The sequence below is a fragment of the Haliaeetus leucocephalus genome, unplaced genomic scaffold (assembly GCF_000737465.1).
Source record: "Haliaeetus leucocephalus isolate CR32 unplaced genomic scaffold, Haliaeetus_leucocephalus-4.0 Scaffold229, whole genome shotgun sequence".
NCBI lineage: Eukaryota > Metazoa > Chordata > Aves > Accipitriformes > Accipitridae > Haliaeetus > Haliaeetus leucocephalus.
Window position 1 is genome coordinate 5,595,516 of NW_010972665.1, and position 144,179 is coordinate 5,739,694.

Sequence of the window (144,179 nt, forward strand, 5' to 3'; positions counted from 1 at the left end):
GTGGCTTTTGGCCAAAGTTGGCTGAAATAGTTTCTCAGTTGTAACTCCTTGCAAGCAGTGTAGGACAAGTGTGTGCACTTTGAGCTGCACTGTTGCAGAGGAGGGCATGCCTGCTTGCACAGAGTGGTTAATTTCTGATCTCAGCAAACTTTGGGGGAAAATGTTTTTCTTGTTTGGATTTTTTACATGAAAAATGTGAGCATGCAGATGCTTTATACATAAATCTCTGAAGCATAACGATTTCTCCCTTGTCCTACCTCCACACATTCTTCTAGGGAGGATGTAACTGGTACTTCTCATGCCTGAAATCCCATGGAAATTATTAGTAATGTAGTCCTGCATAAAATATATTACAGGAGTTTAGTTAAAAGAAATGCCCTTTAAAAAATTGGCGGGCTGATTTCTCTGTGGGCAGATATCAGACTTAAAGAGGAATTTTTTCAGTGTAACCCAGGTCTTTTTCAGTAGTTCAGAGCTGGCTAATGCCTTATCGACATTTCTGGATTTGCTGCCATTTTAGCTATGATGATTCTTTGGGCTGTGGTCAACTGGCAAAAGTTGGAGCAGAAGTCTTTGGCCCACATTGCCCCCTTGGGATTACTTGCATCTGTACAAAGGCAGTTTTTAGTTCTGGACACCTGCAGAGAAGGCAAAGTAACGTGCCTTCTGATTCACTGATGCCCGATGTAGCTTAGTGGTGTTCCTGTAGGTTGTGAATACTTAAGACTGTTTGGGCACACCAGCAATTTTGGGCAGGGCGAACAGAGAATTCAGTTCTGAGGTCTGACAGGCGTTGCTGCATCTGTAAGCCATGGATTGAATGCCTCAAATGATTTCGTAATTTATCTGTCCCAGGAATTTGCAGTGCATATTGGTGCCAAGCATCCCACAACAGCATAAAATGAAGGATTGTGGTTCATGGACAAAAAAAAAAAGCCCCCTCCATCCACAAGATTATTTTTTTCTCCAGCTATTTTATGAAAGCAGTGATATTTGACTGCTCAAGTTGTTTGTTTCCTAGATTATAGGCCAACTGCAGAAGAATCGGAGCAAAAGATTCTGATTTTTATCCCTTCTGCAGTTTGAAATGAGGAATATACGAAGTAAAGGATGCTGGAAACAGTATTTCCTGAGAAGATTTTAATGCCAGTTGTAACTAGTTGACTCAGTGTGTTTTTAACTCTTCTTGTGGTCCTAAACCTATCTGTTCACCTGTCATCTGTTCCTCGTCTCCTTGGAGACCTAGAACTGGAAGCTGTATTTAGGTAGACAACTACAATGTAAGCCCAAACTTTTCTTGCAAATACATGCATGTGGCTGACTTGCTACTTGTTTTTTAGACACCATTTCTGGTTTAAATGTAGGTGCCTGCCCTTGTTCTACTCATTGATACCTATTTCCTTAATTCGGGATAACTGGACACATACACGGTGGGGGGTGGGTGGGTGGGTATGTATATAACTTCTCATACCATCTACATATCTGACTTTCTTAAAATGATGCTGTCAGAGGCTTTTTGGTATGGTACGATTTTAAATTTTTTCCTCTCTTTCTCTAACCTGTCAGTTTCTCTCTACACTTTATCCCCTGCAGAGGGTCACCATTTAAGGCTTTGCTTCTGTGAATTTGATTAAAGGTTTGTAAGTACACGTTATGTATTTTAGCGTGAGTAGAATTGCCTAAATAGAGCTCATTCCACATTAGCCCTTTAGAAGAGCTGCTCTAAACTTGCACGTGTGAGTTTCCAGGAATTAAAGTTGCAGGGGGTTTTTTTGGTGTTGAAAGTCAAGCTTGTCTTTTATGGGTTAAACAGTGGTGTTTGTGTATGGGTAGACAATATTCATTTTAGTAAAAAGGCTCTGCATTTGGCACATAGTCTCATAGGCAGATGAAATCTTGAGGAATAGCTGGTAATGTCAAGTAAAATAGATGATAAAATTATTAAATTATGTAGCATTGTCTAATCTGCTCACACAGCTTTGCCTGTTACAAGTGACAAACTAATATGCCATCAAACTTGACAGCCCTCTTAGTTTATTGTAGAAACTCGACACAAACTGTCGTTCATGTGCTCTAGAAGTGATATGTTTCGGATAACAGGAAATACATTCCTCCAGCACCTTATAAAACTGTACAGCTGGCTGAGTGTTACGTGAAAGAAAACATGGAGTCCAGTTCATAATAACAAATTCAGCTTAGACTGAATATACATGCTTGTCCTCTTGCTTTCCTTTTGTAGGAGTTTGTGGAACTGTTCTTTTAAAATGAATGATTTGGTTAGAAGATATGCAGGAAGTCATTGTATGCAGTCTGTTGCAGAGGTGTAGACCCCAGACCATATGAAGTTATGCCTCAGCATGGCATGGTGATTTCAGTGGAGATAAAATCTGTCAGTCAAATCTCTGACCTGTACAATACTTGAAGTAGATGTTTCTTGGGGTTCAAGGCATGCCAGTACAGAGCAGCAAACAGGAGTCTAGGTTTCAACCCTCAGTTGTAATGGTTATATCCAGGTTTCAGTTTCTCAGTGTGTGATACAAAGGATGGGATGAACATCATCCCTTTGAAGTAGATCTAATGAGGAGTGATGCAGAGCATGTATCTCTACTGCCTTGGCCTGTGTTCCTTCATCTGGTTATTTCTATCCATATTAATATATGTCTGGCTTCCTTCCTGGAAATATTGCACGTGGTGCCAAGCCATGTGGTGGTTTTGTAATACGACTGATGAACATGTGGCTGTTCAGCTGGCTTCCACCAGTCACATCTTGGAAAGAAACTTCTCTTCAGAGGCAAAGTGGTTTGCCACTGCACTGACCCACTGCTACGCTGAGATAATACCAATCAGTTGAGAACATCCTTACATCTTAAAATGTATCCAAGTCAAATTGCTCAGACTAGAGTGAATTTGAAGCTGCTTTTCATGTAGTGGCTGATGGCAGCAGATGAGAGTATATAATGTGAATACAAAATTTTGGATCTCATTGGGTTGAGTGCATTCTCTACAGTGAGACAGCCGCAACAAATAGACCCATCATGTCAGGAAAACCAAATCTGCTCTGATAGAGTGTTTATTTCACGCTCTTTTAATTTACCTGTGCTATTCTGTAAACTGCAATTGATTAGAAACCAGGTATAAGAGTAAAGAGGATCTCTGTTCTGTGTTACTTTGTGCAGTTCTCAAGCGCAGCATCTAAGAAAAGCTGTTACAGTGAGCAGTTTTGTATTGATACGTATTTTTCTCCCTTTCTAAGGTTAAAAGCCAATTTATACACAGAATTCTGAAAGGACTGGAGGTTATCTTCCCAAATTCTCTTTTGGGAAGAAGGCTTCCATCCCTTAAATAAACTCAGCTGCTTTATTTCCATCTGTTTGCTCTCTGGTGCATTGTCACAAGATGATCTGATATTTGAAATTTCTTGCCTTCATAATAAAATTTTGCCAAAAGTGCTGATCCAGATTAGCAAGAACATGACACATCCGTGAAGTATCAGACATGATAAAAATTAGTTTTAACACATAGGATCAGGGCCATTAAGATTCCAAACTAATTAGAGACTGAATTAGCCTTGAATTACAACCGATTTTCATATCTTTTTGAGATGGAAAGACAAAGTAACAAGCAAAGAGATGGAGCTTTTAAAACTTCAGATTTCTCCAAGAAGGAGAATGGCTGGAATAAGATGAAGTTGCCTTTGTCTTATTTCTCTTTTGAAAATATATCATTTAATCATTGTTCTTGGAACTTATCTTTAGTTTTCTCTAGGTGTTTCAGGAATGAGAAACACTGCTAAATGATCATTCTTGATAAGCAGAAGATAACACTGAGGTCTCTAAATTGTTTCAGTGAGCTTACTGGCACTGCACAACAATGCTGTTGCCCTCCAGCCACTATGCACTCCCATACACTATATTTTAAGAAGAATGTGTATGTGTGTATGTCTATACTGTATTTCCAGAAGTCTTTGAGGAGCGCATTAAGGATGTTTCAGTTACAGGCATCTGAAGATACATTGGGGAAGAGTTTAGAATTTATTTCTTTAATAAGGTCTACTATGATATTAAACCAGTGAAGTGTACCTAACTTCTCTTAAAACTGCTTAGAATAATTTAGGTGGTTGATTGCGTTTGTTTCCTGTGGAAGAAACTTCTCGCAGATTGCAGCCTTGTGTTGGGTGGGAGGAATGAAGTGAGCATTGTTGCCTTGAGCCGTTTGCTTGGAGATAAATCCTCAATATCGGATCGTCTGGGGGGTGTATGCTTCTCTTCAGAAACATTTTTACATTAATGTCAGTAGGGGAAATAGGTGAATGTTGATGGTTATCTATTAAAAAGACAGGACAGAGTCTTTTGGTTACTCTAAAAACTAAGTATGTAGAAAGAGCTGGAGTGTATTCAAGTCTGTTTTGTGTGACTATTAATTCAGCCAGTTTTGAGTGAAATTTTAAGTCTGAGCTCAAGTTCAGTCAAGCACATGTTAATTTTGTCCTTATTCAGAAAAATGCTTACATTGACCATATGCTTAAATATCATCAGCTGCTGAATTAAACTCTGAAATCCCTCAGGTGTTCTGCTGGCTTGCTTTTATTGCAGCCTCTGTACCTCCTAACAGGAGGTTGGTATAGGAATATCTTTGGTGGCATAAGAATTTTAGGAGCAGAGCAGAAATTTTTAAGAATATCACACTATCTTGTTTTGGGCTGAAGGGAAGCCAGGGAACTTGGTCTGCAGCTCTACATTCTTCATGTAGTGACTTAATTACTGGTGAAAATATCGGATCACTGTACAATTCAATATTGAAGTTTTGAACAGCCCTATAAAAATCTATTCTTTCTTTCTAAAGGTACCACTTGCTATAGTTTTTTCTCAAATATTTGTGCAGCTGTTCTTTGGAAGATCCAAAGGTTTAAACTGTAATTGAAAGCCCTTTCCAAACTTGTTGCATTTTTTAAAAACCTCCAGTGTGTTTTACACTGCAAATGCTTTGTTTTCCTCTGATCTGTGCAAGTTCTACATGTTAGTAATAAATTATTATTTACTTTTTTTTAACCTGACACAGTTTTGCCTTCGGGCTTAAGTGTGAGAAGAGGAAGGAAGCTAGAATATTAATTCCGTTAGCTTAGCCAAATAGAAGATTAAGGTGCAGAAAGCTAAGTGCAAACAGCTGCTGACTATGACAAGGGGTACTTGGTGAATGCTGTTTTAATGATGTTAAAGTTAGAAAATATGTTGATGAGTATCTTGAGCAAGATTAATTTATATAACTTGTTATAACTTGCAAGAGGGCTTGAGATTTATATCTAATAAATATTGATGGTTTGTAACTGAGTTTGTTGTGCAGATAAATGCCATCTGACTGTTATTATCAAGCTTGTTCTAACCTTCAGAGATAACTTTTTAGGAGAGAAACATACTGCAAAAGCTATCTGGCAGAAAGTCAAGAATTGGAGTCTGGTGGTCTACTTACAAATGCTACTTGTTTTGTTTGGGGTTTTGTTTTTTAAATTAATATATATAGTTCTTTAGTGGTTGTTCCACCCAGCAAAGCATTTCCGTGAATGCTTAATTCTGCAGGGAATGCTTAATTTCAGGGAATACCGTCATGGCAGAACACTTCTCTGGATTGTTCATCCAGAGTCATCTGAAATCATATGTAGTACTTCTGTTTAAGTAAGCTAGCTTTTCTTTGGGACCCACAACCTGTTTACTGGTGCTAAAGTGCTGTAACATAACATTCATAGGTGTTTCTGGGAAGGCTTAAAAAGTCTTTCGAAAAGTATATTCTTTAATTAATACATTACAATGCTGTCTTGAACATAGGCTAGGGACAAATGCCCATAGTAAACAGAGTGTGGGGAACACGCAGGTAGTACAAAAGGATTTTTACCCTGGAGCATCCTTCTTGCTTCTACAAGATGTGCTGCTACTGTTTCCTGCCCTTCTCCCTAGCCCTGATTCAGTTATGGTTATCTGAGCATCTGCTTTCAGGAAAATCTGAAAAGCAGTGGAGGTTACCTGAGTCATGGGTTATGTGCCTCAAAATGCAGTATTTACATCCAAGACATTATTACATTCTGTCTGGGAGAGTATAAAATGTAGCACAGGATTCTGACAGAGCCATTAATATGTATTCTGCCATTAACATTGCACAGATGAATGCAATATGAAGGGAAGCAATGTAGGCAGGACAATAAAGTATGTGCTTGGTTCTGCTACTGACTTCTGGGGTGGCTATTGCAAGTCGTGGTGATTAGGTCTCTGCTTTCTTCCTGTGCCTCTCTTTCAATTGAAATCTCTTCAAGAAAGATGCAGTCGCTTGATAGGTTGTGGAATACTGTGAATTAAGGCCTTTATAAAATTGTGATGTGACCTGCTTTCATCAATGGTAGTTCACATGTACATGATGAGACTTTACAGAAAGTATTTTCTGATTTGACTATTTGACAACTAGATTAACATTTTCACTGTGTTAAAATTAACAGTTTCTGTTTTCTCTTAAAGTCAGGAACGTCAGGGCATCTTACTTGTGCCTTAAAAGAATGGTATAAGAAAAAAAACATAGAGGCTCTGCAAACTATTGATCTGATGCAGCCAACACTTGCAATCTGGGTTCTAGTGAAATCAATGCCAAAAAAGTGATTGACTCCAGTACAGCGGGGATTTTGCTTGTGATCTGATATGTTAATTTAAGTGCCTGTGTATTCAACAATGTCAACAGAGTTTCCTTGCAAGGAAAATAAAGCTTGTTTGCATCATCAGGTGTTAAACTGTATTTTTAATTAAAGTTTTTCTCCGGAATGTAAAGTCTTCGTCATTTGAAAGCAAAATGCTTTAGATCAACGGTGAGGAGATACTAGAATTGGGAAAGCATGATAAAGGTTCCAAGTATTTATTACTAGGCTCACATTTTCAAAATTTTAAGTTCTGAAATTAGTTTTTAGGGTTGCCAGTCCAGTTACCTTCTGGCTGGTGAGCGAAGTAAGCTTTGCTCACCTTGCTGGATGTGTGGCTATGAATTTTAGCTTGCATATAGAAGCTGTGCTTTGGCTTTAGCATTCTTCCAGTGAGATGCTGATAAGAGTTGTGAGCTTGGTTTTTCTTTGGCATGTGTGAGGCTCTTAGGTTGGAAACATCTTGGAATAAACAGCTGATCTACTGATTTTATTTTTTTTTTTTAATTTATTTTTAAAAGTGTAACTGCAAAATTGACTTTTATATTTTAAGCATGAAATGGAAAGGAAGGACCTAGGATTTGTAAGAAGGAATACAATTCCTTATATCTTCTCTATTTGAACCAACCTAATGTTTGCAGAACCTGGTTAAGAATTCTTGATTACTATAATTACATACAATAACAAAACTGAAGTCCTTTGGAGAAACCCAAGGCAATTTCCAGTGGTGTTTGTGGATGGACTAATTATTTTAATACATTTGGAGTAATGCCTCTTCGCTTTCTTTTTTTTTTCTTCAGCATCGCTGTAAACAAAAACTTTCCTTGCAAGAGACTTAATTGGATGTAATTTGTTGGATAGATAGAAGCCGTTGGGAAAAGGACAACGGAGCTCTATTGGATACAGGTTCTGTCTGGTTTTGATTTACTTAAGCATTTTGGGCTTTCTCCCAGGGCGTTGCTGAAGTTTTAACTTCTGAAAATTTGATCAAGGAAATAGTCCATCTTGTATCTGACTTTAAAATAATATTAGTAATAAAAAGGGCTGGAGCAAGACCACTGCTCCTAGGGGACTGGAAACAGTTTCAGAGGCGTGGATCCTTCAGAGAGATATCAATGCTTACTCTCTGTGCAGCTAATGTTGCAAGGAGTAGAGGTAGCTTATCAGGCCTCAAGACTGATGGATTAATGGACAGCTGTTAGCATTTGGGATGCTGGGAGCTGACATAAAGGAAAAATGTTGTTGACTTTCTGTTACTAGGTTATTACCTCTAGTAATTTCCATTGCAAGTTCCCCTTTCTCTTGTTTCTGTGTACATGAACAAAACTTAAATTGATAACTCCTCTACTCGATACAATGATTTTACAGACTGACATTGGGGGGTTAGAATGAGTGAAAAGACTTATTTTGATTTTAATTGCAACTGATGGAGCCAACCTACTGGGATGTGCATACACTCAGAATCACTGTATTCATAATGCAGTGACACCTGTTACATCGTATTAAATCAATACACTTCTGTGCTTTTCGTCACTGTTTGGGATCTTTGGCCTAGAGTCTTTGAACCTTGGATTTTGTGCTAGGGTTCCTTAAGAAATGGCCAAATACAAAGCTAAAACACAAAAAACCAGCAGCAATCTGATAATATAAGTCCACTGATGGTAATAGGAGTGAAGATGCCAGCTAGAAGTACTATGTCTTGTTAGCAATTTTAATACTCTTCTAAATAAGGTCATTTGAGGTAGAAGTAAAAATGTGCTGCTAGAAACTAGAGGCTGAGGACCTGTGGGAGATTTAAAAAAAAAAAAAAGTCAAAGCTACGTATCAGCAGAATTTGTCTTGGCTCTTTTAGTTCATGTAGAAACAAAATTTTTGATGTCTACGTTAACTGTAGAATTAGTACATCACTATACAGCACATTGATAATGTCATGTCAATTTTTGGAAGAAAAAATAGTCTGAATTTAGTAGTCTACAGTGTAACTTCCTTTTCGTTATCTGCAAGTGTACTTGGTTGAAGCCCCCAAGCAAAACTTTGTCCACCTTTGCCAGAGGGTTCTTGTACCATTCAGGCAAGTCCCTACAAGTGCTTTTTTGGCAGAGTTTCAGTTGAAGTTCAGGTATTTGCACAGTAAGCTCAAAAGGAAACATCAGTGTGTGAAACCATATATACATAAAAAAAAAAGAGAGGGGGAAAAAAGAAAAAAGTTGTAAACCACGATTTGACACAGCTCCAGTCATTACCTACTGCTCATCAGCTCTAATCTGTGCATAGCAGCTTGTTTCCTCTCTTCTCTTGAGGTTAAACTTGTATCAGCGGGGGAATGTGTTAACATTTGAGATCAGAAGGCTTCCAGAGACTGGCTCGGCAGAGCTGCTGGTGTGTAAAGGCTCGCAGTCTGGGTCTAGAGGGCAGCCACTTTAAATGTGGGTACAGGGATTGAAACCGCTTTGTTTGCGTTCTTTTTCCATCTTTGCTGATCTAGAAATTATTTTATTTGGTGATCGGGAAGATAAAAGCTGGTAGGAGAATGGGCTCTGTCAAATCGAGGCTTCTCCCTCCCTTGTCTTTGTGGAGACCTGGGTCAGGAAAACGCTGAGGAAGCGAATGGATGGCTTTGGTGAAACATCCACCGTGCAGATAGGCTGCTGTTGTGAGACAGCAGCAGTTGCACATGTGGAAGCAAGCACAGCCTTCCCAGCACTCATGAGCGGTGAATGTAGCTAAAAAGCTGGAGAGTGGGTCTGCCTTCCGAGAAATGATTGGCAGGGCTGGAACATAACTCATTACAGAAGCAGCAGAAGATTGGGAAACGTTCGTTTATGCCAATTCAAATTGCTCTGGTCCCTAGAGACTTGGCAGTGTGATTCACCACTATGAAATATTCAGGTTTTAATCATCATTGCCTAGTGCAAAAACTGTAACTTGGTCGTTTCTAAAATGTTGAGCTTTTATTCTGCATAAGCAAGCATGAATGTATATGGAAAGTGCATGTAAATAGGTATAAAGCATAGCTGTATATTAAACCTTTTAAAAAACATGGATATCTCTAAAATGGATACACATTTATATTCACTTGTCTGCAGACTTAAAAGGGCTATGGAAGAAATGACCTGTCTGCTGGGAATGATTTCTGTATGTTTTGGCACATGAAGAGTAGGGCACAGAACTGAGCATCGAGTGTGCTAGCAGATTAGCAGTGGCTCAGTATAAAGGATTTAATGTCTGGTCATATATTTTTCACAGTAACTGAAATATATGTCTGAATTGTTCTTAAGCTTTATTTAAAATACAAAAATCCTGGTTTTGTCAGTGTGTCAGACTCTGGGGTCTGAAGGTGAGTTTCTGTGAAAGCTGATATTTTTGTTTCAGATTTGCCCAACTATTCCTCATTGCCAGACTTAACTGCTGCAGAACAGTCCACAGCTACAGATCACCCTTTTCCTTCAGCTATTTTCTAGGAATCCCAAACCCTAGTACTCTTCCTTCTGAATCTGGCTACTCATACAGCCTGAAGTCATTATGCTTCCTGTTATCTAAATGAGCTGTCCCCTGATAAACACAGACAAGCCTTTCTGTTCTACCGGATCATTGCATCGTCCCATTTCTGCCCTATCATCAAAGTGTGTGGCACTCCTGGAAACACTGTGTTCCCAGCTCTCCCTCTCCACCTAGTCAACATGGCTTGCTTGCCAATTTATTCTCTTTGAATGTGGGTTTGGTCATTCCTGTACAGCTATGCCAAGAATTACTTAGTAATTGCAACGGGATTTGGAATGACCCTATAACAGAGGGGAAAACAGATTTGTGTACTTTCTGCTTCTTAAAGACCAGATGAGTAAGGGCTCACAGGATTGTTAAAACACAACTCGAATGCTGGGTCTTAACAGATGCCAAAGGCCCTCTGGTCTGCTTGATGATCTGAAGATTTCTGTTTTAATGTGATACCAAAGGAGATATAAGACATGGGCTTTAATTGAATAAAAGGGACATTTAAAAACCTAACCTAAGTATCTTTTGTGTGTTTTGTTGGTGGGTTTTTTTCCCCTAAGCGCCCCAAAGGTGGTGGGCTTTTTCCTAAGTTCTTATTAAAGTTTTGACACTCTGCTTTCCCCATGTATACTGTCATAGCTATGTAATTCATACGTCTTAAGAATCCCTGAACTCACCCTGAAAGATAAGAATAGTAGGAAAAAGTGAAATTCCTGATGTTATTAATGCAAAAGTTGTGTGTGTGAGATGACCTGTGTTTTGCTCTAAAATACATAGCTTGTATTTTAATTCCTGTCCCCCGAGCTCGTGTTAAGGTCTTTTCTGCACAGCTGAAGTGTGAAGTAACATATAGATGATATTAGACCCAAGTTGTTTGTATGTATGTATTTTTCTTCTCAGAATTTCATTGAAAAGGTGAGCTTTGTGTTTTGGCATTTGGAAAGAAGCATAGGGTATATTTCAAATCCCAGGTAAAACTGATTTTCCAGAATTGCAGCATCTGAGGTGTCTTTGTTGGACCATAAGGCCTCAGAGCCCTGCTTGTTGCAGCAGGAAGGATTCAAATGCTGTCTGATTTTTCTTACAAGGCTTTAGCTTGTTGATTAGTATTGATTGCTGAAGGAATTGGCCACTTGAGTAGATGCTGAATCAAATAATCCCCTCAGTTCTTGCTTTGCAAATCCATTGTCGTGGAACAAGCTGCTGAGAAGCTTTGCATATGTGCCACAGTGTGATGGGAAATTCTCTCACAGTCCGACTGGTAAAAATTGCACCTTTTTTCTTCTTCTTAAAGTACTGTTGACAAGGGATATTTGTGCATAAATTTTAGGGTAATAGTTTGCAGTTACATCTAACAGAATAACAACAAAAGCCCAGGAGTAGCTTTTTGATATATCTAAATGATTTAGACACAGTGAGATTTAGCCTTCTAAATCACATAAGTAGTGATGAAAAATTTCCCCACATCTTTCTATCTAAAAGCTCTCTACCACTGATTCAGCTCCTGACACATAGGCAGCATAAATGGAGCACCTGTAGCTAATGCAGCTTTTAAATTTTGTATTCTAAACTGGTCTCTGAGATGTTGATGACAAAACCATCAACTGTCCCTGCCCCACTGGCTCAAGACCTTTGCAGTAGTGTGGGGTGTGTGACAGGTATGTCAGGATGCTGTCTGGGGGAGCAGGGAGCAAGCGATACCATAGAAAACAGCCAGGGATTTTGTATGCAAGTTTCAGAGAAATGCAATGGTTCTGGTCTGTGTTAATTGGAATTCTTAAGAGTATGAACTGCAGCTGATACTTGTAAGAGATTACTGCTGACATGTGAAAGTAAAGATGAACCAAATGGGAGATGCAGGATCATCCACGTAAGCCTTGTTTCTGCTAACGGACTTGTACAGAGCCCAGGGAAGTCAAGTGATTCCTACCGTGGTGCTATTTACAGTCTTGGAGCCTCAGTTGGTTGGTTGGTTGGGCCTGACTGCTCTGTTGGTTACCTGTTTCTGTCGTTGATCCTGAATTTCCTCTCTCGACTACTGCGGTTTTGGTTATTGTTCACAGAAAAAGCTCAGCTGAAGTCTTCTTACTGGAATCCTAGTTCTGTGTTTCACATTAGCTATAGCCGTAATTATTGTGAAAATACTTGCTTTAGTTGATAACTTGGGCTAACCAGTTACTACATACTTCTCACTCAACTTAATCCTATTCTATTTTAAAGTATTTAAAATTCTTTGATTAGAGGAGGAAATAATTGACGTGGGAAATAGGAGCTGTGGTAAAGCCTCTGAACTTGGAGGGGGAGGGTGAGTATATACTGTAAGTCATGAATTGTATCATATTGTATCAGGCATCCACATAGTGCAGCTACACTTTTGTATTAGGAATAGCAGAATTGTCAGTAATAAGAGTTTCATTCAGGAGATGATCCTTGTAAAGGGTCCTTTGGAGACAGTCAGTTTGCCCTCTGCTTTGGTTTCTGATTAAATTCCTGAGGCTGAATTTCTTGTAACGAGAAATTAGGTCTTGGATGAATTTCCAGAAGAAGAGTATTGATTAACAGCTCTTTGTGACCATCTAAGCTTCAGGACAAGCAGATGTGCTACAGGTGGGAAATACAGCCAAATATATATATACACACACTCAAATTATTATTCACTGATTTTAATTCCTCCTCTGGGAGACTAATATTCAGAGGGTCAACCATTGAGTACTAATAGCAGAAGCCTATCACAAAGGAAAGAAACATCAGAACTGCTGAACAGAACAAGAGAATTCATTTTTTTAAGATGCAAAGAAAATATAAGAAGTAGTTAAAATGTAGGTTATTATTAAAAAATAATATGAAGCATTAATATAATAAATACCTGAAAACATGTGTGTAATGTAGAAAATAATAATGATGTTCCTAGCACCATCTTTGAACATGGCACATAAACAAGTTTCAACTAATAGATGAATGTCTTCCATTTTTGAGGTCTCTGAACTTACTAGACCCTTGGGATCATTAGCAAGTCTTCTGAAAAATGATTGAAATTACCTTCCTAGCAAAAGAAGCAAGTTAATACCAACCACTAATGCTCTAGTCTCTTCCTCACACCCACCATGCACTGGTTTGGGGGAAGCAGATGACCGAGCACCTGAAGCAGAACTGGTTGTCTTTTGCTGATTTTGCAAACCTAGAGCTAATCCATTGGTTTTAAACAGCTCTTCTGTACTACACATGCAATGCATTGAAATCATAATGCTACTGCACAAGTCTTTATTAGTAGTGATATTGTTGCCAAATGATCTCTGTATATTGATAATTAATTTTCTCTGTTATGCATGTAACTTTCCCTGGGGTGGTGCGAAACTATATCACCGAAATGATTTATGAAATGGAAACCTGTTTGAAAGCTCGTATTAGTGGTGGTTTGACAGTTGTTTGGCTTTGTCATTTTAAGTGACTTTTATCACGGAATCAGTTTATAAAAATAAAGGGGTGCAGGTGGTCTGTATGCCCAGATACTGCTGTGTAAGACCCAAACATCTAGTACAAAAAAGTCCTGTCTCTGAAACTAACAGAAGTCAAATAGTTAAGCCTCAAGTGTGGATCTGTGATAGTTCAGTTAAACGTGCAATGCTATACTAGAAGATGCATCTCTCTTCTGTGGTAACATATCCCTTATGAACACTGACGAGAATTTGAAAGGCTTTAACTATTAGTTCAGAGTTGCTTTTCATTAGACTTAGCTGCGATTGTCTTGAGACACATCTGGGGACCTGAGAAAGTTTGTTTTGCAGCCTTTGCTTATGTCTTCTTATACAAGCCTTGCTTTTGGTTAGGAAGAGGAAATGCTAGGGACTTGTGCACTCCCACCACGTCTTTTGGCTAGAAATCCAGATTGTGGTGTCAAAATAAAAATTCCAGATAATTTATTGGAAGGCTAATGTGCTTTACAGGCTAGGCAAAATTTAATAGCAATTGTAGCTTCTTGAAACGTGCATTCTTGGGTGGGGGGGTGGGGAAGAGATATGAACTTGATTGGTTTTAGAAAAAAAAATGGATTAAGTACTTAAAAAGGTTTGGCAAGAAGGATGTATTAAAAGTAATTAATACTTTTGGGCAAAAAAAAAAAAAAATCCAACACATTCTACAGGGAGGTGCTTAAAACCAGTGTCAGAACTCCATGGACTTTCCATAAATGTATCTTGAGGAATGAAGAGCGCAAACCAAAGCAGACCTCTTTCCTTGTCTCACCTCAGAGGCTGATGGTGGTGGGGAGGGGATGTCAGCCCTGACGTAGTTGGCTCCTCAGCCTGTGGTTCATTCAGCTGCGGCAGCAGCTTCGTGCAGGCAGCCATGGACCTGGTCCAAGCACCTCACGTCAATGCCGTGATTTCCATTTCCCTTATCTTTGCAGTTAGTGCAGGGGTACACTGCTTATGGCCTGAAGGACAGGCAAGCATCTTCTCCCCGGGGTTGATGCTGGTTCCTGGACCAGTGTGAAAGCTGGTAGTGGTTGTGTGTTACATTAATAATATGGGCTGTTACTCTTATAGTTCTGTATATAGATAAGGATTAATATTACGCTGAAATTGATTGTGAATTACTTAGTTTGTTGATATATCATGAAATCGATTCAGTGATGTAATAGCTTTTGTGTTATTACTTTAAATACTGTATTACCTTCCTTGGGACTCTGTATAATGAGACATAAGGATGTCTTAAATGATTTTTTTTTTTTTACATGATATAGATTTGCAATAATGATGGTTGGAAAGAAATATCTTTGTATTTTATAACATAATTTTCTGTAAACAATCAGGCTAGAAAATGTTTTCCAGTGACAGCAGCTTTTCCTGGCTACTTTCATATCAACATTTGGCATTATCTGGTTGCTCAGCTCAGAGCATTCTTGAATCAGTTTCAGGAAAAAAAAACCTCCATAGGACTTAGATTTTAGGAGCAGACAAAGATTCTTTCTGTACTTTGTTTCTAAATCTTTAACATTCATTTTTTTTCTGCATGAACAGAAATGTTCTTTGAAGGAATTTATGCCATCATGGGGAGTGGAACACTTTGGTTATGAGGAGTTTTTCCTGCTAGTACTTTCTAAGTGGACTCTGGGTGCGGGCATGTGTCTTTCGAGCAGTTCTCAGCATTGTGTTTAGCTTTGGATGTGTCTGTGCTGTGCTCCAGAGCTATTATTACAGCTCATTTAAACAGACACAAGGTAGTTTAAAACAAATTAATTTGGGTTCCAGTAGCAGGGCTGCTGCAGGGCTAAGGTTTCACTGGCTGAACATCTAGCCAGAGCTGGTGTTTCGGTGTGTTTAATGTTGATGTTTTTATGGCTATGTCTCACCTACAATAGCTGCTTTAGAGGTAGATCAGGTAGGTCCTTGCATGCTGCAATCATACCTACCTTGTCGCTGAAGATTGTGTTCCCTCTTTGCTGCATTTTAAACTAATGAATTTCAATAAAATTGCAGGGCATGAAAGTTGAGAGCAGCTTTGTAAGACAGGTCTTCAGGCTGTGCATAAAATGGACAAAAAATGGGATTTTACTTCCCCTCACTGTAGCCGGCATATCACAGCCAGGCAAGGTGCCACCAATTGGCATCTATCTCCAGATTCCCCATATTGACATGAGTCATTCAGAGCTGATAAAAACATTAGGTCTAGTCATAACTTGCCCCAGTAAAGGTTCACAATAGCTTCAAGAGACTATCTCAGTCTCCGTCATTTTTCTGAGCTGAGGCTGTCAGTTTGACAGTTGGGGTTTTCTGCGCATTATCTGTTTTACTGGCTCGCTAGCTGGTGAGCAGCTTGGGGTGAAATCTTTGTCTTGCTCAAGTTGCTGGATGCTTTACTAGTGACCTCAATGCTTCTTTCCCCTCCCTGCCCCCATATGCTGTTGAATTAACATATATTTCAAATAGAGATCAAATTTGTAAACACTGTCAGGGTGGCCATAACTGCTTTAGGCTGTCGGGTGTTGGAGATGATTGACGATGTTGTTACTGGCCCTTACAGGAGATGAGCAGAAGTGGATGGGCCTCGGTCCCTAAAATTGCCGCTCCCTCATATTGCTACCTGTTTACTGCAAAAGACAGAAGCCTCCTTTCAACCATTCTGCTTCATGTTTTAGCCTCTCTCCTGCTGCCAAGAATATTTTAACTCTGCGTCAAGAGAAAATGAATTCATGCCTTCAGGATTTGTACTCTTTGCTCTGTGCTATATGATAGCAACCCAGTGAGATGCGCAAGTGGAAACTGCATTAATGATTGATAAAAGCTGAGAGCTGTTTAAATTTTTTTCCTGTTTAATGACTATCAATAATTTAATGCATTTACTGTATGTTTTTAAGAAGTAACACCCATATTGCAGGCTTGGGTTTAATAGGCTAAATGATTCAAGCTTCAAAAAATACAGATTTCCGACATGAAGTGTATCCTCTTTTTAATTAAGAACAAGACAGAAAAGTATGAAATCAGGCATGTAAGATGGAGATAGTTCTTGTGAAACATGTTTCTGCATGCCCCCTCTCCACTCCCCTTACCCTTTGGGCTGTTGTCACGTCAGCACATGGCCCACTGATGGTGGCATGCAGGAGCCCATGCTACCACCCTAGCAGGGAGCCCTGGGAAGGTGCTGCTCTCCAGGATGTGGCCATGCACTTAACTTTCCTGTCCCTTATGTCCTAGGTCCCAAGTCCCACAACAGCACTGTTATTTTAGGTGGTTTGTCAGCATCCCGTCATCTAAGTCGCTTGGGGAAGGTTGAGGAGCATGGCTTTTAGAGAAGGAATTGCTTCCTTCAAGAGCTAGCTTAAAAGGGAGAAATAAATGTTTTGAAAAGTTATTCTCCCTCTGTTTCTTGGTGAGGGACCAAATTTTTAAAATGATGAGCATCTTCCATTGTGCTTGGGTGCATTGGGTTTGGTCCTCAAGGCTTTGCATATAAAATATAGGATATGAAAATCTTACTTCTGGTAGGTATGCACCTTTTTTGGTGGTTAAGAGAAAATTAAATATTTTTTTTTCATTATTGGTGGTTGTTGCAGTTAGACTGGTAAGTGAATGTCATGCATAGGTTGGTTTGTTTTAATAAGCATGTTATCTAAATTCATGCGTATGAATAGTGCTTCTGTAACCTTAGGTTTTCACACAGACAAATGTCATTTTGGGAAGAGCTGTTTTCAGGATCCAAAGAAAGATGGGGAGATACAGATAAGTGTAACATTTAAGTTGCAGAAAAGAATTGTGTAAACACCTCTCAATAAAGATACAGAAATATAATACATTTGGCATTTGAATTAAAGGTAGTTCAAATTAATAAAAATTATGCTTCTTGTTTAGGAGCTGTATTTCATGTAAATAAAGCACAGAGTCTTATATTTAAACATCTATTGATGGGTAGATCCCATGAGTTCACTAAGACCTGGGCAAATCAAAGGAAAATTTATTTAGGAGATCTGTGTTTTGATTCACTCTTAAAATGTTTTCATCCTTTGTCTGTGCTTCTGCAACAATATTTTGATAACTTTTTCTTGGCTATTTGTAATAGATACTTGAGAAGAGCTTCCTGTCTTTGTGCAGATACAGTTCTGGGAAAATAGTATTTATGTTTGAAGAAGCTTGTTTCTTCACAAATACCTCCAGTACAGGTGTTTATGGTATAAGTGCTTACCCTGTTCTGTGTGTACAGACACATACACGTGCACACACACATATATGCATGGATAATAAGGATATGCTTTTAATTCATATTAAATTAAATGAGAATTTACTAAATTCTAGCTTGTTCTGTTTATGTTGCTGTAGGAAAGCACTATGTTGTATGCAAGTTTCATTTCATACTGACTCTGTCCCAACTGTAGATATTAGAAAATAGATTGGAAAAGTAACCTCTGCTGCAGGGGGAGGTGAGGTTCCTGCCTTCAAAACACAGGGTTTAGGGTCCTGCCCTGAGAGTTAAGAGCGAGTGCCCAAAATACCTGGGAGGTGCCACTGTCATTAGTGGCAGAGACTACAGGCTAATATATTTTAGTAAGGTATGTGAGAGATACTTCTGGTGCTGTTCTAAGAAACATTTTAACTACAGGTTGTACAAGAATATATATGGAAAAAGGTCTCTTTTGTTTTTTTCCAGTTTCATCACGATGGTTAGGAGTAGGTATTTTAATCTTTTTTTTCTTAACTTGCTTGTTTGTTTTTTTACAATGCAAAATTGAGATTACTACTTCTCTCAATAGATACTAATGGAATAGTTATTTTATTACCTCTCCTAGATCAAAAGGTTGAAAAATAAACAGAAAAAAAAGAAAATATTTTTTACTGTGATAGACACTTGGCCTGTTTCGATTAGTGCACACTGAGTGTGCATATAATTCACCTGAAGAAAAGTAGCCATTTGTTAAACATAGATTGAAGAACCTTGGGAACACTTTTTTTTTTTTTTTTTTTTTTTGCCCCTGTAAACTGTGTGATGTCATGATGATGTATTTCCTCCCCTTTTAAACCCTGCTTTGCCTTATGTTATGAACATGGTTTGAGGAGGGGGCTGTTACAGCAGCACTCTGATCTAATTCCTTTCTCTAGTTCCTGGTATAATGGAAGTAATAAACATTATAGATCTAGAAGAATCCAATAAACTAGAAAATTTCCCAGGTTGGTTGTGTATAATGGAGGCTCCCTTTAACAGAGGAGTTCCCCAAAGGGCTGATGGGAGCTCCTGGTAGCAGTCAGACAGGATAAGGTGAGCAAGCTCTTTGCCAGTTTTGCAGTGCAGACTGGAAGTCAGGGGAGTTACTTTCCCAAAACTCTTTATTTGCTGAATTTAAAAAGTCTCTGGGTCAACTGAATTAAGAACTAGATCCTGGCAAACGTCATGCAGGATCTTTGTGTTTAACTGTGGGAAGTGGGTTAGGTTTGGGTAACACCTGGAAAAAAACCACTGTATTTTCATTGTGCAGCAGGAGGAATAAATCTGGCACTGATTGTTCAGAAAGAAACGTTAATTTTTAGTCAAGATCACATTTCAGAATCCCTTGTCCAGGTTTCAGTCTTCAGCTCAGGTACTGTCCAGAAACAGCATGCATAGTGTGGGATTTAATGAAACCCCAGCTCTGGCTGGTAGAATTGAGGATTATTTTTATTAAGCTTGATATAGGAAAGCAACTCAGCTAAATCCACTGCAGAAGTTGACTCACACACCATCTGAGGGTGTTTGTCTTAACATATGCCTCTTCATTTATCTAATGTTGATGTCAACGATTTGTTGGGTTTCGATACAGTGTTTCCCAGTTTTCTGTTTGTTTCCTTCCTGTAATGGCTGTATACCCAAAACATTTTGACATTTTTCTTATACAAATTATCTCTGGCCCTGCCAGAAATTTAGTCAAGTCTTTTGGTATTGTAAGTCATTTCACTAGGTTTCTCTGCTTAGAGTTTGACTTTTGGGTAATGCATTATTTCACTTAGGTTTTTTTAATTTTTTTTTTCCCCTTGCCTGAGGATTTGCAAACAGAGCAATCTCACCTTCTCTGGGGCAAGTAATGCTGAGTCAAAGCTAAATCACTAAGTGGCACTTAGGACAGATTTCTGTCCTGAGAATGTTGTTAAAAAACTTTCATTTTTTGCACTTTGCCACCTCTTGATTTTATGTTTGGTTAAAAATATGCTTCCTCCAAATCTTGTACATCTGCTTTAAATTATTTCTTCTACCAGTAAGAGGATGAAAGTGTAAAATTTTTGAACACTTGAAATGTAACCAGTGTATCAATTCTTAGCAGACTTTACCTGGCATACATGGGGGGGGGTGTCTCTTAGCAGGGACAAAAATGCTGTCTAAAGCATCCTTTTGATTTAATGAAAAATGAAAATGAAAAATGAAAATGAAAAAGAAAAGCAAATTATACCATTTGATTTAGGGATACAAAACCAGTGTGTGGTTGGGGGGCATACAATTCCCCCCCCCCCCCCCTTGTATTTTGCAACCTGGTCTGTGCTGGGCTGCTCAGTAAGTATTGATTAGCACTTAGCCTCAGGATGTACACATGTCAGGAGCAATTCACTGAGGGTCATTTCTTTTCCTGACCCCACAATGAGGGCTGTAGCACTCTTTAAATTAAAAAGTATAACAATTTGAGTACTCCAGGTGTTGGCTTAAGTTGCTTGGCATCAATTAGTATAAGAGGGCTGAAATCTGACAAAGCAGAAATGCGACTGAGGAGTGTAAGATATCGAGGCAGTGGAATTAAACAGTGTGGGAAGGTTTCCCTTTAGGGAGGAGGTTGAGGAGGCAGGTTTTTGAGCAGGTATGGTTTTGTGTCAGGATCCATTCTTTCGCATTGTCAGGTGGTTACGGTCACCCATAAATAGGCCTAGCATAAGGCAGAAAAGGCTTTGAATCACTCGTTAGTGTACTCAGTGCACATTTTCTGTGTGTCGTCTTCTGTGATCTTTATTTAGTTTTTCATTGTTTATTTACACTGCCACTGTTACTTCATGAATTCTTTAAATCATTGCCTATCTAGAGGGGAATCTGGATAGAATTATTCTTGCAGCTTTAAGTCTTGCTGACAGGAAGAGAGGAGCAGAGAGCTTTTGTTCCCTAGAGAAATGCAGGAACTGTGGCCATTTAGAATTGGACAGACATGGTCGGCTTTGAGGGAGGTGCTGTGATGGGAGTGCTGCCTTTTATTTTGTTTCCTATCTGTTGGGGCTCCTTGTATAAAATCTGTTTCAAGAGACTAGGATCCATATGCGGTTGCATGCTGTTAGCAGATGGGATAATTATCTTTTTGAGGGATGAGAGAGGTGTGTGGGGAAATGTAAGGTAGCATAGACCTTTTTCCCTATTTTAAGAACTTGCATTCAGATTTTCCATGGGACAAAAAAGGGTAGAGTTTTCTGTATGTATATAAGCCAACAGAATGTGACAGAGAACAGACTGGTTGTGTTTCCCTTTGCTCGTTCCCCATGGAAAACCTTGATTGCCGTTTCCTCAAATACGTTAATGTCTTGCATGCACCCTTTAAAATAATTTTCCACTTGATTTTCCTGCCTTTCATCAAAGGCAGGTACTGGAGGTAGGGAGGGGCCCATTAAATCTGGGTGTCTGTAAGCCTTTAAATTCACGTTAGGAGTCGGGCGCAGAGAGAGATGGTCTGAGGTGAGGGATTATGGTTTTATGGGAGTGAAGCTGAATTTCTAAGTGGTATCTTGTTATGGGTTTGTGTGGCGCAGTTTTGTTTTGTTTTGTTTTGTTACCGGCTGGGCTTAAACCACAACATACCTTTAGTCACGAAAAGGCTTTTTGGTTCCCTTTCCCTTCATTCTGATACTTAATATTTTTTTTCTCTTATTGTAACTGAAAGATTCAATATAGCCGGAATAGGTCGTTTTAAGAAAATAGATTGTCTTAAGAAAAAGAGTAGTTGTCTTAAAAAGAAATAGACGTTATGATTAGTTGCATATACCTCATAATTCTAGGTATGATCCTTGCAGGAAAGAGTACATAAGCACTTAAATGTCAGTATATACCTGTATGTTCAGTATGCATGTTGGAATTTGCCTTATGCCAACTCTTTTGATAGTAAATGTGGTTCATTTGAATTTTTACAGAAGTGGGTGTGAGCTTGGCTGAAGCATATTTAGTTAATAGAATGAGTGCTCAAGTATATTTTTGAATGGGACTTTATCCCGTTCTGACATGAATCCATCTTTGTTTTTCTTAGTAGTAGGTGACTTAACCTTCATATTTCATATTTTGATGAGGTGGTGATAGATGGAGAAAATACAGGACACCAAGTTGGTATTTTGGAACTGGAGGAGAGGCACAGTAGCCCTTCCAAGGGGTGGTTGTTATCTGTAGCCTCTTCAAAAAGCATGAAAGCTAATACTTGTTTCTTTCTTTTTTTCTTCTTTTTTTCCGCTCCGTAGGAAATACCGTTGTGCTGAGGAAGGAAACGGCTCCCTGCTCTTTCTTTTTTTTTTCCTTTCCCTCTCCTTTCTTCTTGCCTGAATTAGAAGCTCCAGGAATGTGCTAATTGGCAGCGGCCTCTTCAGAAAGGTAAGAGGTAATTGTTATCTGCTTTTTGAGGTGTCTTGCCTGCTCAGCTCCTTCTGGAAAGGACAGTGATGTTAGAAGAAGCTTGTCTACATAGAGTTTAGACAAGTCTTCTGGTTAATGTGGATTGCCCTTCTAACAGTGTGATGCAAACAGAAGCTTTGTGTACTTCTCCCTTTACTTCTATGTGCAGGATACAGTCCCTTGGGAAAAACTAGAAGATGAGATATATTTTAAATGCTTGCAGAGAAAAAAATTATGTAACTGTTGTATTGCAGACTAATTAACTAAATCTTTGTCTGAGTATCAGTTTAGATGAAAAGACAATAGTTAGGTTTGGAGAAGCCAAACTGAAGAATCGTGTCTCAAAAAGTGCTGCTTTTATTATTGTCATACATGTACATCTAATCAGATAAATACAGATTTTTGGTTGTTTTGTTGCTGGTTTTTGTTTGGTTTTTTTTTTAAACATGATTGTCTTCTCTGGGGTTCTTCATGGTTTCATGGCTGCTTGTACCACTGACAGATAAGACAGGAATCAGCTGGAACCCCAGCTGTAGCTCTGGGTAGTGTGTTTTGTGAAGAGTTGGTAACAGGTGGCAATTCTTCACCTCCAGACTTCTTTTAGTTTTGGGCAGAAGTGCAAAATATGGTAGGTGAGAGTTCAAATGCAGCAGTGCGTTTTTTGTAATACTTCTAAGCAATTAAATTTTGTAGTTATCTGGTGATGTGATCCACATGTAATCCGTGTCCGTCTTTCCACTTCGAGACATTCAATTTATGTGTCAGAATGTATAAAGTACAAAAAATTAGTGCTGTGATTCATAGAGCATCCTGAGCTGCATGAGTAGACTCAAGTCAGTAGCTAGACAAATTGGATATATATTTTAGTACCAAAACTGAATGTTTAGATTTGTATTTGCTTAGGAACTGGCTGCAGTGCTTTGAGATGTCATTTCCCATTCCATCTTTGTGATAGATGTTAACGCTCCTTGTAGTGGAGGCAATATCTTCTGTCTAGACCTCAGCCATTCCAGTTCACAGTTGATGTCTTAACTTAAACCAGCTCTGAGAAGGGGTTTATGCTGACTTGCTAGGCTCTGACTTGGGGAGGCCAATGGTGATATAAATTTTTTCTGCCAGATTTGCTCTGTGGTGCTAACCTTTGTGAAGGGTTTGGGAAGACAGTGCGATGCAATAATGTCTTAAATTGCCCCAGTGAGATTTGTCAGAGTTCATTTGTCAGACCCCTCAGACTGACTAAGTACACTAACTTATCAAGGATAAGCTGCAGACAGGTAATGTGCCTTGGGATGTTCTCTTTCTCATTCTCTATCTCATTCTTGGCGGTGCAGAGGCAAGCTAGGTCTTTATTGAACGGCCGCTACTAGCTGCCTGGCTACCTTCTGCAATAAAGCTAATGACCTAATGGGCAAATGTTTCTTGGAAACCTTCAGCTGAGGCAGAGACAGGGAGAAACATACAGACCAGCTAAAGGGTTCTCGAGGAGTTTGCAGTTTCCCCAGGGCTCCTTGTATGTAATTACCTGTCTATCTCTTTGTCTCCTATCTTTTAATGCAGGAGGAGTGTCAGACTCCAGGCCGCTAATCTTTGTTACTATGGAAAGGCTGGTTACACTCCTCTTCTTGCACTTCAAAAATGGCAATCGCTGGTCCCCAGCTGGTTTCCTGAATCTAACTTAAAAATGGATGATAGCTTTTCTCCTTGGTGCCAGACTAAATAATGCAGCTGCCTGTGCTGTTGCAGGCAGGCATTGCCTCTGCCACTGACACTCCGGCGTGCTGAGAGGAGCCTGCAGAAGCTGCCTTGTGGCATCTGAACCTGTTTTCTCCCAGACAAGTGAAGGCTCTGTAGAATTCCTTTGAAACGCAGAATTTTGGGGCACACTGGGATGTGGGAGGCTTGGCTGAGCTGCAGGTGTGGAGGAAAGTTGCTATTAAGATTCGTACCTCCAGCCGAGTTTTTGTACAGTTTCTGAATGCCTTCAATCTCCCTGGGTTGGGGGCTGAGGGAAGCACAAGCTTTGCAAGCTGTTTTGCAGGATCGTGGGCATCAGTTGTTATTGTCTCCCTCCCAGCACACATCTTACGCAGTGATGTGCAGTGGAGCCCAGTGCCTCTGCTCGATTCATAGGGTCAACCGAGAGGCCGTGCCCAGCCCACTGCCATTTCCCTCTGGCTGGATGCATCCATTTGTCCCTCTCACAGAGCACTGGAAATTTGGAGGGGACTCCTTCCTTGCCTGCTGCTCCCCTCCTCCTTCCCCTGCATGTGCTTCCTGAGTTGCAACATGTGAGATGGATTGTCCCTCCAAAGCCGTGGTTTGGGAACGGCTCCAGCACAAACACCTTGTCTCTGTGCGCTCCTTTCTGTCCTCGCGAGGAGAGGGAAACTGTCCCCGTGTTGGACAGGGTCACTTTCCAGCTGCTGCAGCAACTTGCGTGCCCAGGAAATGTATGTTGCTAAACTTCTTTATGGTACCTTTGTAAAACATGCTTTAACTGTCTGCAAACGTATGGTATTTAAGCAGCAGAGTCTGTATCATCAAATGCAACCATGCAGACTGTATTCCTTGGGGTGAAAAGCTTCAGAGGTGAGGCTGGATGTGATAGTGAAATTTGAGAACCAATGAACAGGGAAATTCTTGCCCATGTGCTGGACTAGGGCAGGTTCAGGAAAGGTGGAGGATGGGAAGCATATACCCCTTCCCAGATTGGAAATGTTGAAGGGGACAGAGGGGAGAGGCAGGGCAGGGACAAGGCCCACAGTTTGCTGGGTTTTGTTTGCTGCCTTTAATGCTGTGCTTTCCTCCCCCATTTCCTCTAACTAAATTTGGGCAAAGATAATTTTCTATTTTATTTTTTTTCCTGGAAAAAGCAACCATACCTCTGTTCAGATTGTTTCAGAAGTTGTATTTCTTATCAGTGCATCTAGAATGATGATTTTGCACTGATTTTTTTGAAAGCACTTTTATTTCCCTCATTATTTCCCCCTGTTCTCTCCCCTCTCTTATTTGTATCAACCTGAACCATCTCCAAAGAAAAGGTGATACTGCTGCTAGCTAACATTTCAGGTGGGTGACACTGATATGTTAAGCAGCATGTCTGTAATAACTTGCCTGTCAGTGGGAAGCTTACCCTGTTTGTATTTCTCTTTTCATGTATAAATGAAGTCCATAGCTCTTGAGCATTTGTAGAGCATTTCAACAAGGTGTTTGTTTCAAGTCTTGGATTTTTTTTCCCCTCGAGTCCTTTGAGATAAGTTTGGGGTTAGGATTTCTCATTCAGTGACTGTATTCAGTAAAATGAAGTGTCTGTCAAAGCTATATTGCACCATATGAGAGGATGACAGGTTCTTCCAGAGTCTTCAGTTTGCAAAGCCTTAACAGTCTCCCAGTTTAAATCAGGACTTTACCACTGCTTAAGGCCTTTAAGTACTTAATTAACTTTATAATGAGCCTGTGCTCTCTTGTTTTTTAATGAAACCTTTGATATTTTTCTGATTTTCATTTCATGAAGGTTACGGGTTTTAGTTTTTTATTTTGATATGGACAAGATTTAAATCTCAAAAACTATTGGAGAAGAAAACCAATTTCCATTCCAGCAGTCATTGTTCAGGTCATTTGTACATTTAGAATCTGTTTACTATGTAACATGTTTAAAAAAATAAATAAATCAGAAAGCTGGATGCTTATATTGTACCTCCAAAAAGATGGTCTTAAACACCTTTGACAGTTTTAAATGCACAGAAAGTGGAGAGTTCGGAGCTGAAATTAACTTGGTCTTAATTTTTCTTAGACCTTGTATATGAAAGAAGCAGAGTAAAAATCTGGCATGTCTAGGCACAAGAAGCTGGGTTAGAAAGGTAGTAAGAGCCGTGATTTAGAATGTACTTATCCTTTCAGTTGTCTGGGTCAGCTCTTTTCTGAGGGCAGACCCACAGGCCCCACAAAGTGAATAAGCAAAGAGGGTTGCAGGGGAGAGGTGGTGAAAAGGCTGCAAGGGCTTGCCTCAAGGCATCTGCATCTGTGTGGAGGGTGAGAAGGTACTGTCTTCCCCCTCCCCTCTGCAGTGGAGTGTAGCTATGGCAATGACCATTTGTTGTCACTGGTTAAAACCCTTCAGTTCTTTGGTGTTAGCAGAGCTAGCTCTGGGTCGCTTGGCTTTCCTCCAGTTTCAGCAGTTACGATCTGCCTGCCTCAGTTGTCCTTAATGCAGTGGAGTCTTTGGTACTCCTCACGGTCATCATGTTTGAGGTAGGTGTGCAGACCTACCTCTGAATATAAAACTGAGTTTACTTATTTAGAAGTAACTGCTACATGGAGTGGTGTGTTCCCTTGTGCTGGGGCCTCCTTTCCTCCCCTGCCACCCACTGACGAACTGCAGTTGGGTCATTGGTCGACTGCTCTTTGCATTCACTCCCAGGGGTTGAAGGGATGCTTCTGGAGGCCAGATCTCTGCCCGCCATCACCCCTGGTGTGTAAGTAATTGGCCTGAGCATGGAGGTGGCTTCTTATGCGCTCTGGAGCTTCGCGAGCCTGCTAGAAGGAGCTCTGGCTTGAGTGACTTTCAGTGGCTGCTGCAGAGCACTGGGAGTACAAATGGACAGTCTGCAGGGAGGAGTTTTTGGAAAGAGCCTGTGGTGCTAATCCATGATTAGTAGCTGAGAGGAACAAAGTGTAACGCATGGGTGTTAGTGTAGGTGGCAGGTTTTGGTATTTTGTTTTTGCTTATATTACTTGTTAGTCCCTCAAAAAGAAAGCTGGAAGGCCCAAATAAGATTTGAATGCTGTTGTTGAAGTTAGCAATGGAAAAAGACGTGGTTTGTTGCCTGATTTCCCTACAAGCAATGACTGTCCTCTTCTGGTAGGGAAAAACCCATCTGGGTGCATACTGCTCCATCCTTCAGCTATGCAAAGATGCCTGTGACTTTTCAACAATTTGCTCATTCAAAAATAATTAATAACAAAAACCAAACCAGCAGAATTTTTCTTCCCTAAAACAAGTATTTTGAAGAATGAACCCAAAAATCATGAGCTGATGTTTCAAAACCACGTTTCCCAGTTTTGTTTGTCCCTTCTCTACTGTGCCTGGTGTACACATGGTTTAAGGTCTAGAAAATGTGGTACCGCCTGGGGCTTTGGGAGGACTGGGTGCTACTTACTTACAGCTCAGGTGGTGGTGGCGGGGATTGTTCATGGTGTCTCATCCCTTTTGGGCTTACCCCATGGGAAGACTCCTGTTCAATTAGCCCAGGCATTATGGTAGAGAGCTGCACTAACGTCTTGTTAGCTGCAGGACAGAAGATATTTGATCCTGCCGGAAGCCTTGTGTTAGGAACAAATTTTGTCTAGAAAATTCTGTGACGATTTGAACTGGCTAGGTCAATTTATACTGGGAAGTGCTTTGTAACGTGTAGTCTGAAACATTTTTGATCTGGTGCTGATGGTCTTAAAAGCCAGATGAAGTGCATCGGTGACTCATGGTCACTTACTGCCCTGCTGTGTGATGTAAACCAGATCTTCCTTTGGTGCCTTCCCACATACAGCCTTGTCTGGCTGGACCTTGAATTTCAGGCTTGTTCTTATAGTCTAGGGTTCATAACCTAAACACACTCTTCTCTTGAAAGAGACCTCTTAAATTGCTTGTAACATAAATACAAAGTTTCTAGTCACTTTGGTAATATTCTACCTATGGCTTACCTTGATTGAACAGAAATTTAGACCTAAATGTTAGGATGACCCAGGAACTTTTATTTCCCCTTCCTGTCACCGTCTTCTCCTCCACTCCTCCCTCAGACTATGAATTTGTTACAGTTAGGCCTAATGATCTTTCTGTCCTCTCTCTGGGTATTGTTGCAAAAGAATGGATGCTTAACTTTTCAAGGAGAATAAAGGAAGAAAAAGGGAAGGTGGGTGGGTTGGTGGGGTTTTGTTTTTTTTTTTTAACTTCCCAAACACCTTTGGGTATTTGTGGCATTCAAAAAATCAATTGAATAGAGGTGAAAATTGGGTATGTGAAGCAAAGCACTGTTTGCCAGCAAAATGAGCAGCTATGATATATTTCAGTCTTTGGATGCTTGGCTAAAGAATGGTAACATACGTTTTTTGCTGTTAGAAATTGAGATTTTGGCGGTAATATCCAACTGTGAAATCTGTAGGCATATACTGTAGCAGAAGCTGTCTTTATTCATATACAGCACATGGTATTTGGCTTGGAAGAAAGTTCTTCGCTCTCTAAGAAAGTCAGGTTTTTAGATGGAACTGACTGCTGTTTGTGCTTCATATTTAAAATTATTTTATTGTGGAAAGACAAATCAGTTTTATGTATTAATGGTATTGTTGTTTTCCCCCTGTTCCCTGCAACGCAGTGTATTTCCCTGGCTCGCTCTTCTTTCCATGCTGTTTCTTTCCAAGCTTGTGATCATAATTACAGTGAGAAGTAGATGATACCCATCTGTATATTCCAGCAGGGAAATTGAGCCTTGGATGAGTTTTGGACTGTGGGACCTTTCCTTCCTCACCTCTCTCTATAAAAGCGTTTGTGGTATGCTCAAAAGGTACTGGGGGTGTCAGTCCAAATGGCCTAATAAGACACTGTTGGTACAGGGAGAATGGAGAATAAAAGGGAAAGGATGGAAGTATGCAAGTGGTAGTTCACCGGTGTCACATTAATAGAATCCTCAAATCAAGTGCTCATTCATTTTAACCAGAGGTTAATTAATCAGAGTGAGTAGGTAAAATGATAAGCTGCTTTTAATGAAGTGAAGCAGCTTTATTAGCAGTAAGCAAAATGCAAAATAGTTGGTCTCTGGCACATGTGGTTTTCCTGGGGACTGGTTTGCCACCAGGTTTGGAGCGCACTAGCCTTTTTCTTGCTATACTATGCAGCCACTGTGCGCTCTGTGTTTCAGCGTGTGGCCAATTCAGAATGCAGGAGATGGAATCAAATCGGAAGCAGGTGTAACATTTTAAACAGAAGAAATGTTCCTTACAGATCTTTCTCTACGCCAGAGACTAGCATTTGCCAACTTTCATACTTGGGATGCTGTTATTTTCCTTTGGAGATAGCAGGCTTTATGCTTACACAGCAAGCAAGCAAGCAAGAACCCTGTGTGGATTTACAGGAGAGTGAAGCTGTTTGAAAGGCAGCAATACAATACTGCCTGGTAACTGGTAACATAGCCTGAAAACAATGAGTAGTTGTCTACCAATTTGCAACTTAGGAACAGAAATGCACCAGGGATGTGCTACTTGGTATATGTTTAGGTGGAAGGCCAAAGCCAGCGTGTCACTGGCCATTAAACTGGAGCAGACTTGCTTACTCTTGTTCGAATGATCTTCTGCCCTCAGCAGTGCATCTATGCCGTTGCGGTGTTCCCCAGTGCCTCTCTTGAAAAGCTGTAGAAGCCATCCGATGTGCTACAATGTGCACGGCAATGCAGGGCTATAGTAGGAAATAACTAAAATGTCATAGGCGAAGTGAATGACAAAAAGAACACACGTGTATGAAGAGGGAAGCTTTGTGGAATGATGAAATCACTTACTCTGGGCTAAATTAAATTTATGTAAACGTCTACATTTTGGCTTGAAATTAACTTCACTTATGCCTATGTATAAAGATCCTTTCTGAAGTAAACTCAAATTAGCAATTTGTTCATAAAAGTCACCTCACAGCAGACTACTTAAAAAACAGTGATGTGAGAAGGTTGCTGTAGTTCTGTGAACTGGAGAAGCTGAGCTGGTAGATAAACGTGATTTGAGGATAGGATGCTGGCAAGTAAATTGTCTTCCCCCCACCAGCCTTTCCTTAAAAGACTGTGCTTCCCGCGGCCATTCAAGTGTAAATCCCTTTGCAACAAAAGGGAGGCTGGCAGCTCCACCGGTTCAAGAGTATAAGTGATCTCGCTTGCTTCAGTTGAAAGGTTCAATCCCTGAAATGGAGAACGCTGCTATAGAGGGAAACTCTCAAAAGGCTGGTGAGAATGGCGGGGAGGGGGGAAAGCTGTTGAGATCCTTGGAAGCACACGGGCAATTTTTGTCTTTACCATAGAATGCCCTAGAGACGAGCTTGCAAAGGGAAAGCTGCTGTTCAGGTGAGGTTGCAATCACCAGCTCTAGGAGCTGAATTTTACTCGCTGTCCCCTTGAGGAGCACAGCATGCTGCTCTACTTGCCAGCGCTGTATGTGGTGCCAATATTTTGTCTACAGTATGCATTGAGTCCCTCTTAGTTTTCCTGTTTGGTTTTTTCTTTCTAACAACTTTGTGTTGCCAGTCTCAAAGCTTCAGAATTGTAACTTCTGGGTGTGAAAACCAGTACGAAATCTTGGACCTTGTCTTTATACTGAAAGGATGAGGTTAATCTAGCACCTTCTAAAAACCTTGTAAATATTTGACTGGCTACTCCGCAACACAGCTGAACTGGTTGAGTTAATGCTTAATGTGAGAGCGGTCCTGAAGTGCATGGCTTAGGGATGGGCTGGGGGCCAGGGGGTGAGCAGTAGTTCCCCGTGAAGGCATCTGTGCTCCCTGCTCCCCCCGTCCTCCAGGGCGGCCACCCCCCAGGTCTGCAGGCAGGAGGAGGTGTGAGATAGCTGTGTCCGCTGCAGGCAGAGTCAGCGGAGTGTGTTCAGGTGGCAGTGAAATTGGTTTGGGCTGTCCCGCCTGACTTTCTCTGCCCTGATGCTTTTGCTGGTCTAGCAACAGCACGGTAATCTCTGATTTTCAAGTGAGCGTGAGCATCGAAGGCTCTAATCCGAGGCTCTCTACAACTACATCTGGATTTGGAAGAAGGCTTTTATGCATATATCAGAATGGCACCACTAGGTGGTTGTTAGTAACTGGTCCCTGGGGAGGAGCAGCCTAGAGATCAGTGACAAATCTGGACCTAAGCATCTCAGAAGTGTAAGAAATTGTAGGTTCTGATACCTGTCGTACCTTGATGATTTAAAAATACCCCCTTCTTCTATCGCTGCAGTGTTCTGAATGAAATGCTTTCTAGTGTTGGAAAGTTAGCAGAAAGATTACATGGGAAAATGTTTGCAGCTTTATGAGAAAGTTGAATTAAAATCTCCTTGTTTAACGTGAACTAATCATGCAAGACGGCTTTTGCTTTTCTGATGTAAAGAGTGCTCATTTATAACACTGCACCACCTCAGTCTTTCCAAGTGGCAAGAGCCTTAAATGTCAGTGCAAATGGGAGAAGATCCTTTCAGAGAAACTCAGTATCATAATAGAGCTGAAGCATCACTTAAAAATAAGTACAGTTTTTTTAACTAGCTACTGACTGTTTAGGTGTAATGACTGTACCATATAGTACTTAAGCCCAATGCTGCTGTTGGTTGAGGATCCTAGCAATCTGCTGGTCTGATTTAGAGACAAGCATAGCATAATCCAGTAATTGCATAAAGAAGTAGCACTGCCGTATCTACTGCTCCAATAGATGGAAATGAGCAAAACTTTGATTATTGAAAAAATAACTTGTTACATGGCATTATAATACTATAGCCCTTTCTATAGCTGTGGGGTTTTTTAACTATTACTTAAAAAAAAAAAAAATCCATTTGTTAATTTCTGGCAATAGTTTAGTAAGGACTATACTTAGAGTACTTACTCAATCTAGACAGCTAAGGAGGCTCTAAAAATACCAACAGCTGTTTTCCAGAGGAACTGCTTGCCAGTATTGGCATTGGTAAATTCAGAAAGGAAGAAAAAAAAACCTTTTAGATGGAAGAACAAAGTGCATGTAGCTGTCTCCAGAGCAAATAGAATGGGTGATGGATGTATCTGAATGGTGTAATTGAGAGTGATGGTATCTCATCATGTGACATTGTGCTGTTTTTTGGTGACTGCTTGAATTTTTTTGGCTCTTGGGGTTCCCTCAGTGTCTCAGTCAAGGCCTGGCATAGAAGACTGTAAACATCTGTGGTTAGGACTCAAATTTAAGTTGTTTGATACAGTCTTACAGAAGTCCCCAAATTCTTGGTTGAAAAGAAATGAAAATAGTTGCATATGGTGCTTGCGGAATCCAGTTTTGATTATTCCCCCCTCCCACTTAGTATAAGGAATCTGAAAAAGGGCATTTTCTTTCAGACATCAGTGGTCCCCATACACTTAGTGGACCTTAATTAACTGTAGCTGCTTTATACCTTATATCAATAACTTGTTAGCAAGTATCTTTTAATTATTTGTGAAATTACTTTAATTTGAGTTAGCGTGACACCTGCCTAATAACAGATTTCCAAGAAGTAAGTCTTTGCATATGGTTAGTATTTCAGATATAAATTCAAAACTGAAGATTGCTACTGAAACAGTAGTGATGATGTGCAGCTGAATTTGGTGGTTCATCTTGGTTTGGGTTTGGGTTTTTTTACGCGCCGAGAAGTTACTTTATATACCCATTTATAGAGAGTTTGGTAGTCTCCATTTTCTTGTTGATAGAAAAGAAAGTATCTGTGGCAATTTTGGAAATAAAATATTATTGTATTTTGGCTTATTTGACCAAAATGTCTTGGGAGAAAATAAGTGTTCAAGGAAGCACTTGTGTTGAAAATGTCTGCTTGACCTTGCATCCTAGTAAGGAGGTTTGCCTTCAAACTGGGGGCTCCCTTGGGGAAGGCTCAGTACATTTGACTCCCATGCTCCTAATCCAAACAAGCCATAATGGAAGACACTAGAGGTTATAAGGTTTGAGAAAATGGTGTTTTGTCCTGATGCTATGTGACCTGTGATCAGAGCACTTCAAACATAATTCCTACACCTTCTTGTAAGATCTGCTAGTGGGCATACACCTTTGTGGGCACTGAGCATAGTACCAACTGGCAGGTGTTAGTTTAGGTCCTTTTATAGCAGGACATGGTCCTGGAAAAGAATATCAATCTTTACAACCTATTATCAGATGGGGAATTGAGATCTAGGCAGTGGTTCTTCTGAAGGACCGCAGCTTATCATGAGCTCAACCTGGACACAAGCAAAGTCTAGCATTTGCTTCCTGAAAGTGTTCAGCAGATGCCACTGTAAAATGAAAGAGTCTGTTGGGCCACTATGAATGTCAACCCTATATTTCTAGCTGAACACATGGATGCACAGAAAAGCAAAGTTATTTCCCTGCAGTCCCCCGGCAAGTAAATGACATAGCTGGGAATAGAGCGGAGATTTCCTGATGTCCATTCCTCTCTTGTAATTACCAAAGAGCGCTTTCTTCTTCTTCATTGTAAACATGAATCAAGCCAAATGGCATGCACAATTACCCTTTTTTCCAGCAAAGCTGAGGGGGAAAGAGGGAAAGAGGAGGGGACCTGAGCAATGAAGGGGGAGGGGAAAGTCATTCAGGGACAACTGTACCTGCTGGGGGCACAATTTAATAACCACACGGAGTGGAAGGAGCAGCCTGTGCTGCAGATGCATTGTTATCTGCAGAGTCCCCGATCTGGGAGAGTGCTGCAAAAGGTTTAATGCAAATCTGAGACCTCTGCCATTGTGTGAGACAGATTAGGGCTCATTTGCATTCTTTCTCCTATAATAATTACCTAGCAAGGAGTGCCTGTTACCATTAGCTTCATTCTGTTTGCCTGTGATAACGCCATCAGCAATCTCTTCTCCACGGATTACGGACACTGTGAGGAAGGGCAGTGGGCCAAAAAAAAATAAAAGAAATCTGTTGGAGAGAGTAGTAGAAAAATGTGAATGCTGAAAAATTAAAATGCAGATAATTAGTAATAACCATTAAATACAGCTGGAGAAATACTGCGAGCTGAAGAGTAAAAGTCAATATTAATCCATAATATTGATGAGGTGTATGTTTTCAAATATCAGTTTGGAAAAGCCAGCACAGGATTTTAACTGAGATTTATCTATGGTGCTTCAGTAGTTTTGTTCTGTTTTCAGAATTGGCTCAGATTGTTCTAAAATTAGCACAGCTAGAGATGAGGGTTATCGAGATGTAAATGTTAACAGTCTAAAAATTATGTGATGCATCAGAATTTCAGGTAAAATTCAGCAAACTTAGTGCAACTTTGGGTCCTGGAACTCAAGGAAAGCAGTTTCCCTGGCTTACAAATAAAGACAGATACATGGGGTTTTTTCTGTGGCTTTTTGTTTGTTTTATTAAGATGGGAGGAGTTAAACAGGAGAAAAGGAACGCAACTAAAATGTGGAAGAGCGTGGGTGCTAAAAATCAGCTATTCCCTCTGCACACTAATTGCATATAGAAAGAATATGAAATCCTTGTGACCAACAGTTGCTGTTCTTGCCATTTGCTCTCCTTCCTTTGGTTTTTGCCCTTTCCGTCCTGCCAAAGAAGCTGCTGGGGTCATTCCAGGAGAGGCAGAGAGCCCTGAGGTCCCCTGTCCAGCTATGGTTCCTTGTGGCAGCCCAGCTCGTTGCAGCCAGGCTCCTGCCTCGAAGTCGCAGCCTGGAGCCTGCACTGCAGCAACAGATTGCAGCTGCTGGGGATAGAGCTGGTGACCCATTCTGGGGCCTCGTTGCGTGTGATGCCATGGAAGGTCCTCTTCGGATCCTGCTAGCGCGGGATCGAGGGGGGACTCGGTTTGGAAGAAGAAAACGTGCCCGATACTCCATACGCACGTCAACATCAGGGAGGGAGCAGCGTGTGCCTGGGCAGCCTCCGTTTTGGTGCAAATCCCCCCGCCAGTATTTTTACAGTGAGGTAATTCCATCTTTCACGGTGGTGGGGTGGGGAAGCAGGAAGCCAGATCAAAGCAATCCTGGCTTTAATCTGCGAGCAGCCATCTTAAATGTATTTAAATATATGTAAACTTATTCCTGATCTGGAGCAGGCTACCAAACTGATGAGTCACATAGTTGTGTGGTTTTGGGTGTTTTTGTTTTTGAAAGTGATTTTTGCGGTCATGCTACCATAGTCACCTTGTCATCAATGTGGAAGGAGCAGAATGCCAGGGATGCTGCTTGAAAAGTTGGTCGTGGCTCTGGGGGGGAGAGTGGTGTGGGGTTGTGAGGGGTTGCATTGGTGAGCTGTTGGGCACCTAATGAACTACCCGGAGGAAGCTTTGGTTACTGTGGCTGGCACCATTTCTGCCCGTTACGGATTTGGGAGAGTACTGTGTTGCCTGTAAAACTTGACACAACTCTGAAGAGTTTAGAGTTCCTCATGTGTGAGCATACTTAGTATACCAAGTTTTCTGGTGTTTTCCCCTTGGTGTTGGATTTACATTTTACAAACTAAGGTCTGTTCTCTGCCCCCTGCTGCCCTCCTGCTTCTGCATCACAATAGGAATACCTTGTTTCTCAATGAGAAAACAAGCGATAGTTATTTCTCTGTGAAATCTAAACAGTTGAAATATAAAGCTAGGAAGGTTCCTTACATTATACACAGTTATTCTGCCCATCTTTTCTGGCAATGGGCTCCATATAATAAATACATGTTGAATAATAGGAAAATATTCAAGGATGAGCAAGGTTGATGTTTTGTATGTACTTGGACCTTTCCCAGCTAGGGGTGGATTGCAAATGGAGGTGCAGGTCTGCAAACAAGTAGCCAGCCTGGCCTTTTGTGAAATCAGTTTTGCATGCTTTTTGTTTGTTTGTTTATTTGAGGATTTTCTTTAGCTGTGGTAGCAAGAAGAGACATTTGGCAACACTTAAAAATGTCAAGATATATGGATAGGGCTAAGCGCTCCCTTCAATGATATCACTAGATATTTAGTGTTAACCAGAAGTTATATTGCTCTAAATGATTAGAGGGAATGACAGGGAACTGGAAGTGTTGACATATTTCTTGAGTCTGATTTTTTTTTCCCCCCTTTTTGTTTTGCCCACTATAATAATGATAGAGATCACAAACATGACAGGTACATAAACATAAAGGGAAATGAAATAATAAAAAAAATATGTTTGAAAGCACACATTTCGTAAAGAAAACAGGTACTTGTAATTCTAAGTACAAACTGAAGGATACCAGTATGTTTTATTTAAAAGCAGCAGCTTAAATCTTTTGTTCATCTTCAGACCTTTTTCTAGGAAGAGGAAATACAATTTGGTGCATGGCTAGTTCTATATAAATCATTTACAAGTTGAGCCATCATTACATAGGAATAAAACTGCAGTTGATATAATTGGAAAGGTCTAATGTGTATAGTGTGTGGAGAAGGACAGGGAAGTTTTGAAGTGCTATCGTGGAAAATAATGATTATGTACCTCTAAGTGTAAGCTAAAACAGATCAACATATTTTACTGTGTGAATAATTGGTGATAATAATTAAAAAATCTGACTATGTAAGAGGTGCTGCAGTATGATATGTGAAGCTGTATGTTTATATATAAAATTTGAAACTGAAAAAATGATGTAAAGATAACATAGCTTCTTATGAGGCTTGTATTATTCTTGCAAATTATTTTTCTCCATATGGCCCTCCTCTAATAATTAATTTTCTATAGTCACCATATGTATTTTCAATCTTTTATTTTGATTCCGTAGTGATGCATTCCAACTCATTTGTATGCTAAACAGTATTTAGCTTTTTTTCTGTCTTTCTTTAACCCACCATATGCATTGATATGTTACTGATACCGAGGCCTCCATAATCTGGGAGAAGTGCATCAGAAATTAGTTCTCAAATCCCCTTCCTTCTTTACAGCTGAACTTGGGCTTTGGAGCCCTTTGTTCAAGATGCCCATAAAGGCACGTGAACAGATGTGGTTTTGCTGGAGGAAGCGTCACCATATTCAGCTTGCTATCCTCTCAAGTGAAGAGGTGCCGAAAGCTTTTGCTCCGTGTGAGCTCAGCGGCGCCCAGACTGCCGTTGCTCATCCTTCCTAATTGGAGGCAGTGGCCAGTCACACCCAGCAGCAAGGAGGCGTTCATTTGCTCAGGCTACGTATGCTGAGCTATACAAGCTGCTCTGAGTTGTTTTTCAGTATGGCTGCATTTAGATGTAAATTTAAGCTTACCTTATCATTTTGGTGAAATGCATGTCATGTGCTCTACCCCTTAACAGAAGTTCAGATACCTGTTTGGAGGAAGGTGAACGTTGCTGGGCAGATAAGCCGCTCTAGGAAATGGACTTCCCCACTTGGTAACATACTGTATCTGAGACTGGCACATTTCCAAAAACAAAAACCAAAAACAAAAAAAAAAAAGTAGAGGGGCTTATTTGTGCCATACACTGCTTTAGCAAACAAAAGACCCACAGATTTTCAGTATGTTAAGCTGTCCATCACATGTAAATGAATCAAAGGAACAGTTGTTTATTCTTTGGTATCATTAGGCTGTCTGTGACCGATTGTCAGGTAATCCTTCCTGTTGTAACAGAGTCCAGACGTGAACCACTTTATAGAAAATGCAAGAGAAGTTACTTTTCTAAATCACCACTAGCAAGGCCACACAGATCTCAGATGTACTTTCATACCTCACCATGTCTCCTTCCTCTCTCTTCAGCCAGTTTAATAGCATTAGGGTACTAGCTGAAAAACTGGCTTTGTTCACTTTTACCTAACAAAAAGGTTTCACAAGGTTTACACAATATGGCATAGGGATATTTTTCCTAAATACTGAAACAAAATGTGCACACGGAGAGCATAGATATCCACAAAAGCATACTTAAACATATGCTTATAAAGTAATGTGGATACCTAAACTTATATAAGCATAACCATACACCCACACAACTTACAAGACTAGACTTATTTTCAGCTGCCTTATTATCAAAATTACAATTTATGTAACGCAAATTATATGAGTTAAAGGAATTTATGAAGCAGAATTTCAGAATTGTTTTAACTCTCCTGTTTCTGCAGAAAGTTTCCGTCTTGGTAACTGCAGTGATAACTCTTTTGGGGTGGGGTGGGGGTGTGTGTAAAAATATTTTATGAAAAGGGCTGAAACTTGGAAGCATTGCAGAAAGCTATGTTTTAACATTTATTGGAAAGCTAATTGCAAAGTATTTCTTTTAGAGCCAGTCTATTATAATGCTGGTAGCAGTAATCCACAAAGCAAATTATGAAGAGAAACAAAGGATTTGCATGCTGTTGTCCAGTGATACCCAAACTAGCATTGAGTGACAGAATCTGGGTACCCAAAGCAAAGCAGCACAGTGTTCTAGGTGCAGGGCTCAGTCAGAGGTAATTGGCTTTCCTGAGTTAAAAAAAAAAAAAAGGTCCGTTTCTGGGTGGAGCACCATGCAGATATACCTAAAGACTGCAAACATTAATCTCTTTATGTGGTTTTGTGAACTTGGGTTTGTTTCTTAATTTGTGTACAGCTCTGTTAGGCAAAACCATGGTGTTGCTGCAGAGAGCGCGCACGTGGGCGTACATGTTCTTGGCTCAGCCTCCTTGAGGAGGACTGACACGCAGGAGCTGGGATTTGTGGGATGTTTGTATGTGTTTGAGTGATACAGACAAGTCCTCATCTTCTTTGGACTAACTGCGATAGTAGATTTTTTAAAAATGTTTTATTTCTCCCCCTGCTCAGACCTAACGAAGGGTTTTGCATTCAATCCTTGTGACTGGAGTGTGGCTTTGGTCAAAGATCACGATCTTAAACTGTGAAATTTGGGTGGGTTACAACTCCCGCTGAATAAAGTATGCCAACTTCCCGTGTTCCAGCAGTGCGAAGTTAGCTGAGTATTCGAGTAGAAAGGAGCGCACCATTATAAAAGCAAGCAATCTGGGGAGAATGAGGAAGCTGAGCACAAGCCTTCGAGCACAGCTTGTGTACATATTTGTTGAAAGCTAATTGGCAACGCAGTTGCCTTTCAAAGTTGTTCTTTCACCTATCAGTAGAGCACAACTCTGGTACTTAATGTACTGTAGATTACGTAAACGCTACCCTGAAATATTTGTACAGGCAATTAACTCTTGTTTTTACACTACTTTGAGCTACAAATGGAATCCTGCTGTAGAGCTTGGAATATTTATGTTATGAGATATATTCCATAATTAGATTAAATAATACTTTCATCAAACTGGCTAGCATTAAGATCAGAAAAACGGGATTGTCAGCTCCTCACAGGATAACCAATCTTTTAAAATTCAGTATCCAAGAAATACAGATGCTGTTTTTGTACCACATTGTGGAGGAAAAACGGTATTTACAAGAATTATATCTGGAACAAATGTATCTGCTCGTGGTTATTATATTTGAAGACTATAAACGCTTGTATCGGTAACGCTAGTCTGCATTTTGTGTGCCAGAATGTGGTTACTAATGAAGTTACTTAAGGCATGCGTACAGTGTGGCATTACTGTTACCAGAATGACATCCTTATCTAATGTGGTGTTGATGACTCTAAGGATACTTACATAGATGCGTATTTATTTTTCTCCTTCCTGCTCTTTTCAAACTTATCTTACAAACATTTTGTCCCTGATGAAACTCAGTCACAGCTCTATAATTTGAGCTGAATAGTAAATCTATTAAAATGTAACCAATTGGTAACAACAGTCTTAAAGCCAGTCCTCCATCCTCTAGAGTTTATCCACAAGCACTTGACCTAATACAACCATGAATTCGAATAAAATGTTAATAGATTTTATTGCAATTTGTAGCGTGACTTGCTGCCATGATAATAAAACAACATTTATAACATCAATGGCTGCAGCACTCTGGTGCTCATCAAACTGCTTTGTGCCTGTGTTTAACAGAAGTGTAGCTAATATGTTCCCTAGTGGAGTGGCGGGGGACTGGTTAAATGAGTTCGGCAGTATTTTACATATAATCAAACAGGCTAAAAGAGGTAGAAAATAAAACTAATTCAATCAAAATCCTTCATACCTTTCATAAATCAAGACATCACAGCTAGATTAGTTTGTAGTTGATTAAAAAATAGTTTCTTCTGAAAGAGGAAAGTGTAATATATTGTACAGTAGTGCAAAGGTGTTAATGCTGGTATCAAAAGACACACTGGATTTATATTGACGCCATTTTTTTGCAGATGAGAAAAGCTAGACTTGACTGGCATTTCCATTATGAAGGCAGCAGCCCACTTGCAGGTTTTGGATTTGTTCTCTAAATGGTCCAAATCAATTGCTTCTGTAGTCAGATATCCGTCTGTTTTCTCTTGCATTTCTTTTCCCTTCCCCTAATAAGGTCTCCTAGATAGAGAATTCTTTAATTATAAATGCAGGAAATTTCAAGCAATTTACCTGAGACTTGTCTTTTCTCAGTCTTTTGTAGATTGTTGTAATAGATTTTACTTCCCCCGTTCCCTAGCAAAATGTCCTTGACACAGGGAATCGCTTTTTGGCCTGTTTCTATATCCTTTCATTTACTTAAGAGTTCTTCCAGCTTTATCCAACTCTTGCAGGCATGGAGACCAGTTATTTGGAGGGAAAGGGTAGGTATGTGAACTGGTTTTTGAAATGCCTGATGTCATATACAACCACTCTTCCTATGTGACAGAAGATGCTAATGGTAAATATGGATGAAACCAGAAGACTGTTGCAATTATTGGTGATTTTCAGTAGTGTCTACAAGTTTCTCTTGGATTCCTTCAAAGTACCCTGTGGCTATAGGAAATTAAGGATGTTTGAAGCATTACCTTCTTGCCAGATGAAAAGAGACAGGAGCAGTTATAATGCCTCCATCCAGTCACTGTCTTCTTTCGGGGGCTATATTTGTTCATTAAAGTAATGCTAGAAAAAATTAGAAATAAATCACCTTAAGAAACAATTTTGGTTTGATGTTTCTCTGCTTTGGAAATTTAAAACTAGTACTTAGTGTAAAAATGAATAGACAGAGGGATTTCTGTTCAATTGGCAGGACAAGATTTTGGAGGTAGAGGGGTTTTAATTAGGTCAGTTGGTGTAGTTGGAAAAATAAACTTTTGTGGATGTGAACATTTCTTCAGATTTACATTTCATGTTTTGATGGAGCAACTAAGTGTCATTCATTTCAGGTTGACAGTCTAACCTGCGTCAGATTTCTTAATACAAGGTCAGGAGTCATTGGTTCTTAATGAGCGTTGCACTGTGTAAAAAGGCCAGAGAGTCTGTCACCTGATCTTCCGTGACTACCTAGGAGGGAGGTATAACTTTGAAAGAAGTTGAAGCCTATTGTAAAAGCCTATTTTTGAATAAATGAATGTGATTGCATCATAGTGGGAAATATGACATTTTTTTACATGCTTTTTAATCTGATGTATTATTTAATCATGGCTGCTTCTGAAAATGTTGGCTGTTGCTGTAGCGCCTTTCTACAGTATGCCTGTCCTTCTTACCTGGAGAGTTGGCACTGCGTACCCTAACTTCAGGCTTTTCTCCTAGTTTCTTTACTAGTTTGTGTTAGGGGATTGGTAAACTACCATTATTTGAACTTGTAAGACAAATTATATAAATTGATGTGAATCGACTGGAACTTTGATTGTTTATAGTGGCTCTGAATCTGATCTGTAGTTTATACATTTGAGCTTTCCTTCAGCAGATTATACTGATTTTCAGGCTAGAGTGTCTTTTCGTTGTTTTCATAATGACTGTGGGTAGGAACTAGTGCAATTTGGTGCAGTATTAGTTCATACACCAAGGCAAGTCAAAGTAGCAAATTTTTGTCTGGCAAACTGTCTTCTCACTGCCTGGCTTCCTTTGTCACTGGTGTCACTAATTCTCATTCTCTCATTTACTTGTCACAAACTGTTTGAGCAAGCAGTGAAGCTTATATGGAGTACCAGCTGGATAAAAAAATAAAGAAAGTAATTCTAGGTGGTGGTGTTTGACCCACTCTCCTCTTAACAAAGTGGTTGCAATAGTCCTAAAGAGTATCTGTGGCAGGACCTGCATGTTTTATGCCCATTTACTGTGCTATCACTGTGCTAAGGGACTTAGGTGTAACAATTAGCAGACTTTAGGTCAAAGACTATCTGTTAATTATTCTTCTAGCTCTTCACAGAGTATAACTTCCATTAAGCCATAGGAGTTGGCTGAATGAATACTTTTGGAGCTGTGGATGCATGGCTGTTGGGGTGTTTTTCTTACTAATAATTTCGTAATACATACCTACAAGTGAATGGTTAAAAGTTTTACTTTTTTACATTTTTTTCCTTTATTTTTCCTATAGATACAAAATATCTAAAGCACATTAATCTGTGCATCTAACTTCAGGTATGGTGGATTTTAAAACCAGGTAAACTGTAGGGCTCTGTCCCCCCTCCCCTTCTTTCCACCCCCACATTCAGAGAAAGAAGTAACCTAGTATCTGAAGAATGCAAGTTATGCAGATGTTCAAAAGGCCAAATAAAACAAATAGATGGGCTGCAGCTGCTAGAGCAGCATAAAGTAAAGAACATTCGCTGCTGTGATAAGAATGGTGTATTTCAGCATGCCACTAGCTTTTGCTTGTTTGAAGAAAATAGCATGGTGAATTAGTTCAACCAGTTTTTATCTTATTTTGATTGTAAATTGTGATTGCTTTCATAATTGTTGAGATTTCAAAAAACCCCCAGCTTTTTGCTTAATGAGGAAACAGGAGAATAAGAAGCGGTAGTGTCCTTTCGTATTAAGGGGAGTTATACAGAAGTACAAATGGTGTGTTTTGTTCCTAATCTTTCAGTGAGAGGTGACTGACGTTCAAGGAAGTACTGGGCAGGGGGGAAATCCCACAACTGGAAGAAGTTAGTATGTTGAAGATGCCTTCAAATATCCTGAAATTAAAATGGGAGACCAGACACTCTGCAGTACATTAAAGATCAACTTTCCATCAGAAGTTTTGGGGTTGGGGGAACCAAAGAAGGTTCACTGCCCAATATACTCTCCCAAACTGGGTAGCATCTGGAGATAAAAAGGTTAAAAAATGATACCAGACTCGATGGGACCAAAACACTTCTCAGATTGAGTAAATCATTGACATGCAGGTTAGTGAAATTGTTCAGCAGTTGATCTGCTATTTTAGGGCATTTCTAAGCAACACAATGGAGTGCCATAGAGAGATGCCCAAGCAAATACTACCCTCCTCTGGTACATTCACATAGCACAAGCTTTTTGCAGAAATATTAGTATTGTCCTGGGAGTAATGTGGGCATGTCACAGCAGTGTAGCCATATACCTGAGGTCTATAGGAGAACTTGCTTGGCTTCTGACAGCATTTGGTATTGCTACTTAAGCTTTCATAGCATGGGTAAACACACTTCCCTGACAGGGTCCCATGTATATCTCATGAACCTGGACAGCTTACTTGTTGTTCATATGTTTTAAGGATAGCATATAGGACAACAAGCAAGATGTGGCACCTTTGTCCTGAGCCTTTGGAATTTGGTCATACTGAAATGTTGGATTCTACTGTGGAATTGCATAGAGTTTGCCACCTACCCCTCTCCTGGTCAGAGATCCTGCTCAGGGTTTTCCATTTCCTTAATGCTACAAAATCCAGTCTGACAGTAGTTAATAACGAAGAAAAATGACAAGGTCATGATTGCAAGCATTAATTTGAGTTAGTGTTTTGCACTTGTTACATACATGTGCAGCAAGTGCATCATCCAAGAAAATTATCAGCTTCTGTGTATTTGGGAATTTGGTTCTAGGACCAAGCTAGATCCCAATATATTTTTTTGTAGGGAACCAACAGGACCCTGAATTACCCAGAGCTTTGAGTTGGATGTGCTTAGACCTTTTCCTGCAGTGAACTCCTCCAAAAAGATCCAGAAGCTTTTAATCACTGAAAGCAAGATTTTATTTGAATAAGTGCTGGAATAATTAACTTTTTAAATCAAAAAAATGCAAAGCAGCTAGATAAGAAAAATGGAAATAAAAAGTTTATGAGCAGCTTGCTGTTTTCTGCTGTGTTTCTGCAGGTGGGTCTTAACCCAAGAGCATATTTTATCCAACTTGGTGAATTTCTGAGTTTCTGTGCAGTCCTGTCTGTCCCTAAAAAAAACCCACCTCCTTCCATTTCCTCTGAGGCTCAGCTGTGTTTGCACTGTGTTCCTCATTATAATCTGTTCTTGAGCTGTAGGCACCAAGCTGCTTGCTATGACTCTTACCTGCTGCAAACACAGTATTTAAACTTTCTTTTTCTTAAGTATGCTTAAAAGCTCTCCATGAAAATGAACAGTCTTCTTGCATAGGGGTCCACTAATCCAGCCACTTCTGAAAGAAACATAATGTGTAACAGAGAAATTAAATACTATCTTGCATGTCTGTAACTTCTTTAGTTCCTGAATTTCTTGACCAAAGAGGGTGTATGATGTTTTGTGTATTCATGAATACGTGTATATGTATGCACTTGTACAAATGAATGTGGTGTTCATAGAACAGGAATTCCTCTGTTTTTATGAAGACATGTACCACAGCATGATTATTTCAACAGGCCACTGATACCTGCTTGCAGATACAGAAACCCTGTCTCTAGAGTATAATTAATGTTTAAAAAGAAATTAGCAATGGGATGTAACAGAACACTTTTGCCCACTTAAAATGGTGTTGAGTCATACCATTAAGGCTTTTAACTTGCTTATTTGCATTGCAAACTTGTTATGAAGTCTATCATTTTCTCTTGTGGAAGTATCTCTTGGGGAAATTGAACTCTCTTCTTCGCTTGATGACATTTGCACAATATGTTCCTCATGTTTGAGGAGTAGTGGGCGCGATCTTTGAGCTCTACTAGTATGGTAATAGGAGGAAAAAAATGATAGTAAAGACATTTGCATCATGTGATAATACCCACTCTTCTGGCTTTATTTTGTGCTCTTTCTCTAAGAATGACTACAAATTGACCCAGAACGGAGGGCAGCTAAACAGATTGGGAGCAAAGCAAACCATTATGGTGGGCTTGGTCACCTTGTTACTGAATGGTGCTCTGAATCTCCTTACTTAATGGTAGTGGAGGCAAAGCTTCTGTGATAAGATCATTTAACCTCATGAAACAGGGGGTGTGGGTCATTTGTTTGTTTGTTTTTAAACTTTTATTGTATAACTCATAACTGTCATTATTTAACTGCAATGCAATATCTTATTATGTAGTAAAGTTTCTACTGCTTCAGGTTAGGATTTGGGGAGATTTAGTAATATAGTTAGTGGAAGAGGATAAAATGGATGTCTGATTCTTGTGGGATGTTTTGAGGATTTTTGTACCTATAATGGCACGTGTGTCTGTACTTGTACTTGTTTGTTCCTGTGAGTCAAATAGTTGCCATTCAGATACATGCTGTATCTGTTAATCACGTACAACACTTCAATGTATGTACTGTCCTGCTTCCAAATGCTGGAACGTATCTGCGCTCTTAGGTGGTGTCTGCTGTTTGACGCCCTTATAAATACCGATACTAAAAGCCATGGAGTTCTGGTACCTATGTGTTGTTTGCCTCAAAGAGCTGGGACCCGAGTACTTTGTTGTATGAAGGATAGATCACAGCTCCAGTGCTTAATCTTCACCTGAGGGTGGACCCCCACTATGGTAATCACTCTGCTCATTCAAAGCACCAGGCAGTCCGGGCCACAAGACTTCATAGTTTGAGTCGACAGTTGCGGAAGGAGAAACAGGTGCTCACAGGAGACATGATTTGTCCCAAGTCATGCTGAAAAGAGAAACGTCAAGGACAGAAAACAGCTCTTGACTCCTGCTCAGTGCTCTGTCTATTATCTGAACCCACCAAGGCACCTACTCCAGGGTGGATTTCTTTTGGGATGAGCTACTTAACAAATAGTTGTGAGTTAAAATGACAGCGAGCTTTTCTGTGACTCATTATGGTTCTCTCTTTTCCATATTCATGTTAGACTCTTTCCATATTTAGTGTTTGGGATTTTATGGAAATATTGCTAGTCAAGTGCTACACTTGTGAGAAGGTGAAATGAGGACAAAACACAGGGGACAGATCAGAATCTTTAATCTTTGCTGCTGCATGTAATTTATAAAATGTATTAATCTGGTTTCATTCATTTACTGAACCATTTCGCACTCCATGTCTCTACTGCTTTGCCTTCATTTTAACTGGTCCAAAGCCAATTTTGTTTAATGAAAAAGACTCAGTTAGTTAGCATAGCAAGGAGGTTTAGCCCTTGTATCTTTTTGTCTGAGATCTTGAGGGTCTGCCCCCTGAAGTTGTGGGGGAGTGTAAGTAGTGGTGTTAGACTTACACAAATCAATTTCATTGCAGAGCTTTCCCTGTCATAATGATCAGTTTGCAGCACAAATCTCATTGATTTTTCACAGCCCTGTGGAAAAAAAAAAACAACCCACAGTTGATGAATAGCACTGGGAGAGACTCAGGAGACACTAATTTTGTGGCTGGTGATAGTAGCCATGGCTGTTCCCCACCTTTCTTGCTGGCTTCTCTAAGCCTTTTCCATTAAGCCTGGCCTTTAGTTAGAAGAAGCCTGGAAATTTGGTGGTACCCATGAGAGAGTGTGAGCTCTTGAGAAGAGAGAGAAAGAGCAGCACTTAATCGTGACAGAGAGAATAATCTTGCTGGCGTGAGCGGTGCCCCATCAGCCAGGGCATGATCATTACCAGAGCTGCCAGAGAGCCCTGCTCTGGGTGGCAGGGCTGGCGAGAAAGCAGGGCTGTCTGCGCTCCTGCTCACAGCCTGACCCTGATGCTTACCTTTTGTAAACTCAGAGTCAGAATAATTGGTGCATCACAGACTGCCTTCTTTTCTTCTTCTTTTTTTTTTCTCTTCTTTTTTCTTCCTCCCCTGCTACAGATGTTTATAGCTCTTTCCAGGGGCATAGGGGGGGATGTGAACTATAGGTTTCTAGAAAAGACAAAAAACCACATGGTATTGGAAAAGCAAGGATTCTCTCCATAAATGGTGTGTTAATTGTACTTCACGTTCAAGCTCTCTGCTTTATTTTTACATTCTGATTCTGGCAGAGTATTGTCCCTGTAGTGACCCCTTTTCATCTACTCTTATGCAAGGTGTATTTAAATAGCTGGATTGTAAATCTGGTTCTGGAAAACTTCCCACCTCGCCTGCCATTCCCCTTGATACTACTATTCTTGTTTAGCCAATGTGGAGAGTTGCTGCAGTGGTAGTGGGGCTGCCGTGTGCCTTCTGGCAACAGCTTGTGCTGCTTTTGGCTATTGCTTTCTGTCTACTATCGATTATCCACATATGTCAAACTTTTATATGCTCTGAGTTTTTTATGCACTACACTTTCTGAGCCTGACTACATTTTTGAAGCCTGATGTATCCATACTGGAAGCTCTAGGTACAGGCAATCTGTCACTGGCAATAAGACATGCAATATTGTATGTTGTACAAAGAAAAGCTATAATCCTGGAAGCACAGGAAGATCAACTGGACTGTTGAAATTGGTAGTTGTTCTCAACTAAATATTTGTTGGAATTTTAAAAATCATTGGACTGCCTGTTAGAATGCCATCTTTTATTATTTCAAGTATTTGCTTTTGAAAGATTTGCTTTTCTGCTGAGAGTAAATGTAAAGGATTGTATTCTTGCCAGATGGAAAATGTTTTTCTGATTTTGTTCAACATCATAAAGTTCAAATGCAAGAACATAAAAACGTAGGGAAGTTTACAGAAAATAAGAATTTTGATCTGATTTTTGTGATAACTTTTTTTTTCTCCTGCCCTCATCTTCTACATGGTGTTTCTGAGAGTAGGAGCTTCAGCATACCCAGAGAAATCAGAATCCCTTAAGAATTAATGTGAGGATCTGGTAGGAGACTTTTGTTCAATCCCCCTTTGCAGTCTGAATACCCAGAAAAGAAAACCCTGTGGTGATCTCTAACACGTGTAAAGACCAAGTTTCTGACTGGTTTGGTTAGACTGTGATTTGAAAAAAAGAAAAAAAAAATGTGTAGAAGAAAACAGCTGAGATGTCAGCTATTTCAGCAAAGGAAATGGGCAGAATTTGACAGAGTTTAAGAACTGCAGGTTAGGAAATTTCAGGTACAAAAAGGCTTTAGCTATTCTAAGTGTATTGGTCTACAGGAGAAGAGTTAAGACGTTAAAATAACTGCAGAAGAACGTATTAATGGTGGGAAGAATATTGTCTGCTTTATTGTCAGTCATTTCACGTGACTAAAAATAAGGCACTATTGTGCAAGGTGACATATAAACACCTTTGTTGATGTTCTAATACAGATCCGCACTTTGAGGAGAGGTGTAGGATGGACCAGGTATAGGCAGCAAACCTATGTCATTTCAGTTCTTATTTATATTTTAGGTAGTGGAAGTACTTCAGCTCAGGGCGAAGGAAAGAGTTGTGGGACGGTGATCTCTTAGCACTTATGAGTGAAGTTTTGTAAGGTAGCTGAAGCAATATAAATACCACCAACTAAGGGGAAGATTGAAGTCTTGCCCCTGCATTTCCACTGCATCCCTTGAGTTAGGTTCAGCTCTCTTAGTTGGGTAGGTATTTAGCTACCCATGCTTAACTCTTACTGGGTAGGTAATTAGCTGAATCAGCTCACTAAACTGTCAAAAAAACCCACCCTACTGAGTTGGTTCTTTGCTGAGTTAAAGTGAATAGGTTTCTATAGTCTGTCAAGTGCCAGAGCCAACACAAGGTTGGCAGCAGAAGAGCATGGCCAGGAGTAGGACCAGCTTTTAGGACAGCAGTGAGCTATTTGATTGTCTCATTTGCAAAAACCTCACTCTTTCAGCTTGATTTTGCATGCAGTGTTAAGAACAGGAGCTTCACAGTATGCATTCTCCATATTTTCCCATATGTGTGTTATGGTCCTCAGAGGCACGGTTGGCCGTACCACAAAGTGAAGACTGCAGGAGAGTGAAGCACAGATGAGGACGTGGAGAAACTCACTTTGCGCAGTGCTCTTCTTCCTGCATTCGCCTTCCCCACAGCCCGCCTGTGGCGGGAGTCTTCTGAATGCTCCCAAATCCTTTCCAGAGGCAGGCAGGTTATTTTAAGCTGCTAGCAGAGTTTAACTAATTTGTCTGGTTTTGCATGTCTGGCTCAGTACTTGCATTTTCTCTTCCCACAGAAGAGTAGGGGGTCGGTGATCACTGATCTCCAGCTGATGACTTGTGTTAACTAGGGGCAGCAGCATCTCCAACCAGCTGAGCTGAACGCCGCTGAGGATGGCAGTGTGAGCCCTGGAGGAGGCACACACGGTTATCAGCACACATAGTCCATCAAGGCATAAAGCCCACTCGGGGATGTTAGATGTCTGCTGAGAGTCTGGAGAGCCCTGGCTTGCTGCTTCTGCACTTGCAGACTGGAAACGGGTTTTACCATCTGCTCGAAGCATGGAGAGGGCTTCAGGAGCCGGATTGCCCGGTCCAAATGCATCCCAGGGCGCTCTCAGTTTCCCCCTCGCACAGTTCAAGGGAGAAGCCAAGTTGCATGTGGTCCCATCTAACGCCTCCTCACTGTGTGAAGGAAACCTCCCTGCACATTCACAGCTGCTGCAGGGCTCTCCTGCAACGTGGCGGTGTTGTCCGTAAGAAAAGATGGATGTGGGGATCTGTGGGAGGGGGTTATTCCTGCCTCGTGCAGCTTTGTGTCGTCAGCCTGGAAGGAGCACTGAGTGGCTTCTTGTTGAGGCCAGCGGGCAGATTGAAAAGCAGCCCCATGCAGGGGACTTTTCTGTCCATCTGCTACAAACTGTGCTCTTCACAAGCTACGTTTGGGAATGAGCTCCCATCACTCAGCTGTTCGTGTGCAGCCAGCTCCTAGACCGGCAGCTACCCTTCCCCGACCTGCTCTGGTGCAGGAATGGGGCTAGCTGGTGGTAAAGGACTACACGCCTGTGCCCCTGTGTGCATGCATGGCAGAGGATATATTTGGAAGTGAACTTGTTTTAGAAACGAGGAGATCAGAATACAGTGTCTGGTTTGGCAAGGAGAATGTGAAGATGCGGTATCGAAGTCTGTGCCTGTCGTAGGCTGGAGCTAACTGCTGCAAAAAAACCTTGCAGGGCCTCAGTCCCTTTAAATAAAGAGTGTACATGTTAATCCTTGTTGTTGCCCGCATCTTTTTAATTGCTTTCTTCCACTGAATGTAAAGGATTTGAAGTATATGGTGAGGTACAGCTTTCAGAGACATGAAACCATATGCATTTGTGATGGCTCTCTTTCTTTCGCAATCCAAGCGTGCATTTCAAAGGATTACAAAATCTGAGTTGATAATGCACTTCGGCAATACTGCCTTGTCAAAAACGCTACCAGTTCCATAGTAACTATTAATTGTTCGATTTCAAATGGCAGGGAGGTTTGAACACCATATGTGATTGCACATGGTGAGCTCAACTGCTGCTGGGGTGGGAGGATGTCAACTGCTTTTGAAAAGAAGTTCATACTTGGGAATGACTTTGCCACTTACAAAGTTAAGAGAGGAGATTATGCATGTTAAGAATCAAATTTCTGGCCCCATTAAGTTGCTGTAGGAATTTTGCCACTGGCTTCAGTCCATCAGTGATTTCACTAACAAATTTAACATCCAAAAGAAGATCCAGTCAGTGCTCTGAGGAGTTGACAGGAGAGGTATAAAAGATTGCTTAGTAAACGAGAAGAGGTAGATATTCCAGTTGTGTATGTGTGTTTCACTTTTCTGTTGCAAAGAGAAGAAAACTTTCTTAATATTCAGTGTGTGTTTTATTCCTTTCAGAGTTTTCAGATTTCACATGGCTGTTGGGGTACCCTATAGTTTTAACATTGTAATTGTAATAAAATGAGGACATTGGGAAATATGCTGTGACATGAAATGTTACTGCAAAAATTCTTGAAGTTTAAATGTTCTTTTCACTCTATGATATCTAACAATACTATTATACAATTTGTAATTATACAATGGTATTAAATAGAAATTATTTCCATTAAGGAATATTATTACTTCTGATCAACAATGTGTATATTCAGATATCTCACATTATAATTCTAAAATATAATTTTAACACCGTCAATAAGCGTGTATCTTTTTACTGACACTTTTTTTTAAAGTAGCCATTATTACAACATCTGTGATAAAGAGAAGCAGCAAAAACTTACAATTTATATTATTCTGTTATCGCAAATTCTTGTTTTCTGGTTCAGGTCATTGACAGAGTATTTAATACTGTGATTGGAAATTAGGGTCTGAATTGATGCTTAATGATAAAATATATTTACTTTGTATCTTTTCAAATTGCTTCCAGTTAGAAATAGAAATTTTAGCTAATCCAGAAGGCAATAAGCCAATCTCTCAGGCATTTTTCATGTAAACAATCCTAGGTTTACCACTGTGATTTATATTCCAGCAGCTTCAAGATTTCTTTGTCATTCTAGGGGCCATATTGGTACCTGGGAACAGACTGCCTTTGCCTGGAGTGCTTACTATCAAAATAAGTCGGGAAGAATATTCAATGGTTTTATTGCTTTTTTTGCAGATGAATACTACAAGTACAAAAGCATGCTGTAATTTATGTAATAATGTATGGCAGAGCTAGAGCCTGACTTCCCTGTCTCCTGCATCCAGACCGTTCGTTGACTTAGCTTTAAAATTTAGAAATAAATCATTGAACCCCGAACATGTCAGTTCCATTGATCCATGTACCAAAACTGTTCTTCCTCTGCTTCAGCTCTGCACTTCTACATGACTCTGCAACCCACAAATCAGCATGGAGTGGTATAACCACTTGAGCAAATGTATATATCCCACTCATCAGAAAAATCAGCATCTTTTAAATGCAGCGCATGGCTGTAGCTTATGAAGTAATGTGCCTGTTGTTGTTTCATGTCTCTAGACTAAAATTTTGAAAATGCACTGAATTTTTGTAGAATAAATTGTGTGGAGAAAATCTGTTTTTAAATCTATAAGCAATCTGCTCTCCCTTGATGACAATTTAGTCACTATTCCTTCAGCCATAAACTTACTGAGACTGTTTCTATATCCTGTAGGAGTGTGTCTTGGAAAAAGTTGATGTCTAAGCTTTTATCTATTACTCAAGTTTTAAAGTCAGATTATAATCTGTCCTTAGTTGGGCTATACAGTCAGCTAAATATACTGTGTTTTGTAAATACATATTGTCTAAAGTGTTTGTGGCATGTCTTTTCTGTAAATATAATGAAAACCTGTACTTAATTCTTCTGCATTTTGTGTTTTTGAGCACATTTCAGTGCTATGTTAAATAAAGGGTAGCTGCCAAAATCTTTTATTTTCAGTTAATTTTGCATATTTAAAGTTCCATTGAAGTGCTTTCTGTATCAAGTGGAGGCAAAGAGGTTGGCTTTTCTAAATAGCATGATGCTTTATTTCATATTTTAATCAAGTTCAGAATTAGTGCTGTGCTTTTCAGTATTCTTGGTATTCGTGTACAGGAGGGGTGTCAGTGGATTTTATTCCCTATCAGGGTGAAACTGTTTTCAGCAGCTGTATTAACTATGGAACAATAAATTGCTGTTGTAAATAGTGTTTTCTCCTTAGTCCACTAAGGATGCATTCACGCTTACGCTTAACTTTATGCACTGTTAGGCAGATCCCCCTCAGAGAGTTATGCTGAATTGCACCTTTTCTGGTGCATCAAGTTAGTGTTGTCTATACATGCAGTTCTTCATAGGATTCTCTTTTTATGTTAAATACCTCTTTTCGAACTCCTCAAAGAACATCATCCTCTCAGCTCTGTTATCCACTTACAAAGAAGTCTTCCAAGGTAAATGATTTGGTTTGTCTCTATTGCATTTCTAAGGGGGGTAATTTAGCCCATTGTAATGAGAATTTCAATAGGGGCAGACTCTGTAACACCTTCAACAGTAGTAGAGGATTGTATGTTATGACTCGGTACTGGTCATGAAACACAATATGGTTATTGTATGACCATAATGTCTTTTGGTCTGCTATCATGCAATAAATGTATCAGATGGTAGCCATAGAACCACGCCTCAGGCATGGCGCTTACATGCTGCATCCCAGGACATCCTCTCCTGGTCAAGTGGTGGGAGCAGGCTGCAAGTGCCATTCATGGGAAGGGAGTTGCTTTCAGTCAAATAGCAAGAGAAAGGTTTTAGAGCTTTGGAAGAGAAAAGTAGAGGTCAAAAATAATTTGCCCATCCTTGGCAGAGCCTCTGTTGCAGAAAGGATGACAAGAAGGAGTAGACGTGAAAGCTGAATCAATTCTTCTGATAGGTCAAGTCTAGATTCTCGCCCTGGAGTTTCTCAAAAGAAAGAGCTATATAAGTGGGGAAATAAAAAGGTTTTTAAAAAATAGACAGCTAAAGCTTTGATATACATGCTATAACATATTATTCTGTCTACAGAGTGTAGTTTTCAATCCAGGAATCAGGCTGACAGCGACATGAGTCTCTTGCACCTCGCCAAATACTCAGTTATCTCTTTCTGTCCAGTTTATTAAAAAAGCAGATAACTTCATGTCTCTGCATAGCTGAAACACATTCTCTCTCCCACCTCCTCTCCCATTTGAGGGTGTTACTAAGTTTGGTCAGAAAAGTAGTATTTAAAAGTGATTCCTCATCTGTTATCAAAAGTGAATATGACTATGCTGGTTTTTCCTCTTTTGCTTTTGAAATATGTAGTGACAAAAATCCAAGGTGCCATAATGATCTTAAATGTCTATCCCTGCCTGTGGAACTAATTTGTCTATCCTGCTATCACCTGCAGGGAGCAGAGGGTTTGGGAGTGGTAATGTCTCTAATTAATGCTTTAATAGAAAATTTATGGAGAGCTAAACAGCACTTGCGTACAAAACTAATGTTGGTGGTGTCACCCTTGTTCATTCTTGCTTTAACAGCTGCTTGTGCTGCATGTAGCGCTGGAACCGGGACAAGGTTAGCAACAGCTATGCATTGAAATGGGTGGAAATTCATGAAAATCACACTGACTAAAGTTGCCTTCCTCAAGTTATTTGATTTCTCAATTAAACATAATAGGGTTATGAGGAAAAAAAAAAAAAGCCGCTCCTTGCAGGGATGCTCTGCATCACCTCTTGTGCACTGCAGTTCACGTGCTCTCAGCTCACCCCGGGGGTCTGCGCAGTCGGTGGGGATGCGCTTGCGGTTGGGTTCAGCTCTCAGCACGGCACGGCACGCCTGCCTGGAGGGATTAGCTGGTCCCTGAGGCAGTTCTTCCCTCTGCTTCTGAGAGCTGGCCAGGTTTCCCCCTCGGGAAAGGACAGATCTTTAAATGCTGACAGCTGTTCTTTGAAAGCGAAAGACCAGGATGTTAGCAGGGGCCTAAGCAGAGGAGATGCTGCTGCAGAGTCCGCGTTACACTGGCCTTCAGGTGAAGGGACGAGGGCAGAGGGAACGTGCCGAAGGTAAATTTCCAGCTTGCGGCAGAGGGTCTTGTGAGGGTGCATAACCACCCTGAGCTCTCGCTCTGTGTAGTGCCCCTGCCAGATTTTTTGCGGCCAGCAGGTTTCTGCTCTCCCACCTGGTCATTTGGTACCTGGCTGAGCGCTCACAGAGGCCAAGAGAGGTTTTCTGCCGAGGACCTGTCCTTTACCCCCACCAGCTGTGCGGCCAGCAGAGCCCCAGGCCGTTACCCTTGCTGTCCCAGGTCAGACGAGCGAGGGTGACAGCAGGTAAGGGGCGAGGGACTTTGCCTGGCCTTCTGGTTTCCTCTCCTGGTGGCTCTGGGTGCTGGTCCTTGTGGAGTGACAGCTATAAAATTAGATAATCAGTTAATCACTGGTAAATTAGCCTTGTGTCTTTGCAGAGAACAAATACAGTATTTATGTAAAAGTTGTTAGGAGTTTTTCTCTTTTTAATTAGCAGAAATAGATGCAAAATGAATGATGATTAGGCAGCTGATGAATTCAGTAGTACAATTATGCCTAAAGCTATGCCCCAGTACTTAATGATGGATGCTCTGAGCAATCAAAGCAGCTGATTTATATAATTTATTTATTAAAAAAAGTTAGAAATAAAACAAGACTGTGCGTATGACAAGTATATCAACTTCAGTGCCTGAGAAAGCCTTTCTAAAATTCAGCAATATAAATATTTTTAAATACTTTGTTTAATTTAAAAATAATAAAAGAAGAAATAATAACAGAACTGTTACTGTAGTAATTGTTAACTTTTAGGTTTATATGAAAGGTTGTTCTTTAAAAATAGCTGATCGAATCCTGAGCATTCACTAGAAATGAGTAAAGATTCTCCGTGACACAGGGATTGTAAAAATGAATGCCTTTTTCTTCCTCCTCATTTTGGACAGTCCGAGCTGGAGCAGCAGAGGAAATTAGAGCCCTGGGTGTCTGCTCTGGGAGGCTTTAAGAAAATGCAAGTCATGATGAGCAGCTGCCTTGTATGCAGCCAGTTGGGAAGGCTAAACTGATTAGTCTGTAAACACTAGGAGATGGTAAGTGTTGGTGTCAAAGGGACTGTGACAGTCATCAGATTGTGGTTTATCTCAGGCTGTCGTTTGAATGATAGCTCTCCCCCACAGAAGCAGTTTTATGGCTTTGCAGAGGTATAATCTGAGCCTGGGCTGACGGATCCAGCTCTGCTCTAAGCAGCTTCCCGGTTCGCTGTTTTGCACTACCAACCCTGGGCTTTTCATGAACAAGCCTGTTATTTTCTTTTCACCAACCAGGCATTACAAACATAAAATTTACTAGTCCTAACAGAGTCAAAATTGGCACTTGCCCATTTTCAGAAGAGCATTAAACAGCAACAGAGAGTTGCTTCGGGTAAAAGCATGGGGGCCGCTCACAAGAGCAGCAAGCGGGCGCTTCCTTTGCCATGTTTGCCTGGTGCAATAGCAAGGTTACAATTCACCCTTTGTGCTCAGAGATGGGCCACAGGAAAAGGCAATCCTGTAAACAGATGCACTTCTAACCTACCGCAGAGCTGGGCAAGAGCGTGAGGTGATCGTTTCTGCTCCAGCGCAGTGATGCTCTCAGGAGGGGATGCGACGTGGTCGGGGAGCATGGCGGTGGGTGGTGGGTACGGTCACCTCTCTACTGGGTTCATGGCAGGTCTTCTCCAGCATGGCAGCTGAGGGCACACGCAGCCAGGTATGCAGGAACTATAGTTCATCTCTGATAAAAGTTCAGTAGCTGCACTACTTAGGCGAAGTTGTATATAAAATCCACACTGCTTGTTTGTTCAGTGCTGCAGAGAGGAAAGAAGCCCCTACTCCACTACATGTGGACTTCTTGACTATTTTAAGTTTGGGGGTTTTTTTAGTACCTGTTGATGTAGTCATAGGAGCTTATGCTAAAATGTAGTCCATGTCAATGGGAAGAAAAAGGGATTTACTTGCATGTGGAGGGTATGGGACCTCCTGCAGTCTCATACTTCCCAGTAAGGGCTGCCGTTTTCCACAGCAGATACCCTCTATTCTGGGTGATGAGCGAGCCCTTCTTGCTAAAGCTTTTCTGGCAGCCCCTGAGGCACCATCATGTGGACGCTAAATTATTATTATTTTGCTAAGGGTCGGAGGGAGCAGTCTGAAGCTCTGAAAGCCAGCCACGGTGGAGCTCCTCCATGCAGCCCCCACAGTTGCAGATGAGTCGAGATGGAGCTCAGGTGGGCAGAAGACCAGTTTCAGATGCTGTCCACTGCGAGATCCAGGATAGGAGGATAAACAGTAAATGGAGATAAGTTAGAGAAGGCGAAAAGGTAGCTGTTAATCCCTTTACAGCAGGGAAAATTTTTAAACCAAGCAAAATTGAAGAGTATGGAGGCTGAGGGGATATACAGATGTTACTTATAAAAGTTATTCCTGGTTTTGGAGGTTCTGTAGCAAAGAAGGAAATTATTTTAAGCCTTTTTTTTTTTTTTTTTAAATTCAGAACAAGAATTTTTAGGGAAGTTGGCTTGAGCTTTGGAGCAAAGGCTGGAGACTGGAATTCAGATGATTCAGCAGAGGACTGATAGACGAGAAAAGGGAGTTTGTGGAGAAGGCTATGAGATATGTAGAGTACCATGTCTTTTTTTTATGTCTTAATTACAGGCGTGGTGTCTCTTCTACTCCTTTTTTTTTTTCATGTGAGTTAAAAAATTGTCGTATTTAAGACCGTTACATAAATGTGCAGCACCTTTCACAGTTGGTCCTCTATATATTGTATTTAGAACAGTAATTTTTGCTACTGTCCTTTGAATTGTGTAAGAACATCTTTCCCTTCCTTCCAGTTCTCGAGAGTAAACCATCCCTAGCACATCCTGATGAGGCAATTCAAAATGCTCATATTCCTGGTCTGAGCTGTTTCTTTAATGAGGGCTCGTAATGGTATGTCCATACTTGCTCAATGGAAAAGCATATTTTAAGACACAGGCTTTGTTTTAAAAGCTGTTGGCAGCTGCCTTGAAATAGGTGTATTTATCTCCATTTTCCTAGCTGAAGATTTGTATGAAATGTGACAAGTAAGAAACCAGTTTTCCTGTTCTGGATGCAGTGGGCCTTGCTAGTGGATCTGCAAGCTGGGAAGGTGGAGATGTTGGCTACTAGTTTGCAAGGGTAAGAGACTATTGATTTCTGGCAAATACATTATGGTGTAAGGCAAACATTCATAAAAGCCACGGAGAGAGCGTAATAATATTCAGCAGTGGAAATAAAAAATGCAATTGCTTTACCATGCTGCCATAAAGCAGCACTCCTCCCCTCCCTGCCCGCTCTCCCGCCTGTAGCAGGCTCTTCCCTGCTGCTGTGCCTCTGTCCAGGCACCCACCAGGGAGCCGAGGGCGCCTCTGGCTCTAATTGCCTGGAATTTGGCAGCCCGGAGGGGATGCCACTCGCCTTGGCCTGCCTCGACATTTATAACTTGCAGCTGTGCTGTCCAGGCCTGAACTCAGCGTGGTAAACCCATCTGGCTGGGGAAAGCCAGGTTCCTCTCCCTGTTCCCGAAGGCCCCCTCCCAGCCCACCCTGCCCCGGCCCCTCGCCCCCGGCCCACATGCACCTTCTGCGCCCTCCATTGCTCTGGGGAGGTCAGCAAGAACATGCATCTTCTGCTGCTGGGGCTGAGGCAGCTGGGGAAAATGAAATCAGGATTTTTTAAAATCTTTTTTTTGTTGTCCTGCATGAAGATTAAACCATTGCTAGCAGTTGCTTGGTGTATCATGTTTATTTTTAAATTCAGTTCCATGACCGCTTCATAAGGAAGAAGGCAAATATGGCAGTGTTGTGCCAGCGGGATGCTGTTTCAGTTTGCTCTTTGTATACCAGCTAGGGGACTTTCTCCTCCACTTCCATAAGGTTAAGATCAACGGTGCATGATTTTGTGGATGTTGGGTGCATTTTTCAGGTCTTCTAAATATTTAAGGGCTAGGTCCAATGGGAGGGAAGGGACTTTTTTTGTTTTTTTTTTTCAGCCTGTCAGTGAAAACACAGAAGCGAATGGATCTGGATATGACTTTGTAAGGTCAGAGGGTCAGAGTTTGAAACACTCATGCTTGAGATTGGGAGGCAGTAGGTTTTTCCCTTTTTTGCTTTAAAGTAATCTTGCATCATTGGGTCTTCAGGTATTCCCTTACACCTTGCCTTTTAGTGGCACAGGCTTTTAAGTCTAAGCAATGGTGCCAGCATACTTTTTGGTTTTTTCCTTCCCCTTTTCATAGCAAGCCAGCCTTTTGTGGTCTATCCTGTAGGAGTGACCCAATCTGCTTCGTCTCGTGTGGCATTTCTGTCAGTTCTGGTTTGTCAGCCTGGCCTGCGAATTAGAGGCGGGGAAACCAGGATCGTTATGGGATAAATATCCCTTTCTTCTGTCACAGCCATACTAAAACTTGAAGCTCTCTTACTAGATCGTGACGGTGCACTGTTGCGATATAATTGTGTAGTAATGCTTCTTAAGAGTTTTGTGGCTCAGTCTTAGTTTTTATGCAAACTGCCCTGTTGTGTTGCTCTAGCTGGCTGCGTCAGTGTTTTGCAACCTCAGTTACAGTTCTTGCTTCCTCTTCTCTCACAACTAGAAATTATTCAGCTTTTCAACTAGATATCATTTATTCTGACTTAGAGTACTAAAAGAGATTGTTAGGTGTGGAATTTTGGGACTGTTGTTTTGTTTTTTAAATATGTAACATGATCTAAAAATGGTCAAAGTGTGTGCACGGTAGCTAAAATATTGTATGGCTTCCAATGCACCCTGTTAAAATCTGTGCAGTGTTGCTGTTTGCAGGTAATTAATATTGTGGTATTATTCCTTATATTAAGTAAATTACTGTTGAAGTTTTAATCTATTGAAATGCAAAAATAAAGAATTTAGTGGTGACCTTTGTATATGAAATTAAGTATAATTATTAGATTTGTAGAAGACCTTTTGAATTAGCTAACATGTGCTAACTCATACTCTGACTTCCCAAGGACTGCTGAGTTGATGTTACTTCCAGTAAGCTTGCTGGAAGTGGAAAGTGAGCATTTACAAGAGGTTTCTGCCCTGTCATTAACATATATTTTTATTTGAAAGTGCTGTCTAAAATAAATCCATGCAATTGTGCATAAATGCACATAGAGTATTGGTAAAAAAAGTTTCAGAGCTAATTCATAATGAGTAAAGAACTTCATGGCAGGCCAGAGTATACAGTTCTGGAGGTGGCTGTTTTTGTGAGATGATTCTAAAGCTGGGGTGGGGAGAGAGACAGCAAAAGCTTTGTATGCTCAGCTAAAAATACTGGTCTCTCCCTCTTACAGTGACTAGCAGCTTCAAGGATGACAGATTACTTTTTGTTTTTCTTGTATAAAATCTGGCAAGTGAGTTAAATCAGTTTTCCTCAGTTTATGAAAAAGTTCTTAGCTGTGGAACACATCATTAAATGAAGATACAGATTGTCTGCACAGAAAGATAGATCTGTGTCTTCTGAAGGAGCAGGTTTTGGTTTTTTGTCACTACTTCTAACCCTTAACTTAAGGTTTTTTTATAAAAATCTTTTTTTGTGTGTGTGAGCAATTTGCTATACAAGATCCATTTGCCCTCAACTTCCTTGTTTTGCCAACAGTGTCTGGCAAGTGACTCAAAACAAGCAAGTAGTATATTTCTAAATGCTGTGTGACCAAAAGGTAGAGCTCTCCCCCTCTTCTTATAAAAAAATTACAAAATCACTTGTTTTGCACTTTTATGTATGTTCTGGTTTTCCAGCTAAATGGTGTCTGTGGCTGCCGTGCCTGCTGTGTTGCAGCAGTAGAGCTGAGCTCTTGGATTACAAGGAAGAGGGAAGCATTTGTTCCGTTCTGGGATGCCATGCTGAGCCTGGCCATGTTTCAGGGCAGAGCCCCTCTGTCCCGTTCAGGGTCTGGTTCAGGAGCAACTAAAGATTAGTCTAGACTTTCATTCCTGCTACACTTTTGGAAGGCTTACCTTTGCCTTCAGACTTACAGCTTGTAAAGACAGCTGTATCTAGGTGAGGGCTGGTAGTAACCTTGCCGCCTGTGCACACGTGGAGCGAGTTGCAAGCTGTTTTCTGCAGAGAGCTTTGACTGCATAAAGGGCTGCCTGCAGCGATGAGATGTGGTCGTGTGAACTGAGCCATGGGCAAGGTAAAGGGGGAATGGATGAGCACTGATATTGCTACAGAGTCTGGGCACTGCAGAGGCCTGAGCAGTTCCTCTGAGGTCCTCTGGAAATCAGTTGGTGCTGAGAGGACTTGGCACACTGCTGGAGAGGCTCACTATTTTGAGCTGAACTGGGTAAGAGGACAGCAGCAGTGCTGAGACTCAGTGAGAGCAGAGGACTTGTATGATGTCCTTTATGTTCTGGGTTCTTCTCAGATCACTGGATGAGACCTTTATTCATTTTACCTCCTTTGTATTTCTGTTATCTTCTCTATTTAGGGATTTGCGGTAGTGGCTATTGCTGTATTGCTGCAGGTCTAGCAACACTGGAGCTTCCTGTAGAAGTTGTGCTGCTATCCCTGCCCTCATTTCAGACAGGACAGCTTTAAGAGAATAAAAAAATGTGTATCCTAAGAATCTTCTTGGCAATCACAAATTTCCTAATGTGCCCAGGTCTCTTCTTCCACGTGGCCTCCTTAGATATAATGAGGGTTGCAGATAGTTCCATGTTGTCAGGTGCAGAGGTAGATGTTTATGGCAGAAGGCTTTCTAGATCACCTCTCACTTTCTCCCAGTATAGAGGAAAGAGGATAGAAAGCCAGTGTTTGGTAACAGTTGTGCCAGTAGTAAGTTTGGGGCACACTTGGCTTCTGTTAGTCATTTGGGTTTGCTGGTCTGATCTGGAAAATGGAATTTCCAATGGAATTTGGAACTGAATTTCCATTTTCCTCACTGAGAAACAGAGTTACATTGAGTAAGATCACCTCAAGGGAGGTGGCAGTTGTAGGACTTAGCCCATCGTGTCCTCTTGTTCATTTGCTCCAGGAAGCAATTTTATAATTCTTACCTCTTCTTAATCAATTTTGCTTGGAATGGATTTAGGTACCAAGTGCTTTGTGTTGGTTGCTCGAATTTGGAAATGGAAATCTTACACTAGGACTGTCTTGAACATTTGATGTGTGGGAAAGCAGTGCTTGCTTCTGATTTTTAGGATATCTTTGTGGATGCAGCTGAGCTGGTTTGGTGTGAATGAATCCAGCTTTAGAAATAAAATGTAGCATGGTACAGAGACAGCTAGCTGTCTTGGTGCTCTGCAAGCTCGAGCCAGCGGTTAGTATCGCTGTATGTCACATCTATCTTGTTTTCAGATCTAAGCTAATGGCTTTAGTGCAGTTACCTGCTGGCTAGCATGGCACACCCTTGCAAGGGGGAGACGAGGATGGACCTTCGTTGTGCACAGTGGGGTGGTACAAGCGTTAGAGGTTTTGGGAAGCTTTTCCTGCCGTGTCAATGACTTACATTCAGTAATCCTAAGAGGATATTCGAATATGTAGTTTCCCACTCATCATTGGCTCTGTTTTCCCACAATATCCCTTTTCCAAACATATGTACATAAAGTTGCGGCTTTCTTCAGTTTCAAACAGCCTAAGAATAATTAATCTGATAGCTCTCATCCAAAGAAAAATACAAAGCTTGCAACAACTTTACCAAAACCCATCTGTTGGTATATTTCTGGCCATTCATATTTTTATAAGTAGCCTTAAAAAAATGCTATGGGTCTTCTCTCTTTATTCATTGAATTACAAGCTTTTTAAAATAAAGGTCATTTCATGTTCATGCATTTGCACAGTGCGTAGCACAATGGACTTGCGGACTTAGCTGGGCCTATAGTTCTTACTGCAACACAATTTTTTTACACGCACCCCCCCCCCCCCCAAGCTCTAGTTATGTCCTTTTGCCCCAAAATCCAGCATCCCCTTTAGAGTGTGTATTGTCTTCAGGGTGCAGAATGAGGCTAGCATAGAAAAGGCTTTCAGAAACACGTGCCTTCTCTGTGCCCTCCATGGTGAAAGCGTAGTCTCTCTGACCTGGGTCGATACTGCATGTGAGCTGCATTCTCTTGAGTATAAATACACTGTGTTAAAAAAGGAAAAGCACTGAGCGCAGCTTGCTTTCTGGTGTATCGATGCTCTTCTTGGAACTGATGGGGCAATTCCTTTCTCCTGAGCTCATCGCTCCTGGGTGAGCCCGAGGACAATGTGCCTCCTCCCACCCTTCTCTGCCAGTTGGAGAAATCTGGCTGTGGCACAACAAGCTGACCCCATAGGAAGATCTGCTCCGCCAGGAGGGACATTCTGCTGAGGTTTGTCATGTTACTCACTGTACATCTTACCTGTCTTACCATCTACTTCAAGAGATTTGAGCCTTCCTCCCTCTCACCCTAAAGAAACTTCATTTGTGATAATTTCTGCGATTTGATGTAACAGCAGAATGGGTACAGGTCTCAGGAGGTGGGAAGGAAGATGACCTTAATTTGTTCAATGCCATGGAAAACCTGTGGGATATGCACATCTCACATGCATAATGTCAGATATTTTTTGGATGTGACAATTTTCATGAAATATTTTAAATCTGGTAGTTGTGTGCAACCTTAGCAGAGGAGCAACATTTAACTTGACAATTTAGGTCACTAGTGCAGTTGTTGGAATAATGTCATGCACACTTTTTTCCTAGTGGATGCTAGAGTAAATGCGATGGGGTTCTCTTCCAGCTAGTTCTCTTATCTTTGTGGTATTTTATTGCGTTTCATCATAGTTAGCATTGGTTAGCAAGTGTCATCAGCTTTGTAAGCTGGCCGTCTCCTTTCTACTCAAAAAAACCCCCATGTGTGGAGATGACGTTGGTATTCATGTGCTTAGGCAAGATAGAGTGTTCTGGTTTGTTTTGCTTTTTGTTCTTCTTTTAAAAAAAAAAAATATTTTTTAGAGAAAAAAATAATTCTAGAACTGGTGGGGTTTTGGACAGAGAAAGTAAAACTGGCATGATTTACAAGTGTTCAACAAATATTATCTACCAAATTTTCAATAAATGCAAGGAAATTAATCTCTATGTATATATTTTTTTAATGCAGTTCAGCAGCCAAAACAGGGTGAAACACCATTTGCTTGTTCTCTTTCTTACTGACATAAAACCCAAAACAAGCTCAATTTGGTAAGAAAACATGTCTTGGACACTTATACTGTTTAAAGATTTTTCTTTTTAATGGCATAGAAAAATAAAAATGTTGATTCCTAAAGTATAGATCCACAAAACTGGGGAGGAGTGTGCCTGTGGACAGTCTCTTGGTGAATGCAGTAGTCCTGTGGTAAGCAGAAAACCTGCAATCTTTGTTTCCCATGTCTCAGAAGAGCTCCTTATTCTGTAGGCTCCAGGATAGTCTGCAGAGCATCTCCCTTGATTCCTACTCTTGGGGCTTGTATTTGGGGCGCTGTGGGAAATAAATCATTTGGTTTATAGCCATTTCACTTAAGTTCTTTCATATAAGTGGGAAACGTGGCAATCAGAGAAATCAAGTATTTTACTCTGAATATCGTAGAGCATGTGAATTAAGGTAGCATTGATTTCAACATCACAATTTCATAGTATCCAGTGCCCCTTTTCATGTGCAGCTCTGATGTTTATCATTCCAAGACACAGAACAAATCTTGCTGTTGCTGGTTTTAATTTGTTTTACTAGGTACTACTTTATAGTACCCCAAAACCACAGCAGATATATCTATGGGAAACGTACAAAAATACTTGTGTTAGGTCAGAAAGTCCGTCAGAAGAAACTTTTGTGTTTCATTTTTGTTAACAAAGATTTTGATTAATTTTTTTCTCTTGATTGATTATTTTTCTTTCAGAGTCACTGTTCCCTGGGATGGACTTTCTAAAGTGTTTTCAGTAGAGGAAGGTAGAGATAGCACCAAGCTACTATCTAAGCGTTGAAACCCAGTTCTAGTCAGAAACTGCAATGAGTGGCTGCCTGCACCTGAAGGCAGTTTAATCCGTTTTTTTTTTTTTTAAATTATGGACTTTGTCACTTGGTTTGAAAAGCAAAAATAAGGAAACAATTACAATGTAAAATACCCCACTGGTTTTATGACATGGGTTTAAGGTTGTGGTTGAGTGACCTGAGGAGAAGACTGGATTAGTTATAAAAGGTGACCAAGCAGGGTTGTTGCTGCAAGCCTGTTAAACCTTCAACAGAATTTGTGAAGAACCTATGGCTTGAAAAAGACCAAAACATATTTGTCTGATATAAGGAAGAAGTGAGAAATCATTAAGTGAATGGAATCTTTCTGGATTCCCTCTGAAATCTGGAATAAACTGAATTTACGTTCTCCGTCATGTGTTGTAGGAATTTTCCATCTTGGATTATAATAGTGCATTTCTTATATATGTGTTTTGACTTGAGTATTTGGAGATGGAATGCATTTGGGTAGTTTATATTTAATGTGCTGTTATTACTATTTTCATTATTACTATTTTACTAGTAATACTGTGTGGTGTGACTTAGTTAATGATTGAAGTGTGATTCTTCATCACTATCACAAATAGTCCGTGTCCCTAAAGAGATGGGAATGAAATGTCATAGCAACAGATGGGTGTTCCTGAAAACCTTAAGAATAAAACGTTCTTTAAGAAAACTTAAAGAAAAACAGAAATCCTGGTTCTACTGAAATTGGGCTATTCCTTCATGTGAAGTCAGAAGGCCCATGCTAAATGGGTAGCCCAGGGCCGTGCACTAGTGTTTTCAATGCGTTAATTTATAACAAGAAGCTGTAGAGCACCAACCTGTGCTGAGTCTCATGGCTACAATCCACACGTTGTATTGCCAAAGATTGTTTGTTTATATGCAGAAATCTCAGTGATAGCGGTGTCTCTTGGCAGCCATTGGAAACTGCTGTTATTAAAAACCCTACGTTTCTCATTAGAACAACTCCATTGTACATATTGTTTAAATATAGATTACTAATGAAATGCCTTTTTATTGCTTTACCAGTGAATACTTTCAGTGTAAAGTTTAATTTGCAGTGTTATGTAAATTCTGTTTAACTTCAATCAAGTTTTTAATTATGTTTTTACCACAGTAATTCCCATTTGATTTGTCATCTCCTGTTAGGTATTTAACACATTGTGTGGGCTGGTTTTTTTTCTCCCCCCCTCCTCCCCTGCCTTTTATTCTTTGATGTCACCTGGAATAGAGCCTCACTCTAAAGCTGGGTGAGTTTGATTTCCTTTCACGCAAGTATGATTTAATGAAGAAGAATTACACAAACCCAATATTGGAAATGCTTTATTGTTATGGTATCGATTAGCAAAAATAAAATTAAACAGACAGAACTGCCACTGAGAAGACATCCCGCTATTTCATTTGCTCCCTTCCTTTCTCCTTTCTTTCAGTTGCTCCAGTTCAGTGAACCTTTGATGCTGACAGCCCTTGGATTTCATTAAAAATGTCAGTTGCTATTTAACACCTGATGACCACTCAGTCTGTGGCCTCCTTGCATAGATACCAGTTGTCCTCACAAATGTTTGCTTGCCCACTGAGCAGATAAACGGACCCTTTTTTGGCAAATTGTCAGCACATTAATCACTTGTGAGATAGGACTTGTCAGGCAGCATCTCAGCTCTAGATAGATATTTTCAGCTCTAGATATATATTTTTCAGATCTTTTTCTGATGAAATGAAGTGGAAATAGTTGAAGTGGAGTCTATCTTCAGAGGTCATGGCAAAAAGCCTTCTCCAAAAAGTTGTATGATATTTTGTGTCTCTATGTAGAAATCTTATTATATATATGTGAAAAAATGAGGATTGGTTTTGTACAATGGTATTTTTTTTTATTAAAATACACAGTCTTTTTTTGCTGAAATGGGGACTTCCTTGAACTCAGTAGTGATTTTTGCTCAAAAATTGCTCATGCCCAAGTAGAAACCGGGTAAAGGATTTGTGGCACATTGTGAATTCAGGTACACTTGAAGTAGCTCAGTTGGATACTCAAAATTAGCAGCAAAATTTGAAATCTTTGCTTTCGGAACATACTATAAAATATAAATTAATTGCTGTCTGAAATTACTTTCAGGGCATTCGCATACTTACAAGTTTATTTCTGGAAGGGTGCGATTATAAAGAACTTAACGATAGCCTAACTGTCTTGCTATTTCAAGCGCTCAAGATACTTAGCTACTGCTTTTATTAAAAAATGTGGGTTTGAGTTATTTGCAAAATACTGTTCATAGTATGCTTGTACACTTTTCATCCTCAGTTTGTGCTAGTATTCAAGCGTTGTTCTGGTAATACTATCTCTTTGCCAGGTCTCCTATAGGAATGAAAAGGGAAAAAATCATCGACTCTCCCTCCTCCAAAATCACGTTTTATATGTAACTATTACAAAGCATTTGATTGAGATGGGAATTGTGTTAGTTTCTCATGGGAGTTGTTTGAATTTCCACTGTTTAAAAATCAATTCAACTTGATGAGCAGTGGATTCAAGCAGTGGAACCCATTAGGATGATTTCATATCACCACTTGCACCCTATTTAAGCTTTCTGTTGGGAGGTAATCAAATTGAACTCATTAATTTGCACAGATGTTGAGTGTTTCCATCAAACTTGCCGTTCTCCACCCTCACCTGGCCTCTCTGCCCAGGTGTGTGGCACTACCAGCAGCCCCAATGGGGCGATGCGCAGGTGACTGATCTCCTTGCATGGGGTAAACTTAAACTCTTCCTGTAGCCAAGGCCAAGCAGAAGTCTTGGGCTCTGAGCTTTGTGTTAGGTGGGCAGGCATAAAGAGGACATTTTTTTCTAATTGCCTGAGCTAGAATGGCTCAGTCTTTAATGGCATACCTATATGTGGTAGCTCTCTGAGGGTATTTGCTTTGGTTTCTTTCAACAAGTGTCTGTAAACCCTCAACCTGCTAGATAGATTTCTATGGGCTCTGAATACATTTGGTGCTTTATCGATATGTTGGTAAAGAGATGCTTGCTTCTGGTAAGTGATTTTTCTGAATTGCTTTTGGTGTCTCGGTTTAATTTCCTTTGAAGCAATGATACTTCCTCAAGAGAACTTAAAGCTTGTAAAAAGCCCTAGTGTCCAGGGCTGACCATCTATATTTTCTTTTACGTATACAAAAGCCCACAGGAGAACAGGAGTCCTCACTACACCCAAAACGATGTTGGTTGTGAGAAGGTGCTTTCTGTTGGCTGTCTAGACATTTTAGGAGAAGGTGCAGCAGCGCCTGGTATGCTCTTCAGTCTCTGATTGCCCTGAGTGTCTGATCACTGATGCCTGTGGTATGAGCTCTTCTGTTCATTGTGCACAGCAGAGTCCATCTGGCGGGCGACAGACCCAGAAAAGACCTGAATTTGACTAAAAATGTCTTGGGCTAACAAGGTAGATAAATACTTCTCTGTTTTAGCTCCCTTCTTGTTGGTTACTAAAGAAGTGGTGTGTATTTTGCTGTATTTAGCTAGTTGCTAGTACTCTGGTGCCACAGTTAAATCACAGCTAAGCTTTTCCTTTTTTTTCTTGACTTGGCCTATCCAAAATTCTGTTCCAGTTTAGAATCTGAAATTGAAGTCTAGGTCCAAGTTCATGCGATGGCATCCAGAATTTACAAAATACACATGCTCCCAAAACCTCCTAAAATTGTTTGATTTGGATTTTGCTGGCGTTGAGTAGATTCTGTTGCAGGGACACATAATTGCTTAGAGAAGAAAAGTCTTTTGGCTGATATTTTTAGTTCTTAGTATCTTATTGGTTGCATGGGTGTTATGAGGAAGGAACGGAAGTGGCAGGGGTGCTGGACCCACCACATTATGCTGGGATTACAAGGCAATTAGAGTATAAATCTCAAAACAAAGAAAATGTGGTTTTCTTCCCTTGAAATTAAGGCAAGGTTTGTACAATTAGGAGACATCACAGCACCATGGCATACCTCTGCTGGACTGGTAAATCATTGGGGATATTTCTAATTCATGTGCTTGAAATTGTTCTAGGGCATTTCAAAAATGAAAGAAGTGCACAAAATGCATGCAATACGTTACCAGAAAGTAGTTTCTCCAGTAAAATGTCTTCTTATGGAGATGACAGGTAAACAGTTAGAGATTCCTCTGTTGGTGTTTTCACAATATTACGTTAATTGTTGCTGTATAGGAGATGTAAATGCTTTTTATTTCCTACTTCTTTTCTTTTGAAAAAGACCTTCATAAAGATGGAAAGAAAATAAAAATTTGCCGCCATTTTTTTTTTCATACTCCAGAAATAAGAGATACTTGGCTTCTTGGCATATGATCCAAGCTTTTTTGAATCCTTTCCAAAGTGAGTGAAATCTTAGCTAGTTGTGTGGCTATTTTTCCTATTTGTTTAAGTAGTTCAGCCTAGGTGGAGCTGGAAGTGCCTGAATTTTTAAGCTCTTGTGTAAAGTGGAGAGACGAGGCCAAGCAAAAGGGAATGCCATTGGTACGCGGTGACACCGACAGCAGAGCTATTTAGACAGCTGCACGTGTCATATCGTGTGCTTGGGTCTCGGTCATGCTGCTATTTCTGTCTCATTAGCACAAATCATAGCATCTGCTTTTTGTGAGTGTGTGTGTGCGCTGCTTTGCTTATCTAGGGGCACTTTCTTATTTGAGCGAGAGTTTAAAAAGGATGCTAAAAATTTGAAGTCCAATAACGAGCTGTTCATTTTACTGCAGAGCTCAGGGCAGTGCCACCAAGGCCGTGGCTGGCCAGGAATTGGATACCTTGCCCTTTTGTAGACATTTTGGAATGATACTGTAGTGCTTGTCTAGACTCGGAGAGGCAGCATTGCTTACCAAGCAGTATTACCGATGTAAGATGTTTGTATATAGCAAGTCAAGCTACTGAAAGTTTTCAAGAGAGATGTCTAGAAGAAAATCCTCTTGTCTACTGACTGTTGCAGCTTCAGTGGGCACATATTCTAGATACTGTCTGCAAATAGAAAGGCTAAAAATGTGCCTGAAAACTGTAAAACAGTGAAAAGAGTAGTTTTCAGATAACCACCGAACTCTAGGAGGTGTGAGCATTGCTTACAATGAAACTTATGGTGAAATTATACGTTTGGTGTGATAATTCAGAGCAACTATAACTGGTATTATGCTGCATTAAGGAACTTCAAAGAGGATAAGAACGGGATAGTGCTGGGTTGTGTGTTTGGTGGCATTTTTTTTGTGTTTGGTTTTGGTTTGTTTTTTAAATATTTGCCCATGCTAAGCCATCTTGTTTCTTGCACTTTGACTATATTCACTGACCCTGAGCTGAATTTTTGTTATTTTCCAAAAAGTTTGTGTTCAGTACAGGAGGAATATGCTGTATTTCATAAAGTAGTAATGTGAAAGTATAAATACTATTTAGCTGTTGTTAACTTGCATTTTAATTAAGGCTTATTACCTGCTCAGCTGCCAACACTCTAGTCTTTGTATGACATTCATTTCAAGACTTCCTAAATTCTGCCATTGTTGCTAATGCTGTCCTGTGTGTTAGACACAGCTCTAATTATACCTGCGATCATGTGTATGTGTGTACATATGGAGAAATGAGTCTTTCTGAAGCGAGAGTTCACATTGGATGCCCAGAAATATATCCCCAGGAATTTTTTATGTTAGTTACAAATATATTTCTTGGTTTATGATTTTGCTATGTGTTTACTGTTAATAACAGCTTACAATTTTAACAAAGTATGTGGTTCATAAAGGGACATAAGCCAAACATACTCAGTGTATTGATTTAATATTTCTCCTCATATGGATTTTTCTGAAAATATTTCACTTTGTTCAAAATGCAGGAAATTAGAGTTAAGTTTGTCTGTGTCTGACCATCTGTCTTGTGTTCTGCAGGAATGTATGTCCTGCTTTATTTATGTCCCAGTTTTTAGCATCGGTGTAACTTTTTGTGGTTTAATTATTTTCTCAATGAAGACAAGAAATAGAGGAAGATTTTTTTTTTTTGGATGAGATGAGATAAAGCATGCCGGTGAGTTCTAGCCTCAGCGGAAAGGGCCAGTGGTTAGACTCCTTGCGCTCTGCTTATACCACTACACGTTTAATGGGACTAAACAGGAATCCAGTTGCTGTCCTCCTCCTTCACCCTCAAACAAGCAGCGGGGTAGCCATGCCTCATTTACAGGAAGGGTGAGTGGAAACCTCCATAGCTACTCTGTGTAAGGGATGGAATGGACTAAAACCACTTTGTTCAAGCAATTTGCGGAAGAGGCCTTTCTGTGGAAATGGTTGTTTTGACATTTTTGTCTTGGGAACCCCTGAAGCTTCCTGCAGGGTTTGGGTTTCTGTCTTACTACTTGCTGTGCATGCAGGCAATAAGAGCTAGTCTTACCGCTAATCAGCTGTGATTCATTGTGCTTTTACCCTACGATGTCTAATATTGAATAGATTTGAAACCTTTGATATGTCTTCCTTTGTCATTTTGTTTCCACAACTCACGTCCTCCCATTAAATTCCAGGGCTGTAGGGATCTTTGTTTTTAAGCTGCTGATGCCGGCCCCCATGCAAACACGCAGCCGGTTACGTCTCTGCCTGCCAGGCTTCAGGAGCAAATTCCTTCCGCGCAAGTGTGCGGCTCTCTCGGTCTTCTCCCTGCTCCCGTCTGGATTACGGTTTCATTAAGGTCTCATACATATGTGATATTTTAACTCAAATGGGCTATAATAAATTTCATCTGAATAAGCAGCGCCTTTTATGTGTCATAAATTTTGCCTTTTCCTGTCCCCACTAATACGCTTCCCCCCTTAACATTTCAGTTATATACTGATAAACTCCTCGACATTTAAATACTACTGCAGCAGGCTCGAGGTGGAGAAGTGGGTCACGCAGAGCTATCAAGAGAACCGTGACTTTTATAACTGGCTGAATAGGAAGCTCCCGGCTACTCGGATTTTTGCGAGGATGACTGCCATCGCTGAAAGGAGAGAAATAAAGCGTGCTTTTATTTTAAAAGCACTTTGCACGCATGAGTTAGCCTTTTCAGTGCTTTGGTATGAGGTGGGTAAATGCTGTTGCTTCAGGTGGGGAAACTGAGGCGGGAAGCCTGTGTGTCCCGTGCTCCTGCATAGCTGCAGCTGGGTGCGGACCCGCAGGCTTTGCTCTGCCTTGCTGCCCTGCTTGGGCTCACGGCACAGCCGCAAAGTTACCCGATGCGATACAGTAAGTTTGGCCCTTTCGCTGCCGTACTGCTGTGTCTGAGAGCCCGTTAGCGTAAAACTTCCAGTGCTGTTACATGGTAGCTGGAGCTGGAAAATGTTAGGTTGTGTATCGGCCGTCTCGAGTTACCTGTGCGGGTTTTTTTTGTTTTTTTTGTTGTTTTCTTTTTTTCTCCCCCCCCCCCCCCCCCCGGTTTTGGCCCAAAATAGGTCTGTTTGCTGAAAAAATAACTGATGGATTTGGTTCACAGTCCTCCAATGAGAAGTCAGATTTTTTTCACTAGAAAAAGCAAATATTTTCATGTTGTAAAAGAAAAAAACAAATTGTATTTTCTGTCTGTTTTTCTTAACTCATCTTAGTAGGCTTATAATTACCTATAGTATACATAAACTTGTTACAGTTATAAGTATATCAGATCTGTTATGTGCTATATAATCCAAGAGTGACCCTACTGCACTATGGCTCAGAGATCCCTGCAGTACTGAATGATTGTTAGTGGGAGTGGAGATGTCAGTTTAGAGGACTGCTGTTGTAATCTTTTAGGCCTTAATAATGTGTTGAAGTATTTTTTGTTTATGCACTTTGATACTAGATTGTTTGGAGATTGTCTTCTGATTCGTCTGTTGAGCGTCTTTGTGGTTTGTGCAAATTTAGCTTTATTTCTTTAAAAAGAAAATTTTCATAGGTCATTCTTCCTTTTGAAATTATGTTACTTAAAAAGCACATATGATCATTACAAGACTTCCTTGCTTAATTTTGCGTGCTAAAGGAAAGCTATAAAGGTCATTTGGTGAGCAATTTTATCTGGGATTTTCTCCTGCTAGTTGAAACCACATGATGTTAATAACTGTTTACATAATCCCTAAAAACTGGTAGGCAAATTGTGCATGTGAAAACATGAAAGGTAGTATAAATAGGCAAGTTGATTTATCCTGAGCTGTGTGTTTTGACTGTAAAGCTGTGTAACAGAAGATTGGAAAAAAGTAGAATTCCTCCATGTTTCTTTTGACTTAAGGAGTTGGTGAATTGTGAGTCCTCTTATAGAAAATAGATTTTGGGTTTTTTTTGAGTGAATCTATAAAACCTCTTGAAATTGCTGACTTTTGGCTGTTAGCCAGGTAGTTTAATAAACAAGCTGGATTGATTATCTAAAACAGTTGTGGGTTGGGGTTTTTTTTTATGTTAATGTTGGAATTGGGATATATAGTGTCACATAATTCACCTGCGTGTCTTCTAGGTTCAGTCCTGTAAGGTATATTTAATCCTGTACCCACTTCAAAAGCTGAAGAAAACCATATTTTCTTGACACAGGTAGAGCAAACGTGGTTAACAGTAATGAATCCTGTTGGCATCTTCAAGCAGAAAATAAGCCAAAGCGCGGTGCCTTTCATGAAACCCTAGTGTGTCCTTCAGCAGTGGTCCAAAAAAATAAGCAACCAACAAGCAAGCATCATGCCTTTTTTTTTTTTTTTTTTTTTGGTAAAACCTCTCCTTTCACCTCCCACCCAAGTCTAAAATGGTTAGAGAGTATTCCTTTTAGGATGATTTCTGCCTCTTGTTAAAGTAAAGAGTTAAAAAAGTGAACATTACCAAAGGATGGGATAGTTCACAGCAACATAAAGATGGGGGGCAGCGGGGAATTTTATCTAGTTAGCCACTGTATCAATGTTTCTGTCTGTGGACCTGGCTAAAACATCAATCTGTGGTTTTTAAAATAGCTTTGTGAATGTTTCCTGCTAATGAGAAGCAACTTCTGTGTAGGGTGGTAAGCTATGTAACCCCTGTTTCGATGGGCAATGTACATTGAAAAGGGACTGAGCAATAGCAGTGGACTTGAAATAACAGTGGGGTTAATTCCCAACTTGGCTCTTGGCCTCCTGATGATAATTTTATTTAAACTGTTACCTTCTGGAGTCAGATGATTGTTTAAACCAAGCCGATAAGATTGTTTTCCATTCCTGAAGTTCCTAGCAATGCTAAATCCATAAGAAAGATGGAAAATGTCATCTGAGTATATCAGAAGAGTTTAAAGAACAAGTAACATCATTTCATGATTGTCTTGGAAGTTTAGATGATCGATTGATTATTATTGATCATTTGTGGGTTTAAATGCAGAAATAGCTCGTTACATTTGCTTGATTTTAACTTTGAGACCTTTAAAATAATAGAAAATTACTACTGAAACTTTTTTCCCACCTACCATGGCATTTGAGAATTAACATGTAGCGTAGTAACAAAACGCAGAAAAATATATCGTGCTGCCTCCTTGTTGTATTATTTACTAGATATACATCATGTCGTTTGGGCGTTGCTGTCCTCTGTTTTTTCACATATTATGCATTTTATTTGTAAGTAACTGTCTTTCTTCTGGCAGCAGCTACCATGGTATTTTCTGGATGCTGCAGAAAACAAATAATAATTGTAATTATTTTCAGACTTAATCAAATTGTGGGGAGTTTCTTTCTTTCCACTTGCAGAACTGTAGCGAAAGCTGTAGTTTTATTTGGGCTTTTTAATTAGAAGTCCTTATAGGTTGGTTTAAAACCAAACAAACCCCAAAACAAGAATAAAAAAACTTCACCCACATGCTCCCCCCCCCCCCCAAAAAAAAAAAAAAAAAATACCCCCCAAACCAACCCACCACAGTTATTTACTGGTATGGTTTGTACGATGACCTGAGAACAAAGCCGGCTTCAGTGCCGTGAGACTTTTCATCCTGTATCTCAGAATAACACCCTATGGCTTTTGACAAATTACTTGACTTCTGTTGGCCAAGTTGGCCACCGGCGTGCGTGAGGCTGAATCCTCCCAGGCTTGCGGAAGTGCATCAGGTTATTCCAGTCATTAACTGACTCCTGTAGGTAATATATATTTCTCTCCATCTGTAAAATGGGGATGGTAATACTTTTCTGCCTGCCTCTCAGTGGGATCTGTGAGGATTAGTTATGTCTCTACAGCAGTGTGTAAGTGGTAAGCATGATTACAAAGAACAAGATGTGCAATTACACTGGAGGGGCAGCAAGCTGCGGGTGTCTCGTTACACTTACATAGCAGAGCAGCTGGCTGATGAGCTGTCCTGACCTCTGCAGTCAAACCAGATTTCAGCACAGTTGGCTCATTTGTGGGCTACTCTGATTTCTCACGTCAGGACCTCTGTTTTCTGAAGGTGGCATTAGGTAGGGAAATGCAGATGACAGCTACCCACTGGAGCTGTGCACTTCTCTTTCACTTGCCAGAGCAATCTTGGGCACAGTGCATGTGAGCACCTGTAGGTGACCGTCCTTGCCAGAAGGCTGTTCTTTCAGCGGTGTGAGGCTTGATGCTCTGGCCACCTGCTTCTCCCGTGACAGTCTTCACACCTTTGCTGGCATCACCTTCTGCACATGGGACACACTTCCTTCTAGGATGTCCCTTTCCCTGCTCGCTCTGCTCACATTGCACCTAATGACTTAATACTTCTGCAGTGTTGGCAAGACGTCAATAATAAGTCATATTTATTTCCTTTTATGGGCTTCCAGGTACACCCCGTCTATTCGATTTTGCTTAGACTGTGAGCTCTTGGGCGGACAGCTTCCTGGGTCTTGCCTCCCGTGGGCCGCCGCTGCGTTGCCAGCGTCGCAGCAGTGTTAACCCCTGCTGGCGCTGTGACAACTCTATCTTGGGATGCTTGGGACTCCATTTTTAGAGTTACCTTAAATTCGTTCAGTGAACAGGACTGAAGGTATAAGTGAAAGGCAGTGCAAGTTCTCTTTCATTTGTACTCCGTGTATGCTTTAAAGCCCTTTGAGCAGTTAAGTTATAGTGACTGCTGAAATTAATGAGCGATAAGAAAGAGGATTTACTTGTGTTTCCATTAGGATCTATTAAGACTAATGTAATCAAATGGGACCAAAATGTTATCACCTTCTGAGGGTCATTGTCAGTAAATGTAACAATAGAGTGATTATTCTAGTGCCTTGCCTTAGGGAAAATTAGAATGACTGGGAAAAAAAAAATTACGAGGTCTGAGGCAATGTGTTTAGGTGTGTAACACCCATTTATTTGAAATGGATGTTAAACAGTTTTAGTCCATGTGAAACAACTGTGTCTGGTTTTCACTTTGACTGAAACATTAACAAAGAACTATGGTGCAAATAAAGGGCTAACATTTTAAATAGAAATAGAGCAATAGAAACTAATAAAATTAATCTTCTCTATTAAAACTACAGGAAATAGGAACTCCAGGTTTGGATTTAGGTGCTGATTTTTGAGTTTGCCAGTTTGCATCTCCTAAAGCTTGATTTTTAAAACCAAGGTGCTGCAGCCTTTCTAACAGACATTAATGGCATTTGAAGTCTGTAATCAGTGCAGCAAATGTACTCTTTGGTGTAAATGGTCCTGCGGGATGTTTATAGAATCAACACTGTGCGTGTAAGCGGAGTGAAACAGGTGGAAATCTAAACAGTTTAATATCGTGGCACGGTTCCAGTCAAAAGCAGTAGAGATGAAGTGTTCATTAAAATTACCTGCCTCAGTAAAGATTTGAGATACATTTTTGTCCTTACTGTTGCTCTGTTCTGCCAGTATCTCTCATAAGCAATGCTATCAGTTAGTGCTGGCAGGATAAAGCCCGAAGGATATTAGAACAGCATGATTTTTATCTTGACTATGTCCTGTTTGATGGAAGCTACTGCTTGTGGCTAAAATGTTCTGCAACACTTTGACTTGATTCATGTCACTTAAGTTTTGCGCTAGGATTAACATCATCTGCCTAAATATCCCACAGATTGACCTGGGAATATACCCCATCATTACAGAAGAATAGCATTTTGGAGATTAAGGGGACAAACATTTATCTCCTCTAATAAAGAATAGACTTGTATTTCATCCATTTCAAAGCTGTCAGATATGGTGTTTATCTGTTGAGCAAGGATTAAAGTATTCTGCCATTTGTTTGGTGTACTTTAATTTGTGTTTGTTTTATGCATATTGAGCTTTCTCCCACATTTTAAGGAACATTTTTAGAGGGCGGATGAGGGTAAAGTTTTCCTAAATCTTATGTAAGTTTATGCTTTAGAGGAAGAAACAAAGCAAACATCTAATTTCCCCTCCATGATAATAGGGTAAGTTTTGGGATGCTCGTTCCTACAGAACTTAAGCACCCAAGTATTATAAATGTAAAAATGACCCAACAAAATCAATAGAAGTTCTTAAATTAATGAGCTATTCAGGAATAAGTGATAAAAGCATGTGATCTCTGTGACTTTTTTCCCTTTTGACACGCGATTATGAAAAAGGACTTGAGCATGATGGGCGGGCAGGAAAGGAAGAAAGCAGTCTGTAAAACTTTGAAAATAAGGTAAGATAGATGGCTCCTGATCACAGTGCTTCTCTGGACACGGCAAGGGTTGAGTGGGAAACTACGGGTTATGATAAAATTGACTTCCAGTTTGCAAAGTCCTTTTTTGGCCATTAGAGGTATCAAGCTGTTGTCCATGAAGAACATCCAGGCAGACAGAAGGTCATACCTTGCTGTTTTGGGAACAACTGGCTGTGTAGCTGTCATACAAATCAGCTGAAAGGCACAGGAAACTTGCATGGTAGTGTGACTAGGGCACGACCCAACACTGTCTGAAGCCAATGGGAATTTTTTTTGCACCCTTAATGGGAGTTAAATCAGACCCTGTTTTAATTCACACCTTTTTATTTCTTGATCTGCAGTCATTTGAGAATGTGCTGTTAGATACGTAACAAATCTTTAAGTAACGCTACAATCTGAAGACACTTGCTTGCCCAAGAGTAATTTTTGAAGCTCTGTGCTGCCGCGTCATTTTTTCTGCTTTAATTTTCCTGATGTTACTTGTGTGTTAATTTACACTTACCTGGTAACTCAGATACATACATTAGGTGTATTTATTGTTATTTATGTATTATAATGAAAAATTACATTTGGGCTCTGAAGGGCCCAAATCAACATCAAGCTAAGGTCTGTAGGATTCCTTAGCTGCATCTGTGAAATAAATAGCAATTGTACCATAACACTTTGTGCTCCAAATCCCACATGCTTTTCTGGGAACGTTCAGTGGTTGTGCTCCTGACTTACTGTGTTTGTCAAGCAAGTTTCTCCACACATAAAATGGAAACTATTTTTCATGTTTTCCTAAAAATGTTATGGTATGGTTAAAACAAAGGCTACTTAGGGCAGGAGTAGTTTTTACACTGTTTCTATAGAGAAGGACATTGGACATCTTTGGTGTATCAAAAGGGGCATGAGTAGCAGCTGCAACCGTTGTCATTAGGGTCCTTCCTTGTGTGGCTCCTGCCAACCAACGACATGAGTCTTGGGCAGGTAGATGTGCAAGAGCTTTCAGGTTGGTCAGGAGGCTAATCTAAAACATGCAAGCGAGTGTGTGATCCCTCTCATTTGCAAGAGTGATTTCTGACTACTTTTTTTTATCATACATTTTTCTGTTTCATGGGAGAGGATCAGGGTGGTTCCCAGTCTGGTTTTGAGACACAGGAAGGAGCGGTTGTTACATTGATCTTGATCATAAGAAGCATCTCATGCTAGGTGTGCCAAGGATACTGTGACCCCTGGGAAAATGGCCTATTGTGGAAAAGTCCTCAGTTTTATTCCTGATTTCACTTGACCTTTGCTGTTCTGCTGATAGCTCAGGATACTCCTGTCTCAGCTGCACTACATGGAGACTTCTAGAGGTGTCACGGAAACTGGTTAGTTATGGTAAAGTACTTCGTAAATAATAAGCAGAAGTAGAAAAATAATCATAATATTGTTGAAGTATAATTAATTCTTCCAGTAAAACTATGAAGAATTAATTTGCAAATTGAGAACTCAAATCTGGGGTTTTCTGTCTGTAAGAACCAAAAGACATTTTTGTGGTCATATTTAATTTGCTGTTTATGAAATAACTTATTTTCATGATGTAAAATTACCTAGTACGCAAACTCTCTTCATTGAGTACTTGGAAACAAATATGGCTTTGTAGTAACTTGTTATTTTCCTTGAAGAATATGTGTGCCCTTTCTTGCACTCTGCATTGTACTGCTTCATGTGGTTTTGTCTTTGGTATACAACCCACTGTGCTGCAGCTCCACACTTGATTAAATGGCATTATGAACTCTCTAATTATAATACCTTTACTTTGTTACACTCGAAAGGGTTCGTTCTGGTGGATGGTAGTACGAACAATGTGTAATATGAATGCACTATTTTGATTTCCTTATTTATGTTATTCATATATGCATTGTGATCTTGCCTTCTGGTCACCTCATGGAGTTAAATATGATCACGGCACTATACATAATTGAGAGATGGTGCCTTTCACAAATGCTTTACTATCCAACTAATAGTTTATAATTTTATTACAGTGGCAAAGTCTATGCTGAAATAGGTGTCTCTCACATGAATGCAGTATCCAAAATACAAAGTAAAGAGCTGGTTTTCTTTTTTGGATGGATACGAAGCAAGTATTAAGATACAGCTTTTCAAGCAAGATTTTGCTAGGGAAGAAAAATAGACAATAAGGTGTTGTGTATGGTTTTTGTAGTTAATCTGGAGTCTGGAACCATAATGACAAGGAAGTTTGGTGTGGTGTTGGAAGCCTGTCTTTGGTTTTCTTTTGCTTTAACTTAATTAACCTCTTGAACAGTAGCAAAGTTGCTGCAAGGTCATTTGTATTTGTGGATTTGTCACTTATGTACAATTTCTTCAACCAGAAATTGTGGAGGTCCTCAATGGACTCTCGCTTCATTGGTGGTAATGTTAAAGTCTATAAAGGTGTTCACATGGTGCTATCTTTAGACAAGGGTCATGTCATTTTAATAGTACAATAGCAATAAGGAGAGTTAATGTCCCTCTTGACTAAAACTCTCTTAGTACAGAAAGTCCACGGAATTTGATCGAAGAGGACAGAACAGGAGTCTGCAGAGACCAGTCTGGGATGAAGGGTGTAGCCTAGATCCTACCAGGGACAGAGGAAAATTAAGGAAAAATCAAAGTCGTGGTAAGGACCTTGCTGAGAAGGAAATAGTGTGTTGGAACTTAGATCCAATAGGATGTAGGGAAAAGAAGAAAAAAAGCACAAGAAACAGAAATACAGAAGTATGCTCAGTGGAGGAGTGGGATAAAAGTGGCTGAAGTGCTGAAGAAAATACATACTAAGGAGTCATTGCACCAAAAAGCAAATGATAATAATCACTCTGGGTGCAGGAGGAGCATGGCCTCCTGCTTCTTGAGGGCAAGGGGCTCTCTTCCCTTTTACTCTAGGCAGATGCTCTTGCCCCCCCTTTTGAACACATGCCTCAGGTAGTCCGATGCCAGGTTATGTGATCACTCCTCCTGACACTGCTTTTAGGTAGTGTCCATGCAGCCAAGCTCCAGAAGACCCAGTCCCCTTCCCTCCTTCCCAGAAGCGGCGGTCAGCTGAAGTGGGATGTGCGTTCCAGGTGTGCTGAGGCTGAGCCAGTGTTTTGGAACAGCCAGCATGGAGTTGCTACCTGCACCCATACGCCGTGGCGTGAGTGAAATGCTTTGTATTATCTTAAAATTGAACGACGACATTGAGGCATTGTAAAAGAAGAAGCAGTAATTTTTTCCGAGTGCTGCAATTTTTTTATTTTTTTACAAGTATGTGGGGCTTTTGCAACCAAAAACCTAGTCACCTTACTTAAAACCAAAACCAAACCAAAAAGTGAACAACAAACCCAAGCCATTGTGTTTATTTAGCGTCATGTTTAGCCTGATCATGGGGGCATCATCTCTAAGGATATTTTGTGTCCTGCAAATCAGAATTGTGGGCTGCTGTTTTGTGTGTCTGCACCAGTGATTTTGAGGTAGGCTGGCAGAGTCTCTGGGTTGAAACCCAAGTGTTGGTGGCTGGCAGGCATGGCGGCCAGCATGTCTAAGCGCAGTTGGTTATAAAGAGCCCTTGTGCGTGCTCAAAAGAGGTGGGATTATGAATGTGAAACTGTTGAAACCATCCTTCGCCTTTGAGTTTAAAGAAATTCCATTTGTTTTAAAAATGGATTCAACACCTAGGTATCCTGCTTTAACACAGGTTGATGTATATAGGATCTTGTAGAAGGTGCAGGGGGGCTAGTTTTGGAGCAAAGCAGATCGTTGGCAGATTTCGCATCGAGTATGTGTGCACCAAGTTATTCTTAGCACGAGTGGAGCCCAGTCAAAAGACTTGTGGTTTGGGTCCTATTCGGATGTATTTTAAACTAATGCTGTGCATAATTGGCATTAGTTAAGGGGAAAATGTAGTGCTCTTTGCTTACATCATACAAGGTAAAATTAGTGACCAAATTAATAATAACTCATTTTTCAGGCATGGACTGAAAGCCAGTTGCATGGCAGTACTGTATGGGAAAGAAGCAGCCAGCTCAGTTTTTACATTGTGCTCGTTAATATTTTCCTCCTCCTTCTATCCTTTATGTTGACATTAACGTTAATTAGTTACTTGCAGCAACCAAAAGTATTGATGAAAGCCCATGAACCCAATGTGCTTTTGTAAAATTAGTTTCCTGCTTAAGCAGATATTTCTCTAGTAATTGACACAAACCAGCCTCAGACGGGGAGGCAGAGGTAAGCTGGTGGTGTGATTAATTCACCATGTTCTGTGGTTATTTCATGTTTATAGTAAAGAGAAGACTGTAAATATAGGGCCAGATGCTCCACCTGTGTCCTCAGCTGAAGACCTGGCCTGAATAATTTATTAAGGTGCTATCGTTTACATTCTCTTCAACTAGAGGTCTTACCATAAAAGCACTAGAATTATAAAACCTTCCTCTTGTTTTCCTTTACCTTTGTTAAAATAGTGGAACACTACAGGCAATCCTAATACTGGTGCAGAATAACAAACCATACATGCAAATGCTACAGTATGTATACTGCAATATGGGAAAAATAACCACCCATTTGTAACGGTATTCTCTCAAATGCTTACTAATGGCAGGTGTTAAAGTGACTCATCTAATGTTTTAAGGACACATTGAAGCGATTGGTTGGCTGGTTTGTTTTAAGATTAATAAATAGGCTCTTTTGTTATCCCACATAACATAGAGATAAGAAAATTGCATCACATAAGAACTGATCCCCAGTAACATTTTCTCTTTGAAGGGATAAGTAGTTACCTGGTGCCAACCTTGTGGCTTTAGTGTGATCTCCCAAATAGCGTAGAAGCTTGCTACTTTAAATACTGACATTCAAACAGCTAATATTCCCTTCTGTCTCACAGGACAGCTCATCCTCCTGATTTTCCCTCTGTTTTGTTTTCTGATTTTCCTTTTTGTGTAGGAATGTCTAAATACTATAAAAGGTCAGGTGGTTTCTGTCTGAGTAATGGATTGCTCCAGGCTTTAAAAATGATGCCTGTTTATGGTCCTGCCATCTGCAGGAGCAGCAGCCTATCATAAAGTTACTGTATTGATCTGTCACTAGTGCTGTCTTGTCTGCCAAATGAAAAATGGCTTAAACTCGTAACCTGGACCAGCAGTTTTCTTATTGTAAGCCAGACAAAAATGCTATTGATCTTCTTTGCCGAAGTGTTATTTTCACAGCTTGCCAGCATGAACACACTGTTGTCCTTACTCAGGGCTAATTAGCTAATAATTTAATGCAACTGAGACAGCAGTCTCAGTTTGGTTTAGCAGCAAGGGAATATACTGTAACTTCAAAAGTATGGGACCTTTTTAAAGCATGGTCATGATTGCAGTGTGTGTCTGAAATTTTACACTCTCGCTTCAAGTTTGATTTCCTCCCCGCTAAAGAATAACAGTCTACTTAGATTGAGGTGTGCTGTTGCTTTAGGATTTATGGGAAGCAAAAGCTAGATGCCGTGTTGGTATCTGTAGTCTTGTATGGTGCTCTTGGTTATGCACTCGCACTTTAGCTTTATGATCACTTCTTGAGTGACATCATCAAATAGTTCATTGAATTAATCATGGAACCCTGTGGTTCATGAGCTACAGACCAGATAGATTCAGTCATGTCTGAGAAACAGCCGATTATACCTTTTTTGGTTGGTTCATTTTGTTGTGTTGTTTTTTTGGTAAAACACTAACCAAACAAAAAATCCACTGCTAAATTGTTGTTTTAAATCAAAGTTTATATGATGGATCCTTCTTCCTAAGAAATACATTTTCTTAATCCTCCTATTGCTATACAGGCCAGAAAGTTGCAAGGAGATTCAGGCTGGAAGCATTGGGAAAGATGTAATCTGCTCACACATGTTGCAAACTCATAGGAGTCTTCCACAAGGTTTTTTGATCTTTTCATGCAAATATTTGGAGAATTAGGTGTATGAATGGAGATAGGCTACTTCCAGGCCCTAGCTGCATAAAAGAAGCAACTAGTATAACTTCAGATGGGGGGGATGGCTTAATGTCATTCAGCCCATGTTTAATCTTGTGCGTGGTTCTCCTGGCTTGTCTCATACTCTTGTGGTGGAGAAAGATACAGCCTGTACAGCATTTCTTTTAGAATAAACAGTAATAAAGGCTTCTGAAATATAATTATAAGCATTTTGCCAAAAAGAGATAGCAGACATCATCTAGCAGTTTTCAGCTGTTAAACATTCTTTAAAAGTTCTTGACCAAAGGCAGCTTCTTCTGTATTCTTCGCCCAGCCAGCGTAGGCCACGTCTTAGTTTATATTTCAGAATTATGCGTCATTCAAGTTGTATCTTTGTTCTCTGTTCCACATTGCTGAGCACAGTGTGAGGCAGGGTGTACAGGAGGCGGAAGAAAACAGATAATCCCTCAGGGACGTTATTCTTTACATTTCATACATTAATTTCTCTCAAGTGTGGGTGCATATGTTAATTTTGTATATGAAAAAGGCGTTTAATCTATGAGGACACTTAAAATTTGCTTGAAATAAGGGAACTTTTAATCTCTGAAAGCATCCCCAAAGTGCAATTAACTATTCTGATGTCCTGATGACTCAACAGATGCTTCTGTAAACTAGAACACATCTGTCAGATTACAGAATTGATATGCCACTATGTGTGATTTAAAACGACTGCCCATAAATGGATGTATTGTGATAAATATCATCTAGATGGCAAGGATGTCCATCTTTTCAATAGTCCTGTAATAACATTTCACAACGCACTATTCATTGTCACTCTCTGGAGGTTCCTGTAGTCATGCGAAATGTCCGACTCTTCCTTCGTATCTTTGTAAACTTACTTGGGTTTTTCTGCATCTTCTTGGCTCCTTTTTAACACATGCAGGCTATTGAGGGGTATTTTTGATAAAACAGTAGAATGAAAGATTTTTCTAAGCCTTTCTGAAGATTCCCTGTAGCCAATTCAACTGATTTTAGACTGTACTCCATCTGTCTAGGAAAGAAAGAAAATACATTAGTAGTCCACACATGAGCAGCTTATTAGTTCATTTGGTGTGTGCAGTACAGTGATTCAAGACTGATCTAAAATATTCATCCACAATTACTGGTGCAGCACAGTTCAAAGTGCTTCAAATCTGTGGGTTTGACTGAGAAATTTAAGGAAAATAGCTGCAAATTGATTCTGTATGTAATTAATGAAACATTTCATTCTTATGTAAATATTAAATGCTTGGGTATTTTTTTTCCCTTTTCTTCCTTTCCTCTTACTGAGCTCCCCCTCCCTGACCTCCATTATATGTTTGTTTGTTTTATGGGATGGTGGGTGGGCTGGCATGGGGGCATATTCTCTTGGGAGGAAGAATTAATAGCGGAGTCCTGTGACTCATTCACTGAGCAAACAGCTGTTCTCCCTCCAATTCACCCCTCCTCAGATGTCCATCCCACCCCCGGAGAATTGCTGCCAGAAGGCAATTGTGTGCCTCTGCCTCAGTTGTCGAAACTCTCCGTCCATTTTCTTAACGAAAATGCACTTTCCTGGGCCGAACCACCCTGCGTGCATGCAAAGCGGAGGTGTGGATACGAGCCCCCCCGGCCAGCTCCGTGGTGGGGAGCCCCCTCTCCGTCAGAGGGACGTGGCAGATGGTCAGTGGCAGCCACATCTCAAAGTGCCCGAGCGAGATTTTCCAGGGCTCACCTCTTACAGAGTAGTGCCTTTGCCACAGCAGTACCTGTTCAGAGCTGGGGCTGGATGCTAGTGGCTTTAATATGGGTTTATGGCTTTAATAATATGGGTTAAAAGCTTTTGGCGTGTTGGAGGGAAAGGGCTTTCAAGGACAGGAGAGAGGTGAGGGGAGGTTTGTGCGGATGTAGGGAGTGAAGTTGGTGAGGCAGGGCTGGGGTTTTGTTTAGGGTCTCTCCCTCCCTCTTTCAGTGTCACAGAAAATTAATCAGAGTTTTACAAATGCTATCAGTGGAAGAGTTTAAGAACAGCCTGCAGTAAAACTGAGGAGATCCCGAGGCAAACTTCAGCTTGTTTTGAAATGACTGTCTTTCCAGCTCAAATGTCCACACAGAACACAAATTGTGCAACGTTGCCTGCTCTCGGCTGCCTCTCCGAGCTGCCGATGACCTCGAGTTTCAGCGTGGGCAGCCTGGCAGGGCTTGGCATGAGGGGAGGCCCTGGACCCTGCCCTGCAGCCCTCCGGGGGACCAGAAAACCAGGATCCAGGGCTACCAGTTTGGGAGTACTTGCATAACAGCTTGTGTGATAGACAGCAAGGAGCGTTCATCTGCTGCGACCAAATGACTTGCAGGGAAGATGGGGGAAAGACTGCTCTGCTTCTAGCTATCAGATCCCGAGATATGACTCTTCCTCTGAGGCATCTGTGCAATTATTCCTTTCGGTGCTTTTATTTCATTAATTTGCATAAAATGCTTGGATATCTAAAATTGTGTTTGCCTGCATCTTACTTGGGTTGTGGTGTTGCAGCTTTCCTGCTTTGCGCTTCCCTGGCATGACAGCGCTGCTGACGCAGGAAGAGCAGGCGACAGCCCCCGTGCTACCCCATGTGCAGACGTAGGTTTGCGTGTATGCGCACATGTGTGGCATTTAATCTTGCAGAAGAAGATGGTTAGACTATGGTGTGTTCGGTGAGCTGATGTGAGGGCGGTCAAGAAAAAGGACTTGGCAATGGATAGATTGGAATTTGCGTGAAGTGCTTAGCTTCCCATTTAGAGAGAGATGCGCTCATCCATAGGTTTTGGCACACCTTCTAGGGACAGTGGCTAAAACCAATGAAATTAGTGTTTGTAATTTTTAATTGATGAGTTGATTGGCAGCAATATAGGATGTTAAAATTACTTTTTTTTCCCTTCCATGCACGTGAACTTGTTTTCCTTAATGTTGGTCTTTAGCAATCACTTGAACTGCTTTCTGTTCAAATACCTGTTTACTGGTGAGTTCCATTTTGATTTAACTAAAAGGGGCGAAACACCCTTCTTGTCTCCATTGCCACGAGTGGAAGATAGTGGCAGGAATGGAAATTTGTATATTGATCAAGTTTAAAAGGTTATTAGGCAGGGACGGTAAAAAAATCTGCCCCTGATTTCACATTGCTTACCTTTAAGCTTTATTTCAGATAGGAGAATGTGGGAGAAGGAGATAGGTTATATATATTTTCTTTAGATACTTCAGTAAGAGCTCTTAGATACTGTTCTTTGGTTCTGAAAATGAATGCACCTAATTTTTAACTTCCTCTGTTTTAAGAGGTTAAACTGGAGGGGTTTTCGCTTTCTGCTGCTAAGGTCAGAGCCCTCTTTTGTCATTGTTATTTGAGGCAAGTGGACAAAGGAAAATTGGGGGGATTTCAGCTAAGTTCTACAAAAGGGTTTTAGTAAATGGGGGGGTCCAGTTCAAAAATACAGGACAGAAGTCGGGCGTACTTTCCACATGAAAAAACTGTTTAAAAAGTACTTTTTAGCTAAGAAGAAATGAAGAGGGTTTTTTTCCTCATAAAACCTGGGCACAAATCTTGGAAAGTGTTTAAGGCTTTGTGGGTTTCTGTTCGTTTGTTTGTTTTTAAAGTTTTCTTTAAAAAAAATCTTTCCCTCATTTTTGTGCTCCCTTTCTGCATTATGTGTATTGCTGTATATGCAACCCTGTTTCATACTGTGTTAGGGCAGAACATTTTCTGACGAAGATGAAACAAAACATTTTGTTTATAAACAAAAGATGTTTAGTGTAATAAAACAAAGTGGAAAAGATACACCACCACCATCACAAGTGTAGCGTTTTAAGTTTCTTTCACCCCAGTATTTTTCCCTTAATGCACGTTTTGGGTTCGTCCCCCATCCCTGCCCCCCCCCCCCGCAAAAATAATGTGCATGTATTACATTCAGCTCTAAGCCATTTGCTGTGCTACTGTGCTTAAGTAGTAATACCATAAAGATTTAAAATAATATTCTACTGCCAAATAGAAGACATTTGTTAGTCTCGGAGATGATGGCTTAATTTTTAGTATTCCTTGATGTTTTCTATCTTGACATTTCTTACGACCTACAATTAAAATTACTTTAGCAAAGTCTAAACTTATATCCAGATTGCTGAGTGTGGTTGAGTGTCTCCAGGGAGAGCCTTGAACTGCTCACTAAATCAATTTGTTCTTTTCTCAAAACAGATTAAATATGTTTTACCACTTTAAATTTAAAAATAAATAACCCCATATGACATAACTGCTACATGTAAAATTAAAAATGTGCTCTGTGTGTGTTGAAGGGTAGTAATTTTGATGCCAATGCTGTGCTGATAGTATTCCACCAGAGAGAGGACTGAATGGTTAAAAACAAGCATGTCTAATCCTGTCTCGCTGTTCTGCTAGTCTCATTTGAGAATTAAGTTGATGGCACACAACTTGGGTGGGTGCTCACTGCTAGATGTGGCAATAATCTTCTTTAGCAGAGCCTGAGACACTCCTGAGACACTGCCTCCACTGCACTGCCTCCCTGGAGTTAGATTTTATTTATTTATTTATTTATTTATTTTAAATTCATCTTGTTCATGGATACTGCTTTATTTTCAGGTCAGCCTTCTCCTACCTATTCCTTTAGCAAGATTAGCTGCAGAACTTGCTTGTGACTCACCTGTACCTAGTTGATGCTTCAAGTATAATTTCAGTAGATGACTCCTGCCTACAGTTTATTTTGTATCCAACACACCAGAGAAGCAGAAGGGAAATCAGTAGCTTCTGGTGCTTTGCAAATCTGTGGAGGATATGCAGGCAGCTGTACACGGGGAAAGTCAGATGCACTGGCTATGCCAGAAGCAGCCTTTGTTCCTTCAAATCACTTCCATGGCTGTGCTTGAGTGGGTTATTGTTTAAGGCTGTGTAAGTACAATAGGATATAAGGGAAAGGGAAGGGGAAAATTTTTCTAAAATAGAACAAAACAAACTAAAAAAGTTGCTACGGAAATAGATGGCAAATGGTCTCTAATAATGGGATTTTACAAGAGATGTCCAATTTCCAGAACAATGGTTCAGTTTAAGCCAAGGTTAATAGTGCTCGTTATCCTACGCCTGTGAGTTGGCAACTCGGTCTTCTGCTATAAACACATGCAGTCTAATATGCTGCTGTCTGCTGCGGACTAGGTAGGAGCCGTTCCTGCAGTGGTCGCTTGTGAAATGATAACGAATTGCAGACTTTAATTGTTTTGGATTCATCTGCTGCTGGGCTGATCTGTGCTATTGCTGGCTGCGGTGCTGCTGGACTGGAGCAAGCGCTGGAGGAGGAGCAGCCGGGCTGGGAGGGGTGCAGAGCTCCACTGGGCTGACTCCCTCGCACAGTGTAGACGCACCAAATCTTTCTTATTTCAGCTTGGGCCAAAGCCACCTGCATCTGGTTACTGTTTCACGGCAAAGCTGTGGCGTGTGTCTTCACAAAGGTGCACCGAAGTGCCCGTCCTCCCAGTCCTGTTTCCCTGTGTCTGCTTACACCCCTTCTTCCCTCCTGGTGCTGGATCCCTGATCCAGCCTACTGACCCGATGTGCAGCCCCTTAAATCTGGAGCGTGGGACTGGGAGGGAGGCAAGGTGCGGCGCTGCCCTGGGAGCTTGAGGGTTTCCAGGGTTGTGGCAGGAGAGCAGACATGGACAAGAGCGATGTTGGCCTGGGGGCTTTAGGTGCGCGGAGCCCATCTTAAGTTTACATGCAGTGTGGAGAAGAGAGCCAGACTGAAAAAGTGGTTCTTCTAGCAACGAGGTTTTTGTGGAACAAGTTGGGAGACGCGAAGGATTTTGTTGTTGTTGTAAACTGAAGATCATGATATTGCTTACTGCGCCTGTTAGGTCTTATATATGGAGGGTATGACACAAGCCTAACGTTCCCTTCCATCTCAAAGTAAAGAAATTGCAACTTCATGGCTTTCTATATCCAAGAAAAAGTATACTCCAGTTACGGTTGGTTTTTGTGGCTTGTTTTGGGTTTTTGGTTTTTTTTTTTAAATAATGTGAAATACAATTTTGAGATGGATTAATTTCTGTTTATGCAAAGAAAAAATTAAAGCTAAGTTTTTGTTAAAAATCAGGAAAACTGAGGAAATGGTGACTGAATAAACAAAACTTTTGCTTCTACCCCAGTGAAAAATGGGGGGGCGACAGGCAAAAAATGAAAATATTTACTCCTGCGATTTGTTCTTCTTTTGCTCTACCGTGGTAGCATACTGTCTAAGAGGGTGAGCCTGGAAAATGTCCCAGGAGATCACGATGTTGCACAGCAACCACAGGTTTGATGGCATGTCTAAGCGGCTGCGGCGTTCGGCATGGCGAGCTTCACCATCGCCCCCCGCAATCTGCCCTGCAAGAACCTGTTTTGGGAACAAACTGCATTGGGAAGAAATGCTGTAGCATGGGAGAGCTGGCCAAGGGTTTGCCTGTGACTTTAAGGGGCACAGAGAGCCCTGGTGGGGTGCAGGCAGGGGGCTGATGCCAGGGCTTGCTGGGGCAGGGAGGAGGATGTGTTTGGTGGTGCCAGGCGGGGAACACGGACAGTTTCAGTACAGCGTGGCCGCTTTCTGTGGCTTTCTGCCACTTGTTTTTGGAAGGAGTGTTCATCCTTTCTGTTCCATCAGATGAATGTCTGTGTTTTACAACCTTGTGCCTGCTGCATTTTGGTGGGATGTGTTCGTGTGCTTTTGGTTATCATTTTAATAAGGATTACTGAGGACCAAGTCTAGGCGTAGGCAAAGTTGAAAGTTGTCAGTTTGAAGCTGCAGTCCCTCTGCCCCTCTTCCTTCTGCTTCCTTTCCCCCAGATCTTTTCTTCCCAACTTTACTCTCCTTCCTTACCCCGTGTCTGCCCAAGAAAGGAGCACACCAACCTGCTTTGAGCTTAGTCTCTCTCTCTTTCTCCCCTGCCGCCCCAAACCCCTCACCTATTTTGCATTGCTTACTTTAGCAACATTTTATTCTTCTCTTTCATATAAAACTAGCAGTCTACCCCTTTTTTTGGCAGAGGACAACCTCCAGTGCTCGTCAGGTGTACACTCAGTGTTGATTCCAAGTTGCTTTAGAATTTAAAAAAAGCCCAAGTTTCTAAAAACTCCCAAGTCGATAGAAGGCTATGATACCTAACAAGGACTGCATATAATATTTAAATACTCTGTAGAAGTTTGTAAATTTTCCCGCGTGGCAGAAGTACGCCTGTTGGCCAGTAAGCTTATTTAGGAAGTGCAGCACTCTCTGTTCTTCACTTATGACCCAGTTACAGCTCTGGAAAAATGAGAGGTTAGGATTGCTGACACACTGTGGTTTTACAGGAATTTTGAGTTTGAACATATTCTGCAGTTCAAGGAGAATAATGCTGGAACTTGGAAATAACTTGTAAAAGTAGAAAAATACCCTGAAGCGCACCTGCCTTAAGTATTTCCATAAGAAGATTGTACAACATACTTAACTGTCTATCTTTGCAGTATTTCTGTTTTCCAAGAATTTCTGTGTGTGTGTGTTTTGTATTTGCTATCTCTTTGTTTTTGTTTGGGTATGTAGAGGCCAAGTGGTATTTTGTGTGTGGAAACTGAAGGTTTTGCTCTTGGTTACCCTTAGAATTTTATTTATTTACAGTTATTTAAGTCCAGCACAGGCTGAGTGCTGAGGTGTAGACAGTGAGATACTCTGGGGTCCCTCTTGCTTTCCTCCGAGGATGAGGCTGAGGAAGATCTGTGATAGTCCAGGAAGATCTGTAATAAACCCATCTCTAAGAACTGGCAGCCACCAGGTGGGACCAGGATGTGATGAGAAACCAGGGAAAGTTGTTTATGCTTGACCCAAGTCCATTGCAATGATGGGGCTGAGACATAGGAGGCCTAAAGATGAACTCTGTGTTGCTTCTCTGCTGGGATTTCTTCCAGTTCCCCCCTTCAGTGTTTCTTACATGCTTTAATTTTAAGACTTGCCGTGATGCACAGTTTGATCTGGGTGTTTCCCTTACGTACTTTGACCTTTTCCATTGATTCATCTTGGCAAAGTCACTGAGAACCAGAGTGCCATGTTAAAAGGAAAATGTTGCAACTGTGTGGTATACTGGGCCTAAATTGCTCGGCTTGGTGGCAGGGGCTGCAGGGGTGGAGGGCATCACCTGGGCTGCACTTCAGGAATGCCCCCGAGGGACTGTGGCTGCCCCAGACTGGAGTGAGGGCACCCCTGAGGGACTGCAGCCACCCCAGGCCAGAGCGAGGACATCCTTGAGGGACTGGGACCAGTGGAGGAGGAGTCCAGGCTGGGACAGGGGACATCAAGTGAAGCAGCAAGGAGCAGTGGAAGGACAAATGAGGAGTGAGGAGGAGCAGACAGAAACCACTGCACCCACAACCCACAGCCTCCTGGGCTGCCTGTTGCCTCACCAAAGGCATTGGGCTGGACCCTGCGTGAGGCATGGCAGAAACAAGGGAGGTTAGAGTAGCGAAGGGGGAGAGAAAAGGTGTTTGGCTGAAGTTGAGCCTTGGGATGGCAGAAGAAAAGACTCTCCCTCAGTGTTTGCTGAACTGTTTAGTCTCCTTTTTTCCCCTCAACTCCTGAAACAGTAATTAAAAATGTGTTAATTGGCAATAAATAAAGTAAAATTCCCTGAGTTGAGATTGTTTTGCCTGTGACGTACAGACAACAAATTTGGGGGATTCTCGTACTTCTTTTCCAGTTTTTGAGTCTTTGGGGTTTACCTTAATCACCTTTACAGCTTTGCTTTTGAATTTTGGAGGCCTAGGGATACATCCTTTAAAACAAACAAACAAAAATCTGAAAGCTGAAATTTTTATGTGATGATGAGACTTTGGAGAGCTGACTTCAGGAAAAATTCCTAGTATTGCAGGAGACATGAAAAATCACCAGAGTTGGCAGCCCTGCTGTGCTGCCTCTCCTTCCTCAACTTCTGCAGCCTTCCCTGCTTGCGTTGGTCGTCTCCTTCACCGTATTGATTTTTACGGTGTAATCTACTCGGAGCAAGGGTTTTGTCTATTATGCACTTGTAATGCACCACATATGCATTATTATAGGAATAATCTTGTACAAAGTGCCTGGGATTTCGAGCATCGAGCGGTTCATAGCCAAAAAAGCATTTGGCCAAAAAACCTGCGTTTTTGTGCTCCCTCTGCTGGATCTGGAAGAGCAGGAACTATTCACCAGCCGGAGTGCTGCCCGTTCCCTTCCTCGCTCTTCCCCAGTTCCCACCCAGCAGCTCCCTTTTCGGGCACCGGTGGGCATTTGTGGGAAGGACTTGGTGCTTTCCAGTGTCTGCTCGTGCGGCTGCATCACGGGACATGAACCGGGTACGAATGTGAAAACGGTGGAGATTGTGCGGCATCAAGTTGTGCCGCAGCGAGGAGGCCGTGGGTTCGCACCTGGAAAGGGTGGCTGATGCCAGGTGTAAGGTGTTTCCAGTTGCCTCCTCTTCCCCACCCATCTATTCTCATTTTCAGGTGTAGCCCACCACCCCCATACTGTGCCAGTGAGGCATCTTCCTAGAAATAGAATGAGAGAATGGATCAGGCTTTAATAAAGAGCTAATTTTATTTTTAGAAACTGATTCCAGTTCAGAGCAAAACCCTGTGAAGTGTGCTGGCAGGGGCCGGGGCTGGTGTGGGGGCACGGGAACAGGCTGGGACGGCGGTGGGGGAGACGGTACAGCCCCTGAAGCAGGTTGCATGGTGAAACCCGGGAGCAGATGCTGATGGGGACAGTGCCAGTGTCCTTAGAATAAGCTTGGACCTGATTTGCCAAAGGGGTGGGTGGTCTGTAATGTGAATTCACAGACATGTTAATGGGATAGCCCTCTGAAGAGGTGCTTTCTTAAACAAAGTAGGAATTGTGGTGCCAGTTTTACAGATGGGCAGAACTAAAGCACAGAGGAGGGGAGCGAAGCTTTGGCTCATGTGTTGCAGCAGTGCAGTTTAAGCTGGTTTAAGCAGCCTCTGTTCCTACCCTCTGCCATCACGGCTGAGCACTCCTGCCCTGTGCCCGTTCCCTGAGTTGCGTTGGCACAGCTGTTTACGAGACCATGCAGCTGCGCAAAAGCAGGGTTGGAAGCAAGCATCCAGGAGAGAGAAGTGAGAGGTAAAGTTTAAGCTGCCAAGTAAATGCTACAGCCCAATTTGCCGAAGTCCCATCCCGTGGCACCTGGACTGGTATCCAGCTCCTGGGGCAGACAGAACAAAAGTTTATCCTTTGAAGGAACAAACTTAGAAATTGGATAAATAACTAATTCCAACTTCATTAAAGACCCAGTCTGCATTAGCTGAGAAAGTCATGTTAACACATACTAAATCTGAATCAATTAACATGTTTTTCCTGGCTTGTATAAGCAGAACAAAAGCACTGGGGAAAACTTCTGGATGAGAATAAATATGTTCTGGGGGAAAACATTCACAGTTCAATGAGGCCTTAAAAGCCAATCATTCACCCAGGGTGCCTGTCAATATGTAACTTCTCTAAAATTGCCGTTTGTTGTGAGACAAGGAAACCAGCAGAGTTCCTGTCTGAAGCAGACGGCCCCTTGGTGGCACTGTATGTGTCGGGGTGGGATGACTGTTTCCAACATATGGTTTTCAGGCATGCTTTTATTCTTTGTGAATTATCAGTGAACAGAATAAATATGACTGCAAAACAAATATTAAATGTGACTAACAAGTTACTTGTAATGACTTGAGGTTTTTCTTCTGTGTTTTTTAAGTCACCTGTGACTTTTGCATCATACGAGTTGTTATGGAAGCGTCTGCTCCCACAGCTGGTCCTTGGGGAGCAACCTGGACTGGCTGCAAATTGTGTGCCTTATTTTTTTTCTGTAATAGTTGCTTTTTCGTGTTTGACGGAAAATTCTTTTGCATGACAGTTATTTGGAAGTTAGTCAGAAGAGAGTCAAAATGTAGTCATAGTGCTCCTTTCTTCAATATTTGCTGAGTTTTGGAGCCTAGTAGTATAAGCCTGTAAGGACACCTTGTCTGCCTGCTAAAACAGCATGTAACAAAATACACTCTGCCCATAAACATTCCCCTGTCTCCCCTTGCAGTCTTTCTTTATAATTAAAAAGCATTTCCTAGAAGTCACAGTGCTGTGCCAACGTAATCCATAAACTTGCTTTGTTTTGCTACAGACAGGATGGTGGTTTTGAGGTATTTTGGTGTATGCGCTTAAGCAGAGTTTGGGGTTGGTTTATTTTTTTAATGGCACTTAGCTCACAACAATCAGTGAATACCCTTTATAAAGAGAATAAAAGAGACTTCAGCATGACCTTTAACTGAAAAAAAAAAAATTACCATTTGGCTCAGGAAATTTTGATATATACCTCAGCAGAATGCTTATTCGCTTTTCCTCATCTCATTGTTACAGGCAAGAAAACTGGTAAGACTTAAAGTGCTGGAGTGAGTCTCAAAAGCTTGGAGGTGGCAGAGCTGGACTGGAACCCCAATCCAGCCTCAGATCTGGTCCTCCAGGCTTGGTCCTGGGACTCCTAAATGCTCTTCATTCATTTCAGATCTGCTCAGTGAGCTTCTTCAAATGCTGCCATGTTATGCAGGAGAACAGAAGCATGATGTGTCTTTATCTTTATTGCAGAAAAATGAATCTTATGTGAGGGCCCCAAGGAAACAGTCCCCAGCTACCAAGAGGAAGAAAGGCCGGTGGGAAATACACAGGTAGGAAAGCTTTATGGACCATCAGGCAGTAAAAACACTTGTGGGCCTTCAGTCTTTTTCCAGGCGCTGCATCGTGTTTTATGCTTTAAGGGCCGATCTGGTCACTATCAAAGTTTATTTGTTGTTTTAAGAAGCAGTCCTGTTTGGTCAATTGATTGCAACAACAAAACACTGCAAGCAAAGCCCTCAGCATAAACATTCCTCAGGCTATCCCTGGTACAATATCGATCCTGATACAGAATACAAACAAATTACTCGTTGCATGAGCCATTCGAGCTATAAAACAGAGCAATAATATGTTCTACTTGCTGCCAATAAATGTGCATTTATAATAAACAAAGTAGAAATGCTTGAGTAGAAATGAACAGTAGTTTCAATAATGTGTTCAATAGCTCATGTCCAGCTGTTGTACAGAATTAAAAAAACACAGGGTGGACACTCCAGGGTTTCTGTTGCCTGCTTAAGAAAAATAATCTTTGCAAACTTGTTCTGTTGTTGCTTTTGCTTTATTTGTTGTTTGTTTTTTTTTTAAATATTTTAAGTATTTTATAAAGTAATAGGTAATCTCATCTTTGTATTATTTCCAGTGTAGTTCAGAGCTTCTCAAGAATTTGATCTACGTATTAATTTTCTTGTGGACCACTTGCCTTTCCCTACACTGTTATGTGGGTCATTTCCACTTTCACTCCTTGTCATATCCCTGTAGCATTTCCTCATGTTGGGAAGTAGCATTAAAGACACTCTCATGTATTTGTAGTTATTTTCAAGGCAGCTGAAATTAGGGGTGGAGGAGTCGGTACCCTTGTGCCCATCACCAGTGAGGGTGCACGGATGATAACTGAACCCATTTCCAAAAGGAAAAAAGTTAATGATCATCAGAACATAGATTGTTGTTGTTGTTCTTTTTTTAATCTGTTCTACCATGCTCATATACCTCCTCCTCATCCATATTTTCAGTGCTGCACTTTGATGAGCTACAGACAGTTGACCTGAAGGCATTTCTTGATGAACATTTCTGTCTGCTCTCAGCCTTGAAAAACGCAACCTTTTCACGAGCTGTATGGGAGAAAAATGTGTAAGACTAATATTTATAGGCTGAAAGAGAGGGGAGAGGAAAGACTAAAGTGTAAAACTTGCTTCCAGCAGAAATGCCATCCCTCTTTTACCTCTGATAATTAGAAGCATTTCTGACATGGCTACAAAAGCAAGTTAGTGGTGTGTGCCTGCCATTTGCTGTGCTTTTGTACTGCAGGACTGTTTTCGTTTTTGTATGGTGGTGCTTTCTTATTTTCTTTTAAGACAAAACACAAATTTCAACTGATGCTCAACTATTACATTATGATTCATCCACACTCCTACATTTTAAACAATTACTTCCAAGTACTTACACATGATTTTTTTGTAAAAATGGAAGGTTATTATTCAAGTTCACATTTTGAGTACTTTTTCCATAATGTTTAGCAAAGTTCATGTGTATAAATCCTTTCATTAATAGTTCTAACTGAAATCATACTGGAATGCTGGAAGGAGGAGAGGTTTTAACTGCCATAATTTTTGCCGGTAAAAGATCTTGGCTATATTAAGAAATAAAATAGTACTGATTGTAACTCTAATAGGAGATTTAGAGGACGTTGCAAATAGTTTTTAGTGGTACTCTAAAGAGGATACTGTATTTTATGCCCCCAAATATAGGCTTAAGACTTTGGTCTTTTGTTATAAAAATAATGTGTGCAGGCATAGAAATGCAACAAATAATAATTAAAAAAACCCAAACAAACCAGAAAATAAAAAAAAAAAAAACAAACAACAAAACCCCCACCCCAAGAAACCACCCTGTTTTAAAACTGTGTTCCTGAAAATTTCCTGGAGATGTCTCTAGACTTGGATCCTGGTTTAAAAAAATTAAATAAAAATCACTTTTCTGTTCCGTGAAGAAACTTGGGAAAGAAGTTCCTTGCTGTGCCTTCGGGTCACGTGGCCTCACTGCTGTAGAGCTGGAATGTTTGCCATGGTATTTCCGGAGGCTTCATAAACACACAGAAAGAACAGGGGGGTTAGGAAGTTTGGGGGTTTTTTTTGTTTGGTTGTTGGTTTTGGGTTTTTTTAATTATTAAACCACCCCCACCCCCCCACCCCCACCCTTCTTTGGCAGCCTAAATTCATTACACTTTAGGTGTTGGGGGTGTTTTAGGAATTCAAAAGAGTTTTTATCTCATCAGTCCAAAGAATTTTAAGAATTCATCTATTTTTTTTAAACAAAGTTAAAAGATACTTCAGTTAAAAGATATTTGGCACTTTTTTAACTGCTGAATTTGTCTAGAATTACTTCTTTCTTCATGTAATACCTGGCACCCTACACATTAAGTCTGACTCTGCTATTTAGTCGGTCTTAATGGTTTACTTTTGGCATGTGTCACTGTGAGTGGCATTCAGTAATCTGACTTGATAGCTGTCATCTTGCAGGCTAGAGTAATGCAAACAAAAGATGAGCACTCAAACAAGGTTACAGTGAAGAGCCATTTCCTAAGTCCTGCTGCGGTGGTGTAGAATCCCCAAGTCAAATCAGAAAAGCATGGTATTAGTTCTGGCTCCTGGGATATGAGGGTTAAGATTATGCAAACCTTTTCTTTCTAATTGTAGGAATAGCATCTGCTCCTTTTGAGACTTTGCAAACACCAACTCAAACTGGGACTGCGAGGACCTCTGTGTTAGTCTGTAATGTCATGGATATGTTATGTCTTAGCGGCAAGGTGGGCTGAAGGAGACCCTGCAGTCCCTCTTACACCACTGGGCTGGCAGAGATGCATCTTCTTGTCCTCTTCCTCTTCCTCCTCCTTTCCACTTCCAGCCGAGCTGAGCTGCCTGTTGAACAAGGGCAGAGAACTGACCCATTTTAAAAATAACCCGATGAAAATGGGGAAGGAGGGAGAGGATGGACAGACTATTTTTAGCTTAACCAACTCCATTTGCCACACAGTGCCATAAAGCTGTCCTAATGCTACCAGGAGGGGTGGGGAGAGGGCAGTGCGAGGGGAGCTGGTAACAAGTGGCCAGAGGTAGGAACTGCTTGTTCCAGCTTTGCCATGGCAAAAAATCGCCCCAGCGATGTGGCTGTGTATTCCATGAGGCCGCTGAGGGCATGGTCAGTGGAAGGTTTATAACCATATCAAGATGGGCTTGTTGTCGAGTCAGATTATTCATTCCATCAGAAGTTACAAAAAGGCAGTATAGTTTCTCATAGAGCTTTCTGGTAAAGTACAAAACAGTAGATTTTTTTTCCCAAGTTCAGGCCCTGAATTGGCATACTGAGGAGGAGCCTCAGTAGATCTGAAATTGAGCAAGGGCTTGGGTTCTGCACATTGACAGCACTTCCTCGCTCCTCCCTTCTCTCCCCTACCAAACTTTTTGGAGTCCATCTTTAAGTGTGACTAATTAGGTAATGATATTCTCCTGGTGTGGAAGAGTAGCATCACTTACTTCATTAAAGAAAGACTGCTGTTTTGTTTCAATAAAATACGTAATGTCTGATTGCCACAGGTGCCATATCGTCTGACTCTTGCAGTACCCTCGCGCAGCTGTGTGGACACAGCAACACAAATGTTGGACAACAGAAGAAGGGAAAGAAGGAACAGGAGGAAAATTATGAATCGAATAGCTGGGAAGGTCTTAGGGTAGGAAGAATAAGGCAAAGACAGAGCAGGAAAAAAGGCTGGAGGTTTGAGGAAGGGAAATTGTCCCTCCCCAAACTAGCTTTGTTGACAGAAATAGATGTAAGAAAATATGGGCACCTTCCTGTCTAAAAGAAGATGGGAAGAACTGGTTGAGGTGGTTTTAGGGATAACTTTGGAAGTGCTCCTGTGCTATAAAGGTAGGCAGGTGGGGTACAGCAATTGCTGTCTAGGCCACTGATGTTTGAGTCGCTTGTTTGCATTTCTGCAATTTCAAATCCGTAAAACTGAGTTGCGGCATGCTTTGAATCTGAAGGTAGTGTCCTGGTTTCGGCTGGGATAGAGTTAATTTTCTTTCTAGTAGCTGGTGTAGTGTTAGGTTTTGCATTTAGTATGAGAAGAATGTTGATAACACACTGATGTTTTCAGTTGTTGCTCAGTAGCGTTTAGTCTAAAGTCAAGGATTTTTCAGCTTCTGATGCCCAGCCAGTGAGAAGGCTGGAGGGGCACAAGAAGTTGGGAGGGGACACAGCCAGGGCAGCTGACCCAAACTGGCCAAAGGGGTATTCCATACCATGTGACGTCATGCCCAGTATATAAACTGGGGGCAGTTGGCTGGGGGCTGCAGATCGCTGCTCAGGAACTAACTGGGCATTGTTTGGCAAGTGGTGAGCAATTGCATTGTGCATCACTTGTTTTGTATATTCCAATTCTTTTATTATTATTGTTGTAATTTTATTATTGTTATTATTACTATTTTCTTTCTTTCTGTCCTATGAAACTGTTCTTATCTCAACCCCCAAGTTTGGGGTTCCCCCCCCCCACACACACACTGGGTGGGGGAAGTGAGTGAGCGGTTGCATGGTGCTTAGTTGCTGGCTGGGGTTAAACCACGACAGGTAGCCAGCTGAACTGGTAATGTTCCCACTGTTTTCTGTGTGCTCTGCCCCTTGTCGTGTCAGTATTGGAGTGGGAACTGGAAAATGAAGAGTCCCCGCTGCTTACCTCAATGGTTATCGGTTGAAAACTCTTGGATCCTGTGACATAAAACACATACTATGATAATCGATCAAAGTCTTCTGGATTGGTCTAGTCTAGAATGGTGGGACCTACTGGTCTGTAGCTAGAGCAGTCAACTGAGAGGGAATGGTATGGAGCTAAGCAGTAGTCCTGAAGCTATTGGACTGCTACATGTGGGGAAAAACATACTGTTTCAACGATCAGCTTAAATATAAATGCTCTAGTATTTATAAGTTATCTTTTGTAAAAGTAAGCCATGATTCAAAGGCAAACTGTGTTTTAACTTACGCATTATCTGCTTGTATTTTTTTTTTTTCCCCTCCAAGTGAACACGTAGAAATGTGGAGGAATACCCAAGAAATCTTGTACAGGATAACTGAGTAAATTGTTGGTAACTTCTTACTTGAGTTGTCTTCAGTGTTGTGCTTTTTAGTAAAATGCTGTAACACCTTAAGTTTCAGGTGAAAAAGGGCCACAAATCCACCTCTTTAGGTAGTGGAAATAGTGTACAAGAGCTTCCTTTTTGGGGAGATGTTCCAGTGGTTTATTTTGTTCCTTAGTATATCTCATTGGTTTGTAGCTTCTGTGCCTTTATGAGAATGTGCAAAGACTTTTTACAATTTTGCAATGATAATATGTTTTTCTGAATAATACTTTTTGTGCCATCTGGCTTTGCCCCTTGCTATCTAAGACTTCCCAAGCCTTTATAAGGAAACTTTGTTTAGGCAGGCCAATGGGAATCATGGTTGAAACTTGTTCTTAGAAGCTCTGTGTTCTTAATTGCCTTTGACAGTGGTTGGGAAAGATGTCACTTCAGCAGAGTGAAAAGCAACCAAAATAAATTATATTTTTAATGAAGGATTCTCTATCTGGATGAATTGATACTGGCAGGACAGTACTGGTTAAAAATAGAAGAACCTTTTCCAGACACCTTGCAGTTTATCTTGGTTTTATTTTGTCTAAAAAAAAAAGCAATGTACACATACGGAGTGTAGAAAGGCCTTTTAGTCTGAGGTACTTCCTTTGGCAGATGGCTTCTGTTTTGTTTTGTTTTTTTTAAATTAAGTATTGCTTTGAAGGAAGACCAAATAGAATCAGTATTCAAGTATTGTGTTTATCATGTGACTGCATGGGAGATTGCTGTATCCTGTACTAAACCTATTTTATGGTGATACGGACAAGATTCTTACAGCCTTATAAAGGATGCTAGCTTACATTCCTCTGTGCAAAGAAGTATTGCCAAAAGAAATAATACGCTGATTGAATATTTATTTTTGTTCAATACAAAAGTATTTGTAGCTAACTAGCAAATATTTTACTTCTCTACCCTCCCTTTTCCCCTTAATCTTGTTTGTCTCCTCAGTGTTTTCTTCCACATATCAGAAATGTATTCTTCTAGGGTATTTTAGATCAGCTGCTTTACAAGCCAAGAATTTGTATCTTCACTGAAAGCATATGTAAGGAAAGGGACCGAATGGTTGATTTGACTTGTATAGCTTACACATGTATATATTAGATATATTTTAGATATATTAGATACGTGTGTGTAAGTTGAGATCTTGTTTCGGAGCAGTCTGTTAATGGTTGATGATTATATATTATTTAAAATTTGTCAGTCATTTAAAAATATATATATATGGTTAAATTAACTTGCAATAATAATACTGTTGTGGATTTTTAAATATGTTTCATATTGAACAATATTTAACTGAATTCCTCTATTTAATCTTATTGAAGTTAGAAAATTCAAGATACAACTGTTTTTTCATGCATTTTATTAGGCCTTGGTATTTCTGATAGCATAGCTTTCTTTTTTCAGGCTTTCAAGTGAGAAAAGAGAAAGAGAAACTTATTTCCTTCTCAATACAAAAGAACAATGCAAGTGTAATCTCAGCTCTCAGTTTTTCTTTTGTCTACAGCTAAGTCCATCTCTTAACCTGGTATGATTAATCCGGTTTGACTTGTTCATGTTTTTAGAAGTTTATGAAAGGACAGGGAAAAGAGAGGAAAAAAATTCCTTTGAAGCACCTATCAGTGATTCAGATGCTGCCTTGAATCGTGAAGATATGTATGACTGAGATCTGTGTTACCAGGCTGCGGGAAATACTGTGTGAAATGCCAGCAGGTGTATAGCTCGAACTGATTATCAGGGCCAAGTGTGTAACTAGTTGTACTCTGCTGAGAACGTGTAGTCTGCACCACAGATCAAACTAAGGCTTTTCAAGGAAAAGATTTTGAGCTAACAAATCACAGAAAACCTCCATATACACAATGTAATCTAAAATCTCACAAGTGAAAACAAACCGAATTGAGCTGCAGAATGCAGAATACTTGCTTATACCTGTCCCATACAGCAGACAGCTCAAACAGCTGAAAAGTAAAAATACAGCTTTACAAATAGAGTGGGAGGAAGAAGAAAACAGGCATGAATGCCACCTTTCAAAGATACTAGGTGTTTGTCACAGCAACAGTCTGGTTGGCAGAGAACTCAACAAAATAATTACATGCTGAATAAGAAGGTGTTTCCTTTTGTTGCCTTTGAATGGGGTACTTATTTAATTTAATGGAATTTCCTCTTGCTCATGTGCTCTCTTACTGGGTGGGCAGAAGCTCACTAACTTCTGTAGGCTGGTTTCTGTTTAATATAGTTTAGCAATGACCGTTTTATTATTATTCTTTTAAATGTAAACATTCCCAGTCTCTTCAGGCGCTCTTCTTAGAACATGCTTCCCCCTCACCATGATTTTAATTGCTACCCTTTGATTTTTGTCTCATTTTGCTCTGAATCCATAAGTTTCTCTTAGAAACTATTGCCAACCACCAGATTATCACTGCTCCTTTAATATAAGCTACTGCATCAGAGGAACTGTTTTCTCAGGTCCCAGTTTGATAACAGATTTTCTTCTCTGAGCACATTCCTCTTTTGGACTGTTCAAATGTCCACCAAATGGACTGGATTCTTCATTGGTTGGTGGGGTGGATGTCTGCCTGTGCAGAGAGTCCATTTAACATCTTCTATATGGTAATGTGGGGTTTTTTTGGTCATTATTGCCCTGGACCTGATAGAAGCTGGGAAGCTAGAGGTGAAGTGCTCTTTATCAGTTTGTAGAGTCTTGCAGTACTTTGCCCTGCCCTTCCCACCTTTGGCATTTCTGGTGTGTGTCTCTTACCTGGTGCCTTTTTCCTCATACTGTCTCTGAAGTGCTCACCTGGAGACCCCCGTTCCCTCCATCTGCTCGCAGACCTCAGGTCCTGTTGGTTTGCAGTCAGAGCATTTTGGGAGTTCTTGTAAAGTGAAACAAGTAGTCCTGTGTGCTAGAGGGGTATACCCCAAGAGAACACGTACCTATACTGTATCTCGTGGGCAGATATGAGTTTGATCTGCTCATCTTCAGCTGGCCACATTCTGTGTGGAGCCAAACCAGAAGCCCCATATCCATCATTAGCATTGTGTTGAGCTTGAGCTAATAAGCTCAGTCTCTTGGCAGGATGCGTTAGATCAGGCTTACTGCTGTGCTAATTGTGCTTACACAGCTTCCAGTTTGGAGCTGGCTCATTTACAGCTGGCTTGGATGGTGGCCAAGAAGGCTCGCCTCTGCCTGCAGTATGCCATGTAGACATACACACATCCAGCACTCGAACGTGTCTGTCAATAGCAGGAAATTATATTCGGAGGGAGGGAAAAATCTTTGGCCTGGCTGCGAGTGTAAACAAGGACAATATTAATGAAGAGGAAGTAGGTAACAGTTCTAATAAGGAAAAGTATTGATTATTCCAAACGTAGTCTCACTACCACAAGTTGTTTTCGGCCCCTATATTTGGCCCCATCTTGTTTCTTGTTTACCGCTGGTTTTGTTGTTGTTGTTTTGGTTTTTTTTTTTTTTTTTTTACAATATTTCTTGGGAATATTTCCCCAATTTAAGAAACTTCATTGTGGAAGTGAGCAGCCTAGTATTTTAACTGGGAAACAGAAACTAATCTAAACACAAGGTTAAAAACAGGCAAAATTTCAGAGGGGAGTAATTTGCCTTTACAGTTAGCCCATCCTCTAGTTTTGTCTTCCTTACCTCATATGTTAGCGAACTAGTGTGTACATTGGTTATAATATAGCATGAAGGATCTGCCAATCTTAGTGTTGAAGTGCGATAGTTACATAAAGGTGCAAAATACTCACTAGTAACAGGAATTACATGGAAAGAAGAAATGCAGAGCTGTAAAAAGCTGAAGTTTCTTTATTTAGGTTTGGAAAACTAGAGCTCAGAATGACTTGAAAGCCACATCCTCGGCTGGCATAGATTGGTTTCATCAGTTACCGACAGTTGTGTTGTTTACTTCAGCAAGAATTTGTCCCCTCAAATATTACGAAATATTCTCTCTGTGGTGGAGGGTGGTGGTGGACAGGAACATATGAGTGTGTATATGTATAAATATAGAGAAAACCAGACTAGTCTCTTCTTCTATTGTGAAATAATAAAATGATTAATCAGCCACATCACGATGAGCTCTCTTAATATTTGAGCCCATTTTTCTCAAATTATTTTCTTGGTCACAAACATCCATGCATCGCTGCATTAATTTGCTTGACAGTTTAGAGGCCATTTCTCTGTTTGAGCAAGCCTCAGAGAGACAGTACCAACCTTTTAGTTCTAAAATTGCTGTTATTAAAACAACCAGGGGAATGTATCTCTGCAAAAGCAGAGCTGAATAATGATTTAGCTCCCAGAATTAATTTGAAATTTCAGCAGCACTAAGTAATATTTTAGTGGCAGTATAATCCTGTACATTACATATTAAGTCTGCAGACTGCACTGCCAGTGGAAGAACCCTGCAGTATTTAAATGACACTGTAACACCATGGTATTATATTCAGGTCATTAGGGGGCATTTTACAGGATTGAAGTTATCTGGCAGAGTGTCAAGGGTGAATCATATAATCTCTGTTTCTTTGCCTCTCCAAATATGTAGATTAAGGGTTTAAAAAAAACAATTACACCTAACTCACCAGTGTTCCTTCTCTGTCTCAGCCCACTGTATCACCTGTGCACCGCTTGCACTGTCAACAAATGCTGAGAGCATAACTGAAGGGGAGAAATAGATATAGATGGCTCAAAGGGCTGATGATGTAAGTGGAGAAAACAGTGTACTGAGGGCTGGGGGGAGGTCTGTATGAATAAGAGCAATTGATAGATAAGCATAAACCCAAGTATTTGGCTTTGTGGCAGGTGTCAGCAGGTGTCCAGAATGATGGAAAATGCTGAGGCCCAAGATGAGTGTTTTCCAGAGCAGACCCCTGATGCTAACCTTCTGAAGAGGCAGGGGCACTCTTGCAATTGTATGTTCCAAGGGAGGTGGACGCTTCTCTCCCCTTTGTGCCTTAGAAATTCCTTCTAAATTCATGTGTGGCCCATCATAACAATTTTGATACCTCTTTTCAAATGTACTCATCATTCAGACAGCTCTGGTTGAATTTAGAGATAGATATTAGGCTGTAAAAAGCATGTGTTCTCAGCAGCTTATTGCTGCCTTTGGCAGAAGTTACTGCCATTCAGATCTGCTAGCTAGCTAGTTCACATGATTATTCCGTGCACCATTAGAGACAAACTGAGCTGGGTTAGTTTAAACATGTAAATAGTAGCTTTGGATCAGTCTTTCTGCAAGAAATAGATAATCATCACAGAAGTAGCCTAGCTGACTGATAGACAGTAAATCTCACCACGTGAGTCTTCCCTTGTCTTTCCTTCACTGAGTTTTAACTACAGCTTTTGGGGTGATGTGAACCCTTGGAAAAAGTAAAAACAATAATAATAATAAAAAAGGATCAATCAAGGCAAGTGGAGATGAAGTGATGTCTAACTTTGGATGGTGAGAACGGCAATGGTGACAGGGTGGTTGGTCAGGTGTTGATAAACTTTTCAACCAGCAGAGTGGCCATCACGTGAATAGGACACATGGCTGTGCCCTTTCAGCGCTCAAAGTGGTTGAGGGGGGAACCCCAACAACAGTTTGCTTAACTGAAGAGTTTGTTTTCCTCTAGCGTAGAATAGGGGCCAAGTTCCCATGTGGTAATTCCTGTTTTCTTCTTGCTGCACTCCATGTGATGAAGAGTCTCAGGGGCAAGAGGTGTGTTTGGCTGCTGCATAGCAGTGCTCGAAAGAAGTGCTGAGGGTACTGGCAATTATTTTTACATGTCTTCATTCCAAAAATAGCCTTAACTTCTTATTAGGGAGTGGTGCAGGACTCATATTTGTTGAGAAGCACTGGCTATGTGAATGGGAGAACTGCCTTACTTCGCAGACCTGCTGCCGTAGGAGGTTGTGGAGACAGATCAGGAGGTTAAACACAGCTATGGACAACAGGTCCATGAACAGACAGCAAAGAGAGCATATGTTCCCACTAACATATAACTGTGGATACTGGGGAGTAAAGGCAATGAACTACAAATAATGGCTGGGCCCACGTAACCTGCCTGTATAGTATCTTCGGCTGTCATCCTTGGAGAGGGAATACTGAGCTAGATGGATGACTGGATTAACCCAGTATGGCATGTCTTCTGTTCCTACTGCACTCAGGTATATAACAATACTTAAAAGTATTATTCAGACTGTATTTTAAGTTACATCAAGAACAGCAGAGGCATAGGGTATTCTTCGGTCTTCTACTTTTTTTTTTTTACATGAGAAAAGACTAAACTTTTATGTTAATTTTTTTTGTGGCTTTTAGAGATATAGCATACTTTCACAGAGGATAAAGTTTCAGGTTAGATTTTGAGGACTGTGCATCTGGATGTTGCTTTGGTTGTCACTAGCTTTTGTTTTAAAACGTACAGCAGGAAGCCAATTCTGCCCCACCATTTCTGTTGGATGTCCTTTCAATTTAAAGGTAGTGGGCTTTCCTGAAAAATGTCTGTAGACAAAGAACTCTGCAGAGTGGGTCTCTACTGATCCGTGCAGTTAGCAATTACTCCTATGAGCTGTCATTTTAAAGTAAAAATAGAAAATGTAAAATATTGATTACATATGCAAGTACAAGAAATGTACATCTGTATACTTGCTCTCCAGAAGCTTGTAGATAAAAATAAATTTAATTCACATTTTTCCTTCTAATGTGGCACAACAAGTAATAGTTTTGCTCTTGAGGAAGTATGTATGAACCCAGAAAGCTATGAGCTTGTGGAGAGAGCTTTATTCCAGCTATATCGTTAAATGAAGTAACATTGGAAATCTTCTGGGACTCCTTTTCCTAAATAAGGGACATGTGCTTGTTATCATGGCACGGCGGTGAGCAATACCATGAAGTTCAGGATGGGAGAGATCTTTGTTGTTTATCAAATGCATATTGTACACCAGGTATTTACTGTAGTCTATACACACTAGAAATAGTGGCCTGGCACTTAACGTTACTGTGCCACTTGTACTGCCTTTTCAATGTATTTGCTGAGGCTGCAACACTTTTTTGCACGAAGGTTTAGATAATTCAGCATCTGCCTTTCTCAACTGAAATAATTGTGCTGCTCTCACTGGTGGTACACAGCTAAAGCCTGTTTTCCTCCCAGCTCATGGAAGGCAAACATCTGGAGTACAGGCTTCACTGTCCTTGGCTATTGCAGCCATTGTGACTTTTTGGATGCGATCAGTTTGAACCATTGCCAGCTATGGTTTTGGTCCAGAAACTTGTCAAACCAACTTGTGCCTCTAGCTTCTTATAAGGACTGGTCAGGGAGATAGGAAGATTGTAGGACAATCCACATTATCTTATGAGATGATGTGTATATAATAAGCTCTGAATAATTACACAATAAAGTAATCATCCAGCAAATTATTATGTTCCTCAGTAGGGAACCTCAATAATAGGTCTGGCATAAATAGAACTTTTCTTTTAATAGCCATTGTCAAAGGGCTTTAAGTATTAGCAGTGTTTAGCTGAAGTTGAACTGATAGCAAGTTCACTTTCCACTTCTTTGTAGAATAAAAATTCTTTGCTCAGAATGAACCTTAATGATGAATTAAAGGTATTTTAGAAATAGGGTCTGTTGTGGAGTTTCCTTTCAATGTTTATTCCCTTCCTCCACAGTGTGGTGCAGGATTGTAGATATTGGTCTCAAATTATGCCTTATTAAAGATTCTAAGTAACCAGTAATTACTCTGGTTCTTAAGCTGATAACGTTATGGGTTCATTCACACAACTGGGGAATTGACCAAATTTGCTCGTTTCGTTGCATAAAGGTAGTGGGACTTCTGCAAACAGTTTAGTGGATTGGATTCAGTTCTGATATTGGTCAAGAATATACCTGTGACAACATCCAGCATTTTTGGGAAGGTTTTGCCTTTGTCTTCTGCAGCTGGTAAATTTATTTCCTGGGGATAAATACAAGCAAAACCAATTTACTACTTGTAACATGAATGTACTGTGCAAGCTACCAGAATTGTAATATTTACAGATGTAATAATCTCTGATGGAGATGCTGTTCTTTGCAGTATGTCTGCTTTCTTACTTTTGCAAGCCTGCAGTTGATTTTTTTTTTTTTTTTTTTTTGGCAATGTGCGTGCACACACAAAGCATATTATCAACCTGAAGCTTCAGGCTAAATGTGTGAGCCCAGGTGTCATATTTCTAATGCCCTTTGCATGAAATGTGAAATAATTGCCCAAGTGTAGAAACTGTACGTATGTTTATGAAACGTGAAGTACAGGCACAGTCTGTGATTTCAAGTGTCTTATGAAATTGTGTGTGTGGTAAGGCCACGCTGTCTTCAAAGCAAACTTTTCATGTTCTTGAACTTTGGACTTCTCAATCTTCAAAAACGGAGTGAATGACAGAATACCTTAAATACCTCCGTATGTGTTTATATTTAGTAGGTGTAAAACCACTTACACCGAGCTAACTTAGTGCAAAGGAAAAACATCTGCTGAATTAATTTTCATGAGTTAGATGGTTCTCCTAAGTTTCTGTCTTGTGAAACGGTGGCCTCCCAGCCAAGAGGGGAAGAAACATACGGGTATAGTGATCTGTTAAATAAATGAAGCAAGTGAATCGTGGGTAAAAAAACATGAGTGAAAAAGAGATAATGAGGGAGAGCAAAAAGTGCTCATGTGCAAAGAACAGTGGATGGTGCCTACCTCTCCATCATGGTCCCAAACCCCTAGAAGAATCAAAGCCTTTGTTCTTACTGGAGAGACTGAAAGAAGGTAGAGTTCAAAAAATAGCTTTGGGTCAAAAAGGAGGGAGGAGAGGGAGATAGTATAGTCACTGAGATGAGTAACTTCAGATAATGTTTGAGTGTCTGAGATGTCATTGAGAGAACTGCTGCTTATGAAGAGGCCTGCCTTAGCTTATATTTTCAATATAAAGCTACATGAAATCAATACCTGAAATAGGCTGCTCCGGGTGCAGGTTGTCATTATACCCTATTTACTAGCCTCTGTTGATCTTCTTTTTCCATGTGTGTGTTGCTAGGACTTCTGAGGCGACGTGCCTTGGTTGTCTGTGGTGGTAAGCCAAGCCATTCTAGAAATCCTTCCTTATGAATTATGGAGGAAAAAACCTGTCCTGTCCTTAACTGGTTAAGACTTTTAGGAGGACAGTAAAGGCTTTTGTGTAATTTAACCCTTGTACTTGTCCTTACAACTGTGTCCTCACTTACAAAGCTATAAATTGGCATGAATGCTGAACGTATGCTCTAATCCTTATCACCACTGTATCACCTTGAAGTCATGACTGAACTTTTTTTTGTAATGCATGGATACAAGAGATGTCAAGTCAAACTGCACAGAAAACTGAAGTCAAACCAAGTTTTTCTAATAGAAGAAGTTGTTTTGACTAAAACTTTAGGAAGGAACTATGGCTATATCAATACTGCTGCAAATATTTGCACTGTTTCTCTGAACCTTACCAATTTTCTTGCCCTAGGAATAACGGCTGAGTGAGAGCCTGGGTAACTTGTAAGAAATGCATATCCTAGAGGTAAATGTCAGTATGACAGCTCTTGGGACTAGATGTTATGTAAGGATTTTTTTTTAATATTTTTTTTTTTTAGTAGAACATGACCGTATTTCTAGCTGTGCCTTACTATTACACTGTTCAACTCCGATCTGCAAAGCCCCTAGTGGGAGTAAAAGGGTAATTTGATTTCTATACCATTATTTTTGGCTCCCTCAGGTCTGTCTGCCAGAAAGAGTGCTAGTGCGGTGGCACCAAGTCTAGTTGGAGACCAGTAGCTAGCAGTGTACCCCTGGATTCAATACTGGCTCAAATACTGGTCAGCATCTCCATTAGCGATGTGGATGATGGAGTAGAGTGTACCCTCAGCAAGCTTACAGATGACACAAAATGGGGAGGAGTGCCTGATAACACCAGAGGGTCGTGCTGCCATCCAAAAGGACCTAGACAGACTGGAGAAATGAACTGACAGGAACCTGATGAAGTTCAGCAAAGGGAAAAGCAAAGTCTTTCACTTGGGGAGAGGAACAGCCCCAGGCACCAGTATTTGCTGGGGGCCAGCCATCCGGAAAGCAGCTTGGCAGAAAAGGACTTGGGGGTCCCGCTGGACACCAAGTTAAACATGAGCCTACAATGTGCGCTTGCTGCAAAGAAGGCTAACGGTATCCTGGGCTGCATCAGGCAGAACATTGTCAGCAGGTCGTGGGAGGTGATCCTTCTCCTCCGCTCAGCACTGGTGAGGCCACACTTGGGAGTGCTGTGTCCAGTGCTGGGCTCCTCAGTACGAGAGAGACACAGACCTCCTGGAAAGAGTTCAATGAAGGGCCACGAAGATGATTAAGGGACTGGAGCACCTCACATATGAGGAAAGGCTGAGAGGGCTGGAGCTGTTCGGCCTGGAGAAGAGAAGGCTCAGGAGGATCTCATAGATGTATACAGATATCTGAAGGGACAGTGCAAAGATGAAGTCAGGCTCTGTTCAGTGGTGCCCAGTGACAGGACAAGAGGCAGGGGGCACAAACCTCAAACATTCTGCGATTCTGTAACTCTGGTCATGTTTTCAGTGAGGTGGTTTCTCATGCACCAGGACCTAGACTGAGGTACGCAACTGATTTTTGTGTTAGCTAGGTATGGTTTTTAGTGAACTTGGACGTGATCATTTCAAAGATTACCACAGAATGAAGTCTGAGGGAAATTGCATAGTGAGCATCACAAGGCCAATACCTTTGCTGTGAGATAAGGTACCCTTGTAGGTAGTGTGGCCTGAAGAGTGGGGATTGGGTGGTAAGTGGTGAAGCTTTGTAGCAGCAGAAATGGTTTCGTGTTGCTGAAAGTCCTTTCCTATATGCATTAAAAATAAAAGTGATGGTGGGCTTAATCTCAGACATGTGTACAAGTGTTTTGACTAGATACTCTCTGGATTTAGAAACAAGGTAGGATCTAACATGCCAAGGAGGAAGGGTTTATTTAATATTTTTTTTTTAAGTTTTTACAGGTTGAGTCCCTGATAATCTTAGCAGCAGATACCTGCAGTTAGATTTTGAGGAAGTAAGTGTGTTCTGCAGGCGTCTCAATATTTTAACTATAGTTCCCCCCCCCAAAAAAAAAGTGAGGCATAATGCTATTGAATGAGATACAAGAGTCTGAAAACCCCCGCTCAATAAACTGATATGTTCTTCAGGAAATTGATGATATATCAAAAGCTGTTTCTTCAGATAGCAATCACTGGCTTAGCTGCCCAAAATGAATGTGAAATTCGAACACTGAGAGAAGGCTGTGTCTGCTTATAATGGTGCTGGTTTTGTGTACAGAGTTCTGGGCTTATCTTGAAAGGGATTCTGACACAAAACAAAGCCAATGAAAACTGTTTCAGCCAGCAGTACTTTCTTCTGACCTTAAGCATTTCTTGGTTTATGTGTATGAGATTAATTCAAAGACTATTTGGTGTTTTCTTTCTTTCTTTTTTTTTTTTTAAATGAGCAAACACACTGGATGAAAACAGGTCCTGCAATTAAAAGAGATATATATATATATTTAAACTGAGGCATATTCTCCCATACAGGAATGAAACTATGAATGTATGTCTGTCTTATAAATCTTTGTGTACGGGGCATAGAAGGCTACATCTGTGGTGGTGGCGATGTTTTTTTTCTTTTAGAATAGCTGAATGTTTTCTTCAATTAATCTTTTTTGTGGCTAATCTGAAAGTCTTTGCCACCACTGTGGAAATGAAGCAGTGTCCACTGGACCAACTGGTATCTTCCATTTAAGTCTGTAGTAGAAGGAACAGCAAGACACACATGACCCATTTATTGTTTGTGTATAATAGATTGTATCTCTTGAAAATGACCATGCATAAGTTACTTCTGTTAAACTAGAAGTCACTGTTGTAAAGCGTGCTCTTTGTTCACAGGGATGCTTGTGGAGGGAGGCCTGTCGCTGTCCCATTCAGTGGGGCACTAGAGCCCCAGAGGTCAGCTGTGGGCACCGGGCTGCTGAACCTGGGACATCCACTGGGAAACATGAGAAAGCTTTGGAGTGAAGTTCAAGTTTTGAGATGTGGGTAGATGTTGTTTGGTCAGTCAGTGTATTTGTGTTTTTCAGCCCTGTTGGGATGCTCCTTATGTTTAGTGTGGTGAGTAGCATAAATGGGCATTGCTTGCCTGCGTTGAGCCACTGCCTAGGTGACCAAATACACAAGTGAGCTGATTTTTGCACTGAGTAGTTTTTTAACAAGCTGGCATAATTCCTGCTAGTTCCACTTTTCATATCTATCTAAGAAAATGAGTGATCTTTAGTGTTTGCAGACGATGTCTTGGAGTCATTCATTATTTATCTTCATGACTGCATGTGTGTGAGAAGGGGCTTGGTTATCCCCATTTTACAGGAGACAGACAGGGTATGAATTGACTTGTAGACTGTGCCTGCGCTATCATAGAGTGCTCCTTAGAATGACTCTGCCTTAAAGCTTTTCAAAAGCTGCAAGGAAGGGTGTTTCTCACTATGCTATGCTTTATTTTTAGAAGATTCAAGAGCAAACTGCTGCAATCACCAGACTGGAAGGAATATTGCCTTTGCTTACTTTTTGTTTAATCTCTAAAAGTCGTTATCAAAAATTGTTAGTGTTTCAAAGTCTCATAATGGTTTAAGAGTCTTGTGTCTACTGAAGGAAACCCAAACCAGCTTAATTGTTTCTTTTGAGGGCAAGGTGCAGTGTGTTGTTTGTGCAGCCAGCCTTGGCAATGCCTTCCCCTCCCCAACTTCTTTGTCCCCCTTCTTCCCTTCCCCCGCCTCCCCAATTATTTTTCCAGAGACCTTGGCTTGCTGCTTCTGGGGCAGCAGCAGCAGCTGCTAGTGCTGTCCTGTAATTCTTCCATCTCGGTCACAGGGGACTGGAAGGGAAAAGACGGTCTGTCTCAGCAGCAGTCCACCAGCTGCCGCTACAATCTATAATGCGTAAATTTGCAAAATATAGCTTTTAATTTTGCTTTGCAGACAGAATGAAAAACTAGAGTGCACCACCACTGCCATCATTGATTGATTAATAGAAATTTATGCTCCCTGCTCCCCGGTTCAGGCTCGGACAAAAAGTACTTGGAAGTGGCTAAAAATAAAAGGTAAGAATCCTGACAGACTTTCACAGCGACGCAGTAATTAACAGTACAATGTTGTGTATGTATGCTTGAGAATATGCTCTAGATAAAAGCTGTTGAGTAACACAAAAATATTCTACTAAATTATAAAATTATGCTTAGGGTCATAATACTTTCTGAAGTACATGGATAAGCAGGGCTTCTTTGTTACAGTGTCAGTGAATGAGGGAGTTCCACAGATTCCAGCGTGAGTAGTTTTCCTGAAAATGTATATTGAAACATATTTTTGGTTTTGAGGCTTTTTTTGAGGGAGAGAGAAGGGAGGATGAAGGAGAACAGGCAGCATAGTTACTGTTCTTTCTCTGCTGTCTGTGAAGTTAGAGTAGCAAGTACTGCTTGTTTTGTGTCCAGTCGTACACCTTGAGTAAGGAAATAGCACATAGAAAAGGTAAGCAATCCCCAAACTGCCGTTAGAAATGGATTTGTAACCTCTTCGGTGTGTATTTATGAATGACGAATCTTTTTGTTGGACCATTCAAGAATCACCAGCCAAAACATGGCTGGAATTTGTGAAAGAGCTTGTCTGCACTGAATAGTTTGACTCAGTGGGTAGTTCAGAAGACTTGAACTATAAAACACTATTCATCCATAAAAATAATTCATGTGGTTGTGGCGCACACTGTTGGCCAAAGAAAGATTGTTGTGTGTATAGCTGAGAGAAGTAATTTTACCACAAGTCAGTTTTGCAGCTGATGTCCCTAGAGACCCTGTTGCCATCTTTGTTTTTCTTTAAATGGTCTGAAGTCCTTTGTCGTGGGTGTTGCATGGGAACTGTAGTGCATGAAGGCTAGCACAGAAACGTTTGTATGCCAAGTCCTTATGGGGACCATGAGACGGTCTGTGTCCAGGCTTCCTTGCTGGTGGAAGAACTCGTGGCAGCTGGCTATCTGCTTTCCTCAGTTGGTTTCACTGGGGGCAAGGGACTTGGAGAAGCCAGCTGCCATGTTGGCATGCCCGCTAGGGGTTGTGCATGAGGGACATTAGTAGTGGTGTCAGTTGCAGACTGCTGCCCTCCAGCATGTGCTACAGAGTAAATCCAAATGCAGAGCAATCACAGATCGCATTTTGACAATGTGTCCACACTTTAACTTTTCTGCTGAACATCCGCAAGTATACTAGCATGCAAGTTGTACTTTTTTTGCTAGTAATTAGAATATGCTGGGTCCAAACCAAAGCTTCAGATGCAAATTTGTCTGGATTTGGGAGAGAGCAGATCCAGACCTTACCTTTGTGGAATAAGCTAACTCTACTGGTAAAGGCACAGTGTAGTCTAGCACCCATCCCCAGAATCACCATTTCTGTCCATCTTATGTGATACTAATATCAGCGATCTTATGTGAAAGCATAAGCATGCCCTAATCTCACATGACATACTACTTTCAATAAATGCATTGTACCGACCTGCTGGCAGAACTAGACTAAATCTAGATGTGTCTTTGGGACTCCAAAGAAAAATAAAATAGTTTAAAGAATCAACAAAGCATACCGCGTGGATGGTGTACGCACATTATCTTAAATTTGTTGGAATTTTTTAGCATGTGAAAAATACAGCCCCGAGGGTACACCATGCCTTCCAGCTCCAGGGCAAATATAGTAAGGAGAAATTATATAGTGACCCATTATTCAGGCACTTGGGAGGTAAGAGAAAGGAAGAGGAGTGTTTTGCCCTGAAGTCCTTCCTCATTATTTTTTAAATAAACATGGTATGCTCAAATATTTTATGTAACAGTGGTGCTCAGTGGTCTCACTTAATTGGGCAGAGAAGTCAGCAAAGCGCACACAGTTTGTGTAGTTTGAATGCAGTGTTTTGAGTACGCTACCCACTCGCTCATAGGGAGGGGATAGAAATTCAACAACAGAGGCTGTTCTCAAGTAAACGAGCAGAATTCTTGGAAATACTACTTTAGCCAAACTTTACAATATTGCATGTTACTAGTTTTTCACAGTATCAGAATTGACTATTGAAAACAATTTGAGATTCAGACTTCAAAGAAAGACTGTTAAACTGTGTTTTAAAACTTCAGTGGTAGCAAACCAGATTGAAGCTTGCTAACTTCTGACTAGGTGGCAACAAAGGCCTCTAGGACTTGCAGTGAAGTTGCTAAGAAAGCAAGCTTCCTTTTCCAATATGTATTTTCATTTGCCTTCCTATTGTGGTAAAGGCATCCACCATATGCCAGTGTTTTCTGAGCTATGCACTGAATTTTTTTGAAGATTATTGAATTAGTTTTTTCTTGACTTTTCCTTCCCTTCAAAATTAGTATCTTTTATTGTAACATTAGACCAGTCAAACTCCCGAGCACATCTTCTTCCCTACAGAGATGGTTATCTTGGCGCTACAAACAAGACCCTTAGTAGATACTGATACTTACAGCACAGGCTGTTTTCCATCCAGTCTGCAAGGACTGATTTTTTGGTGAGAACAGCAGCATTAAATTCTGAATGAGAACAAATCTTTCCTCATTTCTTCCCCTGTGGGGATTTGATCATTCTCTGCAGCTTCCTGCTTAGACATTGTATGCAGGGGATACCACTTTGGGGGCAAAGCTAACCTGGGAATAGCTAAAGGAGTGGTTTTGAGGGAATACTCTTGAAATTTTCGAGCAGCTGCAGTCTCACTGCGTATCTCCCGTGTAACTGTTTACATCGAAGTTAGAAGGTGGCTCTTACCATTGTGTCCTGTCTATGAAACTTTGGCTTGCAGTAAACCCATAGTCTAACCTGTAGATCCATTCTGGTGCTTAGAATAAAACATTTTGAAAAAAGAAAGATAGGAAATTGATATTAGAAGAAGATGTTTCAGAAAAGGGACCTAAAAGCACACTGCAATCTCCCTGAAAGAATATGATATCTAGACAAATGGAAACTTAATTTCTTAATTCCTCAGCCACAAAACTCCGTGGTATTCAGACCTCTTAAAAATCCGTAGTCCCCCAAACCTTTTCAAGGGAGGGAGAAAGAAAGAGGCAGAAAAAAATACAAGTTCTAAGCTTGCCTAACGTGTCACTTGGGATATCATCACTTCTGTTTGTCCTTCGTAAACACAGTGCTAGACCAGGAGCCAGAGGATAATCTTTCACTCTAAATTGTTTTCCTGTAATATCTGAGGCTGCACAGTATAAAATCAAGAGTGGAGAAAGCTATCCTGAGTCTCTCGCTTTGCCTCCTGATACAAGCATGATTTCATTATACAGACATTTGCTCCATTAATTGTGATTATTCCTAATCCTCCATTTTGCTTAATGGCAAAACATTTCACTGGAGGAAAAAAATTAGATTAAAGTAAAGACTTTTAGACAGTAAAGGCTACTAATTGAAACCTGCAAGGGATACCCCCATAAAGGAAATTCAAAATTACAGAAGTTATTACTGAGATAACTGGAGAAGTGATACCTGAAAATCCTCAAACATATACTTTGGATTAAGTTTTTGCATGGTTTAATTCAGTAATTTTTTTCTTGCTTTGTAAACATAAGAGCATAGCTTTAGTAAATGTGCACACATGTATGTGTTTGTACAGCATGCATTTTTTTGTCTTCTGATGGAAAGTAGAGGTTTTGGTTGTGCATCTGTGCCCATGTGGACCTCTAAAAGGAGATAAATCACAGATGGGGATGCTATAACGTTTTGGTTATTTCTCTCTACTTTTCCTTGTGTTTTTTTTTTTAGGGCCTGTCTTCTCCTGCAGTAACCTGGCGTTGAGGTCTTGGAATAAAATATTTTTCCCTGTGCAAAGCTTGGGGTGGGGGGCTGGGGTGGGCATGTTTGTTTTTTCCTCCACAGGCTCTGGTATACAGCAATGTAGAGGTCTTGTAGTTTTTATTCTCTTGAGGTTGGTAATACTTTAACCAAAGGAAAGGAAAAGGAAACCAAAGGAAAACTGAGGCATATGAAGGTTTCCCTACCCCCTCTCCCTCCCACAGCTCCTTTCCTGTATGATAAACCCCCGGCTCGCAAGCACAGTTCACAGATGGGTGTTGAGTGCATAAAAATATGAATGTTGATGCTTATCTGAGAAGGTCAGCCACATCGTGTGCCTTCACTGAGTGTCTGTACAGTGGTAGGACAACACTTTATAAATGGATTTTGAGGTTGCGTAGCATTTGTTAAGGCTTTTGAAAGGAATAAAATAATATTCGAAAAGACAAGACCCCCCCAAATATTTGCCAACAATTCCTGTTGCTTTCAGGAGTTTAAACCTATATAGTTCTGGGTCTTTTGAGTTATTTTTTTGGTTTCTTGTTTTAACACATTTTTGGATGCATAGTGTAGCATGTAGGTTGTATGTGTCATTAAGGAACCCCAGTAAAATACAGATTCATAGGGTTAAAATTACTTTCCCTGAAATGATCTATTTTCTGGGCATTTTCTGTTCTGCATCTCCCTCCATTCCCCCACCCTCGAGTCCATTAGGCATAAGTCGGATTAGCTGAGTGGCTCTTATCAGACCTCTTTTTCCTGTTACCCCCAGATAAATTTATGCGACTTAGAGTCAACTCCAGGCATAACCTTATTCCTGCTGGGGACAGGAGCTGCATTTGCTGAAGCTCTGTGTTGGTGAATAGTACCCCACTGTGCTCTATATGGGAAAATGTGTGGGTGGCAATTTACATGGTAAACAAAGGCAGGCAGGGAAGGAAGATAGTTAGCTTCTGTTTCTTCATGCTTTAGATCTCCTTAAAATGTGTCTGTTGAAAATTAGCAGCAACAAATATCACAAAAGCAAGATCAGTGTAGATTTTTCTACTTTTAAATATCAATCTTTAAGTAAAAGGATTTTCACCTATGTTTGTTGTGAAATTAAATTTATGATGTAAAATTAAATTTATTAATATAATTTGTCCTGATTTCGTGGTAATAGCAAATAAAGACTGTATCTGCAACTATTCCCTTTAACGATAAATGGAAACCTTTTATTGCATCAGCAAAATAGGCTCATAGTCATCTGTAGGATCATCCCCCAGCTCCTGCCGCCCTGAACAGGTTCTTTGCTTGTTTGTCATCAAAGGTATAGGGAGGCAATGTGAATTAGATGGCAGGGGACTAGAGAGAGTGTCAGGAAGTATTGACATCCTTATTTGTGCTGTGTATCTACTATGTGACCTTGGACAAGTCTCTTCACCTATGCCATATCCTGTTATTAGATTATAAATCTCTGCTGGGAGAATGCTTGTCGCAGTTTGCTTTTGTATCTGGCAAAGGGTCTTATAGATATTATTGTAAAACAAATAACAGAAATAAGGCTAGCAAGTTTTCTTTTCTGGAACACTAGCCTTTGATGGAGATAAGGATTTCTTTTTAACCTTGCTCTCCTGCTCTGCTGCCCAATTTAGCTGCAAAAAGGTTCCTTCACTCTGTTGCCTTCCTAGTCTGATTCTTGCCAGCAATGTGCCCCCCCCCCCCTTGAAATTTGCTATTTATTCAGATAAATAAATATTGTGAGTGACTGTGTAGCCCTTGAAAAGTTTTGGAAATGCACTCTAAAATGCAAAAACCAGCATGTGATTATTTGCAATGTTTTCTCCTAGATTAAACTAGGATTTTTCTGTGGCATTGGTGTATAAATTGTGTATTTAAGTTACGGTCACAATATATGCTTCCTCAGGGGAAGGCTTGTCATTCAGAAGCCGATCAATGTGATAACTGTTACCTGCGTACATGCTAACAAGCAAGCTCATGCTGCTTCAGGGAAGTAACTGGCTTATTCCATGTGATGAAACTCCTTCAGTTTCAGTTCACCTCTTGTTTTGAACTGATACCCTTCATGCTTGTGTTGATACTGGAAAGGAACTTCACATGGGAGACTCTCCTTTCCAGTTCACTGACTTGCATCCAGGCCACTTGCTGACGCTGCTGTGCAGAGAAGCTGCTGGTCCGTGTGGAAGGAGAGCTTGTTGTGTAACGCAGCGTGTCACAAGGGTTTTGCCAGTGCAGTTGGCCACAGACTGAGCTCTTTCCCTATGCTGAGTTTGATTAGCAGTGCGGTTGATTTGTGGGAATTCAGCTCTGTCTTTTGCAGGGTTTTAATATTAGAAATTTCATGGACTTGCATGTCATTGGAAGGGAGACCTTACTTGCTTCTGATTGCAACTCTGTCAGCTTTTCTCTGGAAAAGCTTATAAATGTGGAGGGGCAGATTTCGATTCCCCCCCCCCTGTTTAAGGACTTCTGGGGTTTGGGGGGTTTGGTTTTTTTTGTTTTGTTTTGGGTTTGGTTTTTTTTTTAGAAGAGTATTTTTGGGTTTGGGTTGGGGTTTTTTTGTTGCCGTTTTTTGCTTTTATGGCATTCAGGACACTGGAATTACATTTTTCAAGGTTTTTGCTACTAACACACTACCAAATTTTAAAAAGAGAGAGAAATAAGATTTCCAGGTGATAGTCACTTAATTCGAGGACTTGACTTTTTAATTACAAAATAACACTTTAATTCAAAATAACATAAGAAAGATTACTTTTTAATTGTTTTATAATGTCAGAAGGGATAAATATGTCAGTCTAATCTATGCTCCTGCATAGAGCCAAGAGTCTCCTTTCCAATAATATTTCTGTCAAGCTGTTTAATTTGTTGAAGCTTTTAAAAGATGTCATGTGACGCAGTAATTTAAACAGTAAAAAATTAAGACAGTAGAAGGAGAAGATACGTGACATGAATGCAACGTAATGTGCATGTGGTTCCAGTTGCTTTGAATAATACTCCTATGCTGTCCCTGTTTGTTCCTTGGGCGTGACTTTGCTAATAGCAGTGAGGGTATTGACTAAGGTCTTTACTGATAATTACTTCCCAAATATAATTAAATATGAAGGTGGTGCTAGCAAGATGCTAATTGGCTTACTAACAAACTTGGGATTTTCACCTTCCCCGAACCACTAGATTAGAGCACTTGGTGCAGCAGTTCTTCGACAGTGCAGACCACCGGTCAGGTTGCCAAAGCCAGCAAGTAGGGTGTCTTGTGGTGTCGCGGTGGGGACGGGGGCTTTGTGCTTAAGGCACTGGCAAAATACTGCTTCAATAGCTGTGGGACCTTAGGGAAGTCACTCAGTGCCACTGTCTGAAAGAGGAGTAATAACACTACCTTTGTTTCTTGTCTGTTTAGGTTGTAAGCATAGGTGGGGGGGTATATTTCTAAAGAAAAAGTTGGTCGTTAGCTTCCAATGTTGCTGTAATACAGGCAGGCTTCATAATGTGTTTGCCATCGTGCAACAAAGCCATTGTGGGTTGTCTGTATTAGTGGGGATATGCCATATTGCAACTACACTGACTTTCAGCTATGATCAGCTGTTTGGAAAGGCCCCAAATGTTGCTTGGACAACCCACCTTATTCTTCCAAAAGCCAAAGCTTTCAGGGCGGCAGTAAGTGTAATTTTCAAAAGCAGGCTGGCATAGGAGCACTGTGAGATCCAAAAGACAAAAGGAAATGGAGGCTTTAATGAGCACCTTTGTAAAAGTTAGCATGCAGCTGGTCCCCAGCGAAGCACGCCGCTGTTCAAATACGCGGTGTTTGTGTTGTGCAAGCGTAACTAATGGCCGTGATTCATGAGGAAGCATGGTTTGGCTTGGGACGGCTGAGCTGGTTTCACCTCAAGCTGTCTGGTCCCTTTCTCGGAAGCTTGCTCTACTGCAGCAGGGTTGGCAGAGCTGCTCACTAAGCAGCTGCTGACCTGCTATGAATGACAGGCTGACATATGAAGGTAAACCAAAAAGCAACGCTGCTGACAGAATAGACTTTGTAGTAGTGGTCTGTCTATGATACCTTATGCATTAAGCTTTGAACTGAGACTGCTGCAGAAGGTTGATGATGCAGTGATGGTTTTCAGTGGGAACGCGTTTCGGCAAAAGCTGAAATCATTAGTCTGCTGTGAAGTACTTGTGGACAGTTTAGAAAAAAAAATACCGAGAGTCATTGGCAGCAAAAGCCTCTATGGCTTTTTTAAAGCAACCTATTTTTGTTGAAATTTCCTCTCTTCATGAAAAAAAAGTTCTTGCATTATTGCTGTTTTGTTACAAAGTCAGAAAAAGTTTAAGTTATCCCCTGATTTCTCAAACACAAGGGGTCTATAGTTGAGGCCAAGCATAGGAACGTACATCTGCTGAAATTAGTCTTGATACAGTGAAATTTTTTGGTCTCAGTTGGTATTATATTGGACATGATTTTAAACGTACTTGTTGCCTCACTTAAGAGTTTTTTCAGACCTTTGGGTTTATCCTGTAACTGCTCTGAAGAGCTGATTTTTATCAAAGTTTCATTATATAAATCTTTTTCAGTCTTGGGAAGATAATGCATCCTTGTGCAAAACCTGCATCTTGCTGAAATCGATGAACAGCAAGGCCCAATTGCTTGCAGGGCAGTGGCATTGTTGCAAGGTTATCAGAAGGTTAAAGGTACAAATCAACTATTGGCTCCAATAACTCCTATGAGGGGAAATATGGAAAAAGATATCTCTTTTTGTAAATGAGATAGCATAGCACGTGACTCTGCTAGATTCTGACCTTTGCTGTAAGAGGTGCAAGTGCAACAAGATTTTGTGACTCCAGGAAGAGGAGATTTAGATGCTTCCATTTGGGCTCTAATGGGAGGTGAACTTTTGCAAAGAGCATTCATAATGCTTGTCATGGGTTACTATTGTGTATCCTTTTTAGGTGGTTGAGGCAGGTACAAGAGGCATTTTACAGCATTTTTTCACATGCCTCTGAACTGCTGGGTTTGTTTGGAAGAGGAAAGAGAAATACCACAGAAAAGACTATTCTTGAAATATTTGTGACCATTTTGGGATCGGGAAGAATTTAAAATCTCCCAGGATTTCTAGACCAAAGTGATGCTGGTAAGTATGTCAACTTTTGGAAGCCAGCCCAAACCTCCAAGAGTTTGGAGGTTTGCATAGTGCTAGTGGCAATTAATGATGCCTGAAAAAAGATACGTGTTTTGGGTTTTGAAAAAGGAAAACTCACTGTGATATATAAAACATAACATACTTTAAAGCATTTTGAGAACTGAAGAATGATTTTGGTTTCTTCTACTCTGTCTTCCCCCCCTCCCCGTTTCTATTCCCAATAAATCCGCAACACTGAAGTTATGGAGGTGATTTAAGAAAAGGAGACTGGGCAACACGCTTCCATGTGAATGGCAGACATATTAAGCATACGATTCTGAACAGTATTCTGCTCTCTTACTTGAAGAAGCATTTCTTTTAACATTTAACCCCATTAGCACCTCAGCATCGTAAATGATGGTAATCTGTTTAAAACGTTCTGTTTTGATTATTCCCATACATGTTGTCATCCTGTGTTTACAAAAGAACACACAGTGAGTTTAAAAACCTTGAAAATTCCTTATTTTGTAATTGAGAAATGTATGAGAAATAGGATTTTTCAGGCAGTCTGAGTTTCCATCGCAACTGAACTAGAAATCCAATGTCTTTCAAATTTCCTATGAACAAAAAAGTTTTAGAAAAAAATTCCTTTGAAACTGGTGCCTCTTAAATGCAGAATGCTGGCATCCTCCAGTCTCTCCGTAGCTTTGTCTACAACACCATTCTGTAACAAAAATATTAGTGTACCTGCATTGTTGCTTGAGCTCTGAGGAGCTGCAGTGGAAGGGAAGTCCTGACCAAGACCCTGGCTTATCTTGGTCATTGACTCAAGAGGAAGTCTTGATACTGCTAATTATTAGACCTGTGAAGCTTTTGGTATCTAAGGCAGGGAGCCTTAGTATTTTAAAATATTTCATATTCAACCTATGTTTTCTGAGGGAACTTCATTTCATCGGGAAAGCCTGTACGAATCATTAATCCTGGGTCCTGATCCAACAGGGAGCTGCACACAAGCAGAAACCTGCCTGTATGGAATTTTCATGAAGGTTCAGTGCCCCTGAGTAGTTTCTAAAAAGAATGTTCAGAAGTTTAGAGCTAAAGCCATTCAGTTTAGGTTCCCGTAGGACTTTTTTTAACCATTCTGGAAACAGCAGCTTTGTGTGGCCTGACCTTGCTGTGAGAGGGCTCTCCATGCAGGGGTCCTGCAGATCCCAGCGGGTAGGAGGAAAACGGGAGCTCCCAAGAAAGTCACCCCTTACCACACTTTTCCTCTCCTGGGTTTTAAAGGCCGTTTGGCAAGCTTGTTTGCTTTGGCAAAATTTGTAAGCGATGAGCAATTTTTAAGAAAAAATTTACTAATTACTTACCAAAATAAATGTTCCAACAGTTACACTATGTTTTACAGTCACTTTTTGTTTGCTTGTTTATTTTTAAGCTCAAACCATTGAGAGGTAGTATGTTTCTGCAAATTAGCTTGTTCTTCTGTGGAGCTTGTGTTTGAAAACAAACCGAACCCCAAAACATTACTGCTCAAGGAGAGCAGGTGTATCTTCTCTTTTGTTCTATTAGTATTTGTTCTGCTTTTAAGACAGAGAATAAACTGCAATTTCGGAAAGTGCTGTTGTATAATGCTCAATGATAAAATGTCTGCAAGTTCTGGTCCCTTGTGCATTACCTACAGTTATGAAAAGGGAAACATGCTCATATCTTTATGATAACAAAGAAATCAGTATGCTCTGTTTTTATATAAAATAACTAAATTTTATGCATTTAAAAGTGCCTAAAATGGTAGTGATTGAAAGACCTGTAAAGGTTTTAAGATTTTTGAGCTATAAAAATATTTACTCCTGTCACTGTTAAGACTAGAGTTTGGAAAAGCACATGAACACGTGTTTAACTTTAGTCTTGATGTTATTTTGTGGAGTACTTGGTGTGAACCTAATTACATGTGGTAGTGCAGTCCTGACTCAGAGCTATAATGTCAATCAAATAACTGAAAAAGGACTAGTCGTGCCATGGAGCCATTAAGTCAGCTCTAGGAACTCCAAGTGTTGGAGACTGGTAAGTCAAAGGATCTTGGCAAAACTCTCTTTTGTGACAAGAGTTAGAAGTAAGTATTTTTGTGATTGATTGGCCTATTCTGACCAGGATATGTAGGTTCAGTTTGGGCTCTATCAGACTCTCTTGTGTGGTTTTCGGGAAGGCACTGGATCTTTCTGTGACTTAGTGCTTGTCCTACCAAAAGAGGTGAAACTATTTCTCTCCTGACAGTTCACAACCTTGAAAATAAAGCTGAGGCCTGTAAAGACTTCAGCAGCAGATGGACTTGGATCTTTTAAATATCTCTGAAAATTATTCAAATGTGGTCTTACAGCATCACTGTAATATAAGGAAGACACTGTTATGCTTTTTTGCATTCCAAAGAAGGTTACAGTTGCACTTGCAACATTCAGAAATAGAACTGGTTCCCCTGATCCCACTATCATGTTGTTGGTAATGATGCTGTTTTGTCAAAGCAGAAGAGCTGCTTGTGTTAGTGCCAGTCCCACAGGCTAGTGCTGCACACCTTTTCTAACAGAAGGTATTTCCTAACAGTTGGTATATTTTCAATCAAAAGATTTGTTGCAGTCTCCTTAAAAATGAAAACAAAACCACAGGGATGTCCAAGTCGAAAAAGCTACAATTTGTGGCACTGCTCTGTGTGATTTTTAATCACATTGGGCAACATCCCAGGGGTGCCACTTTACCATTGCAGCCAGCCACTGACTTAATCTTAAGTAGGATTTTAATGAAGGTCCTGGTGAGGATGTGGGAAAACATCCAATAAGGGTACTAAAAGTTACGGTTTTGTCACTTTCAGCTCCTGTAAGGTAAGAACTCCTTTTTCCAAAAGGTACTTTGGACAGATGAGAATCACAACTCTTAAGGTTTTTTCTTTCCCTTTCTCCCCACCACTTTTTCTTAGGCTTAAGCTGAGACTTATTTTTGTTCGTCAGCTAGTCCAAATCCCCTCCTCAGCCTGAGAACAGTTGCAAATGCTGTCCATTAAGATCAGCTTCATCCATTTCGCCTTGGAGATGAAAAACTCCTACCCTTTCTCCCTCCCTCCAACAGTGATTGCCTTCTGTAAACCTGTTTCAAAACCTCCGTTGTGCTGAAGAATGTAGTAGGGGACGGAGGAGGCATGGGAGAAGATGCACTGGGGAGGGTAGTGGGGGAAATGAGACTGATTCAGTGCCTGGTTATAGATACATTTCTCTAGATACTCTACAAAGCTTTAGATCTTCACAAGCTTCCTCCCAAGTGCCTTTGTTCTTTCTATAGCTCACTTGCAAACCTGGCATGTGGAATTGTTTTATTCAAACTTTAGTGAAAGACAGGATGTACCTTAGAATTAGAAATATGATGGGCTGTCAGCCGCTTCCCCAAATTCCATCAGATCTCTATAGTTCTTAATAAATGAACTGACAGCTTATTAACCAGGTGGTACAACAGGAGCTTCGTTCTGTTGTAAAGTTTTAAATCATGTTGTTCTAACAGGTATGCAATTTATCTCTACCTCTTCCTCTTTGAGAATGAGAAATGAATAAGAAAAATTCGATCTCTCCACCCCCCTGATTTCTGGCAATATTAGTAAAGAATTTGAGCTATGTGTAAAGTTAAGATTGGATATCCTGAAGAAATACTATCAGGCACGGAGAAGTTAAATTACTTTGCTGCCCACAGTTAAGTGAAACTTGGAGTATTAAAGAAGTTTAATGCTTTTTTGTTTAGTTTTGTGATTCCTGGTAAACAAACACTGTATCTAACAGCAAAAAATTACCTTTAGGCAAGCTACCACATCTTAATTAAAGTCCCAGCCAATTAGAGGTCTTAGACTTTTTCATCGTTACATGATTTGCTTGGTAAAATCAGTCTGAGGATAAATCAGTAATGAGTGAGTGCTGTTGCTGGCTGCATATTGTTGTGCAGTTACGCAAAATAGTGTTTTTCGTCCTCAAGTTGTGGAATACTCTTAACATCGTGGAAATTACCACTGAGAATGATTCCTTTGTCTATCTTTTCACTTGGGAGGTCAGATATGAGTGAAGAGAATTAGGGAGTGTAGTGCTCTATCAGGTACCTGCTCTTTTACAGTAATTAAATAATACAGTGCAAGAAATTATGATTACAGCTGAAAACTCTGCATGTGATTTTCAGAGAATCAGGTTGGAACAAACTGAGCAGGACTGGAAAGTGTTTAACATTTCATTGAAGATACTAACCTGTGTGACAATCTGGGCACACCAAAGGGGAAATCAATCTCCTAAATATTTTTTTTTTTCTCTGTGAGAAACCATGGAATACTTCACAAGTGAGATTTGAGCTCTGTTATATCTGGTGGCCCCCAAACAAGGTTTCTGTTAGTGGGCGATAAGGAGGTGCAGCCTGGTTAAAGCTGCTGTGCCCAGGCTGCCTTGCGCGATGCTGGAGGGGGGGGCCTGACTGGCAGGGCCGGGGCACAGCCTTGCGTGCGGCGTGGGAAGTTACTGGGCGAACTGGCAGCGTTGTTTTGCATCGTCGTAAGCTGCCATGTGGTCAATAACCTCTGCAAGTGGATAGGTTATGCTGAACTTTATTAATAAGCATATTCATCTGTTGCATTGTGTCTGTCATCTCTGGCCAGGCTTCACTGAATCTTAGACTAAACTGTTCTTTGGGTGTTATTAGTATGTATGCCAAAATCTTCTCTGGCCAGTATACATGAGGTAAATTTTCTACCTTGCTGCTTTAAATAGGAACATCATTTTCCTCAGTACTGCCTTGATCACAGGCTAGCTACTAGTGAGAGCTTAGGTGGCTTGCTTTGCTTTGAGAAACACAAGACGTTATCAGCTCCCTTCCAGCAATAACTGGCTGTAGCCTGGAAGAAAGCCATGCGAGAGCTGAAGTGCTGTAAGAGTATTTGTGAGAGTGACAAAAATCAAAGTTTTTGTCTGGCTTTATTCCTCTGGAGGCATGTGCTGTACTGTTGCTGTTTATTCCAAAAAGCGAGAAATGGAAAACACTATGTGCGCTTTCATCAAGTATTTTTACTAAGCAGGATTAGTTTTTTACCTTGTGTTTTAATCTCACTATTAGATTTTGATCAGAACGAAGATGTTTGCATGCACTTGCAACTTTTGAATACAGCTGTGTTCCAGGTGCCAAAAATTCCTGCACACACTTAGGTGGTGTGTCTCAGGGCTTCCTCTTGGGTGGGTGAGATGTGGGTGAGATGACTGTACTGGCGTGTAGCATTCCACCATCCATCAGGGGAAGCCTGCTGAGCCCTGGGTTGTCCCCAGTGGCCATGGTGCCAACCAACTACCAAATGCACTTTGATATCTAGGGTTTGAGTTGGCTTGGAGAGAACCAGAAAGCTGCAAAATTGGATGTGATGCCTTCCTTGAAATTTAATTCTGTTTTTTCTTTGTAGGAGACTGTTCCGTATGTGTTAGTTTCCTTAAAGTTGCCATGCTGGAAAATAATTAGAACTGACCTTGGGAAAACAACAGTGAAATAAATTTGTGGTTTTTTTTTTTTTTTTTTTTTTTTTAAGGCAGCTGTCTCCTTGCACAGTTGTTGGCAAAGCTGAATGTTAAGCGGACTACTTCTGGGTTGAAAGTCACAACTGGTGGGAATCTTTGGATGCTGAGGTGGAGGGGTTTTGCTGTGGGGTACAAGTTAAGAATTTGAGACAGAGAAAGAACAAGATTGGTTTACCAGAGTCAACTGATGCAGAGTTTTGTAGATTTCCTCTGCACCAAAATGTTATTTTCAATAGAGACATTCTGAGTTACATGTTGAGGCTGTTTGCCGATATCCATATGTTTTGCCTTTAGAAGCAAGTGTTTTTTAGCCTAAGCAAAGCTCTCCTCTCCCCCCTCCTGCTTCCCCTCTCTCCCTTTGGAAATCTATCATCCAGATGTGAATTATTCCAGCATGTGGAGGCTCTAGTACGGTTCTTGAGTCTGAGCTTATGCCTAACTCCATGTCAGACTAAACATGTTACTATGCTTTGCTGTTGCATCCTTGGGAAGTTTCCTGCTTAAGTGCTGGTCGCTTCAAGTAAGTAATTTGCTGCATATGAATTTCTTCAAGAACCCTTGTAATGTTCCAATGAAATGCAAAATCCTTATTAAACAAGTTCTCTTCCTAAGAAATGCAATATTACTTTTTCTACTATAATAGTAGAAATAGTATTTTTAAAAGTGATTTCTCCAGTTAGATCTTCGGGCTGCATCCCACATCCTGGTCCTTTCACATGGTCCAAACCAAGTTCATGCATTTCTTAGGATGAGCAAAGAAATTCAGTGGAAGTTTTTTCTCTGTGTTAAGTTAGTGATTCCATTTATTATACACAGACACTCACACACATACCTAAATTATAATGTAAATTTATAATTATAATGTAGGTTCAGGGTGTATGGGGTGGGCAAATGGGGAGCACAAGAGAGAACACACACTAGTCATTATGTGTGCTAGGAAAAATTACTACAAATTTAAATATTCCATAAACATACTTTTGAAAATGGAAATGAAAAGCTAATGTAACTTTAATTTTATAACCAGAGGACAGTTGTTTTCTGTGTAGGAGAACAAATGAACCACCATAATTTGGTCAATACTATCAATTAGAAGAGGCTGAAATGTAAGCATCCTTCTGTTTTGAGAATAAGTCTGGGTATTGGACTATGGAAATAATAAATAGACTTTATACTATGGCAATAATAATATATATGGGAGAAATTACTATTGATTCTGACTTACTAATCAATGTCAAGGTTTGAGTATTGCATAGAAATAATAATTGCTTACTTTTTTTTCTTTTCCCTCTCTTCATCTTTCTAACCTCTTTATGTCCTTTCCCAATGTATTTGGTGGATGATAGCAAAGAAAATTACTTGAATGACAGCACATGTGGAAGAGATTAAAACCAAAAATGAAACTCTTGAGCACATAGTTCAGTAAAAATATAAATCTCTTCCCTTTTGTGTCAGGAAGAATTTAATCGTAGCAAATTGATAAGTTGCTTTGCACTTCCATGTTCAGATACTGCAAGCCTATTGTTCAGTGCTTTCGGAAGGGATTTTGGTCCCTTGATCTCAAAAACTTCTTTCCAGCATTTCTAATAGAAAAGATTTCACCCGCAACAAAATAAGGCACAGAATAATTAGGCCACTTACCTAACAGCATGTTGTGAGTCAGTGCCACAAACAGGTATTGAACTCAAGAGTCACTGAGTTAATAAATAATAATATATAATAATAATAAATAATAATAATAAATGGTCTGAGTTATCCTGTCTTCTACAACAAAGGTGTCAGTGAGATGAGCTTTTTCTGGTAGACCTCAAAATATGCTTGTCTTTTAAAGCTGTGTTTTCTTTAAATACATGAAAAATACTAACTAAAAATCACGTAAACTTTTTTTGATCTTGCTATATTGGTTGAATGAGAATAAGAATCCACTTAGGGTAGGGGGTAAGTATGTCAGTAATACATACACTTTACAAACACTGACCTTAGTCTTTTAATTGGAGGTGGTTTGCTGGAGGTATTCAGAACCAATTTTAGCTGGATGGGTTGGCAAAGTCCTGCTGGTTCCTACTGGAATTGGCAAAAAGAGAACATGAACTTTGAATATTGGCCGCTGAGGTCTTTATTTACATATTATCCAGGTATTTGGAGATACATAGACATAGTTCGGACACCTCTTAACCAGAGAGAGTTAGCCTTTACATTTCATGATGGTGCAGCACAAGCATATTTTCTATTTCTATTAAAAAAAACCCTCATTTAGTTACATACCTGGAAAAAAAAAAATGTTTCACAAGAAGGTGTGTAAATATCCTTAATGGAAATTTCAACTGGGAGAACTTCCAACTTAAGCTTCTCTGCATTCCATACTAACTGCAAAAGTTCACAGAGCTTTAGTATGTATTTGTTGGTAAATATCAATATGGAAAATTTTTCAGAAAAGCAGCAGAGTACAGTATTTTGTCAAACTTGCCTGAAATATTTTGGGTCGGAAAAGAGATTTTTTTTTTTAATTATTTTTTCTTTTAGTGTTAAATCTCAGTGTACAGCTTCCTTATGGTACCTTGTAGATCATTAATAGTATTTTTATGTAACATGTGCAATTAAAGCAATTGCAGATTGTTCACTTATATGGGTAACAGTCCAAAAATTGGATTCATTTGAGTCCCGAAGCAAGACCAAAGAGTACAAAATAGAGTAGAAAGGGTTACAGTGAGCTTTTTTCCAAACATAACTGCTACAGGGAACCTACTTACCACAGCTTTATTATGCCCATTAAAATCTTAACCCCAAAATTTTTAAAAGGGTAAAAAGATAGTATGTTTAGTACAACAGAACTTTCATGGTGTTTCATAACAAGGCCAAATAGTATCTATTGCCATATAGGAGATGTTTACCTGTACTGGGGTCACCAACCCTAAGAGTCCCCAGTTCAGATCAGCTGTTTTTTAGAAGTCACTGATGTGCAAGTATTTCAAACTTTCATATTGCTCCCATGAGAGATTCCTTATGAAATAGATTGCGATGAAAGAAATTTCAGTAAATTAATTGTTTGGAAAGTAGTTGATTTTGAAAATGCTTTTTAAGCATTGGTTGTTTTTTAATAGTGGTTTACCATTTCCCTGAGGTACTTTATTTGTTGATTAAGATGAAGTAAAAAAAAAAAAAAAAAAGTTGAACCTCTTTTTGAAAAAAAAGTTAAAGATAAGACATTTTAACTCAATATGTTTATCAATGGCAAGTAGAGTAGAATTTTTTGAGCAGGTCTGGTCATCTAATGTTGTTGAAGACTGATAAGGGTATATTTTGTCTGATAAGTTGTATATTACTCTTATAGTTTATCCTATTCTTTTGGTATCCAAATCACTAAGTGTATAAGAATTTGACTTTTAATAGTCACTCATTAAATTAAGATCTGTGTACTGTTGCCTACCTCCATGGAGGAAGCAGTTAATTCTTACATTGGTAAACCATTGACCTAAATGTAGTACTTGGACATCTCTCTCTGAGAAGCTTTCTTAATTGTGTGTAACAAAAACTTGCTGCCCTGGAAACTTTTTAGAAATGCTTCCAAAAGTAAAAATTGATCTTCTTTTCTCCCCCCCTCTCCCTCCCCTTCCCTGCCCTCCCCTTTCCTCCCTCCCTTTCTCCCATCATCATGTTGAAGAAAATATATCCTGCACATGAACTGAAGTATGACTGTAGGCTGGCTGTTTAATCAACACATGCTTTTCTGATGGATTCTGCTTATGCTAAAAAGATAAATGATGCAACAGTTAGAGAAATGTATAGCTTTCCTTTGAATTGGTCTTTTGTAACAGAAGTAAATTATCCAGAAGGTACTCAACCACAACACTTTGATAATACAGGTGTTTAAATGGTAATAGCTATTGGAATTGGAATGGGAGTGAAACAATAAAGTCATTAGGGTGTTACAACATGAAATTAAGCTATCACTATTACCAAGCAATATTATTATCCTAAAGTCTGCAACTCGCAGAGCAAATGAAAACAGTGTAATACCCCTCTAACAGTAGTTTACATTAGGACTTAGTTTAGCCATGATGTTTGCTAGTGTTGTAATATCTTTATTAGACAGCACTCATGAGCTGGTGCATGGTATTGTAATGCAGAAGGAATAACATAGAGCTACTGAACATCTACCTGAGTAAATCCCATTCCCTACAAAAAAATAATCTGTTGTTCAAAATTTTCATCATCATGGTGACTCTCATGTTATGGTTAGCAAGAATGTAGAATATTAAGAACTTTGTGCTTAACATTTAAATTACTTAATTACCTAATGAAGACTTGGATCCTGTTGACTTCTCTATGTATCTATATAATTTTAAGGAAAATTCTTGTTTGGTTGAAAATAGCTTCCAATTTGTTCAGTAATTTCTCCTGAGATGAGGAAGAATTTATGATGTGAAAATTACATCTATGTTTCTGAATATGATGGAAAAAAAAGTACTTCTAATTAATTTTACTTGAACATGTCATATTCTGGGTGGACGTTCAGTAGGTCAGTATTCTCTATTCAGCAATTCATTCTAACAAAACCAGCGCAGGGTGAGCCTAATCATTTAGGGGCTAATCAGCTTGCTTAGAGAGAGTTGGAACTTCTTAAATGAAAACTTTTTTTGGTCTGAATTTAAAAATTCCCTGGCAGTTTTTACAACCATTGTAGATTTGTAAACATTGAATCATCAAATGTGTGCTGCTGCTTCTGTTGTTGTTGCCGCCACTTATTAGTGCGTTAGTGAAAAGAACATATCTATTTTCCCTGTTCAAACTGCGCTGAAACAATTCTTTCAGTTATTTATGATACTACTAGGAGGCACCCCACCTATGACCTGACTGCAGTTTGCTAGTCGCTATACATGTGTAGATGATAAAAGGAAAAGTAGTTTTAAAAAATATAAAGAAAATATTTTCTTTTTCAAGAACCTGCAGTGTTCCAGTGCAGATTTAAAAACTACTACTGCTACTTTGGGACAGATCATAAGCCAATACACATTATCACAGTGTCATAGAAATAGATGAAACGAGGGCAATAAACAGCTGATAAATTACTTCCTTTCACTTGTATAAATAAGAATTTTTCAGTTCTCCTATCATCTACACCAGGAATTCCCAGCATATCTTTGAGGGGTTCACTGCCACTTTTTCTGCTAAGCAGCTCTCCATCTTTCCATGTTTTGCTCTGTGCCTGCCTCTGCTGCTTATTCAGATCCAGTGTTTCTGTCTCTTTGTCTCCTGCTGCCAGCCTGGGACTGGGGGCTTCCCCCCCTGCTCCCCTCAGCACAGGGGATGCATCCGTAGGCCTTTTACAGAAGCGGCATCACTGCTGAGGAAGGCACAGGCTCATGAATTTGGAGGAGTAAAGAGAGTTAGGAATCTGAAATATCTCAAAGAGCAGCAACCCTACTGTGCCCCATCTTCCAGTGATTCCCTTTCTTGTGCAGGGCGTAAGCTAATAAGCCCAGAAGATTTTACGGGCATTTGTTTCCCTTCTCCTCACCTGCTGGCAGCGTGGCACAGGGAACTCTCACTGGCGCAGAAGCCTGATGTACTAACTTTGGCTCGGCAGCTACACTGCAGGCCACAGGGTCCTCGGCTGCCAGAAGGAGGGGTGCTCTGCACATAAGGATGTATGAATTAATTTAGGCTTGTTTGCACCTAAACTAACCCTGTTAGGGGACGTGGTCCTAGCTGCAGGCTGGTGCCATCCCTGTGTCGTGTGGCTGGATGTGCACACGTTGCGTTACAAGCTGCAGAGCCACTTTATCCTCTTCCCCACCTTGCGTGCAAAGACCGAGATGGCTGAACCATGGAGAATAATCCCTTGGTGTTCGTGGGATTATTCACATTTACAGTCAGGCCCCTGCAGCACGTCCTGCGCTGGTGTGCTGGTCTGTGTTGAGAGCCTTGAGACGCCAGCGTGGTACAAACACTGACAGGTGATACTGAAGTACGCAGCACATTTGTTGCTGAATCTTGTTGAAATTACCTTTGTTTCTGAGGGAATAGTGCTTACTGCTGCTGCCTTGTCTGCGTGGATTAACCAGGACATTGTGGATCTAGGAAAAACAGCAAATTTTCCTTTCTGAACCCTCTGCTGTTGCACGCTCTGCTCTTCTGGTATGTGTCCTGCTCTTTTACAGCTCTGCCCCACTCGCCACTGTTTCTACAGAAGTTTTGTCTCCAGAGGAGAGAAGAGGAAAGAAAACAAATGAATCCTTTAGTGAATAGTTTGACCTGAATGTAATTGTGAAGTTTACCTCTAACGCTTCAAAAGCTTCAGCATAACTTCATTTGCCAGTACAGTTACTCTGTAATACAGTTCTTCATGCGGACCCTGAAATTAAAAAGCTGGTTGTGGTTTTGTAACCTGTAGGGAATACAGAGATTTCTGTAAGAACTGGTGTTATTTCTTACAGTACTTTTAAGAAACTTGCATTACTGGGTTTAAACAAAGCTACCCTTCAGTTGGGCTGACATTACAAAATGGATTTGTCCATCGTTTTATCTGGGGATTTGTAACCTTGAATCTTGACTTAGTTGGCAGGAGCCAGAGAGCTACGTCTCAAGGTCTGAAGTGACAATGAATCTACATTCAAGCCCTCTGGACTTGTCTTGATTTATATTGCTGTCTTCCTTGCATAAATGATGGCTGGTGTTTTGGTAATCTGACAGTTAGTGAGATCAGTGCAATAGCCAGTCTTCACAATAGGGGTTGGTTGTTTGAAATTAGAAGAGGAAAGTGTGCGTGCGTGTGTGCATGTACAACATATCTGTAGTCATGCCTTAAAATTCAGTCTTTGTCTTTTCTTGGAGCCCAGTCAGGCTTCGTGACTATATGCTTTTGATCTAGACAAAAAAAAAAAAAAGTTAGAAATAAAGATGGGGGGAGTGGAGGGGAGAAGATAAGGGGTGGAGGGGAGGAACGAGAAGAGGCATGCCAGCTAGTGCAGCTGCAGGTTTTGAGCTTTGTAGGAACTGAAGCAAGGCTGTAGGCTGTCAGCACAAGTGAAGAGCCAGAAAAGATCTGACAGACGTAAACATGACTGCTTTCTTCAGCTGTAGAAGTGCAAAGGAACAAACACAGATCTTCATGTATATCTTCCTCCTCCTTACATAGTGTTACAAAATATATGGGTAGTCACCAAGTTTTATAACCTATCAAAGCCCAGCTCACTTGGATAACAGAGAAAGATAGTTGGCTCTGCCTGCGTAAACCTTTGATTTGGGAGATAATTGGAAATATCAGATGTCTTACCGTGGATATCTATGTGGAGAATACTATGTTTTGTTTTCAGAAATTTTAAGTAAGCTGGCGGCACAGCTATTTGAAATCCTGGGACAGTTTGCGTGTCGCAGTGAATGTGCGTGATTTTACAAATTGCTGTTATGCAAAGGGTGAAATCACCAAGAACAACCAGGATTTCTCGACTTTGATTCCACAGCCCTTCCATGTGTGAGGAAAGCCTCCTGTGTATTAAAACGGGCCATTTCCTTACTCCCAGAAATCTTAACTTCAGCAATGGAAAAAAAACTTGAAGGTAGATAAATGTAGGTCCTGTATCCTTACTCCAGCTTGAGGTTAGTCTTTCTTACTTTGCTATTTAAAAAAAAAGACATAAATGTGATTCCTAAAAGAAAAGAAAAAAACTTAGTTCCAAACCCACTCATCTTCTTGGAGTGGAATAAGGAGGAGAGAACCTGATTAAATGAAGGGCATGTCAACTGAAAACACAATGTTTCCTGTTTGAAGGAATTTTAAAACACTGGACTTCATTTGAGTTTGGAAAACTGGCTTTCCCTTCAGGAAGCATTTTCACCCTGCTGCTCTGCAAAAACAGTGGAAAAGAGAAATCTTTTCAAGTCACTGTTTCCACTGTAAATAGAGGAACTTATAATGTCTAGTTTCCATTTTCCCCTTTGTTGTTGTTATTGCCAGGGATCTCAAAAATCCCTATTTTCTTTTCTTGAGTGAAGGCCACAAGGGTAACCAGATAAAAAGTCAGAAAAGGGCTTGTGGGAGAGCAAGAGAGAAGGAAGGAGAACAGGGAGAGGGAGGAAATGTCTGGACTTCGTGGAGCAAAGGAGTAAGCAAGCTTCTGGGGTATATGTTTTTTGGAAATATTTGTGTTTGTAAGAATTTCTGTTCAGTAGTGGCCCTCGGTAACGGTACACAGCAGTAATTGCACGGCAAGCCCCGATGGGCGGGAGGAACAGCTTTTCCCCATGCGCCTTCTTCCCGGTGAGCAGAGCCCTTTCTGCTTCCTCTCTCCTGACACACGCTTAGTTACACTTGGTTTTGGTGTAACTGAGGTAGGTAGAAAAACTTAGGGCGTAGATGTGAAAAGTGAATCATATCTGTATTCAAAAAACCCTTTCTTTAATAAGTCTGTTCCTTGTTTTTGTGAGTAGCATGGATCCGCAGCACTGCTGTAGAGGGACCCTCTCCACTTTGCGGATGTAGCCTGGGTGGCCAGTACCCCGCACATGAGACGATGCAGAGAAAGTTGTTGCATTGGTAGTTCTGCCTATCGCTGTTCATGAAAACTTGTTTTAAAAACAGCTGCATACCCACACATCTTAATTGTGCTTTCAAAGTGCCCCTTTGCTTAAGGAAGGAAGGGGAGAGAGAGAGACGCTCTTAGGTGTCTTTATTAGCAGGTTAGCAGTGTCCAAATTGCCACTGCGCTAGGAAAAAGTATGAGCAAAATGTTTATTTCTGTATTATTCACGGTGAAGAAGGCCTTAAAGAGTAAAGAAATGCAGTCACACTGTTGATTAATTTGCCTGGTGCTGTAATTATTGTGAAATATCAACGTAACTTTCTTTCCCTCTTTCAGTCGCACATTGTGGTTTTACTGGTACTACAGAAACCCTGATTATATTACCCTGGCATTCTCAGGGACTGTTAAGCAGGAGTCTTCTCTCTTCTGCTCTAAAACTCATCTAAATGGAAAACACATTGTCTTCATTATATGCCAGTGTTGAATGAACAGAGTTGCCATAGCAACAGCCATCTGAGGCCTTGCTGATTTCAGGCCAGTGAAAGGGGTAGACAAACAAAGTACCTTCAAAACCAGAAGGGAACAATTGCTATTCATTCAAGCCAGGTTTAAGATCAGCAAATGTCTTTAGCAAAAGAAATGCAGATAAGAAAGTATCAGACATGGCCAGAGAAGAATAACAGAAAATTATCATAATCTTAAACTTTTCTGCCTGGTGGCGTAGCATGAAAGATGATTCTTAAGGTTTAAAAAAAAAAACGTAGAGAGAGCGGAAGAGACACACCACGATTTGCCCACAATCTGGTGTAGCAGTGGAGGTGGTGGGGTTGATGTGCAGAGCTTTTGCAGTGCCAGCAGTCGTGCGACGGGCACCCGACGGGCGGGTTGGCTGGGGCAGGGCAGGTACGGCTGGGGTGCCCGCGGCAGAGGCGGCCGTGTCCCCGCTCAGGAGGCAGGCTCTGCTGCAGCAGCTCACGCTGAGGGGGGAAGGAGTGTCTTGCGTGTCCGAGGTTATTACTGAAGAGCTAAAAGGCATGACTTTGGTCATGACCCTCCACAGGTTACTCGATGGCACTTGAGGGTGGTCAGGAGCCCCGATATGTTTGTTTCACCATTTTGTTGCTAGTGAAAGACTGTGATATGCAGCTTTATGCATGACATGGTTGACATATTCAACATAAAACCCGGTTAGACTTAATATATATTCACATAAAACGCCAAGAAACTGACTGTGAAATGCTTGCCTTGAATTAGAGATGAGGCACATGTATGTGTGTTTGTCTGGTATGTGTAACTGGTTTTGTTTTTTCTCCTTAGTCCTACACAAAAATTTAAATAATAATTTTATGACTGAAGTACAGTTTCTGACCTCAGCGTTTTCTAACATGTAGAGACACAAAGAGGCAGAGGCAAGAAAATGAGCATACACAGGTCCCGTATTGTGTTGGCAGTGTGCTTGTAAGGTTTCTTTTGAGAGCGGTGGGGCGATGAAAGGCTCTCTCCTGGCCCCTGTGTTGGGTTTGACAATAGCCGTCACGTGCAGAGGCTGCACTGCAAACAGCCAGCGCAGCAACGGGAGGAAAAGGGCAGGAGCAGGTTGAGGAATGGGATTGCTTATGGAAGGCTCTGTCATCTTTTACCAAAGTGAGCGCTGTGGCTGGAGGCTACCTCAAGTGATCAGCTGGATCGCTGAATCCCGCTCTGGGAGGTCCTGGAGAAATTCTTCTATGTATTTATTTTTGTGTGTTGGGTGGCTCAAGAAAAGGAAAGTTGCAACAACACATAAGACGCACAACTTGCTACTGTTTAGGCACGTTAGTCAGTGTGATAACATAAACTGTGCTCTGTACCAGCTGGGGAGTTGAAGCCAAGGTGCCCTTGTGACAGAGAGATCAAACCCCTCACTAATAATAGGAAAATTGTTATCTTGGGAAGCTGGTCCTGAAGACGCATTCTGTCAAACTTCACCTGTTTTCACTCCTGTATTTTATATAGCCTGTGTATGTGAAGGTTTATAATAATTAGTCATCAGTTGCAAATGTCAAGGCAACTCTTTAACAGTGATGTCGTACTGGCAATATGTATCACTGATATCAGTGTATTTTCAGGCTGTTCACAAAGGCATATTCCTATGCTAATCATTCTTACAAAATGGGAATGGTGTAACAAGGTGAATTTTTCACCAGTAAAGTTTCTGTTAGTATAATGGGTAGCTTTTTTTTCAGAATGGGGAGAAATACTTGAAGTACAAGGCTGTTTCACCTAGAACTTACATGAATTTGAACTGAGGAAATATTCGTAGGATAAAACTTATTTTCTGGTTGGTTATGAATAGACAGGGTAGTCAAGATTTAAATCCTGGCAACAAAATTATTAGTCAGAAGGATGAAGAGAAATTAAAGACCAACATATTGAGTTTAGAAGACAACTAAATGGGAGTGGGGCAGCGGGGGGAGAATATGAAGCAAGGAATAGTACAGAGGAGAATCAAACACCTTCTAGTCTCTCTTTGTAGCATAAGTACAAAGATGGATTTGCTGAAACTGAAAGGCAAAAGGTAAACATATCTAACACAAGTGGTGAATAACACAGAGAATGTCGTCATTGCAGGGCCGAGATGGTAGGCAGGTTCAGAAAGTTGCAGTTAATTTTATCTGTGTGTATATATGCATCTGTGTATTTCATATATACACACAGTTTTAAGCTTCCACATGAATTCCATTAATTAGATTTGTCATCATCTTAGTAAAACACATAAATTAATGAAGTTTTATATCTAAACTAGATAGCAAAAACTTCTTCTCACCTCTATAATGGAGGCTAATGTCGACTGTAGCCTTCAATAGGTGTGCCTCTGTTTTGAAGGTACAATGCTGCAATATCTTCCTTTCTGCTTTTGTTTATGGAAGTTGCCAAGAGGCACACGCAAATTAAGGTTTTTATTTTCTTGTTGGTGATACTACTGTTATTCTGTGAAAGCCCAGTGTGTTCTAAGGCTTTGGATCCCCTCTTGTTTTATCAATGCCATAGAGAGTGATCCACAGCTATCTGTGCAGCTTTATAAATGGACCAGGATTTGTTCTCTCTGTCTTTACAATATGATCAATACTGATGAGCATTGTGCCTCATGAGAATTTTTGGGAACCGATAGTGGGCAGTTTGGACGTGTACTTCCAGCTATATTTTCTGAGAAGTTTGAATAGAAATATTTAAGGTTCCTCAACAGTGGTGCTTATACAGCATAGTTAGGGCCTGCCTTTTGTGAAGTCTTCCTCACCCTTCTGTACAAATGACTAACAGGGCTCAGGACATGGTTCCTGTGTCTTCAGCAGTTCATGCTTTCTACTTGTGTTTTCTGGTGTTGGTACCTCAGTGAGCTTAAGCCTCATCTAATACAGAGGCAGAGTACAAAGAGATAGCGTTATAGGTTGAGCAGCTGGCTAAGATGATGGATGTGTGTGCCTCAGAAGCAGTCATTAGACAGATACTTCATTTTCCTGTGTGAGATCTTGGTTAGATGTGGAGCTTGTAATTCAGTAGCTTCACTGAAAAATTACTTAACTAGATAAAATACTTATGGACAGCTTTTGAGTACTCTCCTTTTTTTTTCATGTTTTAGTGGGGAATTAGTTACCAGATTTTAGAATGTTCTAATGCTTTGGGTAATGAACAGCAAGAATAGTAAAAAGAATAGTTAACTTGGAGCAGTTCTAAACATTAGAAGTTTCTCCTTCTTTTGCTAAACATGACCTGGAGAATGAAGTCAGTGATTCTTTTTAACAAGGCATGCTGAGTATGTTCTAAGTGGCACAGCAAGCTAAACAATCCAAAACATGGCAGTAAGATCACTTTTATTTCCTGATTACAGTGACATCCTGTCTTGTTTGGTTGCCTTACTGCTTCAGTGGGGTTCAGTAGTTTCCATGTTACGTTCCAGTGTGCTCAGTCCTGAGGACACTCAGGAGGAGTGTCCAGAGAGAAGCCCTTTCTGAAGAAGGGGGGCCATGCTAAAGCATTGTCATCAAACTTCTTTGGTTGAAATAGAAGAAGGTTTCTCCTAACTCTTCAAAACAGGCTGCCGTGTCCAGTCCTCAGGAACTTGTAATAGGAAGGGATAATCTGGATCATTGAAACTAGCCTGCTGCAGAAACGGGCAGCCATGTCATGATTCTTGACTCATGGGCATCAGGGGATTTACTTCATGTATTGTACTTGTGTCTGATCCATCACAGAATAAAATGGGAGCCAGCAAACTCTGTTGTTATCTCTGCATGGTGACAGCACTCATGGTTTCACTGCTTATATCTAGGAGGTGACAATGAAGATGTCAACCTGTGGGAACATTTCAATTCTCTTTGCGTATTATCCCAGTAACTTGTGAGTTTATTTTCTAATATAACAATTAGTAGAGAACCTTAGGATATGTTTTATGTGTAGAGCATAGGAGGCTTCACAAGAGTTTGTGGCCAATTTGTGTCTGATAGTCTTAAAATACCAGATTGTTCCTGTTCCCAAAGGGGCAGTCTGAATAAACAAGGTATGGGACTAAAAGAAAAGTATTACTCCAGGATTATATTGTAGCCTGGAGATGAAGCTGGAAACAGAGTATATCCATTCAACTGTAGCGAATGTGAATAACTTCCAGACCACAACTTGTTAGGAAGCTACTAGACATGTGGATTGTATCACAGAAGTTGAAGAGTAAAGAGATGGGAATTCCTTTCTAACGGAAAAGGAAGCTTTTCAGTCAGGGAAGACAAAATTAAGTGGTGGCCAAGTGGTAGGCATGGCCTGGGCATAAATGATAATACGCTGTTACTCCACAGTTGACCTATTGGTGGTTATCTGGACAAGCAATGAATAGAGGAGTTGTCCGTTTTCTTGAAATTGCCAATTTCATCCTGGGACTGTTTGACACTGTCAGAATGAAGGCATTGTCCATTACTGCTACTTCTTAGCCTTCTTTGGAATGTAGATAGTAATTGGAGATAAATACTTGTCCAAAATATTTTCTTATTTACTGAGACCTCTCCTAACTTACTGTATTGACTCATACCTTCACACCCCATGCACTTTTATGCGTGTGCCTTGCCAAACACAGGTATAATCTATGGAGGACAGCTATTTCCCAGGAACTGCGTTACTGCCTTCAAGTGTGATGAAAGAAAATAATGGGAGTAGAATTTGTTTCCTTTCTACCTTAAGAAAATATAGTTTACTTGCGTGGGTGTGTCAGCGTTGGGTGGGAATTACATAAGCTGCAATTTAATGTGACTTTGTAAAGAGACTAACAACAAGTTGCCATGTCCTTCTCTTGTTTGGTTTTTTGTTTGTTTTTTTTTTTAAAAAAAAACTTTGTGAGTAAGAATTTTTTGCTTTGCTTTTTGTTTTAAATATTCATATTAAATAATATTTATATTTATGAATTATGGAAAGCATCCAAAAGCATGCTCCAAATAAGCCATTGGTGAGAAACAGTGGGAGTTGCAGGGTAGAAGAGAGCACTCTCGTGTTTCCCAAAGTGGTGTTGAAAGCTGTTGTTGTATACTATGACAAGGAGACATATCTGATTTGTGAAAAGCACAGCTTCATGACCGTTGTAATACAGGAATTGTTGGGCAAGCCCGAGTAAGCTCCTCCTCCTTGGACGAACCTCATGCTCATGTTAATGTTCCCAAAGATACGTATGCACATACATGCTCTAAATTGCATAGAGCTCAGATTACCTCTCCTGGCAGGGAGGAGAGCCAAGTTACGATCAGCCCAGAATTTTTCAAAGCTGATGCTTCAAGCTATCTTCTCTGGGCATCTGACATCTTCCTGCTTCATTGTTGACTCCAGCACAACACTTACTGTGAGAATCAAAATAAGGTAATTATCATCTGATTTCAGTGGATCTAAGCAGAAGTGAAAAATACATGTATGTGTAGTGGAAAGAAAAACATTTTGGACTAAGTCTATAAAGTCTTAGCATTTTGAGATACTGTTAGAAATACAAGTGTACATAAAGGAATTAAAAATAGGCAGCAGAATAAAAGCTAAGAAGAGTTTTCTATCAGTATCAATATAAAGAGTATAGTTAAGATACCTCTGCTAGCACTCTTGATTTGCAGTTATCAAATTCTGCAAGAAAAGAAAAAAATACGGATTCCCTTTTGTTTATGATCTCAGTAAAAACCAGCACACCTTTCTAGTGCTGTCACTACCAATCTCAACACTTAAAAGTCCAGGTGGCTTTTCAAGCCTATTGCATGAAACACACTAACACTGTGAAATAGCCGTGGCTGTGGCCGCATCTGCTACCTGTCAAGCTGGAGGACCTGAACACCTCTGAACATTCAGAAGGCTACTGATACTTAGCAGTGCAGTTGTATAAGCCCCAGATGTGCATACGCTTCTGTGTACCTCCAGCTGATGCTAAAGAAAGTGGGAACCAGCCTAATAGCTAAATTTAAATCAAATTATAAATCGTTTTATTCAATTCTGTTTCCATTTAAAAATTAATTTCATTCAGTGATAGGCATGTGACTGCGAGCCCTGAAGACTGAAATGCTCTTTATCTAGACAGCAAGCACACAGCTGCCTTGACCCTTATCTAGAGGGACTCTTTAATCTATTAATTCAGTTTTTATGCCCATTCAGTTCTTGACCTCTCTGACTCAACTTCCAGTTAGTGACACTCATGATGGTTGTTTCTGTGATGGAGACACCTGCCCATTAACAATGGGACTGAGCTGAACAACCTTTCTCTTCTCATCTAGGCCACTAAACAGGCAGATGGTGACAACATTTGGTCACTACTGATTGGGCTTGCATTTGAACTCTTGACCTAAAGGTGAAGGCCACTGTATCCTATTAGGAATATGAGCCATCAAATTTAGTTTTAGTTGTGATACCTAGCCTGGGATGTGTGTGAAGTCAAACACTTCACAGATATGTGAAGGAAAGCAAGACATTTCTCCTCCATCTGTTCTTTCTTTTATGGTTATATGTTATAGTTGACTCTGTGAACTCTTATGTTAGCAGCCTCTTGCTTAGAGTGTCTTGTGTTAGTGAAAATTAACTATCAACAAAAACATGCTCCAAGATCCTATCTCGGGAGCAATTCTTCATTTTCCCATTGTAAAATGAAATCTTTCTCACTCTCTCTCTTTCTCTTCTTTGTACTCTGCGTACTGTTGCTGTCATTTTTGCTTATGTAATTAGTAAACAGTTTTTCTGAGAGATGGTTTCTCCTATTAAACAGTGACCCCTGCGATTCTGTTACTGTGCTCTCTCTGACTTGCCCACCTACAGCACAACATGACTTTTTCTTCAGTGTTGTTATACCTCTTGGTCTCTTTAAATTTAGTGTGTGCTAGACTATCAATATCCAGTACTGTGCCACTACTTTCATTATGCTGTGGCCTCGAGTACATAATTTGCTCTGTCCCTTTCATCTTTATTTGTAAAACTCTGTATATTTTTTGAAGGCCAAGAGATTATGGCTTTCCACTTCTTTCTTGAAAACCTCAAACAGGTTGGGGGGGGACAGGGAAGCGCTGCTAATCCATGACTTCCAAAGTATGAATATGTTTCTATTTAGATGCAGCAAAGATGGATACGCAAGTTATTAAGCCCTACAAAGAACTGCCATCATGAGCTGACAAAAAATGGTCTCTAAGTCAGAAAATACCCTAAGACTTACACTGCAAGCACTGCTACCAGGCATGCTACAAGATTCAGGGTTGCCTTAAGTTGGTGATGGGTCAGCAGTTTTATAGGATGAAACAACAGGATGCTGAATTTCTCACTCTGCCTGTTTGATCATGTGCACTGCACTTTATCTGCCTAGGTGGTGTCTGGGTCTGTTCATTTAGGTATCATTTCCAGTTTTAGTAGTTTTAGTCTTATGAATATGAACAACAGAATAAAGCAGGTTGAAAGATCAGAGACGAGCATTTCAAAGCATATAATAAGAGGGCAAATATTGTTAGATGAGTTTGTGTTTGATGTCTGTCTGTTAAACTCTTACTCATGTTAACTACCCCTGTGGCTGAGCCTAGGCATTCCCCGCTACTGAGCAAATAGCCCTTCTGTAGTGCTACAGCGTGTACGTGATGGGACTTTCTGCGACTGTGCGTTGGTTCTGGGGTTTCCCTAACCAGCCGGTCAGTGCCAGTTTTCTGGCCCATCAGTGTTGTGTAAACCCACATGGTCTGCTCTTGCTTTCCCGTACTTGATGTTGCATTATGGGAAGCATGTTATAGTAATTATACTCCCAAGAGATCAGACCACCTATGAAGATAAAGAAGTGCTAGCTGACAAATGTTAGTCATACATGCTCCCTGTGGAGTCTCACTAGAGGGCACTCCTGGGTTTAGCATTAAAAAGATTCTCCTGCTAACTTTATTTTGTTTGCTGGTACTGGGGTAAGCTACCCAA